Source organism: Tauraco erythrolophus, chromosome 3, assembly GCF_009769465.1.
Source record: "Tauraco erythrolophus isolate bTauEry1 chromosome 3, bTauEry1.pri, whole genome shotgun sequence".
NCBI classification, from domain to species: domain Eukaryota; kingdom Metazoa; phylum Chordata; class Aves; order Musophagiformes; family Musophagidae; genus Tauraco; species Tauraco erythrolophus.
Genome location: NC_141467.1, coordinates 16,764,257 through 16,908,435, shown reverse-complemented (window position 1 = coordinate 16,908,435; position 144,179 = coordinate 16,764,257).

Sequence of the window (144,179 nt, the reverse complement as noted above, 5' to 3'; positions counted from 1 at the left end):
TGTACTGAGAAGTCCTTTATGAATACAGACAGAAAATATTTTGGTTTTCTTTCTACAGCCTATCACAGAATCCAAATGGTACAAAAGTAATAGCAGAGAGAGCATAAAAAGAAAACTGAGACACACACATACACCTAATTAAGATAAAATTTTGAGATACATATGCATAAAGGAGTGGGAGCACTTTAACGATCTGGATTAAATCTGAATTACAATCCCTGAAACGAATCAAACATAAAAGAACTCTGATAAAAAAACGAATCAAACATAAAAGAACTCCGATAAAAAAAAGATTGTATAAATCCCTTGTGTACTTGTGCCGCCTACTGGAAACTGCTAAAAATGGCAGAAATTGGAAATTTGCACATTTCATTTGCTGGCAGAATTCCAGTAGAAATTAGTGTCTACAGACTCCCTGATAAATTAAAAACTGCTACGAAATAATACAGCTGGGTGTTCAAGTCCCTAGAAACTACTATATTCACAAGTGTAGTTCTTCCTCTGCTTCAAGACTTGCAAGAAAACATATCAAGCTGCCTTGAAGAACTTCTCCATTCTACCTGGATCATAGGAAGATTCTTGGGAAGAGTTTTACTGAATTAGTAAACTGAAGTATCCAACTTGTATTGGGTATATGCAAAGAATCCTCCACATCTGCAGAGTAGCAGTAGCAAAATTTAAGATGCTGATTGTCTCTTTTTGTGGTCAAAATACATGAAAGAAAATAGATTGTTGAGCCTCCTGTCTGAAGACATGCCCTCTGGTTAAAAGATGCCTGGATGTTTCCTCAGAACGATTACAAAAAGTTTGTCACAAAGATGGCTGCCAAAAACTTTAATTGAAAAAAAAAAGTTTAAAAATATTTTCAATTTTGAGTTTTAAAAATAGTGAATTAAAGTTGACGTTTATCAGAAGGATTTAGGAGACTGTAGTCAAACAGTAAAACGTACATGCTCTGGGTCACAAGCCAAGGAAGAAGACACAGGGCTGTGCATGTTCCCATTCACTTCATTCAGCCTCAAAATCTACATTAACCAACAACAAAGAACTCCTAACTGCTAAAAAAAAAAGACTCTTTCTTCCTGGAATTGTACTTTCTACAAGATTAAGCTAACAATTGCAGTACCCAGGAGGAGTCACAAGCAAGATGCAGCTGAACAGAGATAAGCACTGTAAACAATCAATCATTTGATCTATCTCCAGATTCAAAGGAGCATAGCAAAAATATGTCCAAGCTGTGCTTGCCTGCCTTAGAAATCTTGAAGTAAATTCTATCCTCAGCAGATTTAGCAGAAGCTACTTGGCTTGTTAACACTATAAAATCTGTTAACTGACCTGGCACTGCCCAAATAAAGCCCCTGCGGACTCTGGAAGAAGATAAGGCCAGGTTGGATGAGGACCTGAGCAACCTGATCTAGTTGGAGATATCCCTGTTCCTTGAAGGGGGGTTGGACTAGATGACCTTTGAAGGTCCCTTCCAGCCCTAACCATTCTATGATTCTATAAGGCCATCGCAGCCCACATATGGAACTGACCAGGTTTGCTAATGGGCTGCTCCTCCATGTGGAAAAGGCAAACGCATTCGTGAGATTGCTTTCCCTTGAGGACCTGGGTGCACTTGGTGTGCAATGCAGGAGGATGAGGAAATCCAGTGTGTACCTCAAGGAGATTTAACCTTAGGTGAAAATAACCCTTGGTTTGAGTTGTATGTTATAGGATCTGCTATGCTAGGAACGACCTGAACCAACACAGGATGAGTCTCCAAGGAAAAACTGGAGAAGTGAAGTGGTGATCCAACCTGAGCTGGCTTTGGCACCCAATGACTCAAAAAAATATGTTGCTTTTCCTGTCTTCAACACTACAGTTGTCAAGACTGAAATAATAGAGACACATAAATTCATCCATGAAAAAACATGGAAGTAAAACCACCCAACCAACCAAAAAAACCTCAAAACAACCCACACCACCAAAAACAGGGAATAATGCTGAGAACTCCATACTTATATTGCCTGTAACAATAAGAATAACATAATTCACTATTCCAGAAGACTCTGACTTCCATGTCCAACAAACAGGCAGAAGCGCCATACTGCACTTAAACGTAAACTTTATGCTCTGCTGCTATAGTCCCGTCTTAAGATACTATTCTAATGTCATAGAAATAGAAGTCTCTGAAATCATCAGATTACATCAGCCTTTACTTGTCCCAACAATTCTTGCCCAGAAATAGACTCTACTTACATTTTAATTCATACCCTCCTTCCCAATCAAAAAAAAAAAAAAAAAAAAAAAAGCCTGGAAAACAGCCAGGTACTGTAGTTTCCAGAAAGCAAATGAAACGTTTTTGAGGATCTTTTTGTACATTTGAATGATATTTTTATAAAATTAACTCCTTGTTACACTGAAGTACATTGTGCAAATTTGTCTGCTGCCAAGACATGAGGCTGTATACTAGCTGTACAGTGCTTTAAATAAAGTCATGATCCTACAAATTTTTAGCGTTCACATAACTCAACATTGCGTTAATGATATTGAATAATTCAAAAGTTGTGATGATGAAAAAGGAATTGTTTAAAGTAAAAATTTACTAAATTTTTTATCACTGAACCCTAAACCAAAAAAAAAATCCATGGCTGGAGTTCCCCAAGGGTGGACAGCTCTAATGTGTATATCACACATTTACAGCCAGAGGCTCACAGAATGTGGCTCGAATGTCATGCCTTTGTATGTTTTCCTGTTAGCGTACAATATCGGGGCTTAATATTGGAATACTTTTGTTTTCCTAAACTGGATTTGACATTGCAAATGAAGATTGAAAAATTGGACAGAGTAGAAGACATTAGCTCATCTCAGAATTTGTTAACACCAAGATTTTAATCTTCTATTCTGCAAGATCATACTGTTTGCAATGTAACAAAGTTTAAATATGTGTCCAATTGGTGGTATCCTTTAATGCCATATTGCTGTGCTGATTCATTTCTGCTCCTGACAACATTTATCAACAATTCTATATGTAAACTGATTAGAAACATCCTGAAAGGTGGCATTTGCATTGTAGTGAGACCTGGTTAACTTTGCAGCTACCATTCATGTGTTCATGAAGGAAAATTATTACTTGCAGGAGAAGTACTTTACTTGGCAAGGGAATTTAGTTTCAAGTCTTTAAAACTTCAGAAATCCACATTCTGTCATGGCCTAAGGTCTTAATCAGCTATGTATAGCTTGATGTTCAGGCTCTCAATTAGAAATATACCTGTAGAGTTAATTATTATACAGTCTCCATGCACTAATCACAGCCAGAACACCTGAGCATGCAAATACTTCAGTATAACTCTAGCTAGCCATCTAGAAAGTAGAAATACAAATATTAATGCATAATAGAATTTTGCACAAATTAAATCTTCAATTATTCACTCATTTTTCTCATGCAATCACACGCCTGACTAGATTTCCAAGTTCTTATCTTCTCTGCATGCATTTTACGAATATCTCTAAACATTACAAGCAATATGCAGGAGCAGCAGAATTTTAAAACTTATTTAATACAGTCACATTTAACCAGAGTTTTTATTCAGGATTTGGAGCTGAGCTAAGCATTAAGAAACTGCTTAAACATAAGAAAGTTTATGTAGTTAACATCAAAAGAACATAAAACAAGCCATCTATATCAATAAAGACTAAACGCATCTCAGATTTTTTTGGGGGGGAGTCTCTTTTTTTTTTTTCCCCTTTCCTGTGGTAACTCTTACATTAACAACTACAAGAAAATTGTACTGTTCCTACCTTGGATCTCTGACCTCATCAGACCTGTTGCTTTTAAGCAGCATTTAGGATGTGAGTATAGGATAGGATATCTCTTAGAAAGAAATTTTGTCTTTAGTGCTAGTCATTGAAGAGTCATCAGTTTGCATGCGGTACCCAGGGTCTTTGTCTCACCAGCTGGGTCAGTCTGTTTATGCAAACATCTCATTTTTGCTTTGCTGATCTTGCAATGGCAGTAGCAAAATCAGAACATTCATATGGATAGTAATGCATACCTTATATGACCACACTAACAAGATCTGCTTACAGTAATGTCCCTAGATAAGAAGTAAGTTAATCTCCTATGACCCAGCTGTACTGATTCTCTATGGCGGTGTTGCAACGAGCAAAGAATGAGCTAGGGCAGCTGGAGATAACCCTGCACAATTTTGTCCTCATTGGCTTTCCAACACTGCCTTCCATGCAAGCTAATTAGTAAAGGCCAAAAACCTTGCTAATGGAATGGTGTAAGTTGTCCTGAGGACCACATCTATTTAATGCATCTCAGGTTGATTTACAAGAACTTGTAAATACATCTTCCCCTTTCCAACATGCAGGTGGGCTATATGGAAATTCAGAAATAAATAAGAAACTTTAATGCAGACAGACTAGCAAATCTTACCAGTTACCATGCATTTTTCTGAAGGAAAGGACTAAACTCTGATCGTGATCTAAAATCATAACTTTATTTTCACAGGATATGCAGGTTTTTGCAATGAAACTGTTGTTAAAATATATTCTACCTTGAGTATGTATATTCTGTGTAGCATGGTTTCAGCGAGATATGACACTCAATCTACAGTGGAAATGATAACAGCAGGCCATGAAACATTAGAAGATAGTCAGTACTTATTGTTAAAATCGAGCACAACGCAAAAACACGCCCATGTGTTTTCATACATTTGCCAATGCCTGCCAGCAGGCATAATTAGACCCTGTTTCCAAGTGCTCTTATATACATATAAAATAGAGGATGTATTGATATCGGTAACATTAGTTTTGTAGAACAAAACATATAGACTGCCCTACGAGGCCAAAGCATTTATCATCTTCATGTTTTGAGAGGGGGAGAAAAAAAAAAAGAAAAAAAGATAAGTGGTCTGTCTAATAAACACAAAAATGTTAACCTAAACACTTTCTCCTGTTACAGTATTGCCCGATATTTCCCTCAGCATTTGATCTTGTCCAAAATGATGTTATTGAGAGATATAACTCCACACTTACTATACAAGAGACTTGCCAGAAAGGGTAAGCTACACTAAATCACTTAAAGGTAACATTGTTATAATGTAAACGCATATAAATCACTTCAGGAACTTCTGGGTTTGATGACAAGCAAGTCTTTGGACTTGTTTGTCTGTCGTCTATTTTGCATGTAGTGAAGGATAGTATTTTTTATTTCTGATTGTTCATAATCCAGTGCACATTAAACTTTGTTTGAAAGGATCTGTATGCACAAGAAGATTTGCTGAGCTTCTGTGCTGTGTTAGGAGGGACCTGCTGGATGAGTGGACAGGTGGCCTTGAGAGCAAGTGAGGATGCCCAGCTGAGAAAAACTTTCTGGAGTGCAAGATAAGACAGATAGAAACAGCAACACAGCACAGAAGGAACCTGCAGAAAGGATGCACGCTGGGACGCTCCTGAAAAGATAAAGGGAGCAGACGTACCACCAAGTTTTCAGAGGTGGCAAAGTGATCCTCCTAAAGATCTGGAAGTGGATGTATAAAATTTGCTGCAACTGAGGATGTAACTGGAAATCACTTGGAGAGCAAGGCCATGGGGGAAAAAAAACACAGCTGATCTACAAGGGCAGAACAAGCAGGAAGACTCTGATTCCCATTCCTTTTATTTGCCGCTGTCACAAGTTGAATCGTAACTGTTTTGAAAAGCTACACCTTGCTCTAGTTAGTATTTTACTAAACCTCAGTTGGAAGACTTGATATTTTCAGTCCATTTATTTTAAAGAAAAGGTGAAGGCAGATATATTGCAAGATTCTGACTGATATGGACCTTGTCAAAAATACATATGTAGAGTAGCAATTAACATTTCATAAAAGTCATGGGCATAGAAACATGAACTTTTCATTTGTATCCTATAACAGCATGGCACAATCCAATTCCATGGATACTGCTACTAATGCAGGAATTGCAAGGTAAATTGGCCTGCTCTTCATCAGTATTAAAACAGACATTTAAAGCTGACATAGAATTACTTATAAAAAGGAATATATAAAGCAGTAGTATTCATTGCTAATAAAAAAAGGAAATTTCTAGAGATATTTTTGAAAGGTGAGTTTGTTTTCAATATTTTAATGCAATCGCTTTCTCTAAGATGAAAGAAAATACACAATATAGAAAGCTAATAATTTCCCAAGTATGAAGACATTTCATCCACTAATTATATAAAAGTGATAGCAGCAGTATAAGCTTTCACCGATATCATAGTAAGGAAACTCCAAACCAGGAATGTTGTACAGCCTGCTTGTTCAGAGACTATGTTTTTAAGATAGGAGAAGAGTAAAGGCTTTTTCCTCACAGACCATCTTTACAGTTTTCCAGCACAGAACATATTTTCAAACTTTTCTCCTCAGCTACAGACATCAGAAGAGTGCTCTTTTTTAATGAAACCCAAGATTCATCTGTTCCTCTATTTCAGAAGCCAGGGTTTTAAAAAAACAGCTAAATTACAGTATATGGCAAACCTTACAATTAAAATCATCAGGTGTGATGACCTCTGCAACACCTAAGACTCAAAAAAGCTACTTTTAAGAACAAAAGTATAAAACATCTCTCTGTGCGTCTTACTTTCAAATTGTCAGCAGACTAACACCAACAGGGCTAAAAAGAAGAGTTTTAATTTGAAGTATAAACATGAGGGGGGGGCAGGGGGGGAAGCAAGCAAGCTGTTTCCTTCTTTGAATCACTTTTTTGGACTTTTTATAACTCAAGTATGTAGACTAGCTAAAACTGCATAAAAGACTGACCCCACCTGGAATACTGCATTCAGCTCTGGAGTCCCCAACATGAGAAGGACATGGAGCTGCTGAAGCGGGTCCAGAGGAGGGCCACGAAGATGATTCGAGGGCTGGAGCACCTCTCCTATGAAGACAGGCTGAGAGAGTGGGGGTTGTTCAGCCTGGAGAAGAGAAGGCTCCAGGGTGATCTTATAGCAGCCTTCCAGTACTTAAAGGAGGCTTACAGGAAAGCTGGAGAGGGACTTTTTACAAGGGCTTGTAGTGATAGGACAAGGGGCAATAGATTTAAACTGAAAGAGGGCAGATTTCGGTTAGATACAAGAAAGAAATTTTTACATTGAGGTTGGTGAGGTACTGAAACAAGTTGCCCGGAGAAGTTGTAGGCGCCTCATCCCTGGAAGTGTTCAAGTCCAGGTTGGATGAGGCTTTGGGCAACCTGGTGTAGTGGAGGATTTCTCTGCCCATGGTAGGGGGGTTGGAACTAGATGATCTTTGAGGTCGTTTCCAACTCTAACCATTCTATGATTCTATGACTGAAGGAGACGATTCAAGTCTAAACCGAAAAGTCATAGAAAATACATAATTATGGAAACTCTTTTCAAACTCCTAATTAAGATGTTATGCAATGATTTTAAAGTTCATTTTCACTTTTCTACCACTAGTAAAACATATGAAGATTGTATCTCATAAGTAAAAGCCAACATTGGCTCTAAATATGAAAGCTTCATTTTGTAAGACCAACCCCAAACAATTACTGTCAACAAACATACTCTCTGGCAGCAAGTAGGACTGAAACAAGTACTTAATAACAGCATAAGCTTTCAAAAACCAGGGAATCTATGCACAACCTGTTAGTGTCGCAGGCATTACCATGTCACAATTCTTCCAGACTTTAATGCTTTTTCTTTCACATGGATGCTTAGACCTAGAAATTTTCAAAAAGGATCATTCAGAACTTGTCAGCAGATTCAAGTGCTATCCCTCCACTACAAAAATAACCCCTCACAGACCCTCAAAGTAAGGAGTAAGCAGCTCTCACCACCACCATCAAACGTTTCCCAAGTGCTGATGATGTGCTGTGGCACTTCATCACCGCACTGCTCCAAGAAGCCTGAAACTCCCAATGTCAGGGCACAGAAGAACATGGGAAGAGTGGGTATAACACCGAGGAACACCGGTAAGTGCCAGTAAGTTCTTGTGAAGCCATTTTAAAGGTAGTATTAATATGAGGCCTTTATTTCTTTTTTACTACAGTATTATTATTGCAAATAGACTAATAATAATTGGGTTTTGTATGCAAATTACAATTGTAATTAAGCTAGTAGCAAAATGTTTGGCTATCAGTGTATCTGTGGTGTATTCCCTTTTGCACATAACGCTTCAATGCAAAGGTGAGACACCCACATCGCTTTCACTGACCTGCACAGAAACATTGTGAGCTCTTAAGCAAGTTAAACACCAATTCCACTATTGCACTTCCAAGGATCAAAGTAGAAGAATTGTGAAAGAATCTTTCATATCTCAGACTTTGTTATTTAACCTTTTTACACAGACTGTAAATAATCAGCTTTCTTCAAGTTTTGTTAATATAATCCATAGCTCCTAAGATCAGGCATTGAGACTAACAATGAAATAAGCTTGATTTTCACATTGGCAGAATTTAAAATTTCAATTTCCTTTCACTATTGTGAATTATCAATAATATTAAAATTTTTTATCCAAGTTTTATGAAAAAGAAATTATAAACACAATGAATGTGAAAGACTGCAACTGTCACTCCTCTCACGGGGGTTGCTGGCTGGAGGATCATTGCTGAGGTTAGTTAATAGCACTAGTTTTGCGTATCATGGTTGACTAGCTACCTTGTGAACTCAGTAACTTACTGGTTTTCTACCAACCACAGTGCAGGAAACACCTTACTAAATTAATAGTGTATTGTTCTGCCATTCATATTCTTCAACTACAATATACTTCCTTTTCACTTAGTGGTAAATTACATCACAGATGGATTAAAACTCGGAAGCAAGAAGTAGTAAAACTTAAGCCAGTACAAATCAGAGAATAAAATATCAATAGTGGATCCAAGACCATAAGTGAAGTAACTAGGAAATACGAAGTTAAATGTGTCATTCATCCTATAGTTGAGTGAATTTATAAGTGAACTATAGATGCGTCTTCTAAGGAGGGAGACAAATGGCTAGAACTGAATTAGAATGTATAGGAGAACAAGGGGTTTGAAGAACACTGGGAAAAGATCACATTTACTTAAAAGCATCAAATCATGTACAGCCTAGGCAAGTGGCAACAGACAATCATTACTTGAGAGGATTAGCTGGAGGTGATGTGAAAGAATAGGATATTCATGTTTAAGTTTTCAGTGTTTTCTTCCTGTATGACAATGCTAATCATCATATACCAGAAAGGTCACGTACTCATTAAAGTGGTCTGGGTTACAGCACAGAAAGAGCTATTCTGTCTGAATTATATTGGTGGCACTATTTTGTGATAAAGTTAAGGAGCTCAAGTCTTTCTTAATCGTGTCACATTATCTTCTAGTTACTGACTGATGTAAAATCCATAGAGGCCAGTCTCAAGTACTTCTTCAGAAATTCCCCAGGTCTGGCTGATGTTGCATGAAGAGCAAGTAGGAATGATCTATTGCAACTTTCTAGATTTTCTATTTCCTTTTTTCACTGATAAAGTACTGTAAAGTTGCTGAAGGCTTAAGAGGTAGCTATTTTGTAGTAATTTCATTTGAATTTCTCTAAATCAAGAAGTAGGCAAGTGAAGTCAGACAATTTTTTTCCCCAAGTTAAAATTACAGAAATGTCTGGAACATTTAGCATCATTGCTGGTCTCCTCTAACATAAATCAAATTTCTGTTATTTCAGAGGAATTCATGAGTGTTGACAAGAAGGATGCCAATTACAGAGGAAGTTTAAGTTCATGCTTGTGAACAAGAAAAGGGATCAGTCTCATACATGTTCATAAAAACTGCCAACCGCAGCTATATTTTCCTGATTCTATATTTCTAGACAGGTGGACCTCCTACCCCTGCTTGTAGGAAGTCAGACTTCTAAATTCACATGTATTCACACATAGCAGTTAAGTTTTGCAAGATGATGTTTTTGTACAAAAATGCTTGATATTACAGCCACTCGATATAAAAAACCAGAAGAAATTTAAAATTGCATGGTTCAATGAAAGCCTGAGTGCCACCCTGAGCCTAAGCACAAGCTACTCCAGCTAGCTAGACTGAAAACTAAATGAAACTCAGCCAAAGGAGGCTACAACTCCTGTTTTCTGCAACAAAACTGAACAAGTGCAATGTTGAGGCATGTGGGCAGGTAACTGGGGCCTGAGGTGAGGTTAAAATAACTGAGGAGCGCAAAAGAAACTCCTGAACATCATGTGAGAATGTGCTGGACACAAGAGAGGCCAGCAAAACAAATGAATAAAAATTACATGTAATGCCATGAGAAATGGCTGGGTTTCACAAATGGTTCAAGGAGGTGTTATGGAAGAAACAGATACACTTCATGGATAGCTGAAGATGGAGCACTGGAAATCTTTTTGGGAGCAGAGTCTTGCTAAGCCAACAGAACTTTGGTAAACTTCTCAAGACTACGATGAGTTTGAGATTACTTTAGGTAACACCAGAACTAACAAAATGGAAAATGGATATAGCAACATGGGCCCTAAAGGGAAAAAATAAGTTGAGTACAGGTTGTTTATCTGCGAGGAGATAAGGACAAAAAAGGGATGGATCAAGGTGGATCAGAAGCAACATGCACAGCAAAAAGGAGAGAAGAGGGGATGAAAGCAGCTGGTTGTATGCAAGCAGGTGCAAGTCCAATGCCTGACCATGGCAGTTTCACCCCATCTTATTGAACTCTATTCTAAATGCTCTTTCGTCATGAGTGTGTCGCGTACTCTGTGTGTGCACGCACGTGTGAGATGCTAGCAAATTTCACGCTTGACTAGCCAGCAAGAGAATGAAGACTGGAGAGATCATAGGTCTGTGACTGGATGCGGGTGTGAATGTAGGTCACGGGGGAGCTACCAGAGACACCTCTGTATGTGAGTTTGAGCCTGTTTAGCCTCTGAGTAGGAATAGGATTGGGCCATGTACAACTCACGTTTATATGAATGCTGTTTGTCAACACGTTGTGACTGAACAGATAGAGGTGATGTTCTCCTGTGTATATGGATCTGCTTACGGCCAGCCATGCTCACAGAGTGTCACAGCGTGTGTGTACAAAGCTATGTACACTGGTGCTTTAGGAATAATGGGAATTCAAAAAGCAGCAGCTTGGCATTTAACAAGGATGAGAGGACTCCCTCTGGCTCTAGCAAAGCAGGGAGGAGAACTCCCATCAGTCCCAAAGTCCACTGGACTGCTCTTAACATGCACAAGCACTGAAAAACAATTCTTACTTGTACACGGTATTTATCCTCTCTTGTCATTTTATGCTTACATTGTAATCTACGCTATTTCACTTCGCTTAAATACTGTTTGTATTACAGTGCCTCATAGATGTGTAAGTTGCCCTGTTCAAAATCAATTATCTATCAAAAAATAAAAACTCCAAAGAGCACAATTATTGAACCTCTTCATAAAACAAGGACTTGATTTTTTTTTTTCTTTACACTGATTATCCAGCTCTTAAAGCAATTGCAATAAGTTTGCCTTTTATTATTGGCTTGGTTTACTTTCATTTAATTGATAACCCATTATAATACATCACAGTAACATAACTGCTGGTCACGCACACTGCACACAGAACCCTGCCACCTCTAGCCTGCAGGTATACAAATGGATGCAGGGAGCCTTGCAAATGCTTTTTGCTTGTAACAGCTGCTCAGAAGCGTACCAAACGGAAAGACCAGGTTACAGACCTGGCCAACACACAACACTCCCAAGAGTACCTGTACAAACACTGCAGCTTCAGGTACCTGCAAGAAATCTGTTTTATCCAGCTGCAGCTCCAGCTGATGATACACGTGCCAAAGGGAACTCGTGTCACCTTTCACAGACTTGATGCTGTCTTTTCTGCCATTAAACTAGTAACTCACATTAGTATCTACTATAATTTTGGCAGCTTTAAACCAAAATATATCTATTCTGTTTCAAAGAACTCTTTTAAATTGTGGACCACGTCTACAATTTGTACCAAAAGAAAGCTGACGTTTCAATAGTCCAGTAACTAATTGCTTTTTTCAGAGTGATATTAAGTATTCAGGTTTCTTTTGTTTTCCGAGAACTGGAATTTCAAGTTCCTTTAGAATTGTTTCTCTGCATGGTTTTTGATCCTACAGTTATGCCTTCAAGAGCTATACACAGGCTTTCATATCTCTACTCATTTCCTTAAGAAATATAGCAACAAAACCATCAATAGGTAAATTAAATTCTTCCTCAATCCTCCAAGAACAGAGAAAGATGCAATATGTAATTTTTAATTAAAAATTTGGACTGCTTTCTAACAACTGCTATTTTTACACTGAACAAAATAGAAGACTTTATCCCACATTGCTGGTGTGGAAAAATGCATTTGTTAGAGAATAATGGCAATAGGCATTAAAGAATTGTATTACTGAACAATAGTGGTGCATGAACCATTTCTCACTGTACATGCATTTAGTTTTGTAGTGGTGGCGGCGTGGGAGACTTTAACTGGTTACATATTGGGTGGGAAAAAATAAGATTTAGATCTACATTAACGAATACAAGTTATAAATTAAAAGAGGTGTGGTAAAATAAGCACAAAAACTAGCAAAGACATACGTAACAGTAATTTTTGACACTTGTAAAGCATATGAACTTATAGTATTTATCATTAATATGCTCCATCCTACATATCCATATTCATCCAACTTGTATGAGGAAAAAAAACACAAACAAAACTGCAGATGCATCTACGAACTTTTCAGTCGTTTGAATCAACCTTAACCTAATACAAATCTCACTACCAACAACATGAATAATAACAATTAGAGTAATGTTCTTCAATTTCAACCTCTTCCTTTACCTTTAGTGAGCAGCATTATAATATGTAGAAAAGTGACAGAGTACTCTACACATCCCCATTACATTTAGGTTAAGAAAGCTAAAGCCCTGATAGAGTTAAATCTGGCCAGGGACATCAAGGGCAACAAGAAAAACTTCTATAGATATGTCAGTGATAAAAAGAGATTTAGGGAAAATGTAGGCCCCCTCCGGAAGGAAACAGGGGACCTGGCTACCTGGGATATGGAGAACTCTGAGGTTCTCAATGACTTCTTTGCCTCAGTCTTCACTGGCAAGAGCTCCAGCTGCACAGCCCAAGTCACAGAAGGCAAAAGCAGGGACTGGGAGAATGAAGAACTGCCCAGTGTAGGAGAAGATCAGGTTCGAGACCATCTAAATAACCTGAAGGTGGACAAGTCCATGGGACCAGATGAGGTGCATCCGCGTGTCCTGAGGGAACTGGCAGATGAAGTTGCTAAGCCACTATCCATCATATTTCAGAAGTCGTGGCAATCTGTCGAAGTTCCCAATGACTGGAAAAGGGGAAACATAGCCCCCATCTTTAAAAAGGGGAAAAAAGAAGACCCAGGGAACTAGAGGCCAGTCAGTCTCACCTCTGTGCCCGGCAAGATCATGGAGCAGACCCTCCTGGTGACTATGCTAAGGCACACAGAAAATAAGGAGGTCATTGGTGACAGTCAATATGGCTTCACTAAGGGCAAATCCTGCCTGACTAATTTGGTGGCCTTCTATGATGAGGTTACAGCATTGATGGATAGGGGAAGAGCAACTGAAATAGTCTACCTGGACTTGTGCAAAGCATTTGATACTGTCCCACACGGCAGTATCTTATCCTTATCTCTAAACTGGAAAGACATGGTTTTGATGGATGGACCACTCGATGGATAAGGAATTTACTGGATGGTCACACTCAAAGAGTTGTGGTCAACGGTTCAATGTACAAGTGGAGGCCAGTGACGAATGGTGTTCCTCAGGGGTCAGTACTGGGGCCAGTGCTGTTTAACATCTTTGTTGGTGACATGGACAGTGGGATCGAGTGCACCCTCAGCAAATTTGCAACCAAGTTGTGTGGTGTTGTGGACACGCTGGAGTAAAGGAATGCCATCCAGAGGGACCTTGACAGGCTGGAGAGGTGGGCCTGTGAGAACCTCATGAAGTTCAACAAGGCCAAGTGCAAGGTCCTGCACGTGGTTTGGGGCAATCTCAAGCACAAGTGCAGGCTGGGTGGAGAATGGATTGAGAGCAGCCCTGAGGAAAAGGACTTGGGAGTGCTGGTGGATGAGAAGCTCAACATGAGCCGGCAATGTACACTGGCAGCCCAGAAAGCAAATCATATCCTGGGCTGTATCAAAAGAAGTGTGGCCAGCAGGTCGAGGGAGGCGATTCTGCCCCTCTACTCTGCTCTCATCAAACCCCACCTGGAATACTGCATTCAGCTCTGGAGTCCCCGACACAGAAGGACATGGAGCTGCTGGAGCGGGTCCAGAGAAGGGCCACAAAGATGATCAGAGGGCTGGAACACCTCTCCTATGAAGACAGGCTGAGAGAGTTGGGGTTGTTCAGCCTGGAGAAGAGAAAGCTCCAGGATGATCTTGTAGCAGCCTTCCAGTACTTAAAGGGGGCCTACAGGAAAGCTGAAGAGGGACTTTTTACAATGGCGTGTAGTGATAAGACAAGGGGCAATGGCTTTAAACTGAAAGAGGGGAGATTTAGATTAGATATAAGGAAGAAATTCTTCACTCTGAGGGTGGTGAGGCATTGGAACAGGTTGCCCAGGGAAATTGTAGATGCCCCATCCCTGGAAGTGTTCAAGGCTAGGTTGGATGAGGCTTTGGGCAACCTGGTGTAGTGGAGGGTTTCCCTGCCCATGGCAGGGGGGTTGGAACTAGATGATCTTTGAAGTCCCTTCCAACCCTAACCATTCTATGATTCTACATAAACTAAGTATCAAATTGAAAGCTTTTTGTGCAGTCTAAGTAAATTTACTTCTTCAATTCCTATTTATATTTTCCACTAATTTTTATTATTTTTGCAGTTTTACATGAAGGAATTCGATTAATTGCACTTTTATCTCATGCACCTAAAAAAACCCAAATAAGCTAATATATCTAACATTTTACCTGCCACACAGGAGGCACACTCATTTCTCAAATGCAAAAGCTACTTGCTGCCTGCTGCAAATAGAAATTCACCAGGACCAAAATCACAGCTATAGCATTATAAATATGATATTATAAATAAAAATAGTATCAAGGAATGATTCAATTAATAAATCTATCCCTAAAAGTCAGGATATAGAAAGTATTGATCAGTCTTTGATAGCAGAAATTACAATAGATAGTGCCTTCATTTACAACTGTTTTGTTATGTTTTCCTTTCCTTAAAAGAAAATCATAGAAAATTTATTATTTTAAAATATATTACAGTGAATGCCTATTTTAATTCTACTCCTAATATAATTCTCTTCTAGGTAATTTTAATTCATCATTTTGATCCTATGAATTGTACTAGTGAGGAGAGGAGGAAAAAAACCCAAACAAACAAAAAACAAAACACTACACAGAATACGAGCAAATACTTTCTAAAATGATCAAGTAATTTTAAGATGTCTCAAATTAGGTACCAAAATACATCCAGAATAGAGGGAAACAATACACAGTATCATTTAATTTTAGTAGCTCAATAAATACTCAAAATCAGTTGAAAACTCCAGATATATGGCAGTATTCATACTGTAGATCAGTTTCCAAATAATAGAAGCTTTGTTTTTTCTGATATTATTTGGCTCTCATTCAGGTTTGACTTGATAAGTAATGTGATAAAAAGAAATCATCTCCACACGGACGAATTTACTCAGAGCAACAATGGCAGGATGGGGAGCCCAAAATGTAGCAATGGCAGGATGAGGAGCACAAAATACAGCCTGTGCAAGATCCTCCCAGGCCTATCACATGGGCCACCATCCTGTTAAAGGCCCAACTCCACAAGAGGTGCACAAGAGTGCACAAACTCAGGTGAGAACCCAAACCAAGGACTCCCAAGGAACAAACACCCTGTCTGGGCCCCTCCCAGGCTGCTCCAGCAGAGTCTCAGCCTCATTGTCAAAGGGTGAAGCCCATCTCTGTAAGTCAATGGAGCCGCTCTGAAGATCAGAAAAACATAGAATAGAAAAAGAAAGGACATGAAAAACCACACAGAGCACTCAGTTTACCAATCTGTGAGGTTTTTTTTCTCCAGAAACAGTGCACCATAAAATAATCTAACCTCTTAATTCTATGAGTAATGAAGTATTCTGTCTGTCTTGCAGAAGTGATTAGTAGTATGGATTTCAGTTAAAATGAGACTTCTATTTGCTAGTACTGAAGATTTACAAAACTCTTTTCTAGACGAGCTTCTAGAAACCAGGAGAGTCTCAAACAATAAGCCAGACTGAACTCTGTAGTAAGAAAACAATTTCAGCAATGTGCAACTTCGTAAATGTAGTAGGAAAAGATAGAGCCATATGAATTCACTGGGCTTCCATCTTCAAAGCAGCCCATGAATTAAACAGTGGAGTTAATTCATTAAGGTATTTAAATGAACCTGCCTTATGTGTTTGAAGACAGGTTTAAGAGTCCAGAGTTTCCTACGCCTCCCCACTAGCTGTCTTTTGGCAAGTTGTCATCCCTCTCTTGACAGAGGACAAGAGGTACCAAGTTGGAGAAGAGGGTATTGGGACCAGGGGAGAGGCAGACACTAGCTGACTGCCCAACTCTGTTAATAAACCCAGCCCATTTTCGCAAAATATCAGATAGTACTGAGAGAGCAATAAGTTTCAAAACTCAAGCTTAATTAAAGCACTTTTAACGCAGATGTTGCTACTAGCAACACAGTAACACTGTCATGGTAACCTCTCCTGTCAAGGTTACTACTGCCAGTCTTTCATATATAGCATATTATCTATTTCTTGAACATATAAATTATCCTTGAATATACAAATCTGCATAAGATTTTGTACTTGCTGTGCAATCAGGCAGCAGAAAAATAACTTTTCTGCAAGCAGACTTCTTTTTCTATGCAATTCTTTATCTCTGGACATTAATTTTATAGGGCACAAACGGGTTCAAAAAAGTCTTTAATAAATTCTATTAAGTAGTTTTTAATAACACTGTTTTTTATGTTAATCTCAATCTCACTGTTAACACTGCTTTTCATTCTCTCAAATGGTCCCAGTGCTTTAATATATATATATATACGGACACTTTTTCAGACTGCCTCCATCACGTGCAGTTCACATTTCACATATACTTCCTAGAGCTGCTGAGAGGAAGGACAGAGACAGATGCTTTTTACCCTGTAGGATATTCAAATGAGTAGTTGAAGAGTTCGGAAGCTAGGCAGGTCTAAATACCTTACCCATTTATCTCCGAAAACTACAACAGGTAAAGCAACATTTGTGTATATCATATTGTCAGCAGTTATCCATCTTCTACAAACTTCTTTCCTGTAAGCAACCAGTTCAAATTTTTATAATTGAACCCCTGGAAATGATTTTTTTTTTATATTAATTTGCATTAGAAAAGGTGAACATCTGATGTATGCAGCTCAAGACTGGGCAGACAAACTCTGTACACAGTTAGTAATAGTTTCCTGACTTAGCTATATGCAGCAGTAGATCAACAATAAATGTATCTTTAAGTCTTCTTTTAAAACTGTTGACTTGCAGCAGATATTTCAGTATGCATGGTCCTCTGTCCATGAAGCTTCAAATACTACAAGCAAGAGCCTCACTTCTCGTCATCCACTTTCCCATAATGTTCTTATTTTCCTCCTTTTCCTGTCATTTTCTTTCCTCCCACTCCTACCTTACCTTTTTGGCTAGACAGCTTAAAATAGGAGTCATATCTGGGTCGAAGCCCTAGCAGGTACTGACTGCCTATTTGGCACACCCACAGGGTTACGGCCACCCAGCTGAACTTTCTCCAGCCTGCCTTCCCTCGGTGCAGGCAGAGAGGTAGACTCCTCTCCTACTACTGAATTTCATATGACCTGCAGGAACTATTTCGTCATCTTCAGACTTCTACGGCCTGACAAATTTAGGAGGAACAGGCCAATAGATCAAATAACTATCACAGGTAACAGGCACTGTGACTGTATCAGGAGGCCAGTAAATCATTTAAAAATGATGCTGAAATAGAATTTCCTTATATATACACACACAACAGTATTCTCTTATACTGTATTTCCATTAGGTACAGAAATGACAACACTGGGGTTTGGTTTGGTTTTTTTCAATTTCTACTTTTAAATATCCACAGTCCAACAAGGATCATTCAACTCTGACAGGATTTTTCTTCCCAAGTGCATGCACCACTGATTATAGTCTAGCTCATGTACAGTCAGAGTTCCATTACTTCATACTGTAATTAAAGTTATGTGGATTGATTACTAAATTAATTCCAGGGTCATAATATTATCATTAGAGTCAGAGAACGATTTAGGGAACTAATAGATATTGGGTAGGTAACATTTCAGCCAAAACTGCCTCAAATATTTTTCTCCCAACCTCAGTGCAATGAGTGCATCCAAAGTTCTCTTAAAACTAATTTAACAAATTAAGTGGTGTCAGAAATATCGGTCCCACTCTGGCTTCAGGGTTTGGCTAAGCAACTCAAAAAAACATGTTAATTGTTTTTGTACTGGTTTATTCCATCTACTGTGTTCCAACTGTGAATATTGAACACAATATCCCTTGTGTTCAGATCACAAAAGAATTATAGATCATTTCATTGACTTGTACTGTATCTTCAAAATACACGTTTAAATATGCTGATGTAATTATAACACAAAAGTATAGAAGTGTTAGCCTGGTTCACTATACAAAGTTTATATATTTTGTCATTTCCCATTCTCTGTTATGAACTGCAACTTTTTACAGAGTGGAGAGATTTACTGGTAGTAAGCAACTCAGGCCAATATGCAGTCACCAAAAGCAGTAAAACTCAAAATATTAAAAAATAAATCTGGTTAACACAATTTTAATTTGAAAAATAATTTAAAAGCAGGCAATATTAAAGTTCAAAGAAAAAAAAAGGAAAATAAACCTTCAGAAAGAATAAACTAATTACATAAGAAATAGTCTCCATTTGACATTGAACTATGCTAACATTTTTCTTTTTACTTGCTCAGAAGTATGTCATGTACTTCAACTTCTTTTTACAGTGTTACAATTGACACAGTGATGACTCAACCACATTAAGGAGACTTTACCTTTTAACATTGATCTCCTCAACTTGCATCTGATTACTTAGAAGGATAAATGACTGCAAGACTTGTTTACCACATCCTCTGAAGAAATCTTCAAACTCCATTTCCCAAAATACAGTTTTATGTCTCTCCTTCAAAACACAAACATTTTTTCTATACAGTCTTAATTTTGCCTTTAAAGCCAATTACAGTAATCTAATGATAAAATAATCCTTAATTATTGAATAATTTATTTTTGCATCTTGGAGATATGCCCAGTGTAATCACCAATACTAACATTACCATAAGAGTTTTCAAAACTCTAGGCTTAAACAAGTTGTATGTATTGCATGGGTTTAAACAACATACAAGATTTCCAATTTGTGATTGGAGTACATAGATAGATTCAGCTTTTTTAATTAGTCTTATTTATTCAATTTGTGATTACCTGGACTACTATTGATTTCTTAGACTGAACAGTTGAATACGCAGGAGATTTCAGCAACAATACAAAACATCTTCAGAAAATTAAAGCCATTTAGTCATTTTAATTTGTCGTAAGTTTCTTTTGTCAGAGCCTATATTAGTTTCACAAAATCTTATCACTCATTATAAACCTCTGGTTTATAGCAAAGCAGAGTCAATAATCTACTGTGGCAAGAGAAAGGGGGAAAAAAAATGGACACCATTACCACTTTGGCTTGAGCTGAGACAGACAGCACAAACTAATAGAAACACAGAAGTCACGAAAGATCATGACACTGATCATTAATTCTTTGCCAGTTTTTTTGTCTAATGCCACAAGGCACAGACAAATAATATCCTCTGAAGAAGTGTCTAGTACTAACAAAAGCTGTTCATGGAGTACAAAAGACACAAGATCACTTGAGAACATTTTTTGCTTTTCAGCCTTCTCCTCTTAGACCCTGGTCTTCCTAACTGCTCCAAAATCACAGATTGGAGCACCTAGCGGTGCTTGAAATGCGGGGCAATCTGAATATCTCAACACAGCACCTCACAGTTTTAGGCCTGACAGCATCTGGTAAAGCAGGTAAATACAATTTTAAAAGAAGTGAAAGGTTAAGAGCTATAGCTTTGAAAGCGTTACTCACGCTTCTACGTCCATACAGCATCTGCTAGCAGAAATTTTTCCTGCTATATTGGCGCAAAGTACAACAAGGAAAGGAAGTAAGAAGCTAGCTGATTGCTCCCTCTGATTTAGCAATAGTATCACAATGGGTTAATTCAGAAGTTTCTCCATGCAGTGGTTCGCTCTTTTGCATCTGAGACAAGAAATCCAATCAGATGACATAGTTGCATCTGGGCCTTACATATATGATAAGCTCAAGTCAGTAGGGCAGTTAAAACCCAGCTTCTACCACCTCAGCTTTTCATCTTAGCTGACTCCAGAGGTATTTAGTCTGGAGAAACAGAAGCATAGCCAAAAGGACGAGTCTGCCGACTGTAAGGCTGATGGGACAGTCATTATTGCAACACATATGACTTGAGAGGAGGTTTAGATACACAACTTAGATTAAACATGAACAATTAGGCTACCAACACCAGGTCAGAGGAGAATCCCACGTAAACGGCAAGACCAAGACAACATGTCTTCTCTTAGGAGCCTATCAACAGCTCCCCACAGATCAGCAGCCAACCAGCCATGTTGGGTAAACAGTAGCAAGGTGAGAAGAAGAGGGAAGCACAGTTCAACTGAGGATACTTTTCACAGGCATAAGCTGTTCAGTCTTATCCACAGGAACTTTAACAAAGCCTGGTACCTCCACCGCAGAACTCTGTACAATTTCCTAAACTTCTCAGATCTTACAGCCAACACCACAGTCTAGTACACAGAGATTTCAGGACCTGCAAGGCCACAGATGAATAAACTCGTAAGCAGATGGGGAGATGGCCCAAATTATGCTTCTTAAACTGCTAATCCAAATGATACTCCAAACTACATAACAGAGATTTCAATTGTCTTCTACTTTTAATTGTGACTAATATCAAGTATTAAGCAAGAAATACACAGAGAAGTCAAATTATCAATTCTCCTCTTTGAAACATTATACCTAAAAATAAAGAAAAAAAATAACCTCTTTTACCCAAAGAAACAAAAGAACACAGGACTGGTCATCGTGACATGAGAGAGAGAGAGACAGAGCAAAAGCGTACATGAGTGCATGTACATATCTGTGTATATATACACGTACGAATATAGCTAGTACATTATTCAAAAGAAATGTTGCACACTTTCTTTATGGCTTTAACATAACACAAGACAATAATTTGACATGCCATAGCCAAATAAGAATGAAGTTTTTGCCGTGCATTTGTGTGGATATGTAGAACAGGCAGCCACCGCATTGTGCTGTTATGCTCAGAGATCAGCACTGCTACGTTGCTCAGCCGTATAAGCTTAATCTTCAGAAAGATTAGATTTATGTGACACTGAAAACATTGACAGAGCCTGCTGAACCAATGTGTGCAACCATACTGCACTCTGGCCAAGAGCGAAGAGGGAACATAATCACACTGAACTACTTGAGAAAGCGATGAGGGTCCTTATGAGGGAAAGCAAAGCTAGATTCAGCAGTCCTTTATTAGGTACTCAATCCTTCCACTTGGCTATGTACTTTCCTACGGAGGACTTTTTCCCTTTCACTCAGAGGTCTTCCTTAGCCTTCAACAAATCATCCATCAAAACTGGCCAAATAATTAATCTTACAGGTACCTGCATAGATGCGCTGTCTATAGGTATGATATTGCCTGCTTCCTCAGCTTGTAAATTCAGAAAAAAAGTAGGCAATCCTTTATAGAAGTTGGATGTCTGCAACGTGCAACTAGCACAATGATACACATCTGGTGGTCTATATACAACAAGTGAGGAGCAGGTTTTATATATATATATATATATATATATATATAAAATACGTATATATTCTCACTTTAAAAAATACATACGTAAATAAATGTGTGTGCATATGTGAGCATTCAGTCAGGAAACCTGACAGGCAACAAATCCTTTTTGCACCAGTTATTCAGGCTCCAATTATTCATCAATGTTACCAATGCATAAAAATGCCAATACCACCATTACAACAAATTAAGATGTGTGGCTATTGTGGCAACCATAGCACTGTATTGTCAGTGCAAACGCACGTTTCTTATCCTTTTACCACCAAGAAGCACAAGAACAACAGAGCTGGTTACAGTCACCTAAACTACATGACACCCCTGTTCAAATAGTATAGTTCTGTACTATAGCAACAGTATAGCCAACCACTCTGAACTACTAGCCACATATTATGCATATATTTAGTAACATTCATATGCTAAAAGGATCAAAATAGAGACCAGGCTTTTTTTCATGAATTAAGAAACTGGTGGGCTATGTCCTATATCAAAGATCAAATCAGAGATTTTTGAAGTTGGACTTTTAGATCTTTTTTACTGAAGCACAGCATGGAAAAAAATGGGGAAATGCTTATTGGAAACAAAAGTGTAACAATGAGTGATGAAGATTGTCATCCATGGCAGTATGCTCACAAATGTGATCACCATATACTTTAATATATCCTACTTATATTTATGTACCATAAGTATATTATATATATATTGGTGTATCTGTGAATTGTAGGCCAGGTTCATGGTACAAATAACAGCATCAAGGAGCTTTTATTCCTCACTTACGAGCTGCATATACCTACTCTATCACAATATCCTTCAGTATTCTGTAATTATCTATTGGGTCTTTCTTCAGAACTATTAACAAAAACAACAACAACAACAAAATTAGGTTAGGTTACCTTCTGGTTTCCATAAAGCAGAAAATGACTTAACAAAGCTTCTTCCCACCATAAGTTTAAGAGAAAAAAAGGAAAGTAAAGTGATGCTTTTAAACTAGTGTTCATTGGCAGTTTTGAGCATAAATCCATATATGTTCCTAGAAAACCATTCTGAGGAAGAAGTTGCTATTTTCAGTTAAAAAAAAAAAATCTTAAGGGTCTGCCCTCCATAATATTAAAAAAAAAAATTAAAAATGAACTAAGTGTATTGGATGAACGTTGATTACATGATTTTGAAGATCAGCAGTTACTTCTAAGCTTGATTTCTGCCAAACCTGCAAATACATTTACACAACTTACTCTGAAACATTTTCGTCATTAACAAGCCTGAAAAATTCCACCCACTCTAGAGCAATCTTTTTAAATGGTGAAACAGGGCAGAATTTGTTTTCTTCGTATTTATAACCATGGTAAGTAGCTGATGACAAAATTTTGTTCTTGAGCTGTATATTTCACAACAATTTTGCAAGGTTGTCATGAAATGTGTAGGCACACACTGAAAATGTTAGAGAAACTGATTTTTTCCTTCCGAAATGAAACATATGGCACTTAATCATACCAAGTGTTCATCTTGAAAGAAGCATATGAATTCTTTGGTATATGTGCACATTATAATACAAATGTAACGACGGTATTTTTAGTATCGTTTATGTTCTTGTGCATATTACCAGCACCTGTAGGTGGGTAAGCCAGACATGGTGATGCCCATGCAAATTAGCAGAATTTCCTTTCTACATTAAGATTAATCTTAATTCTGATTATTATACAAGAGCATTTAAATTCTGTCTCCAAAAAGATTAATTCTTTTCCAGTTTTTTGTGTTAATTTCAACAGTTATCAGTTTATCCCTTTTACTGCTACTCAATTAGTTCATAAACAGAAAATTCAACACATTTATATCAATTATTATTGTGATGATGAAATATTACTTATTCTCACAGTTACATTTTGAGGCAATGCTTTTGACTGCGTAATTATTAGCAGTTTAACAAGAATTACATAATTTCAGTGGACAGTGAAGTTAAACACCTTTATTTTCTCCTACTTTTTGCAGATGATAGAATCCCATGTTTTGAACTATGACCTGTAGAGTTCAATATGTAATATTGTCTACATAAGCAATTAAATATGCTGAAAAATTCCTCTTTATCCATTGAATAAGTACATAAGCAATTAAATATGCTGAAAAATTCCTCTTTAATTTTATCCATTGAATAGAGTTTTCCATATCAGAGATCAACTGTATTAATTAGCATATGGATTAAGAGAACATGTGACTTACAAAACCAAAAAAAATTTTACTCATCTGGTTTGCCAACTGATTTTTTTTTTTAAATCTCACATAGGTTTTTCAAAACTTTTCCTTACACAAAAAGCAAAATAAGTGAAAACACTGTAGCTTTCTCAAGTACAAAATGCATGAACCAATCTAATATTACAGAGTTTCTTGAATCATACCACGCAGACATTTGTGGAATACAATTTAATCTCATAAAATTTATTTTAAAAATTTACCATGTAATCATATCAACAATGTGTTATTTTGGTATTTTAATACCAGAGAAAGAAAATACCTTGCCAACTCACTAATCATTTACACCTGTGAGTAAGCAGGGCACTAGCAAAGACAGAGGTAGTGCTGATCAGTGTTGTGGTATTGATCACTGACTCCCACAGGGATGGGCATCAAAACTGCATGTAATCTTTTCAATCGTTTTAGCCAGCTGTCAGTGACATTTGGCCGGACTGGGGCCCTAACAACAGCAACCATCACAATAGGGCTGAATATAAAGCAGCTTTTGACAAGGGAACACACAAGAAAAACATATGTAGCTTAGGATTGTAAGTAGAAAACTTATATAGCTGCAGATAAAAGAAGAGACATTAGTTATACAAAAAACCTAAATTAGGTGATAGAAACAAAAGAGTGTGAGCACCTGGTATAACACTGACATGGTACTTCTAGTTGTAATGTCATCATTAGACATTGTTCCTATACTTGGGGAAACATTCTGAATCAGCTGTATGTGGACCACCGTCAGCTGTGTTTTTGGAGTCACATAAAAATGCCTTACATGCTTCACAAATACACTCCCTGAAGCAGTCATCAAGTGTTGAATTTTTTTTCCTTTTAATTTAATTATTGACAATAAGGAATATGAATGCCACTTGAACGACTAGCTTGAAAACTAACACTGAGTGTTGAATGAAACTTTGCACTTTGCAAGGAAACATGATCCAACATGACTACCAGTGCAAGAATATCTCAAAAACACCCATAAGCTTACAAACAAAAAAGAATTTCCAACTCTTCTGTTGGGAAAAAAAAAACAACCAATCACAGCACTGAAAGCATCTCAAAACCCAAACCCTTGAATAGTTTCTAGAGCTTTAAAACCTAAAAAGTAGCCTAAGTTGTGGGACTAACTTTGTTTCAATACCAATATTCCTAAACTAGCTCTGTAATTTTGAGTATTAGCTTCCACCCTGCTCCTCTTAAGCTTGAACATCACCATCATGCTCTACATACTTCAATGTTTTTTCTTGCATCACAGATCAGTGTTGCTAATTAGTAGTTGCATCTTTATGAAAGTTGCAGAGTATTTCAATATTGGTTTACGTAAGCAGCAAGCAAAGGTATGGGGGATGACAATCTGGCGCAATGAACAAACAAGTTTCCTCTATATAAGAGCATGATTAAGCACAGAAATTCAACTATTTATTCTGTGTTTTTATTACAAGTTCTTCTTGTAGTTGCTCTTCTATTTCTCTTATATTTACCTCCTTACAATAGGTGAAGGTAGACAGATACACTGGAGGAAGGCAACCCTTAAGTATGAAAGTCTTAGAGTGAGACAGAAAACTGCAAGGAGATCACAAGACTAAAAATACACACAAGGCAAGGCTGTACAGATACAGTAAGACGCAGATAAAAACAATATTGGTTCTTTTTTTCCTTCTTTCTCTTGAAATCTAATTTCAAGTCATCTACCTTAAAAGTTTAGACAAACTACAGTAAAATTACAGCAGGATTTCAAAATTAAGCCTCTATGAAAGGCAAGGTATTAGAAAACATTCTATGAGATTACAAGTGTTATTTATTTCTCTCTCCAATTCTAACAACATCATCTCATTTAGCCCCAAAAGAAGAAAATTTAGAAATTAAAGATTCAATGTAAATTATCAAACCTGTTGTTAAAAGCTTTTGGCTTTTTCAGAAGCCCAAGGTACAAAAGATGTGTCATTTAAACAGTTTTAAAAGTAATTTTTCTGCCACGTAATGATTTATAATTAATTGTGGAAAGAAAAGAATACGTCAGAAATTCAAAATGAAATACAATTAATAAGAAGAATGAGGCACGCTAGCATAAACACAACTATCAAAAGAAGTCAATACGAATGTAGGGATTTATAAAGTGAAATTAAATGCAAAATGAAAACAGTTTTACCAGTAGGTTTAGTAAATGATGATTTTATCACCGAAAATCATGAACAAAATATCTGGCTCAACAACTAGTGAACTGCAATTCAGATGAAACAGTTGTTTGTCATATAAAAATCTATTCTTTAGCAAATTACTAAAGTAATAAACTGTTCTTTTAATTGCAAAGATAATATCTTATAAACTCCATGTTGCAATCGCCCGTCTTGGTTTTGGCTTCCGGAAGTTTCAGAGAGAAATTCTATTGACATAGCATTTGTTGGCTGAGCTGATAAGACAAAAAGCCAAAACTTTATATATAAAGTCTTCTTCTTAAACAATTATTTCTGCTTTGGCTGAGTTTCTTCTATGCTAATAGATTAAACATATTATGAGTAGCAACCTGAAATGGGCCAAGCAGCCTCAAAAGTGGCAAAGGGAGCTTTATTAAATCTGTTATGAACAAAGTCTTTAAATAACACTTTTTTTTTTAGCATATTCTACAGAATGTTACTGAAGAGTATTGTTCTATACTCTTTAATAGAGTAATTAAAAACATTACTAGGAATAATCTCATTTTCTGTTAGATTCCTAAAGCAAAGAACGTAAATTTACCTCTGAATAAATCTTAGAGGATTTTTCCACAAAAAATTTCAAATAAGGAAGTATTTCCAAATATGACTATAGCTTCAAAAGCAGATACATCATATCCCTAAAGACACGATTCAATCCAAATAGTGAGATACTTGCCCAAGTGCTTTTTTCTTTTTTTTTCCCCTTGAAAGGAAAAAAAGAACTTTGGATATATTTTTAGTCTATCTAACATATGAGGTACAAAGAACTGTAAAGTATATTTTTTTTGATACTGATGAAAAAAGTCAAAGATTCAGTTTATGCAAGAAAATATAATTTTCTCCTTGGTAAAGTAGCTAGCTGTAAGAGTCAATGATAACATTCATATAACCAAAAAGAGCTTTTTTTCTTTTTAGAACAATGTACAGATTAGCCAGAACACCTATGCATCAGACAGTAAGCTGATCAGAGAATTTATTGTGCTCCAATCTAGAGGATCATGGTTCTTCCAACTTTCATCTGAAACACTGCATACTGGTTAATTTCAAATAAACGATTCCAACCTTACTGTCTGTGCCAGCATGGCAAACTTTATATTCCCAAGAGATTAACAAGGAAGCACATTCATACTTCAGCCTGAGTTAGCAGTGCAACCTGGCAGCAAGGAATGCCAACAGTATTAAGAGGAACCTGTGTTAAGAGGAGCAGAGCCAGGAGGCTGAGGGAAGGGATTAGTGACCCTACTCAACGCTAGTGAGACAACATTTAGAATACTGTGTCCGGTTTTGGATGCTCAGTGCAAGGCAGATGTTGAACAACTGGGTCGAGTTCAGTAGCGGGATACTAAGCCAAGCTCTTGCCCTGTGGAAAGCAGCTTTTTACAGAGGTAGACAGCTGGAAGATGAGAGACAATTAATATAGATTGAAACAAAAATATTGTAATTTGATATAAAGCAGCAAGGGGGAGGGGGTCACTATGGGGATAATTAAGCAGTGGAACAAATTTCCCAAAGCAGCTGTGCAGTTTCCATCCTTGTAGGCTGTCCCGGTTTTAGCTGATACAGAGTTAGCTCTTCTTTTTAGCAGCTAGAAGAGCTCCGTGTTTTGGTTTTACTCAGAGGCTCACTCTGAGAAGAATGCTGATAGCAAGTTGATGTTTGTGGTTGGACGTGAGACTCCAAAGACTTTTCAGTGTGCCGGAGTGCAGAAGCCCGGCGGGATAAGGGGGGAGCATAGCCGGGACAAGGGGGCCACGATTCCCCTTGTGATTTGTGGCAGAACTTAAGATTGAGGCCAAACTGGCCAATTAGTATTCCATATCATGCAGCGCCATGCCCAGTATAAAAGTAAGGGACAGCCGGAAGGAAGGGCTTTTTGTGCTCTTGCTCTTTTGCACTTGCTGTGCTTCTGCTCTATTGCCTTTTTTTCCCCTCTCTCTCCCAGTACTCCCACTCTCGGAGTACTATCTCTCTCTCTCTCTCTCTGCCCCTCTCTATTTCGGGGCCTCGTGGTCTGAGATTGCAGCTTCGGGACGAGACGGGCTGCGGATAAGAGGGGGTGGTGAGCATCTACCCTGTGTATTACTTATCTGTATTAAATTGTTCTTATCTCAACCCACGGGTTTCTCGTTTCTCCTTTAATTCTCTCCCTCATTCCTGGGGGTGGGGGAGGGTGAGTGACCGGCTGTGCGGGGGGTTCAGTTGCTGGAGCGGCCTAACCCATGACATAGGTTTGCAAGACCTGGTCTCAATTCTGTGTTGATCCTGCTTTCAACAAGAAGTTGGTCTAGGTGACCTCCTGAGACCCTCTTGAACCTTAATTATTCTATGATTATAACACAGAATTATATACATGTATTTTGAAAAAAATAAGAGAATTTGATTTTGGTGATTTTTTTTGTATTTTAACAGACAAAGAGGCATATATACAGTCTCCTGTTACAAGGAGTTTCCACTCAAAAAGTGCAGAAAATAGAAGAAAAACTCAAGGGCAAACAGCCCATGTGACTGGAATCTCAACTGACTCCCTGTGCAGTGCTGCTAAACTACAAGGGGATTTTGCTGGATTCTTAGTTTAATTGTTCCTTTTAAACCTATGTACATACACCTGCACACACATACCTACTAGCGTTTGAAATGAAGTGACATGAGCAGTTATACACACATCTATTACTCACCTCCATCCCTGGAAAGATAGTGGAACAACTTATCCTTGGTGCTGTCTCTAGGCATATCAAGGATAAGAGGGTCATTAGGGGCAGTCAACATGGCTTCACTAAGGGGAAGTCATGCTTGACAAACCTGATAGCCTTTTATGAGGACATCACCCAGTGGGTGGATGATGGTAGAGCAGTGGATGTGGTCTATCTTGATTTCAGTAAAGCATTTGACACAGTCTCCTGCAGCATTCTCACAGCTAAACTGAGGAAGTGTGGTCTGGATGATCGGATAGTGAGGTGGATTGTGAACTGGCTGAAGGATAGAAGCCAGAGAGTCAATGGGACAGAGTCCAGTTGGAGGCCTGTATCCAGTGGAGTCCCTCAAGGGTCGGTACTGGGACCAGTATTGTTCAACATATTCATCGATGATTTGGATGAGGGAATAGAGTGCACGGTCAGCAAGTTTGCTGATGACACTAAACTGGGAGGAGTGGCTGACACACCTGAAGGCTGTGTAGAGTCTTGCATCTGGGTAAGAATAACCCCATGTACCAGTACAAGTTGGGGACTGAACTGTTGGGGAACAGCACAGGGGGAAAGAGACATGGGGTCCTGGTGGACAGCAGGATGACCATGAGCCAGCAATGTGCCCTTGTGGCCAAGAAGACCAATGGCATCCTGGGCTGTATTAGAAGGGGTGTAGTTAGTAGGTCGAGAGAGGTTCTCCTCCCCCTCTACTCTGCCCTGATGAGGCCACATGTGGAATATGGTGTCCAGTTCTGGGCCCCTCAGTTCAAGAAGGACAAGGAACTGCTTGAAAGAGTCCAGCGCAGGGCCACAAAGATGATTAAGGGAGTGGAGCATCTGCCTTATGAGGAAAGGCTGAGGGAGCTGGGTCTCTTTAGCTTGGAGAAGAGGAGACTGAGGGGCGACCTCATTCATGTTTATAAATATGTAAAGGGTGACTGCCATGAGGATGGAGCCAGGCTCTTCTCAGTGGCATCCAATGATAGGACAAGGGGAAATGGATATAAGCTGGAACACAGGAGGTTCCACTTAAACATGAGGATGAACTTCTTCCCAGTAAGGGTAACAGAACACTGGAACAGGCTGCCCAGAGAGGTTGTGAAGTCTCCTTCTCTGGAGATGTTCAAAACCTGCCTGGACGCGTTCTTGTGTGATCTAATCTAGGTGGTTGTGCTCTGGCAGGGGGATTGGACTGGATGATCCTTTGAGGTCCCTTCCAATCCCTAACATTCTGTGATTCTGTAAGCATGTCCTATTTTGCAAGGGATCCATATATACCACTACATACTAGGGTTTTACTCCAAGCTTAATTCTCTTATATATTTTTCTCTTGTTGCATGTATTCAAGTCTTTTCTCATCAACAAGATTCAATAATGTAACAATATAGTCATGTTTCTCCATTATTGAAGGGGATGAAAGTGTTGATGAATAAGTCAGTTCATCAGGCTGCTTACAGTATTATCACTAAAGCAAGTTGGTGAAATAAGTTCATATAAAGAGGGGCGATACTCAGCCTGAAGTTTAGGCCTAGGATACTGAGCCAATTTGTTATAAAAATGATATTGAGTAAATTCATTATAAAAACAAAGGCAAATTCAATTTGGATCAATGATTCGATCTTCACTTTTGATATCTAACTCCAGTTTCAAATTTCAGAGTATGCTGTGAACCTAAGACACACACATGCACACTCTTCTACAAATTAAACATAATTTGAGCATCATAATAAAGCATAAATACTAATCTACGTGTTCATTTTCAACTCTGGAATCATGAGAACTTACAGGTAATTTTGTAGTTAAAACAAGTAGACGTTCAGTTTGACTGGATTTCAACAGAAGCATATATTTGTACAATTACAAGACAAGATTAGCTCAACTAACTCCCTCTAGACTCCTGGTAGAAAAAAAAAAAAAAAGATATTTCATTCTGCATAGAATTAATCCATATGCAGATAGGAATAGCAGCAAGAATGAGATCTCTTATGTTGAGTTATAATTTCATATCAGCATCCTTATCAATAATAAAGATGGGACCCTCTCAGCAGACAAACAAGAAGGTTTAGCATCCTGGTTACGAAGCACTAAGTTATGTGCTACGAAAGCTCTAAAGTTAAATAAACCAATCCCTGAAGGTAATTGGGGGAAAAAGTAATTATTACAGGGAAGGTCTATAAGGAGGATGCTGAATAAGTAAAGTTGTCTAATCATGCATGCTTCACTGATAAGAGAGACAATTACTATCAGTATATTGTTTCATTTTACAGCGTAAGATTTTTCTGCAGTGTGAGGGATCAGTGCTTTATCTAAGTCTACCAATATAAGTAACCCCAAATCTGATTTCTTCCATTTTCTATTGTGTAGGTTGAAATTGAGAAGGAGTTATCTTATTCTTATTTACAGTAGAAATAAAAATATTGTGAGTTATATGTCAAGAAGGCAGCTGACAGTAAATCTCTCTAAAACTGTACCTACCACCTAATCTTGGCACTAACTAGACAGAGATGTCAGATTTCAGCAACTAAACAACAAAATAGATTTGTGAGAAGAAGCACTGATTTGTCAGGAAGTCAGACTCATCCATCCTGCCTCACTAGCGACTATAGCAAACACAGAAAAAAATACAGAATAATATTTGAAAAGAAAAATTGAAAAAATCTTAGTGTTACATCAGGCAGAAAGCAAGAGCATGAGAATTGCTACTTCTTTTAAAAGATACTTTCTCTTTTTTAGTATAAGAAAGCTTTGTACCCTGTCTTCAGTTTAGTTTTGTACTTTTTTGTGCATGCATCCACTGTTTATTATGCTTATAATCCTCATTTATTTCCATGGAATGCCCTCTTCTTCTCACCTCAGTTTATCATATAAGCTTGGAATAGGTTCTTCATTATCACATGCCTATTTCTTTCCCTTTGACAAGCAAGAGCTTTTTCTTAGTTGCATTTAATTGTTATTCTAGGTATCTTTTCAGCTTGGAAACTTATGGTCGTTTTCTTAACGCACTGTTTACAACTATGCTTATGGAAAACTGTCATGGTTTTAGGCTGATCCAGCAACTAAAACTCACACAGTCTCTCCTTCTCCAATAAAGTAGAGAGGAGAGGGAAAAAAAAACAAAAGGACTGAGGGTTGAGGCAAGAACAGAGGGAGCACCCACCAACCATGGTCCTGGGCAAAACAGGCAGCGCTTTTCTCAAAGCAAAACAGTTTATTAATGATTACTTAGAAGGACAAAGGGAAATAAAAACCGATTACTTGAGAGGACAGAAAGAAACAAAACCAGATCTTAAAACCGACACCTCCCCCCCCCCCACCTTCCTTTTCCTCCCGGCTCTACCTCCTCCCCCCAGCAGCACAGGGGGCAGGGACTGGGGGAGTGCAGGTCAGTTCATTCCGTGCTGTTACTGCTGCTTCTTTCTTAAAGGAGAAGGAGTCCTTACACCCTTTTCCCCTGCTCCAATGGATCCCCTACCCACGAGGAAAAATCCACAAATTTCTCCAACGTGAGTCCAGCCCACTGGAAACAATCCTTCCCCACAGATTGCTCCAGTGTGGGCTTTACCACAGTCTCGGGTACTTAGGGAGCTGTAGCCACTCGCTCCGGCGTGGGTCGTCACGAAGACTCCAGATGCCTTTCTGCCTTGCCGTGCCCCCAACACGACCATCCTCGGGCTCAGGCATCTTCTCCCCACGGGCTGCGAGTGGGTCGCTGCTCCACCGAGGCCGTCCTGGTTGCAGGGGGGCCACCTGCTATCTCACCATCAGCCGCAGGGGAAACTCGGCTCCGGCACACCTCCTCCCGCTCCATCCTCACTGACCTGCTGTCGATGCAGCTGTTTCTCTCAGATCTCAGTCCTCTCCAGGTGAACTCAGCCCAGTGGGCACCCTGGGAGTGGGGTGCCCCCGAGTTCCCCAGCTGGCTCCGCCGCCGCCATTCTCCGTGGGCGGCGCCGGCCCGACGCAGGCAGCCGCCCGGCCGGGAGCCAGGGAGCGGGGGCAGTGCCCTCCTCCCTTCTCTGGTCGATCCTGGGCGAAGCACCTTTTCCGGTTCCCTTGTCCTGACTTAAATAGGGCAATTCGCAGAGGCGCCCTATTGGCTCGACCCCGAGGGGGATGGCAGTCTGATCCGGTGGCCAGAACTAAGCCTAACCCGGATCCAAAACCGGGGAGGTCGCAGGGAGCAAAATCCCTCTCCTGCCACCAGAACCACCCCCCCCTCCACATCAAACCATGACAAAAACATAGGAAAAAAAGTTTGGACTCTTAACAGTTCATTCGTTTTCTCTTCCAGGCAGGGCTGTTTCAGAGCCTACTACACACTACTTCCATTTGTTTGCCATTCATTATGTTTACAGATCATAGACTGTTGCACTGAAACACAGAGAAAGAGAGGGGCAAAAAAAAAAAAAAGAAAAAAATCCACTTTTTCAAAAAAAGAAGTCTTTTCATTTCAGGATTAGTATCTAGCTTTAAAAAAAACAGACATAGCAGCAGTAAAACAGAAAACTAATTATTAGATGATTTGTTTCTAAATAAAGCATTACAAGACCTTGCAAAACAAAAACAATCCTAAGAACAAACCATTTGAAAAATCATGGTTTGCTGTTGTATGCCATATCAACTGGTTTCTTGGAAGAATTATAGAATCATAGAAAGCTTAGGGTTGGAAGGGACCTCAAAGATCATCTAGTTCCAAACCCCCTGCCATGGGCAGGGAAATCCTCCACTACACCACGTTGCCCAAAGTCTCATCCAACCTGGCCTTGAACACTTCCAGGGATGGGGCATCTACAACTTCCCTGGGCAACCTGTTCCAGTGCCTCACCACACTCAATGTAAAAAATTTCTTCCTTATATCTAATTGAAATCTCCCCTCTTTCAGTTTAAAGCCATTGCCCCTTGTCCTATCACTACACGCCCTTGTCAAAAGTCCCTCTCCAGCTTTCCTGTAGGCCCCCTTTAGGTACTGGAAAGCTGCAATAACGTCACCCTGGAGCCTTCTCTTCTCCAGGCTGAACAGCCCCAACTCTCTCAGTCTGTCTTCATGGCAGAGGTGCTCCAGCCCTCGGACCATCTTCATGACCCTCCTCTGCACTCGCTCCAGTAGCTCCATGTCCTTCTTGTGTTGGGGACTCCAGAGCTGAACACAGTATTCCAGGTGGGGTCTGATGAGAGCAGAGTAGAGGGGCAGAATCCTTTTCCTCAGGGCTGCTCTCAATCCATTCTCCACCCAGCCTGTACTTGTGCTTGGGATTGCCCCAACCCACATGCAGGACCTTGCACTTGGCCTTGTTGAACTTCATGAGGTTCTCACAGGCCCACCTCTCCAGCCTGTCAAGGTCCCTCTGGATGGCATCCCTTCCCTCCAGCGTGTCCACAACACCACACAGCTTGGTGTCATCTGCAAACTTGCTGAGGGTGCACTCAGTCCCGCTGTCCATGTCTCCAACAAAGATGTTAAATAGCACTGGCCCCAGTACTGACCCCCGAGGAACACCACTCATCACTGGCCTCCACGTGGACATTGAACTGTTGACCACAACTCTTTGAATGTGACCATCCAGCCAATTTTCCTTATCCACCAAGTGGTCCATCAGTCCATTCATTGACTAAGTAATGGTTCCCAGGAGTTCGGAATCAAGTTTTCTGGACTATTCAGCTATTTTTAAAAAGTATCGTAAGTGCTATACAGACAGAAAGTGATCAGACCCTTATAATGTGCTGCCATGTTAATTACACAATTTCAAAACCAACATTATGAACAGATTTATGCAACGTGTAGGAAAATCAACTTATACTAACACTTCACTTAAGAAAATTTCTAGCAGTCCATTATGAGAACTGCTAGTTCTTCATAGTACCTCCTGAATGCATTTGGACAACTAGTAACTGATGAACTAGGCAATCAACAGTATTGATGCACTTCCCAAAACCTAAGTTTTTAATGAAACTTCTATAAAGAGTTAGAGGAAAACTGTGTAAGAAACCAGTAGCTACTTCAGTCTCCAGTAAAACTTAGACCACAAAGGATAGAAGCACTGCACTATTATTGAAGAATTCTTAGGAAAACAATTGTTACCTGAACAGCAATAGAAAGATCTTCCTATTTTTAGCCCAGTACCTTTAAGGAAAATATCATTTCTCCTGCTGGCATCCTCCACAACCTTGAAATGGATTAATGTTGCTGAAGGAACTGTGCACAAGAACTCTACATTTCAACTATGTGAAAGTTATTTTAATATGCTTCCCTGTTTTCTAAATCCAACCCAAGGTCATAAGAACTCATATATATTTGTACTTTGTGCCGCTTAAAACACCAGCCTTATCAGCAGACGAGTTTCTATTGCTTACTAATTGACCTTGTATCATGATCAGATTATTTATCCGTTTTTCAAATCACAAAAAAATCATCATTAACATAATTTAATTTAGAAAGATTTTGTGCTGCTGGGAAAGACTTTGAAGAAATAGGCATAAAAGGCTCTTCTCTGTCACAATACACTGCATGTACATGTGTCCAAATAATAAAGATATTATTTGGAATCCATTGATTGACTCTGCTGATAACTTAGATAATAACAAAGCGTAATTATAGTCTTTGTTGTTGTTCTGGGTTTGTGTGGTGTTTTGGTAGCAGAGGAGGGTCTGCAGACAGCCCCTGTAAGGAGCTACAAGAAGCTTCCCTGGCTTCAAAAACCGATAGGACCAGTCTCTGGCCAGGCTAGACCCACAATCCCCTCTGGCCAAGGCCAAGCCAGTCAGCACCTCTGTGAATGCCATATTTAAGAGGATGAAGGAACCCGAACCAGGAGGGACCTGCAGTGAAGAGAGAGAGGAGGAGCGGATGGCTAGCTTCCCCCCCTCCCTAGCCTTCTGGGCAGGCGGCTGCCCACACTGGGCTGCCACCACTCAACCGGAGATGGCCACAGGGGCACAGCTTGAAGAACTCCAAAGCACCCTGCTCCCAGGGAGTTCGTTCCTGCCAGGACTGCCGAGGTTCATCAGGCTGGTTGGGCTTCATGTGGCTGCAGTAGAGAGAGGATGGAGATCTGAGACAAACGGCTACACAAACACCAAGGTCAGAGAAGATGGAGTGGGAGGAGGTGTGCCAGAGCTGAGATTCCCCTGCAGCCCGTGGTGAGATGGCAGGCAGCTCCCTTGCAGCCCATGCAAGAAACAGTGGACCAGAAATCCACCTGCAGTCCATGGAGAACTCCATGCTGAAGTAGAGATGCCTGTGTCCAGAGGAGTTTGTAGAGGACTATCCCTGGGGTAAAGGACCCCCATGCTGCTGGAGATTGATGATGAAGCAGAGATGTATGTGCAATCCATGAGAAGGGACCCCACGCCAAGTAGGTGGCTGTACCCATGGGAAAAGTCTGTGCTGGAGCAATCTCTTGGGTCAAGATTGCATCCTGCAGGAAGGACTCATGTCATAAAGGTTTGCAGAGGAATGTCTTCATTGAGGAGTGGCCCCACACTGGAGCAGGGAGGAAATGTCCAGCTTAGAGACAAGGATGTCGTGCAGTATAGTATAAAACCTTTTGCACAAGTCCAGGTAGATGACGTCAGTTACTCTTCCCTTATATACCAGTGTTGTAACCTCATCATAGAAGGCCACTAGATTTGTCATGCATGACTGGCTGTCACCAGTCGACTCTTTATTTTCCATGTGCCTTAGCATAGTTCCTAGGAGTATCCGCCCCATGATCTTGCTGGGCATAGAGATAAGACTGACTGTCAGTTACTAGAAGTGTTAAATAATTGCGTAGGGAAACAGAAAAACCTATTCTAATTCATGTTACGAAACAAAAACCTTTTCTAAACAAAATGCATCAATAGTGACGGTGGAGGGAAATTTATCTGTATAATTACAGCATCGAAAGACTGGACAAGTCGTAAGAGATGATCCTGTCCAATTCTGTACATTCCCTAGCACTGAAGTATATTGATGTATCCTACATACATCAATTTTGCTAAACTTAATACAACTGTGTTTCCATGGACTAATAACGTGAATCTTATTACATGGAGAGGACTGCCTTGTATGACTACTTCACATCCAAACACAACATTGATTTGCCAGTTTTTTTTGTTTACCTCAGGGAAGGCAAGAATATTTCTGTTTCCCCAGCACTCATTGTGAGTGACAAATACTGGCACAACTGCAGATGTTCCTCATAGTCAGAGAATAGCTCATTTCTGAAAGTAAGCAGTAGTGCTGGAAACATCAGCTATGCTAAGTTATAAGCCACCCGGTGCATAAAATATACAGGGGTAAAAAAGGTAACAGTGAGAACTGTTTCAACATTTTAGACTCAGAATGTTAAAGCCTCATTTTTGCAGGATAAAAGCTCATACCCAAGGGAAGGCAAGCAGTAGAGAATTAGAAAGCTCCATACCAGCTATGAGACGTGCTCTCTCAGCAGAGAGAGAAGAATCTCTGGAGATGATTTAATTTGTTAGGACCTCCATATGAGAATTAAAGCAGAAAACAAAGCAAAGTACCTACACATTTTTATAAACTATCATTAAGGTTGTAATTACATTTGTACTGTATACTTTCCTATGCTGTTATCTTTGAAGTATATTAACGCTAATTATTAGAATTTGCATTAGCTATACACTATAGCATAAAAGATTTCCATTTAAAAAAACATATATATGCTGCAAGTGGCTGTTTGAATATCAAAGTGCAATGCATCTCAGATTTGAATGATTGAGCAGGGAGATTGACAATATGACCTTTTGAGATCTCTTCAAGACATCACTTCCTATTCATTATAGGTATGACACCATTTTAAAACAACTTTCTCAAAAAAGATTTTCAAAATACTTCATGAGAGATGAGAAGGAAAAAAAAAAGGTATTTTAAAGAGGTATATTACTAAATTACAGAAAGTGTGTTTCGATTTAAACATAGTTTCCAGAAAATTACAACAAACCATCTAAATATTACAATAATGTTCTCTGTAAAATTAAATGCTGTAAGAACTTTACAACTTCCAATTTTTTATAAATCACTAGTGGCTGGATTATGATCAGAAGGCACCATTTCGGCCTTTCTAAGCTATGTTCTCAATGATGGAATTTATTCTTACTTATTTAATACTTGAAGATGGCAGCACAGCCTTCTTGTATGCCAAGTTCCTGAAAATGCTGCATCTGCACATGAAACTGCTAGTAGCAGTTATATCTGCACCATAGATACATCTATTTTATCTAATAGATAGCAAAACTTTGTCAGACCTGTTTTTAGCACAGTAACTCACTCAAATGCAGGAAATGTTTTCTATAGGATGGACTAGTTCTCTGGTCATATAGAAACAACTTTTTCACCCAACACTGAAAGACACTTTGGTGAAGCTAAACTCAGTTAATTAAACTTAACTTCAAAAGACAATCTAGCTACTTTTTCCAGAGAAGACAACAGCAATATAACCATAAAGTTAAGCAAAAATAACTGCTTGTGTACCGTATGCGTAGTCACAGATTGCCTATTTAAGAGCTAAAATGCTAACAAGACAACCTATAAAGGTGCTGAAATAATGGCCGATTTGCAGCCAGTTAAGCTTGAAGGAGATACATTTTACTTCCATAAAGTTGCAGAAAAAGGAATGGCCATAAAACTTCTTTGATCTGAACATTTAGCTCTTTGCTCATATTCTCATTTTGCAACACTCTTCACTATGTTTCACTCCTGCTTGTTGACAAATTGTTATGACAGTAACATAAGAAGAAACCCATTAATAAGCAGCCACCAGAATACATGAATACTAAAATTACACCAAGACTCCAACTTTTTATTGACATTAGATTGTAAAACATAGAAAATGTAATAAATTTTATCGTCTGTGATGTTTTAATTAGGGTAACAAGTTCACATAACTATTTTTCCTCCCTCTGTAAAAATTCCAGAATACTGCCTAGAAGAGGAGACCTGGGAAACACAGTTATGAAGGGATTTAATCCAGATACAGGCTGGTTTTCCTCAAGACTTTCACTATGGCTTCTCACGCCAACGGTGAGACGTAGATACAGTTTGAAAAGAGGCAGTCCCATCCATCATTAAATCTACTGAAACACATATCCCAGGGACCTGGCACCCACAAGCGAAAGCTTCAATCTATACTTCCCCCACAACCAGCTAAATCCAATTACTCAAGCTCAGCACATAAACGGCTTCTAGTAAGTACTTTTAAGCACTTTCTTTGGCTTACACCTACCTTCTCATAAAATTATGTGCGTCCTTGCAGGTAACCAACAAGGAACCAACCATTCACCAACCCTTAGGTAAATTCTTATGCTCATCCCAAACAGACAAAATGAGAAGACAGTTCAATGATTACAGTTAAAATAATGTGATAGCACATCAGCTGACTGTTTTTACTTTTCTGAAGAAAAGAAGAAGAACCGTTTTTTGAAATGTTGCATTAGCCAAAAGGGCATTTAACTAATGGGCCCCTTTTCCAGTGACTATCACTCTGTCACTGACCTCAGAGACCAAATACAATGCAGCAAGACAAGTTCTGTCTGCAGGGCATACGTTGGTTGACACCATTCAGGAAGGTCTAAATTCCCTGATAAAGAACATCTATCCCTCTCTCATGGCCCATTCAGCTTCATCTTGCTCAGACAGTGACAGGCGGTTTTGTGCGCTAGAGACTGATCCCTTGTAAGCTCTGAATCACAGAGCTGTCTAAACTCATTTTCCTGCTGACATTATCCCAGGCAAAACTTCTCCATAAAACAACACTGTCATGCCAGAATAACTCAACAATTAGGGAAACACAGCATGACCTTGTAAATAACCAACATGACAGACAGCTAGGGAAGAGTAAAGAGAACAAAGTAAATTTAATTCCTCTTTTCCATACTCATCTGTGAAAGACAAGAACATGTCATCTGTTTCATATGAGCCTCTGAGTTTTGAGTCTTCTGAAGAACGAACCTTAAACACACAAGTCAAAAGGATCACTTACGAAGAGTATTTTAAGGACAAAGCAAAGGCAAACAATATAATATTCTCAGCAAAACAATCTAATAGTTACTTATAATTATTTCAACTCAGAGCAACTTCCTCTCTGGAGACTTGCACACATTGCAACTGAATAACAGTAATTCTTCATTATAACTAAGAACTAGTAAACACAGTCTATTATTCATAAGACGTTATACCGCATTCATTATCACTAGGTTATGTGATAAAGCTAATTCGCAGACCCACAAAGGAGCTCAGAAACACAATGGCAGGATGGAAAGCGCAAATAATAGCCTGCCCAAGCTGCTCCGAGAGCCATCCCAGGAGTCTCCATCCCATCAAAGGCCCATTTCCACAAGCCCAGAGGAACACAGGGTGCACAAATGCAGGTAGGAACCCAAACTGAGGACTCCGAAGGAACAAGCACCCTGTCTAGGTCCCTCCCAGGCTGTCCCAGCAGAACCTCAGCCTCATTATCTAGGTGAAACCCATCATGAGGAGTCACCAGGAGCAGCTCTGGAGATCCCCTTTCAGACTAAGAGGATTGTTGCCCAGGGGACACACTGTAGGTCGCAGGGGAAAACAGTTCAGAGTCACAAGAATTATTATGGGATGTTTAGGAGAGGAACCAAAAGTGGGAAAAAGGAGGAGTCTAACTGATTTAGGTAGAAAGAAGAGTGGGGAAAAAAGGGGTAAGGGGATGTAAAGGTCTGATCATAGGTAAATAGTTGGCTGGTCAGGATGCTCATTTGGCCATGCTCTGTCCTTGATCAGCGCAGCCTATCCTGTCTTCTTATTAAACTGCTTTCTACCTCTTTCCTGGGTGAGGAGACTCTATACTGTGTGCATGTGTCGGGGGGGGGGTGTGAGTGCAGCAACTGGGGTTAGAGAGCCCGTGTGTCTGTGGTGCCAGTGACTGGAGCAAGTATGGATACATGAGTAAGCATGTGGTCACTAAAAAAGGTCATCCACTCACCAGCTCATCCAGGCTGAAGTGACGTGGGGGCAAGGAGGCGAGAACAGCTCTGGGTATGAGAGCACTTATGTGTCTCTAGGGGCAAGAGCAAAGGGAAGTCAGCTGTGGGATCCAGGGGAGTTCCGGGGAGCTTGGGACAGGGTGAGTGGGAAAGTGCACATGTGTACAAGCATCCAGTTGCTGGTACAGACTGTGGAACAGGGCTGCTGCCTCAGAGGGCTTGCATATCCACGTGCCAGCAACCAGAGAGACTGGGATCCAGGGAAAACCACTGGAAAAACTGAGTGAGTCCAGCTGCTGGAGGGATCCACCTCGTGCGTATATATACATATGTTCTCATCAATGGATTCCACCCTGTCCAGCAAGAGGGAAGCAAGATGAGACCACTGGTGCTCCGAGTGCCTGTCTGATCTGTGTGGGTGGCCATGGATGTGTAATGCACACTCTGTGTGCGCCTGCCTGTGGGAATACATCTTCAGCCTCGCTACTAGATGAACCTGGGGACATGGAGCTGCAGCAGCCTCACCTTCCCTCTCAGGCTATCGAATCTTGCATTAAATATTTTCCTCTAACTGTTCCCAGTTGCTTTCTTTAGGATTACTACACACGTCATTAACAAGGATAAAAATTAGGGTGCTTTGCCAAAGTACATCACATCTAGAAATCAGAAGGAAAATACTCTGAGAATATCATTGTACAGCACTTGTGTTGAAGTCCAGGGATCACCAAATGACGCAATCCCACCAGGAGAAACATACTGCAGTCATTATGACTTGAAGAACTTTTCTGAAAAATACTGTTTGGTACGGTCATACTGAAGGTGTAAGTTTGGCTGGTAACATGCCGAGTTCATTTTGGTTTACTTTTCAGCTACCGTAGACCACAAACATCATTTCTTTAATAGCAAAATAACCCACCCAAAACTCTAATACTTGCTATACTGGAGTGTACAGACACCTGCTTTCAATTAGCCTGAAGATCACTTAAAGCTCCATTTAAATGTAGCAATTTCTAGTAAAATAGAGTTTTCATTATTTAATACAAAGACAAATAAGCTTTCATTAGATAAAAAAAAAAAAATCTGGAAACACAAGCAGTGTGAGGAAGTTTTGATACTATCTAGGATCCTAGACTGCAGCAGTATTTAGGAAAGGAAATCCGTCCTAATATGACCAACAAGTAACAAGAAAAAACCCATCCTATCCCAAAGTCAGGGATTTATCCTAATATTTTGCCCAGAATAAAAAGGCAAAGCACTTTTGCCCTGAAGAACCAATTAACTTTAAGATATCCATATGTGATGCTTCATAAGAGTACGTAACATCCTTAGCAGGATAATATGGAATGTCAACTTGATTCCCTATGCTTTGTATATATGTTCTCATTTGAGAAAGCAGAACAGCGGGTAGCTCAGTAGAAGAGGGCTTAGAAGAAAGACCTTCTAACCTTAATTTGTTTTTTTGTTTGCCAGTTAAAACCAGAAGTTCTACATAACGGAAGCAACCTTTTACTGTGTACATGTGCAACACCATCTGGCACGAAGAAAGTGAAATGCTGGTTGTAGCTTGAAGACTTTACTGTAGTTCTAATAACACTACTAGTCTTGAAGATCTGAAGTTTCAGATACCTATTGCTACTTCCAACTCTTAATTTGATTTCCAAAATTATTTCAGCCTAACTGAAAACATTTAGATATTTTCAGAGATCATTCTGCACCTTTCAAATTAAATAATATTTAGCAAATAAATTATAAAGCTTTCTACTCGTGAATCAAGGACTAAGCTACTTTGAGAGTCTTAAGTTTTTGTCATGCATCATAATGCAGGCAGTTGTGAACAGATCCTGTATTAGCTGTTGAACAACATGCTACAGATGTAAGAATTCTTTATGTGTACTGATATATACCCTCATGTCAGCAGAAATGCCACAGACAATTAGACCTACAGGGAAGGAAGAAAGTACCCCTAGCAATTTCTAATACCAGCTACAAGAGATTAAAGATTTAAGCTCTAGAGCAGTACCTAGGGCACTTTCCTTCCACCTCTGTTGAAGTATGGGGAATGAGGAATTATATCTATAATAATGAATTTAATTAGACCTAGGAATATTCTCAGAGACTCAAGCCACTGTGAAGAAGTGATATATGTCCTTTCCAATAATATTTTTTAGGCTCCACAACAGGACAGTGATGGAAAACTGCTTATCTGATATCTTAAACCAGTCCCTGAAACATTCTTATTGCTGAATTGTGAACAAGAAGGGTTTGGAGGAACACCAGTGAGAACAGGCTTAAAGCCTAGTGGGTGGTTTGGGTTTTTGCCACCTCACATTAGAGGTAATTTTGTTCCAGAACTCAGGAAATTTCCCAGGCACTGTTATAAGCTACTATTATAGACATCATTTCAGTGTTAAGGTTAAACAGCAACCAACAGGGAATGATGAAAAATGTCTGTAGCTGCTTTCTAGGTTGCAGCAATAGCAGGTATTTCTTTGGGATGACTTTTAGCATGAGAAGTACATAGTTGTCTTCAAGATAGGAAATCTACAGGGGAAAAAAAAAATATGATTCCTGCCAAGATCTAGGGATTCCGAGATCCCAGGTGGTGAGAATTCAACACTTTGGGAGATGGTGAATATTCTCTCCACCTCTCACACTTCCAGAAGGGTTCCTAGCACTTAACTGTTTAATAGATACATATATAGATGGATGGATGAAAGTGCTCTAACCAAAGATGAAATACAATACAGGCATCAAATAGAACATTAGTCTCACTAAGTCTAGCAATAAAGTGGGGGGGAGGGGGGAAGAAAATTAACCCATCAAATTTATAGATATATAAGATAAAGTCTGTATGCACGGAAGGCCTTCTAACAGGCAGTGATAACCATCTACACATTAAGCAGCAACATATTTCCCTGCTCCTATTGGCCTATTTTAGAATGAAGTCCTGCCCTTAAAAGAAGTTGCACACTGTTATCAGTGAGCAGCAGCAGAGGCTGTCTATACATGAGACTCTTGGATTTTCTGCTGTGTTCAAGGTACAAATTCCTGCTGACGCTGCTTCCAGTATTAGCAGGCATGAGGATTTCTTATTTTTACAGTAGGTAATTACAGTCCAAACCAGTGATTCTGAAACATAGTTAACTGAATCTTGGCATTTGCTGTAGTTCAGTCATAACCCCTGCTGCCAGCATGCACCACTGGAGTGAGATTCACCCAATAAAACATTTATCTGAAAGGTTTCAGATGTGCCCATAACACTTTCTGAAAAACAGGACTTTTTTTTTTAATATGCAGTTCTTCAGAGACATGTCTTGGAGCATGGGGGCTTCTTACCAGTTCTTTTCCCACTAGTTCTCACTCAATTTAATTGCTTGTTCTACTGAGCTGCTTTGTGTATTTTGATAGAGAAGGATTTGCTCTTTGTAGATTTTTCAAATAATTTTATCTGCATGTTGGCAGGAATGTATCTTGAGAAAAGCAGGAGAGAGAAAAAAATCTCATTCCCTGGTAAACAGTTTTTTATTCATGCTCTAGTAAATGAAGCAATAATCCTCCCTTTTCCACGTTAACAAGCCAAACGCACTTCCAGCAGAAATCACTGTGGACAGACCATTTAGCAGGGCCTGTTACAATAGGACAAGGAGTAATGGTTTTAAACTAAAAAAGGTTACATTCAGACTAGATCTAAGGAAGAAATTTTTTACTATGAGGGTGGTGAAACACTGGAACAGGTTGCCCAGAGAGGTGGTAGATGTCTTATCCCTGGAAACATTCAAGGTCAGGTTGGACAGGGCTCTGAGCAACCTGGTCTAGTTGAAGATGTCCCTGCTCATTGCAGGAGGGTTGGACTAAATGACCTTTAAAGGTCCCTTCCAACCCAAACTACTGTATGATTCTATGACTTTCAATATAATAACTTGATTTGAGCAGTTTCCCATCATTTCACTTCCATAGTTTTAAGAGAATTCTCTTTGCCTTCCACTACAAAGCACATGCTCGTAGCTAAAATCACCATTCATGAAGAGCAGAAGATGATACTATAATCAACTGAAAAAAGTCCAGTTTGCTTTTTACTTAAACTTATAAAGGATTCTGGAATGGTTAGGAAGTGTGGAATGGATCTATATGCTGGAGAAGCATGTGGAAAGAAGCAGCATGGCAAATGAGGACAACTGTGGGAAAATGACTGAAATTGGAGGGGAATGGGAGAATATTGTTCCCCAGAATTCAGCTACATCCCAGCATAAACTGTAATATTAGAGCAGCTCTGAGATGAAGCACAGCTGCTGCTCCCAGGAACAAACAAGGCCTCAATATCCTTGAAATGGGGAGGAGAGTGGTACGGAGGTATCACGGCTCAGCCCTGTTATCAGGGATGAGAGGCGCCTGGTAAAGATAACCAAATGCCATCAAGGGAAGTGAATCACAACCGCTGCCTCAGCAGTGATGGCGAAATTGTGTCCTTCAGCTACTAAATCACACCTCCACCCACCTCCGAGCTGCGACCACCCCTCACAAGAGCAATTTACACCAATCCTAATTTGTGAACACCCCTCACGAGAGAAATTTACACCAATCCTAATAAAAGTTATATATGACTAGAGTCACTCGAGCTCCACCTAAAAGATATGAAAAAGGTATAAAATGGCAGCAGACAAAGGGGATGTTAGGGAGAAGCCCCCCCATTGGAATGTCTGGGATCTGTCGACGGGCTGAACCTCTCTTCTCCCCCCCATAGGGACGCCTATTGGGTAAGAACACTGCCTTATGCACGCTTAGTTACTAACATCTTGCTAGCTATTTAATATTATCACTGATCAGTAATAGTCTTATATTATCACTGCAGTATTTCAATTAAAGTAGTTTTTGTAGTCAGCCACTATCACCAGCCATCTACAAACCAATATTCCGTCACAAATAAAATATATATTTATATTCAAAAGTCCTGGAGATTTCTTGCCCTTATTATTATAAGGACATCGGGTTATAGTACTACTGAAACTGGCGTACTCTCCAAAGTTGCCCAGAGACCTTGGCTATATTTAAAGGTCCTGGAGATTTCTTGCCCTTATTATTATAAGGACATCAGGTTATAGTACTATCAAAACTGGTGTACTCTCCCAGTTGCAGACTGGTCATTTTGACCACTTAACGTGACAACAACCTAACAGCTTTGTCCTAGTGTGTTTGAGATCTACTGAAACTTATATTAGCTTCACACTAATTGCAGGAACCTTGCAGCATTAACAGAGTAAGCTTAGAGTTTGTTTCCAGTGATAGCAAGTACTCTCTCACAATGGGAAGAATGATATTCTATTAAATAGATTGGAAATTGAGATATGAGCAAGCTAAAGTGGACTTACCCAGGACCACTGGGAAATTTGTGGCAGAGCAAGGAATTGAGTCTAAGGGATTATCCTATGTTCCCAACTAATATATTATGTAATGAACATTAATGAAGTACATAAGACTCCAAATGGTACAAGTCTAAATGGATGAACTATTTTGAAAAATCTGATATTTGGGTATTTTCAATAATAAGTGCCAACATTTTAACTGAAGTAGGTCAAAAATTGAACATAATCACACTACAAAGAAGAGCTAGTAACTATGGTTGAAATCTAAGGTTTTTCCACAATAGACAAAGATGCTAGAAGTACTGGTAGGTCCTTCGCTCTGGTCACCCTGCAGGACAATGCTGTGATGACTTCAAGCAAACTCATTCTTGTTAAACTTTGAACTAGGCCTCAAGAGAAAAAAGTGTCAGTGTAAACATTTGCATGCTTTAGTCTTTCTCTGTTGAATTTTTCCACAAGCCTAGCACGTATTCAGTCTTGTGAATTAGCAAGGGATCAAGGTGTCATGCTGGGTTGCGGACGGAGCACAGGGGTTGTTGAAGGGTTGGTTACTGTGGAAACATCTGAGCATCATCAGGGTGCTCCAGGCACTGCATCAGGGACCCAGCTCAAATGTCTCTCTATGAATGCCCGCAGCTTGGGCAACAAACAAGAGGAGCTGGAGATGCTTGTGAGCCTGCAGTGCTATGACCTGATTGGCATCACAGAGACATGGTGGAATGACTCCTGCGATTGGTGTGTTGGACTAGAGAGGTATAAACTGTTCAGGAAGGACAGGCAGGGGAGACAAGGAGGGGGTGTTGCCCTTTATGTCAAAGAACGGCTAGAATGCATGGAGCTCCACCTGGCAAGTGATGACAAAAGAACCAAGTGCCTGTGGGCCAGGGTGAAAGGAAGGGTAGGAGACTTTACAGTGGGAGTGTGCTACAGACCACCCAATCAGGAGGACCAAGTGAATGAGGCCCTACATAGACAGATAGGAGTTGCTGCTCGTTCACAAACCCTGGTCCTCATGGGGGATTTTAACCACCCTGATGTCAGTTGGAATAAAAACACAGCAGGGAACAAGCAATCCAGGGGATTCCTGGAATGCATTAATGATTACTTCCTTATCCAAGTGATAGAGGAACCAATGAGGAGAGGTGCCATGTTAGACCTCGTTTTTGTCAATAGGGAAGGGCTGGTAGATAATGTTGAACTTGTGGGTAGCCTTGGCTGCAGTGACCATGAGATGGTGGAGTTTGAGATCCTGAGGGCAGCTAAGAGGGGGAAGCTCAGCAGGCTTGAAACCCTCGATTTCAGAAGAGCTGACTTTCGCCGCTTCAGGAACCTTCTTGGTAGTGTGCCATGGGATAAAGCCCTGGAAGGACTGAGAGCCCAAGATTGCTGGTTGACTTTCAAGGATCATCTCCTCCAAGTTCAAAGGCATTGCATCTCTAAAAGGGAAGAAATCAGGAAAAACCACCAGGAGACCTATATGGATAAACAAAGAACTCCTGGCTAAAATCAAATACAAAAGGGGATTACACAAAGCATGGAAGCAGGGACTGGTAACCTGGGATGAGTACAAGCAAGTTGCTCGTGTACTCAGAGACCAGGTTAGAAAAGCTAAGGCCCTGACAGAGTCAAATCTGGCCAGCGATATTAGAAATAACAGAAAAAGGTTTCATAGCTATGTGAGAGAAAAAAGGAAAACGAGAGAGAATGTGGGGCCTCTCTGAAAGGATACAGGTGACCTGATTGCTGAGGGCATGGAGAAGGCTGAAATTTTCAACAGCTTTTTTGCCTCAGTCTTCACTGGCAACCACTTGAACCACACCACCCAAATCACAGAGGATGTTGGCTGGGTCTGGCAGAGTGAAGAACCACCCAGGGTAAGAGTAGATCAGGTCTGGGAATACCTAGACAACCTGAAGGTGCACAAGTCCATGGGACCTGATGAGATACATCCACGGGTCCTGAAGGAACTGGCGGATGAAGTTGCTAGGCCTCTAGCCATCATATTTGAGAGGTCCTAGCAGTCTGGTGAGGTTCCTACAGATTGGAAAAGGGCAAACATAACCCCCATCTTTAAAAAAGGGACCAAGGACAACCCAGGAAACTACAGACCAGTCAGCCTTATCTCTGTGCCAGGTAAAATCATGGAACAGATTCTCCTGGGAGCTGTACTAACACACATAAAAAATAACCAAGTGGTTGGTGACAGCCAACACGGCTTCACTAGAGGCAAGTCGTGCCTGAATAATTTAGTGGCCTTCTACAACAAAGCTACAGCTCTGGTTGACGTGGGTAAAGCAACGGATGTCGTTTTCCTGGACTTGTGCAAGGCGTTTGACACTGTCCCACACGACATCCTTGTCTCTAAAACGGAGAGACACGGATTTGACAGATGGACCACTCAGTGGATAAAGAACTAGCTGGATGGTCGCATTCAAAGAGTTGTGGTCAATGGTGCGATGTCTACATGTCAAGCAGTGTCCCTCAGGGGTCTGTTCTGGGTCCAGTGCTGTTCAACATCTTTGTCAGCGACATGGATGACGGCATTGAGTGCACCCTCAGTAAGTTTGCCGATGACACCAAGTTGTGTGGTGTTGTGGACTCACTTGAGGGAAGAGATGCCATCCAGAGGGACCTTGATAGGCTTGAGAAATGGGCCAGTGCAAACTGCATGAGCTTCAACAAGTCAAAATGCAAGGTCCTTCAGCTGGGCCGGGCCAATCCTAAGCACAACTACAAAGTGGGCACAGAGTGGGTTGAGAGTAGCCCTGAAGAGAAGGATTTGGGGGTGTTTATAGATGAGAAGCTCAACATGAGCTGGCAGTGCGCTCATGCAGCCCAGAAGGCAAACTGCATCCTGGGACATATCAAGAGAAGCGTGGTCAGCAGGTCAAGAGAGGCGATTCTCCCTCTCTACTCTGCTCTTGTGAGACCCCACCTTGAATACCGCGTCCAGTTCTAGTGTCTTCACCATAAGGGACACATAGATTTGTTGGAGTGTGTTCAGAGGAGGGCCACAAAGATGATCCAGGGGCTGGAGCACCTCTGCTACAAGGACAGGTTGCGGGAGCTGGGATTGTTCAGCCTTGAAAAGAGAAGACTTCGGGGGGACCTAATAGCTGCCTTCCAATACCTGAAGGGAACTTACAGGAAGGTGGAGGAGGGACGTTTTACAAGAGTGTCCACTGATGGGACAAGGGGAAATAGGTTTAAGTTGAAGGAGAACAGATTTAGAGTAGATTTTAGGAAGAAATTCTTCAGTACGAGGGTGGTGAGACTTTGGAATAAATTGCCCAGAGAAGTTGTGGATGCCCCCTCCCTGGAGGTGTTCAAGGCCAGGTTAGACGGAGCCTTGAGTAGCCTGATCTAGTTGAGAGGTGTCCCTGCCCATGACAGGGAGGTTAGATGAGATGATCTCTAAGGTCCCTTCCAGCCTATGCCATTCTATTATTCTATGATATTGCCAAGCTTTACATGGGAGTCAATGTCTCATACTTTTATCACACTAGAGAATACAGACTTCCATCACACAGCAGAATAATAAATAGATAAAAAGAACATCATGATTTATTACACAGAAATCAGCATTACAGTAAGAGACAAAAAAATATTAAAGGCAAAAATAAAATATATAAATTTCCAAATCAGAAAGTTCGTTATTTCTATGAGGAAAAACCACACATATAAGCATTACAATTTAAGAATGTTTTCTGCCTCTGCAGAGATTATCATGTTCCAGACATGTTACTGACAACATGTTCAGACTGTATGCTTCTATACTGGCTTAATATATATTTTTTCTCTTCATGTAAGACTTAAAATCAAAGCTTTATACAAGGATTTAAAAATCTAGTTATAGATATTCTGCAAGAAAAGACTGTAAAAACATACTTTTGTATTAATGGCATACTCCCAAAAGCCCTGAAAGGTAACCAACACAAGCTATTACAAGCACCTTTGAACCAGAATTACAGCCACTGCAATCTCAGTATCTCTTATGACACAGTATCAGGGAAAAATAACAGCTATGGGAAAAGGAGTCACTGCTCGAGAGCGAGTGGAGCCTTTGCAAGTTACAAACTAATCAGAACAATTCCCAGACAACATGCTGTGATATTTGCATTATCAGCTGGTTATCATGATTTATTGGAAAAGTGGGACACGGACATAGCAGTACAATGGAATCGCACTGAGATAGCTGAAGTAATCTCATTACACAGCTTTTGCTTTTTCAACCCAAACTCTGCACAGCCATTGTCTTCCTTTTCTCAAAGCACACAGAGCAGAAGGAAAAGAAAAACGTCCTAGGTGTTGAAATCCAAAGGTTTGTGTATTCTCTGCTTTTTGGATTTTTTTTTCTTCTTTTTCTGTTTTTTAATAAAGGAGTGCTTCAGCAAATCCACCATTTAAATACTGCCCTAGTAACAGTCACGATAGTGAAATCATCAATAAAGCTAGAGTATTGGGAATTTTTCCCATTGCAACTTCCACGTTCTCTCTAACCACAGTCAATGTATCAGAACACTTCTTTTGATTCAACATACATGATGACTGCTCAAGTCTCATCATCCATTTAGGCTTTCACTAAATAAAAAAGTAATCTATCTTTGAAAGGCTAAACCTTATTTGACTTTATCTCATCATCACAAAATAAAGGTCTCCTTCACCTGTTTTCTGGTAGCCTGGCATCAGCTGTTCTTAGAGGTGGAGGTGTTTGTGTTTCTTTTTTTTTTAAAGATTCAATTAGAATTAGAAGGATTCTACAATAACTATCAGCATTCAAGACACTAAAGTACTAAATATATGAAATAATCGTTTATATGACACTAGTACCTGCAGACTCTTATGTTCAAGGTTTTGCTTATATCAGTCACTGAAGAGTCATAAAAAAGGGCTTTATACCAAGAGAACTTAAAAATAACAGAGCTGATAAAAAGTTAATGAAATTCACATTAATATTTTTAAAATATTTTCTATATTTCTAACTCTTTGTCATCACAATCATTACATTCCATGAATCTAAATACACATTCTTAGAGATGTAAATACCACAAGATACAGAATTGATCCCAAGCAAGTTTTGGAAATTATTAATTTCAGCAGCAGTCTGCTGTCAGGAACAGTCCTAGAAGCTGCTTCCACCTCAAACCCTGTAGAACAGGATCCATAAACAATGCTGAAGCAAAGAAGATAAACATCTTTTCCTTTTCTGTAATGAAAAGGGTGTTGACCATACGCAGATTGGTGCTTTGCTTTGCCTATCCTTGTGCAATAACCATGCCTCTGGGTATCAAATATCATCAGAAATAGAAGCTACCAACAGATGACACTTGAACCCTTCCACTGGAAGAATGTAACCAAGTATTTAATCAACACGTAAGCTGAAGCCTGACTTACTTTATGGTGTAACTGTAACTCAACTAAAAAAGTTTGAATTTAAATTACCAGTTAAGTTCTGCCAACAAAGTTTTGTTTGTAAGTTACAGTGTGTGACTTAGATGTGGAAGTGAGAGTCTATAGGTTTCACATCTTATGCATTTTACTAAAGCACCAGAAACAGCCAAGTCCTTAGGTAGGAAAGGAGTTGGCTATTTATTGACTGCTTTTGGGATTTTAAATGAATGGTGTTGGCAGTCAACCATAGCTATATCAGCATGGTTGCACAGGTCAGTATTGAATAAGAAAGGAAAAACTGTGGTCAGAACAGAGGATGTCCATCAGGGACAAGGGTACAGTTCATGCCTAGGATGGTGTAAGATGCTATACTCTGCTTTACACATATATACAGTTTTTCCTTGTAGGAATGAGATGCCACTCCTTCCATTCATAAGTAGACAAACATTATAGACTTGAAAAGTATTTCCATTTATGAAAAAAACTGACGACACTTCAGAACATGTAGTTTTAAAGGCATGTTCATGCACTGTGGCAGCAGATAAGCATTTGGTGTGAGGTGTTGTTTTCTTTTCCTTTTTTTGTGACAAGCAGTCACAGCTTTTAGATCACTTCCTAGACAAACCAGCTTTCAGACACAAGCATAAAGATTTTCCGAAAAAGAAAGTGCTTACAAAACGTACCTTGTAGTAATCCTATCTGTAACCACATCCACAACACCTCATAACTTTCTGTGCATCACTAGTAGAAAGCACACACTCTCCATTCACACAGTTTGGGACAAACACTTAAAAGACTTCTGAATACAGCAGACTCCAGATGTTCCAGATTGCCGTGTGGGTAGAGTGAGGCTATTCAGTTTCACAGCAAGAAAGTAAAATACAGTAAATTAGCTTGCCAGGACATCAAAGTGGCACAGATTACTGCTCTTCTTCCATAATCATCAGATGATTAAAGAGCATTTTCCTCATTAAAACCTCTTACAAGGGATCACCATTATCCAACTCTTCATTTACTCATTAAGCTACATCTAGGTTTTTACTTCTCTAATTCCAATTTGATACAAGCTCTTTAGTCCTAAAATGTTGTGGGCTTTGTTTTGGTTTTTTTTTTAAGAAACAAAAAGAGCTTTATCACCTACCAAGTAAAAATATTGTTTTCATTGAAGAGACCTTGAATTTAAAGTTGCATAATTGCAACATGAGTTGTTTTTAAAACATACTAACAATTCATAAAAAGATCTGACCAAAACAAACAAACCACGATCAAAAAGAAACTTACAAGGGGTAGAAGGCAGGCACAGCAACCCAAATCCTCTTCTTTAGTTGCTTGTAGCCAGCAGGAGTGGTGTCAGAAAGTGGTAACACGGTAAAGAGTTCAACTACTTTCTCCCTCACTACTAGAAGCTTCCCCTGTGACGGATAGAGCCAATGCCAGCCAGATCCAAGATGGATCCATTGCTACCACAATGATGGCAGCACTTCTGTGATAACATAATTTAGAAGGGTGGAAAAAAAAAAAAAATCTGTGCAATGACAGTCAGAAAAGAAGAGTGAGAATATGTGAGAAACACCTGTGCAGACTCCAAGCTCAGTGAAGATGGGGTGGGATGAGGCATGCCGGAGCTGAGAATGCCCTGCAGCCTGTGGTGAGACAGCAGGCTGTCCCCCTGCAGCCCATGAAAGAAACAGTGGAGCAGAGATCCACCCACAGCCTTTGGAGGACTCCACACCAAAGCAGATAGATGCCCCAAAGGAGGCTGTGACCTTGTGGGAAGCCCATGTTGAAGCAGGCTTCTGGCAGGACTTATGACCCCATGGAGAGAGGATCCTATGCTAGAGCAGTCTATTCCTAAAGGACTGCACCCCATGGAAAGGGCCATGCTGAAGCAGTTGGTGACGAACTACCACCCATGGGAGGGACCTCATGCTGGAGCAGGGGAAGAGCATAAGGAGGAAGGAGCAGCAGAGACAACGTGATGTTCTGACAGCAACTCCTGTTCTCCATCCCCTTGCACCCTTGTGGAGGGAGGAGGGAGAGAAATGGAGCCCAGGAAGAAGGGAGGGGTTGAGGGAAGGTGTTTTAAGATCTGGTTTTATTCTTCATTACCCTACTCTGATTTGATTGGCAATGAATTAAATTAATTTCCCTGAGTTGAGTCTGTTTTGCCCATGATTGGTAACCGATGAGTGATCTCCGTGTCCTTATCTCGACCCACAAGCCTTTCATTCTTATTTTCCTCTCCCTGTCCAGCTGAGGAGAAGTGATAGAGCAGCTTTGATGGGCACTTGTGTCCAGCTGAGGTCAACCCACCACAAATGCTAACCCTTCCACTGCGAATTTCAGATGCTGGCCAATAAAATTACTTTTCTGAAGTTTCCCTTACAGACATACATAGTAGTCTTCAAATCAGTTGTTTAAAAACAATTAGTTGATATCAGCCAAAAAAAATTGATCTACAGGAAAAAAGGGTTAAGGATTGGGTGATATTCAGGAAAAGGCTGAAAATTAATTGCAGTATCAAATATAAAATAATAAGAGTGCTGAAAAGAAATCTGCAGAATGTCCTTACAGAAACATTCAAATTGCTAGCGAATAGTGGGGAAAATAATATTGCAGTGCCTATTTTTAAATAATGCTGCTAAAAAAGAACCTAGAATTTACAGCCTGGTGAGATTTGTCCCATTACTGAGTAAACTGGTAGAGAATCTAATTAAAGATAGGATGGCAGAACAGTTGGATAAATATAACTTGATAAGCTCAAGCCAGCACGGCTCCAGTAAGGGAAGGAGGGGGGCAAGGGAAAGAAATCTCACTCCTTTAACCCAATAGAATTACTCTTTGCAAACACACACAAGCAGGGGAGGGGGAGTAGATGAAGGTGGGCTTAATTAACTTCAGTTTTCAAAAATAATATAATTAGATCTTTCCTAAAGGAGTATTAATTTTTTTAATTACACATAAGGATATTAATTATTTATCTTTATGTCACCAGCTGTGTACTAGATAGTTTTCTAAGGGGCAAATATCTTGATTTAGAAACTAATTAAGCAATCGGAAATAAAGTTTAAAAGTTATTCCTCAAAACAACCACAGATATTTTTAAGTAGAAAAATCTCACGGGTCTATACGGCAGTTAATGATTTCGAAAAGGAAATAGCTAGCAAATGGATGACATTTCCCAGTGACACCACACTGCTTCTGTTATAAAACATCATAGTGATCTGGGAGAAACCCAAGATAGAATTGCATGCTTGTATCTGGGGACTAAGCAAGATGATGGCAGATAAAATGTAACTCCTCCATTACAAAACGTTAAGACATGCCCACTGAATAGGTGATTAGAAACCCCCAGACTCATTCTTGAATCCTTTACAATAGGATTTTTGTTGGTTTGGGGTTTTTTTTGGTTTAGTTTTGTGGGTTTTTTTTTGTTGTTGTTTTTTTGTTTGTTTGTTTTGGTTTTTTTTAAGCATGAGACTTGGAGTTCACCATAGAGAACTTGATGAAGCTAGTTGTTGGTTATCAGGAATGCAAACAGAATGCTTGGGTACGTTGCAAGTGTTAGTTCTGCACAGAGTCAACCTATAAATAATAGGCAAATATAAGCAAAAGAAAGTGTCAGATCAACTGCGTGGTATTTTCAAAATCATAAATGAAATTTAAGATAACCATTCTTATTGAACACATGGAAACTATGGAAACCAGGCATTCAAAGAACTGAAAGCTTAACAGCCTCCACCTTGATGTTTCATCTATTCCACATAATGACTAGAATTTATCTCAACTTTCCTCCTTCCTATATTGACATCTAAGTCACTTCTGAACATGGCCAGAAATGCAGCATATTGAAGGACACAGCAGAACGGTTGTCTCTGCTAGCTCTAGCAGTATGCCAAACTTTAATCTAGCTCGGATATGCCTAAACTACATTATGATGACTGTAGGAGGACAGAGACGGGTCTGGAGGAAAGCAAGCCAGTCATTGATCTTAAACTGTTTCTTGCTCAGAAATAAACATTTTAACTGCACACATGGCTGCATTTTAAACCTAAAGCTTGCACTCAGTGAAGCAGGAACAAAGTGTATTCTTCCAAAACTTCTGTAGAGATTGATGAGATAAAACAAAGGGAAGAAAATTACTGGGTAAAGGCTCCAAATAACCTGGAGATGTTGCCACTGTCAACCAAGTGGTTTGGATATTAGTTTTTAGGGGTAGTGAGAGAGCAGGAAAGGTAATTCTTCAAAAGCGCCACAAGACTAACCAAATTTAGAGAAACAACCAGCCAACAAGTAGAAACATCAGCTAAGGTTAGGCAGAATATCCTTACAGTCAGAGGAAGATCAAGGAACCACAAACACATTCAACACATAAGGATTCCCAGTGTTTCCCACCAAAAGTAGGTGACACCTTGTAAACAGTTTAGCAGCACTGAGCAGCCAGCAGCCCAGAGGGCCAGGCTTGCCTCTGGCACCCTTGCTGCACTCGAGCAGTGTGTGCCAAGTGCCTTCACAGTCATATTAGAATGGTTGCATCCACATGGACGTTTCGCGCAGCACTCACTAGGATGCTTCCCCTCTTTCAGAACTCAGCAAGGCCCCCTTTCACAATTTATAAGCTGCCACTCCCCAAGATCTTTTGAAGTCACAGGAGCTCCTCCTCAAACCCCTCCCCAGCTCTGGCCCAGACAGCCATAATGAGTTTAAGCAAGAGGAAGGTGCAGTGGAATCTGCTGTTATTCTCAGATCCCTGGATCAGCATCTCTCTAGATATGTTTAAGATCACAGGATACTGCTGAGGAAGCTCTGCTTCTTCCCCCTTCAGTTTATCTACTCCAAGTTTCTCATATTTTAAGACTCACACCCATCCTTCTTTGTCTCTCAATTTTTATTTGTTTTTTAGTTTATTTGAAAGGAAGGTCTCTGATTGAGGGGTATAGACGCTCGTGCCACCTGGAAAGCCAGAAAAGCACTAGCCAGGAACAGATACCTAGAGATCAGCAAATACAGGGCAAGCATATGGTGTAAACCTAAGATAGGAGAGAAAGAAGCTGGCATGTCTAACTCTAAAGAAAGACATACTCTACAAGGCACACCAGAATTATGATGAAATGAAGGGGGGGGGGGGGGGGGGTGTGGTGCAGGAAAAACACAGGATGAGCAAGCTCCCAGGAAAGCTAAAATAGCCCATGCTGGAAATAAAGCAATGCTATATGTTCAAACAAGCTTGGAACAGAATTAGGATTAAACAAGCTATCTGTGTCAGCAACTAGCACTGAGAACACATATAAAGATCCAATAACAAAATAGAATAGAGAATGGAGTATTCATTACCAATTGCCTGCAGGTTCTCAGGGAGTTCCCAAATATTCACAGGACCACTTTTCCCTGAATATTTGTGCCTCTAGGCAGAACATATTGGCTTCTTGGATACCTTCAGAAAGTACAGGAGGTTTTCAGGTCTGGGGCTTTTTTTTGTTTGTTTGGTGTGTTTGTTGTTTGTTTTTGTTGTTGTTTTAATTCTACTAGCTGTTTATCTCAGAGTTTTATGGGTTTTTTTTAAGGTTTGAACACACTCTTCTACCTCCCTTCATCCCTCTTTTTACTCCCAGTTTACCTTCTGTAATATTTGTTTCTTGGATTTCTGTAATCTGAGAGGGAATTTCCACCGTCTTTACCTAGTAGGGTCTGTCTGGTCTGACTGAGGAACCCAGCAGGTATACCAAAGAGTACTACATGCTCAAGAAAACAGACTTGCAAACATCCCTTTCTCAGATATAGCCTACAGCTTCCGGCCCTTTTAAACTACAGTTAGCATCTTCATCTTGGTGTTTGACAGCTCTTGAAGAACTTATTTTATGAATTTGTCTAATCATTGTGTGCAGTTACACTTTTCCACAATGACTGCTGACAAGAAGATCCCACAGTTTAATTGTACTTTGCATGACAGATACTTCTTTCTGTTTGTTCTATACCTGCTGTTGGATTTTTTTTTCTTTATATCCTTCATTCTTGTATCATGAGACATGAAAAGTGAATATAAAGTGATTAATGCATGGCCATTCATCATTTTATAGCCATTAGCACATGTGCCTCTTCCCCAAGTTAAAGATTTAGTTGCTTAATCTTTCCTCGCACTGAAGTAATTGAAAAATCTCCGATTATCCTTGCCGTTGCCATCAATAGCTAGGCGACTGAATGATGAACTTTGGTGGCAAACATCAACTTCTTATTTCTTTTGCTTGCAGGAGGGAGAAAAGTAGATTTAAACTCCAGTTAGACATAAGCTGACATTCGCAGCCAAATAGCTAACTCAAATTAGCCAATGTGAGTTAATAGCACATTGTTTTGCAGTATAGATATGTTCCAGGAAGCAAATTCTTCTGCTGTTCTGAAAACTCTAAGAGAGTTCACTTTTAAAGGATCACAGTAGTTATAATTAATTTCTTTTTAAACAGAGATGAAAATATTAACATCTCCCAAAATCTATTTTTTCAACAATGTCTCTAAGTAAATCCACTTTAACTATATTATAATGATCCTGCTTTATACATAACAGTATAACTTCAAGCAATTTGCAGTTTATCATATAGATTAGGTAACTTCCAGAGGGAAACTCCTGTTAGTAACAAGATTTATGAACAGACTAATAAAAGATGAACTGAATTGACCTATACCACAACAACCCTCAGCTGAGCTGAAATCAGTAGTGTGTTCTCATATTTCCCACTGTTTCCTCAATTTCATACAAAAAAAATGAATTAAAAAGATGACGAACTGGGAGGAAAAGATGAGGGGAGAGAAAAGAGTGTGTCAGCAATTAATAAATCTCTGAATGAGGTAACCAGATAGGGGACTAAAAAGGACAGGCCTAAAAACCTCCAGCACTTGCTGAAGGTGTCCAAGAATGTTGCCTTCAGATCCTCCACAACCTGAAGAGTTGAATACAGCTGTTTCTTTCCTGTCTCCTTCCAAATCACAAAGTTGTTTCACTTTTTAAATCACTAGGTAATTCCGGAAAAAACATATGTCTGCATAAGGGAAGCAAAGTCTAATCTCCACCTCCTCCCCAAAACAAAGCCATCATATCACAGTACTAATTTAACAGACACTAAATGGACACGATCAGGCGAAGCTTTCTTCTCTTATACTGGGAATCCCAGTTTGACGGAGGTGAGGAGAATACCTGTCATTAATGTGACAGTCATTGCTAGATTGATCCCAAAGATTTCTACAAGGTTCTCAGCTTCACTCAAACTGTTGATTGAATAGAAATGGAGAGAGGACTGCTTTCTTACATCTCTCATTCCCCTAGTTATCCTTCTCTGATCTTGAGCAGGGTAAATAAGCACATTAAAAAAATTCAATATTACTTTGTAATTTTCAATACATTCTACATCTTCTTCAAAATTGTTCACAGTCATGGTAATAGAACAGAAGCTCTATAAATTTTCATTTTCAATGCAGTGCTTTTCACTTCATATACGCAACCAGTTAAAGACCACACTGAATGGAAAGAAGATTCAAGCGTTTTTAATGGGGCTGCAGAATCTGTGGAAAGCACGCTTGCAGTACTCCCTGGAGTGGAATACAGAATATTGAATGCAGTCATTCAGCAGCAACCATAATGAAAGGCCTATAGCTATAGCAGCTTCGTATTCTGATTATTCAACATCACACAGTACAGCCACAGTAGTTAAGGGTGCAGCTGATCTAACTACATGCTGGGACACTGAAAACGTGTAAGCATCAGCAGGATTTAATATCTCTTCTTTTGGAAGTGTTACAATTCTATCACAGCATGCTATGCGTCAAAACCATTCCAAGGAATTTGATTACAGGTGAAACATGGAAAAAAAACCCAGTTGTTCTCCCCTTTGCATTTCTCCGGAATATATTCAATAGAAAAGATTAAATTATTTGAAAGTCTAAGAAGCACAGATATAACAACACATACTACTTTCTAAAGCTGTAGTGTTATATAAAACTTGAGACAGAAAGCAAAAACTTTAAATAACTGAATCGTCTAGAAATATAAGCCAAACACTGTGCATTTTAGCTCAGAAAAGCCAGTAAAAAATTATGTATGGCCTAAACTTATAGCTTCCTGTACCATTAAAGTGCAGCAGATTAATGTTGGAGCATGTATTGGAATTGCACTACGAGGCACTCAGGAGACCCTCTTAATGGCTCTCCTGAAAGAGCCAGGTCTTGAACATAGAAGTCAATCAGCAAGAAAGGCCATAAAGCTTATGGATAATGAAGATAGACAGATGTTGTCTCAAATGTAGGTTAGCCAACTAGATAGCCAGATTAATTAATACTTAATGACTCACATACATATCTCTGCTTCCCTCTGCATTCACAAAACATTTAGAAAGCGTGACTTAGTGCCTATTTAAAGCTACATTTCTAGGTTCCACAAAACACAAGAAAATCCTGTACTAACCCTCTAGAGTTTCTTATGTTACACACAAACAGGGGATATGTTTGTTAAGAAGATGAAAACTTAGGATATCTAATGAAATTAGGTCTCTTATCCTTCCTAATTACCCCTTTATGATTATTCTTTTACAGGTATTACTCAGCAGGGATGAAACACAGTAAAGATTTAACAAAACACTTATTATTTCTGTTTATGGGCAGTTCTAAAGCTTGGTTCCTATCACATAGTAATTTAGCTGTCTGTATCAAAGCCCAGCTGACTGTATAATTGAATCAGACACTCCAAGGATAACATAAATTAACAAAACTAAATCCTAGCATAGGAGCTTAAAAAAAAAAATATTTGGCACAGGCAAAACAAGTTCTTGTACTGCTAATTATCCATAATCACCCAGAAAAGATGTTACTTCTGAAAGACAAAGAAAAGAAAAAGAAGGAGGGGGAAGAGAAGAAGAAAAAAAAAACAAACAAAACACAACAAACAAATGATCAGTAGAAACCCAGTCATATTTGACAATATCTGCCTTGACAATTCTTTGGAAACAAAGAAAACTGTCATTTCAGATCTTTTTTAGTAGTTAAAATATTTTTTTCACAGTGTTCATGTACTCGCCACTAACATTCCCTTCTTTCCTTCCCAAAACCAGAAGGAAAGTGATGATGATGGTAATTACCATCTGAATTCCTAAAATTTTTATATGCCTTTAAGGTCTTGGACATTTCATAGATGGTCACTTCACTTTGATTTTTAGAACATACTTATGATAGGTTACATCATTTAGATTTTGTTTATTCTACAAATTCTTACATACAGCTCAAGTCTTCAGCTGGGAAGAAAATCCAGTTAAGTCAAAGACTCTCAGGTGAGCAGAGCTTAATACCCTGCAAGACATCATTAATTAGTGATATTTAACACAGTTGTGAGAGGGCCTGTTCTCTTCCAGTGGTATTCCAGATTGATATAATTTGGTTACATGACCAGCAACAGGAACTGGGCTGTGTGTTTCTGTTTCATGTTATACAGTCATGAACAGATTAACAATGCAAACAAATAATTAGTTAACAAGACTTGCACATGATACCATCACAAATTAAAATCATTTTAGTTTAAAGTTACCATCCAAATTTTTAAGGAGTTTTGACTTAAAAACAGTAGTCTTTTGACACGAGATAAAACTCTGACAATTTCACAAGAGGCATCACGTGGACGAAAGAAAGGTCTAAGATGGGCCAAGATTAGTAAAAGTTGGATATGCATTTATGAATTCAGTGATACGTGAACATGAGAGAAGCAATAAAAAATTACAGAGTAACTTAGCCACATTTTTGTTTAACAATTGAAATTAAATACAAAAATTGAGGACATAGCCTATCTATATTATATCCAACATCATAGTTTTGAAGATCTTTTAACATAAGTAAAAACAAAAATTCAAAATATTACTGAGCTTGATATGTTTATGCAGGTACTGAAAGTGCACCAGAAGAAACAAATGTGAAATGACTTAAAAGAATCCTTAATGCATTTCTCACTTAGTGCGCCAAAGTTTTAGAACATCAGTTTTTCTTTGTGAAAGAATCAAACAGTGAAGTTTTAAATCATGCATACAACAGAAACCTGCTTTTTTACAGAAGCTTTTTTTTTTAAAACAGAAGCTTTTAAAAAAAAAAAACAACAAAAACAAATTCTCACAGAAATCCTTCCTCCTAAGCTCTCCTGCAAGCCTAACAAACAAAATCAGCTACATTCAAACCATTCGGTAATAACATTTTGGCTGCTCTAAGACAGTTCTCCATTAAGAAACCCTCACACCAAAACCTTGGACACACAGAAACCAAGTGACTCCAAGTTCTCCTAGCAGCACAACTGCTCCACTACATAGCACAAACAGAAAATTTTAGAAACAATTGCATAGAGCTTACCTCCACCACCCCAACTCGCTACATAAGTGCTCTGCAACATGCAGAAAATACCAGGAGAGTCCACAGCTGTCTCCACCAACTCAAAACCTCCCCCAAACTGCCTGCCTGCCACTTCCTCATGTAGTGTTACCTCTTATATTGTTCCCTGCTGTTTCCCACTCTGCAGGTTAAAAGAACAGACAAGAAGCAATTGCTTTTCTCTGATTGAGCACATCAGGTGCCCTTCTTTAATCCACTACACTCCGTAGTAAAAGCTTTCTGCTAGCTTACTCTGTCTGATTTTCAGTAAAATGAAGGTATCCAAGGAGTTATACCTTAAATTGTTCCTGGGAGTATGACTGTTTGCTCTTGTTCCCTGTGATGTTGTCTATTTAAAAAAATTCTAGTTCAGATTTAAAAACAGTGAAGTATTTGGAAAGTAAAAGTAAGCTGTAGAGGTTTTTTGTTGTTTTTTGGGGGAGGAGATGTGTGAAGGACCATGAGGAACAAAAACTTGGTCAAAAGGGAAGATTAATTGTCCTCATTAGATTGGAGACTATACTAAGGAAAAACTGATTCTCAATGAAGTCGAAATCAAAATTTCTTTTGGCTAAATAAAGAAGAGCAGTATTTGTATGAAGATGTAAAACAAGTATGTGGTTTATATGAGATGGTGTGAAAACACAATTTAGACAGGTCAACATCTGTTAGAAACAGTTCTTTTCAATCCCTCTCAAAGAAAAAAAACAGAGAAAGCTTAAATAAACAATATCTAATGTCACTATGATGTGTATATGAATGAAATTGTACTACCTAATAAAATACAACACTCATGCTTTCTATAGGTTATAGCTACACAACATACATAATAAACACATAGACTAAAATGGAATAACAGGAGTATAAAGAAAGGCTGTCACTCAAGATAGCTTTGCATCTTGTTTATTGTTCACCACACACCTGTTGTGCTTGAGTTATAGATTAACACCACTGTTAAAATGGACTTTGATTCTTTTCATATAGTAACTTTATAACAACCTTAGTACATATATGTATAGAAAGTCAGTATTATATTTTAAATACAGTCATATATTACAGCGAAGACCTATCAAGCCTGTTTTACTTAAATGTACTCTATTATAATATCTCTAACTTTATTTGAAGCCGTTTAAGGGGATGAAGCAAGAGAATAAATCAAGAATCGAAGAGTTCACTTGGCAGTTACAGCAGAATTCCTTGATAGTCTGAGTTTTGTCCTTCATATCCACCAAAAAAATAGTTGTTTTCTGAAGAAAAATATACTCACTAAGTTTAACCCTCATCAATGCCAACTGAGATATTTTTGGCATCTGACTACTGACTCCATGCGAATTTTATGGCCTTGCAAATTCCTGTGAGGCTGGCAGTTGTCTCTTATCAATTATTTCAACCTGCCCTAGAATCACCGCTAAGAAAAGGTCCTAAGTAGTTCTATATGGTAGGACATCTGATCTATAAGCAAATTGGCACTATAAGCAGCTCAATGTTCCTTTTCCAATTAATGACAAATATTTCAGGTGATTCCTTTCCAGATACAGAAGAAAAGTAATTGTGATTCCCAAAAAATAAATTTGATGGAATGGTTTGATTGGGTAATAGAAAGCCTATAACAGCACCATTCCTTCCCTGTCTCAAAGCCTGCAACCTACAGGTAATTCTTACTGAATGAGGAGTAAGCTGCATTTTACTCTGACCATTAGCAAATGAGCAGAAAAGCTGCTCGTGGCCATTGTCAACTTTGTGTAAATTAGGTAAGTCCTGAAATCATCATAGAGGCCCTCAGAGCACTTATGCAGCTTATCTGTGGTAAATGCCACTGTGCATAACGAGGAATTTTATCTGACTTCTGTGTGACTGATAGGTTCACAGTAATTTACCAAGGAAAATAACTTTTATACTTGAAAAAAAAAATGTAGAATACAAAATCTAGATTTATTGTAACTTAACAATTGACATCATCATGTTCTCTGTTTTGTAATATAAATGAAAGAATGTCACAACTAATAAAATAAGAAAATGCAATAAAGGAATTATAGGAAAGTGATGTAATTTGCAAATAGATGACCATACCAAAGCCAGTGAGACAGGAAATGCATAGCTACATGCTTAGTCATACTTTTCATGCTCTTGGCAGGGACAAATGGTCTACCTGGTGGTGTAGTGGTTGGACCTCTTATTAGGATGCTTAAAACTAATTAAAATTTTAAAAGATCTCTGCTTCATGATGTGCTGTACTGACTCCTGGCCAAGTAATCGGAATATGCCATAATGAGCAATTGGTCACTTTAAAAGAAAATTCTATGTGATTTTTCTTAAGGACTAAATCTGGTGAAAGTAGAACTAGGTTTGACTACTTACATATCTGATTCAGATGGTCATTTCAAAAGGTAGATATTGGTCTTGGTTTCTTTTTGACAGTCAAGCAATAGCCATAGCCAAACCAAAGAAAAAAATAGGGTTTTTTTCATATGTACTTCAAATAGAACTACTTGCTTGCTAATAAATTCTCTCACATCCGATCATATAGTTAAGAAAATTACCCTCCCCTAAAAATACTTCTTCATTGTTCGCCTTGTGTGTGAACTTTTTCTGTTCTGATATTGGTGACCTACCATTTCCTATTTTATCTTCTGTTTTTTACTTAACAATAAACAAACCCAAAATAACTGAAAAAAACCCACTTGTACTATGGTGACTACTTATTTCCAATATATTTCCCTTCTTTTTTTCCTTTATCAAAAAAAGATGTTATATTTCTAATTTCTTGTCGCATTCTCAAAGCATATCAATATGCATAAAGTAGTTGCAGCATTCAGACAGTAAACCCCCAAAAGGCTTGTAACTAGACTGCAGTCTGAAAACTGTAAATAGAATGCTTTTTGTTTCACTGCCTTTGATACGTTTGTATACGTATTTTTATTTCCTATTTTATGTCTTGCTTACTTGTGGTAATGTTTTCCAAAAAAATGTATGTGAGGTATCAAAATCACTGAAAAACACAATTTCAAAATGGCACAAGAAAATGACACTTCCAACCTTCTATTTGTTGAGGAAAAATCATTCTCAGACGGCCTGGGGAATCTTGGACCAAGGCCACCCTTCCCAGAGTTCTGAAATGGAAGTGTTGCTTGGAGCAGGTTCAGGGAGGACTGGGACATGGATCATTTTAATAGAATTAAAAATCCCTACTAAAGTCCACCTTAACAGGAGAAATGTCCTACTTCTGCCAAAACGCAAAGCGATACTAACTAAATAGTGGGCCAGAAAAAGACTTTCAAATCTGTCTTTCAAAAGAAGGAGTGCACATTTCAGAGAGAAGTGTTTAAATCTTAGAGCACATAACAAAACCAGCAAGCACCTTTAGAGAGGAATATTCACCTTTACAGGCACATTTTTATAGACTAATCTCCAGCACAACTCACTCACTTTGAAAGCCAGGAACCCTGTGAGTTACTGACAGCGACAGATTAAGAGAGAATTTCATAATTCTGCCACATTCAGAGGTTTGAAGCTTAACCTTCAGTACAGGACCACACAGTTTAATTCAGATAAGCTCCTGGCAACAGTCGAGGTAGAATGCTAAATCCAACTAAATCTAAAACATATATGGAAAGTGGCTGAGCTCCAAAGCATAGTCATCAAGTGATCCTGAATTGCTCAGTTTTTGTGATCTTTGGTAAGTTAAAGAAAGCATACATTCATCACTTAAAATAAATGAAAGAAAAAAAAAAAAGAAAGCATATAGAAAAAAAAAGCAGCATACAAACCCCTTATGATTCCTTTTCTGGCATCTAGGGCTGCAGCTGCAATGTGGTGAGTATATAAAAAAGTACTGAATTTCTTATGTCAGTTTTGTTTGCTTGTGCAAGAGGAGGGAAATGGAGGATTCTGTTGATTTTCCAGAAAAGGTTTAATTCAATGTCCAATGAGCAATGAGACTGGAAGGTAAAGCTATGAGTAAAGGTAGGAGTGTGGCAGCCAGCAGTAAGATTGGCTTAGGTTGATGTGGAAGATCATCCACATTCTTGAGATTTGTGATATATATTTGTGATATATAAATACACATTTGTAACATCAACTACTGATGCTTTTATTTCCCCTTTTTTTTTTTTTAACAAAACCTATGCAATGTAGTCAGCACTGCACTAGACACTGAATGATATTAACTTTGGATTCATTCAAGATGCCTGATACAAGATGGTAATCACTGCGGGCCCTGTTTGTAGTTAATGGACAGAAAAAGATACTTTTTGAGAAGCATTCAGGTCTTAATGAGCTAAATCCAGGCTTGTGTCTCACTTGGGGCCATAAGTACTTGTTTTTCCTGTTTGGTGGAGAAAATAATGAAATCAATGACAATTCCCAGTGGCTGAAACAGTTCAGGTAGCAAGTCTGTTCTCATATCAATCCCCTTGAAGAGGAATCAGAATCTTTGGTGTATTTCTAAAGGATTAAAAGGGTAAAAAAAGCTGAAATGGTATAGACGATGGTTTTCACAAGAGGATGGAGAGACAAGTCCTAACATAAAGACTAGCAAACATGAGAATGGAGTGAAACTTTTCTATCTAAAGTTGAATGAATGAATGCATGTGTGAGCTCTGTTATTTTTATAATAACAAACATCTTGAAACTTTTTTTTGAATGTTTTAAATATTAATTCTGAATTCTTCTAAATATTTTGATTGTTCTGAAGTGTTTTCTCAAGGTCTTTTGAAACACTGTGCTTATGACAGTAATGTAGGACTGTTCTAAAACATGAAATTACAGCTCCTGATCATGGAACTGGAGATAGTCCATTGAAATCAGAACTTTTGTTATTTTGTGACCTATGTTCACGTCTATATCTGTTTCACATGCAGATTTCATTACAGCTGTCTGAAGGTTTTTTGTAAAACAAAAAGGTCACCTCTGAGAGAAAGAAATTTCTAGAGAAAAAAAAATACTCCAAATTTGAAAACCGTCTCAACTATTTTAAAGTAAAAAGTCGCAATAAAACATCTCTCATCCTTTTGTTTTCAGTAAAGGAAGAATAAATCACTTTCAGAAGATGTGGATGAAGAGATCTGCTTTATTCTCATTTTTGGTAAACTATACCTTATTTCATGTCTTTACCAGTGATCTTTAAGCAGGACTGTTAGAATTTGCAAATACGGAAATTATTTTTGCAGCTTCACCTTTAGCAATGCTCATCTAATACTCATGGAAGGTACTCCGTCTAGCAAAATGAGAATGAATATTGAACTGGATTTATATAAAGAACTGATAGAGAAACAAATTTTTATGGAGCCTGCAGATGAAACGCTGGAAAACGTGGCTGCATATTGCTCAGACCGGCAGCTAATTAGTATCATTCGTAGGAGGGAGAGGAATGGATGAGGACATTCCAGATACTCAAAGGAAAGATCAGATTAGTGGAATTATCTTTCAGATTATACCACCAAGCTGAGGAAAGCAGAATCTGCTGCCTTCACCCTGTGGACAGCATAGAAAGTGAGCATAACTGTTTTCTTACTCAGTTTAACCAATATGTCTTAAATCAGGGCAAGTGTGCAATAAGCTATCAAATTCAGTTTCTAGTCTCCTAGACAATTGATTCATATACCGTGACATTAAATCAGGAGCTTTGGAATCTAAAGCTTCAGGTATTATGAGTTGTAATCGATTTTTTAAACTTTCTACCACTGCCCTGCACAGAACTGTATAGATTTCTGAAAACGAATTCTATGTTAAAATTCAGGGACAATAAAATTCACCTTTTCTCATACAAAAATGGTTTAGCTCAAATCCAATGGAAACCTACAAAACAATTCTTTGATGCCAAAAAGATTATTTTCTCTAGCCTTTTAAAGAGGAGGGAAGAGGATTTATTTTCTCTCTCTTTTTGTTTCTCTTCTTCCTTTCTCAATAAAGTTAAGGACAGGAGAAAAGAAGCAAGCCATAAAAATATGGAATTTTCAAAATAATGCTCAATATATTATAAGAACCATAACTTGCCAGATGTTTCCAATACTTTATTTTACAGCGTATTCTTCTCAGGCTATAGTCATTCATCTTATGATAGCTATGGGTGACTCAGTAAAGAAGATACCAAGACCAATCTGTACTTGAATATTTAGGACCACTTTCCATGAAAATTACTATGTGCATGGATTGAAGAGAATAGCTACTCCCATACACAGTACCTAACTAAGTTCAGTCAATACAATTTGGATACATAAAACATACTAATAAAAGAAATAAAATACAGCTTTCCTGAAGTAGGTTAGGGAGCTAAATATTGGCAGTCTATACGTTTTTTATGAATTCCAAGTTTCACACTTGGCAATAACTATAATTTTACCAAGTTAATATATGCTTTACATTATGCATTTCTGAAGTATAGTTTGTGCTACAACATTTGTGATAATACGCATTTCTACGATTGTACAGGTTTATCATTTTGTGTTGAAATACAGTGAGACTTACAATGTAATTATTCTTGTTCCTGGATGGGACAGCATGCCAGATGGAAATGTGAATGCAGGTTTGAAGATTTAAGCCAAAATCTACAGATTAGAGTCTCTTAAAGCTGAAAGATTTCTCCTAACATAATAGGGCTATTAAATTATATAAGAATTAATCTGATCACAGGCTATCCAAAGAATGATGTGACCACATTTTGACCTAATTCTACTTTGGCCACATATAAAAAAGGAAGCAACATTTTTTGAACTGTTGTGATAGCCTCTTCCAGTTCATTGTCTAGTTTGAAAATATGAGAGTACACAAAGGAAAACAGAATGCTCAGCTTTTTTTTTTTATGTCTCAGAAAGCTCAGTTTCAGTGGAACTGAGAAGCCTATTCCTTTTTGAGCAAAATTCATTCAATTATGTAATGCAAACTCTGCATATTTTAGTGATCTGGGCCCAAACTTCTCTTAACACAGTATTTATAATTCTGCCATAAAAGCTTAAATCCAGACATCACAGTTTTTATTTATTCTGCATTTGACAATATGGCCTTAAATTTATTCCAAATTAAAAAAAAAAAAGAAAAAAGAAAAAAAATAGAAGTGTATACATTCTTGAGAGATATAAATCAAATCAGAAATCTGATCTACAAAAATATATTAGTTTCTTTAATGCTATAATAGAACCACAAAGAATTCCATAACTCAAGGTATGAGTGAACCTGGAGGACAATCCTCAGAATACATGATGGGATACAGGTAATCATGAAAAAAAAAAGATTTAAATGTCAATATGATAGAAAGAAAGAGAAGAAGCAGTTCTTGAACTCACTAACCTTGAATGCATCAGATTTACTTTCAAAACCAGATTGTCTACAGGAAAAAATATGCCTGAGTAAAACAGGATCTGAATTCAAAATAAGATTCTGTATTATTGAACTAGTATCTTTCCTGATACTTTTGCTACAGAACATCCAGTGATTTTTCTTTTCTCATTCCAAAGTAGAGTGAGATAAATCAGAATGGTCTTTATTGTTCTAGAATGAGATTATGGGAACTCATCTACAATGGCTTTTTTTGTGCTGACCTACCTTGGATCCCTGTCTGGAAACACATTTTGGGCCACAATTTTTGCCAGTCTCTTTATGTGCAGGGAAGCAGATGGCTATCTCTGTTGAGGCAGCAAATCTGACTCTAGTTACCAAGCTTTCTTTACAGGAAGAGGAGACACACTGTCTCTATTGTCATTTCTGGTTTCATCTGAGGCAAAGATGGCAGTGATGCAACAGCTGGTTGAGGTTATTTAGTTTGATTCCATAACATGTATTATTATCAGTTTCCTCAGCACCAGCTCCCAGGAGCTTGTCAATTTTTTCTGACTGTGTGAAGAAACTGAATTGATGATTAAAATGGAAAGACATAATACAGCACTTGCAACCGAAGTTACAATAGTAAATATCCAGTAGCTAAACTTTTAATCTTCACATTAAAAAAGCCTTTTTGCCCCTCTTTTCTTGAAGTCTAGCATCTTTGTTTCTCTCATTCCTACTTTCTCTCCCAAACCTCACAAGCAAATGAGCATAGAGTGGAGAAAATTAATACATTACACAAGGTCATTGCTGGAACACCTCCGCAGTTATCAGATTCTGCTGGGTTTCTGTGATGGGTTTTTGGTAGCAAGGCAGGGGCTGCAGAGACAGCCTCTGTAAGTAACTGCAAAAAGCTTCCCTGGGTCCAAAACTGGGTCCAAAATCAGACCCGCCTCTAGTCAGGTCAGACCCCCATCCCCTCAGGCCAGGGCTGAGCCATCAGTGCCTCTGCAAATACCCGATTTAAGAAGGGGACAAAGGAACAGGCACTGAGGCTGGACCTACACTGAAGAGAGAGGGAAGGTGGGGTGCTGGGCCCCCCAGCCGGGCATCTGCCCACACTGAGCGACCACTGCCCGACTGGAGATGGTTGCGGCAGAGCGGCTTGGAGAGCTCCGAAGCGCTGCACTCCCGGGGCACCTGCTGGGCTGAATTCATCCTGCCGGGACTGCCGAGGTTCATCGGGTTGGTTGGGCCCAAAACGGCCGCAGCAGAGAGAGGACTGAGACCTGAGAGAAATGGCCATGCAGACATCAGGTCAGTGAAGATGGAGCGAGAGATGTGCCAGAACTGAGATTCCCCTGCAGCCTGTGGCGAGGCAGTAGGCTGTCCGCACTGCAGCCCATGAGAAAAACAGTGGAGTAGAGATCCACCTGCGGCCCGTGGAGAACTCCACACCGGAGCAGAGATGTCTGTGCCTGAAGGAGGTCATAGAAAATTGTCTCTGTGAGCTGCTGGAGACTGACAAGGAGGTGGAGAGGCATCTGAAGCCCTTGGAGGACCTCATGCCAGAGCAGGTGGCAGCTCTCTAAGAAGTCGTGACTCTGCGGGGAAGAAGCCTGTGCTGGAGCAATCTGATAGAGAATTGCATCCTGCAGGAAGGACTCACGTTGGAGAAGTCTGTGGACTGTTCTGTGAGGACGGGATCCATTGGAGCAGGGGAAAAGAGTGTCAGGAGCGGCAGAAACAATGTGTGACAAACTGACCTGCAACCCCCCATTCTCTGTCCCCTTGCACCTCTTAGGGGAAGATGTAAATCTGTGAAGAAGGGAGGGGTGGAGGGAAGATTTTTTTTTAAAGATCTGGCTTTGTTTCTTATTATTCTCTCTGAATGAACTGTTAACAAATTAAATTGATTTGTCCCCAAGCTGAGTCATTTTGCCCAAGGCCATGGTCTCTGGGCCATCCCTCCCTGTTCTTATCTCGACCCTCACGCCTTTTGTTACATTTTTCTCCTCTTCACCCCACTGAGAGGGAATAGTGAGTAAAAGGCTGAGTGGTGGCTGAGCTGCCGGCTGGGCTAAACCATGACACACATACTTAATTCTTCAAAAGCTTCTAGTAACTCATTTCAAACAATAGCATTGATCAGAGCTGTCCTGAATATTTCAAAGGCACCATTTGGCGTAAAAAGTTCATATTACTTCCTCAGAATGCCATCATGAGGACTAGAAACATTTTTGAGCGCAGACATTCTGACTTCAGAAGTTTTAAATTTATGAATATCAGCACAGAGGTACAAGAAGAAAAGCAAAAAATCACAAAAGTTTTTTCAGCTGTAGCTGATTCTCAGAAAAAACTCTATGTTGTGGTGCATAGTGGCTCTGCGCAGACTAATCAAATCCTTTCATATCCAGGTTTAAGGATATACATAGAAGTCCAGACCCTCAGCTATGGCAAACTGGTTTTACTCCATCAAAATCAATGTGTTATGTTTACTCAAACTATTCAGGCACAGCACACCTTCCTTTCTTCTTGCTTTATATATGTATACCCAATAACAGAGATAAGCATGTTCAAGAAATCACCGTTGAAGAGAAGGCTGGAGTTTGCATAATCGGCCTTAGTTACAGGTAAAACATGTTTCCTTGCTTACTGATTAAGGGAAAGGTTTAGCAAACAGAATAAACAGGATTTTTTCCACAAAAATCTAGCTAGGAAAGTTCTAGAGAGTTTTTGTTTCAATTTGGAGACTGTAATGAATTTTTTATTATCTTTTTTTTTAATTCCATGAAGGTTTGTTCTTGCTGATAACATGATCTATTGTTCTCCAAGCTATGGTGATATTGCCATCCCTTAAACAGACAGCACTTATTGGAAATTAAACCTCTACTAATGTATTATAATTATTACTTCAGAGTAATTTGCTGCTCCAGCAGGGAGTCAGAGCTAATCTGATGGTAACGTTTCTTCTGTGGAGCTGTTAATACTTCTTCTATGCTGAATATCCACATAATGGATCTAGCCTGAGGCTGATTAATGATCTTGGTGCTGGAACAGTGATTTGTAGCTAAATCAGCCCTCACTGGAAGAGATTCAGTGTTCCTTCAGTCAATACTGTTAAATAAGTGTAAACAGTGACTTTGGTTTGCAAATGTAATCTAATAAGGTGTAAGACAGGCAATAAACTGAAGTAAATAAGGGAACTTCTGCCATTCATGCATTTCATTTGTACATGGAACAAATCGCAAAAACAAATGGAGAAAAACCTCGACATTCCAATGTTCACTGCACAAAAATAAAAACCTGTGGTACTGCTTCACTAAATTGCCATTTCCTAAACAACATAAAAAAGGAAACTGAGCAGTATGGTGTCATGGTTTTGACTAAGGAGGGTGAGCGAGCGGCTGCATGGCGTTTAGTTGCTGGCTGAGTGAGATCACTACATTTGGATAAAAGAAATTGGTATTTCTTCTTCCTTTATGGACATAAACCACAAGTTTTTGAAGGGATTCTTTTCATTTATAGTTCGAGATGTCTGATTTTAATACAACTTCTTGAAAAACTTTTTTTTCTGAGAAAATAAAAAAGAGAAAAAATAATTTCAAATCTTAAAATTTTGTACCTTGAATTAAAATGAAAAGTTGCATTTTACTTGAACTAATATCACTTTCTTAGGAAACACAAATATTTCAGATTGTAATTTTGGCCTATTAGTTCATTTTCTGGGTCTCATAATTTTCAGTCTATTTCTTCTTCTTGAGATAGCAGACAAAAAGAATGAGAAGGAAATGTGAAGCAGGGATTCCTTCCACAGTTTTTTGGCTTCCATCTGTTGGAAGGCAATAGATATATAAAAAGTATTATTGATCTCAGACAATGCTACCAAAAACTGAAAATGTGTCTGAACAGAAATGTTCTCAGAATCTTTTTAAAATATATATTTATATATATTTTTAATTGTTACTTTTAGTCTGAAGAGAAATTTTGTGAGCATCATTTAAACACATTTTCTTATAGCCTGATATTACCACAATGAGATGAATAACAGGCAACAGTGTCAGTTCATCAGTGCAGGAACCATTGCAACAGATAAAATTATAATCTTAATTCATGAAAGTTTCAACTGACTTCTCTGAGGAATAACTCCTTGCAGTATTTTCTTTTTTATTATTATTATTTTTTTTATTGCTCATGCCTAAGTGCTAGGAGAGCCCCTGCCTAGTCCCAGGGCAGTGGGGAGCCCTGGCCTGCTGAGCACTCAAGAAGCCCTCTGCTGCTCTGTCCGATTTCCTTTCTGACTTCTCCCTACATGCTCTCCCTTCAGCCTCCAGTCTAGGCACAGCTGCCATAGAGTGTTTCTGAAGGTTTCTGAACTTTACCAAGTGAACCCATTTTAAAATATTGGATAAAATTGCCTTTTCCTATTTTCTCAAATCCCCCTCTCAAAGAAGAGAACAGTGGCAGATTTTGGGAGCAACTCTATGCAGTTCAACCATATGAAAAATTAATTTGGATCATTTCAGTACCTGAGCAATTGTATTGGCAGAAAACTGCAGGAAGCTTTAAGGCCAAGTATTGTTATAAATTAATATCTTCAGTTAGACAGCTGCACCAAAGCACAGAGACACTGCAGAGGCAGTGAAGCTTTTGTGGAAGGTCTTACTGGTTACACAACCCACCTGTAAAACGATCAGCCCAAAACCTTGTAGCCTTTGAGGGTCACCGATTGTCACACAGTCAGTAAATTTTAATATATAGATACTTCACTGGCAAGGACAGTTTATGGGATCTGAGGGACAGATATTATCAACAGTAGCAAATAGCTATATTTTCTTTGCTGTTTGAGACAACCTTTCTTACCTTAAAGCTTGGTTCCTGTACTCTAGATTCATTGAAAGCTACACCTAAAGATTTAAAGGCAGGTAAATTCTGAGCTCTCTATAGACGAGTTCAGTTCTTGGCTCAAATTCTGGCTTTTATTTTTAAGCTACTTTGTTAGATTTTTTTAACTTGTTCACAATTCTTAGAAACCTAAAGAATTTTACTTTTGAAGTTCAAACACAGTGTACCAAATCAATGAGCTTGTAAGACCACAAAACACTGTTACAATAACACATAAATCTTCTAGTCTCTGTCGTAACAAATCATCTTTGCTAGCCAAATAAAACTTTCTGTATATGGAAGTGTCTTATACTTCCATAAGTGTCTTATACTTCCATATACAGAGAATTGCCAGACATATGGCTCAACCAGTGAGCTCTTAGTTATTATTACATGAATATACAGTAAAACAAGTTAAATTTAGTAGTTTTTAACCAGGTGATCTAAGAAGAAAATATATAAATACAATTAACCAAGAAATAGAGTTTAAATGCCTTGGCAGAAGCTAATAGCTGGAAGATTTAAGAATCTCCTGAGAAGAATGCCAGTATGTGGCTTTTATTAGGTATGTACAGATGAACAAAAAGCTCAGTTTGCACCACTTCCTGTTATGTTGCCTTCTTAGTTACCTTCCATAGTAACTTTCTTCCAAGAATTCCTTACAATAGTGTTCATTACAAGTCTGGGATCACACAAGGGAAGCTAATTTCCCAGAGTTTTGTTAGCATGTAGAGCTGGACTCAGCCTCTTAACTCTGTTGGTAAGTAAAATCAAGTTTTGCTTTTTATATCATATACTTGGATTAAAAAAAAAAAAAGGCAAAAGAAGTTAATGTTTTGAATATGACATCTCTTTTCTCCTTTCTGAAAAAGTGTGCTATTTTAATTGATATCTCTGCAGTTAAATACAATTATTTAACATGAAATATATTGTTTAAACTCTTTTCCTTATTGATTATGTAGTTCAGCTGCTATAAGCATGAAATTAAACCCATCTTTTAAGAAACGTGTAGCCCTGTAGCTCAGTAGATAAAACATTGCCATCACTAGTAAAAATGTAATGGTGTAACAGCTCTGCAAGACCTCAGAACAAGGGCCTGTCTGTCTTGGTTTGTCTGTGCTTCCTCAGGTTTCCCAGATCTTTGCTTTAGCTTGTGTTGCAGTATTAGCAATCTGAGCAATCAGATCGTTATTACCTAATTCATTTCAGTTTTGCTTAAGTTTGAAGAGCTGCATGTAATGCCTGTTGTAAGAATTGTTGTATATTTTGGTAGGCAGTAAGTAGTGATAGTGTGCAATTACTCTGTGTAGAATGAACTGTCACATTAGAATAACGATATGGTGGAGCAGAGGCATACAGTGATAGCAGGAGCGTTGCAAGCATGAGCACAAGATAAAATCAGAAGCTATGAACAACTCATCAGTGAGCATTACAGGCCATAATCAGAATGCCACCCAGGGACCTGGGCAAAACCAGCATTAGGGATAACAGAGGGACCAAAGAAGAAACATCCAAAGTATGCAGGACATACCATATTGTCCTAGTTTTAGCTGGGACAGAGTTTTTAACAGCTAGAAGAGCTCCATGTTTTGGTTTTACTCAGAGGCTCACTCTGAGAAGAATGTTGATAGCAAGCTGATGTTTGTGGTTGGAAGTGAAACTCCAAGGACTTTTCAGTGTGCTGGAGTGCAGAAGCACGGCGGGATAAGGGGGGAGCACAGCTGGGACAAGGGGGACACGATTCCCCTTGTGATTTGTGGTGGAACTTAAGACTGAGGGCCAAACTGGCCAATTAGTATTCCATATCATGCAGCGTCATGCCCAGTATAAAAGTGAGGGTCAGCCGGGAAGAAGGGCTTTTGCGCTTTGGCTCTTTTGCGCTTGCTGCGCTGTTGCTCTGCTGTTTTTTCTTTCTCTTTTTTCTCTCTCTCCCAGTACTCCCACTCTCAGAGTACTATCTCTCTCCCTCTCTGCCCCTCTCTATTTCGGGGCCTCACGTTCGTCCGGGATTGCAGCTTCGGGACGAGACGGGCTTCGCATACGAGGGGTGGTGAGCACCTACACTGTATTAAATCATCTGTATTAAATCATTCTTATCTCAACCCCACGGGTTTCCCGTTTATCCTTTAATTCTCTCCCTCATTCCTGGGGGTGGGGGAGGGGGAGTGACCGGCTGGGGGGGGGGGCAGTTCAACCTAACCCACGACACATATACAGTAATTTCAGATGCAATATGCTCACCAAAGGGGCAAAGATGGGTGTGGTTGTTCACAGGAAGCAACCAAGTAATACAAATTTGCCAGAAAGAGGACAGGATAAGCACAAGGGACTATAAATAAGCACAACATCCTCCTGAGTACACAAGAAAGGTGGCAAGACAGAAGAAAAGAAGATAAGCAGAATCAAGAGCAAAGGACACTCCCCTTTTTGGGAGCAGAGCAATTGCATGAAAACATCTGATGAACTCTAAGCTTGAGCACCTGGACCTCAGAAACAAAAAGCCATCGAGGACTGCAGACATCAGTTGTCAATATACTGCATCAGCTCAGCCTATTAAATGCTTACAGCTAATTTAATATACAAGGGTTAATAGCACTGTATACGTAGTGGTGATTAATAATGAGTACGAATTAACCATTAACAAGTCAGCTGCTAATGAAAGAGATTTGTAAAGTTTGGTTTTAAGGTTTAAAATTAGCCCATGATGTCAGTGTTTTGGATATTCTCATCACTGTTCTCTGATTCTCTTGTTGATAAATACATACGTTTATGTATTCATGTTTAACGTGAGTAAATAAGTGGTTGTACCTATAAGAACAAATTGTGAACCTTCTATAAATACTAGCCTAACCAATCATAATAGTGGTTTCTCTTCAGAGTGATTAAGAAAGCTTCATATAGATGATTATATTCATAAAAAATTATGAAGTTTTAAAGACAATTACTAGTTAAGTAGAAACAAGTTCACGTATAGATTAGAAAGTATAGGTGAAAAAATTATTTCAAGCAACATTTGGAAGAAAATATAAAACTGATGAAACAATACAATAGAAATATTTTTTCTAAGATTGTAGAATATACCATTCTTATGAAATATTTCATGACAAAAGTTCTTTAAATAATGTGAGTGAGATTGTGAAGAAGAACAAAGCAGAAGAAGTGAGATAGATTCATAGATTTCTAGGTTGGAAAAGACCTTAGAGATCATCGAGTCCAACCATCCCTAATCCCCATTAAACCATATCCTCAAGTAGCTCATCCACCCTATTCTTAAACACATCCAGGGATGGGGACTCAACCACTTCCCTGGGCAGCTTATTCCAGTGGCTGACAACCCTTTCAGAGAAGAAATACTTCCTAACATCCAACCTGAATCTCCCCTGACTAAGCTTATGCCCATTTCCTCTTGTTCTATCTCCCACCACTAATGTAAAGAGCCCTTCCCCTAACTCCCCACCATCTTTTCTCAAGTATTTATAGGCCGTAAATAGAGATAGTGACGAAGAAAGCATCAGCAGAAAAAATTTTTACCTGTTTGTAATGTATTTCAGAAACAAACGCAGCAACTCTGTAATTAGATCCTAACTGAGTGGGAGAGCACGAGAATGATCTCAGTAATGTTGCTGCAGACAACTGAGAAGTCTTGAAGGACAATATAAATGTATCACAAACAATAACATTCTCTGCCCTTCATTTCTTTACTGGACACTGTCTTACAGTGTTAAATATGTTGAAATATATTTTAAAAATTTACCTATTCAAAAAAACTCTTTAACAAAACCAGTTGAAGAATATATTGTAATCTGGTTTATATCTTCCTCTTCCACTATCTCTGTAATAAATTACTTTCAGCTGCATGCTGCCAACTATTTAATAACTTTTATGGGCATAGCATTAGAAAGATGGCATGAAAACTGAAGAGTATCAGGGTATGAGCTGACATCTTCTCCTGAATGATCTGAAAAGCAACCTCAGAAGAGCATGTGCTTTAAAGAAAGACCATGTTTTTCTCAGGGACTGCCATATGTGTTGGGTTTTTTTGCTTTGTTTGTTTGTTTGTTTGTTTTTCTCCTGGTGATGGCACATGAAAGTTTCCACATCGTGTATCAGACTCTACTTCAGTCCAGCACAGGAAGGAACAAGGCTAGGAATTCCACCTCTACTCATTCTCCTTGGGAGTGGTTGTTCCCAAAAACCTACAGAGAAAAGATAATTTCACAGCCTAGGAAAAATAATGAGCCGCAATTTGTCTGACACTTCTATGGTTTATTCTCAATATTGACGCAGAGTCAGGTCTGTAACTCAGATCTATACAAACTCAAATGAAGAAGATTAGAGCTAGCACCTTATGTTAGTGCTGAATCGCTTCTTAGGTAGTTGGTGAGTTCAGTGATGGAGAGAGGTTGAACTAGCATAGCACTTTGGAGGGAATATTACTACTGGGTAAACATGACAGTGAAACCTGTCACAAAGTGATACATTTTTCTATTGCACTCCTTTCCACATGAAACTGAAAAGCAGATTACATCAAATTGTCAGGAAGAAAAGATTCAGAGTGACATAACGTAAATGGACCAAGTGCATACTGTTTGGTTGGTTTAAAGCCAGAGAAAGATTTTGTAAATGTAGGGAAAGCAAGTTTTGATAGAAAACAAGTTTTGACTGCTACATTAGGTGGCAACATTCCTTTGAAATTAAAGTACCACTACGCTTATCTAGTAGCACAGTCTCAATACGTATTTACTAATACGAATTTCTAGGCTAAGACACACCAGGTTTTATTTCTGTTCAATTAAAATAAGCACCATACTAATAAAAATATTAGTTTATTTTACTGCAGATTTTGAAAGCCTTCATTTCCAGAACTAAAACTGATCTGACCAGAAGAATGAAGCAACAAGGGATAGCTCAATTATACTAATTATTTAAAAAGCTTTGATTTAGATATGAGAGAATAGAGGGGTAGTAGATTATATGTATGCACTTTAGTATCTCTTACTTAGCTTGCCATTTATAGAAAAAACTTTCTGCAAGTTATGTGTCCTCCAGAATACTGTCTCAAGCATGCCTTTCACCACTGTTGGACAGATGGTAGTTGGTTGATGACAGTGAGGAAAAAGTCATAAGAATTTCTAATATAGAAATGTTTTTCTCAGTAAACAAAACCACCCTGTTTTATAGCCAGATGTGCTCTCTCTACCCAGGAGGAGAGACAAGACAGAGAGAAAAACAAGATGATAGCAAAGCAGCAATAATAATGACCTGTGATATGTGGCTAGTGATGGCTTCTGTTGTTTGCGTTTCTTTTTTCTTTGATATGCTTTCCTCCTTGAGAGTTGTGTATTCTGCTTGAGAAATATATGAGATGTGCATTGAAGTGAAAGATAATAGAGTGAATTGACTTGCGAAGTAGTGATGTGGATATGAACGAGGTGTGAGCACCTGAATCTCTCCTTGTGTAAAAGAAAACAAAATAGAAAGCAAAGGAAAAAAAAAAGTTTGAATGTGATTATCAAGAAACTTTCTTTCAATGCTGACACAATGGAGCATGCCTCTCTTGCACTATCCAGATACCAGTTTCTCAAATCAGCATTAAGTTTTCCCATTATTTGATTAAAGAATGGCTTCTTTTAATAAAAGTGTCATGGGTTAGGCTGCTCTGGCAACCAAACCCTACACAGTCGTTCACTCACCCTGCCCCACCCCCAGGGATGAGGGAGAGAATCAAAGAAGAAAAAGAAAAGAGACCCGTGGGTTGAGATAAGAACAATTTACTACTACCGCTACCAATATATATATTTACGGATATGTAAAAGGATAAATATGTACAAACGAGTGATGTACGGTGTAATTGCTCACCACCCCTTGACCGAGACCCTTCTCGTTCCAAACTAATGATCCTGAAACAGATAAATCTGTATACCGCAATCCCAGATGAACAGGAGGCCCGAAATAGAGAGAGGGAGAGAGAAAAAGCTGAGAGTCCAAAAGTGAGAGTCCCGGAAGGGCAAAAGCCCTTTTTTCCGGCTGACCCTCACTTTTATACTGGGCATGACACTGCATGATATGGAATACTAATTGACCAGTTTGGCCTCAATCCTAAGTCCAAGTACAAATCATAAGGGGAATTGTGGCCCCCTTGTCCTGGCCATGCTCCCCCCTTATCCTGTTGTGCTCCTGCACACGGGCAAGAACATGCCAAGCTGAAAAGTCCTTGAGACCTCAGTGCCAACTACAAACATTAGCTTGCTATCAACATTCTTCTCAGAGCGAGCCTCTGAGTAAAACCAAAACACGGAGCTCTTCTAGCTGCTAAGAAGAAGAGCTAAGTCTGTCCCAGTTAAAAACCAGGACAAAAAGCCATTAAATACAGAATGAACTATTTTTTTAAATAGCAAATAATTCTAACTTACTTCAAAATAATATTAAGACTGCAAAGTTAAGAAATATTAAGAACTTAACTGTTTCGTTTATTATTTTCCACTTTGTACACATTATGTCACTGTCACATACAGCTGCTTTCCACAAAGTTCCTGTCTCATCCAAGGAATGGCTACTTATTCCATACGTATTTTTCTTACTATTTCTTCAAAGTTTCAAGAGATAACAAAACACTAATAGCAACATTTCTGTAATGTGACATGGAAATAGTTTCATTTTACAACTGTGAAAATAAGGACAAGATTGTCAAAAGTGTCTAGTAAGTATCAACAACTGTATGATTTTTCAGAACACTTCTTACGGTAACCTGAAAGATTTAAAACACAGCTCTGGTTAACTTCAGGTTTTATGCGTCAGAGTTTCTGTAAATCAGTCATTTTAAGTATGCAGAAATGAATGATACCCACTTGTTGAAAGTCCCATTCAACTGAGTTTTTCAGAATCATATAAGAAATCAGTGACTGAGACTGAGCGAAAATAGAATTGTTCATGATAACCTGTAGATCCTTAACAATTTATCTTTCACCATCTCAGGCAAATATAATGAAGTGCCACAATAAACTCCTTAACCTGTTTCATGAATCTGACTAATCTCTAAAGAAGGCTGTAAAATTAATTGCAAAATTAAAAAATATATTCCATTAATAAGGAATATTTAAGCTTAACCTGAAGTAAATGCACAAACTAAACACAGAAGCAATTACGCAACAGCATTTCCATAGTATTTTCCAAGAAGTTAAAAAATTACGATGAATAAATTTCCCACAGTTTATGTTCACAGAATGATTCAGGCTCAAAGGGATGTCAGAGCATGGTCAGATATACGGTGGGATCAGGTTGCTCAGCGATTTATCCAATTGTGTCTTGAAAACCTTCAAGAACAGAGACTGAACAAGGTCTCTGGGAAATGTGCTGTGCTGCTGGAGTGTCCTCAGGGTAAATTCTGCCCCCCTCTTATAGCCAGTCTGATCCTCTCTTGTTTCACCTTATGTGTGTTGACTCTTGTACTCCCACCAGGCACCGCTGTGAAGAGCCCAGCTCCATCTTCTCAGGAATTCCCTCACAGGTGTTGGGGGAGGCAGGGGAGGGGGTGTGGTGTGTGCTCCTGTTAGGTCCCCCCATAGCCATCCCTCCAGGCTGAACAAGCCCTGGACCCTCAGCCTCTCCTCATTGGACAAGTGCTTCAGACCCCAGCCAGCTTGGGGGCCCCTCTGCTCAGCTCACTCCAGTTTATGAGTGTCGTCCCTGTATTGGCAGCCTAAAACTGGACTCAGGGTCCAGATGTGCTCTCATGAGTAATAAGTAACATTCACAAACCTGTGATTTTATTAAAAAAATAGTCAGGCTGGTGAGGCATTAAGCTTTGCAAGTATTACCCTTGGTAAATATTGGTTTCATATAGATTTTTCTAAACTTTGAGTGAGTAAAATAATTGGAACTGCTCTTTGCATACCAAAATTGTCAGATTTATCTGCTTAGTCCATGTACCTCATCAATGACCCAAGTAAGGAAAACTTTTCAAATGTATAGATTTTGTGGGATGTAAGCTGATCTATTAATGCTCCATTAAACCAGTAGATATTTTTAAGTGAGATGAGCACACGATACCCTGAGTGTAGCTGATTTTACCCTGGAAAAGGGACAAGGGACAAGGATAGTCAATGTAAGTAGCATATATGACTACCAAAGTTAAGCAGCTGTTTCACAAAGAGATTAATGTTTAATAGCATACTTCACCGAGTTTAGATTTACTGGCAAATGCTCACTTCACATTATTATGGCTGACTTACATTAAAAGAAGTGAAAAATTTGTTTTTGTAAAATTCTATTCAAGATTCTGATCTGAATTAAACAAAGATAAATCTTCCAGTGAAATGGGATGTACAAAAGTATAGTTAATAGATCAATTTGCTAATTCAAGTAATTCCAGAGTACTCAGCTTCTAGAATTGCACAGTTAGAATGTCCTCTAGAGACAATTTCATTTCATTGAAAGCAATCATAATTTGAAAGATGCAAGAAGTAGGAACATGTAAGCTTTACTAAATATTATTTATAAATTCAGGATTTCAAAATTCATACTCAAACTTGAGAATTTAGGAATAAGAAGTTAATTCAGTGGTCAAATATAGAAATGTCATATATGGAGAATTGAGACCATGTCTTCAGAGTCCAAAATGTATAAACATTTGCTGAGAAAGAGACAAAGCAATATATGAAGAGAAAGGGCATTTTGCATGACTTATAATAAGAGCAAGATGCACTGCCTTGTACATTTACATAGATGTTGCACACAAGGAATGAATAAGTTGTTCTTACTGTTCACTGGGGATAGAACATGAAGTAAGAGGCTTAAATTGAAGCCTTACTTTGATTAGACATTAATAAAACCTTTAACTGTAAAGACAGTTAAGCACTAAGTTAGATTGAGGCTGTGAGAATTCCATCACTGGAGGTATTTACCAGGATTTGAAATAACTGTCAGGAACAGTTGGGGCAAGAGGATGAAAACGATGATCCCTTTTGGGAACTATTCTTTCATATTTGCCATATAATGTAAAATTATTCTTTTCTTTGATGCTGCTTTGGAAAATAATTACTTTACGTGTTACATGCTGTGAAATCTATGTTATTCTACTAGAAAAGCAACCCCAGTCAACATCCTGAGAATCATTTTTCTAGATACTGTAGAAAGAGGAAACAGTCACGTCCCAAAGATTTTCCAAAATAAAAAGGGAAAATAAGCAGGATAAATAACGGTATTTGAGTAGAGCATTAAGATGGAAATAGTAAAGGCAAAAATGTTAGTATTAGGAGCAGAAGGTTACCTGTATTAGCTAACTTTGACGACTTCAAAGGTTTTTATTAACAAGCGGGAAAGCTGTTCGCAAATTAATGTACAGGCCGTCTGCCTCACTATTATTAGCAAGCTAATTTGCAATCTGTAAGCAAGTTCACGAGAGAAGCCAAAGACTAAATAGGCCTGGGGAATTACCCCTCAAGGTTGTTCATATCTGGGGCGGGCTGGGAAAAGCATGTTCATTGCTGCTTGTGCCATCCTTCGTTTACTTCAAACAAAGGATTTACAGGTTTGTCTTTGTGCAACCCTTCATGAAGAAGAACGTTACATTACCGATGATTCTGAACTATCTATCGCAGCTACTGGGCTGTTTTTTAAAGCTATCTTTAATAAGAAAAATACAATGAAATGTTATGGACAATTAGGAAGTAATGAAGACCATGTTATTGCAGCTGATGAGAAAAGATATTGAAGGGCATTGCAATATATGGACTCTGGATGTTAATCTGCTAGACTATTCCATTTTTCAGTGGTTGGGTTTATTTTATGTAACAACTCCATTAATAACCCAAGAGAAGGCATAAACAGCACATTTGTTATAGGAGGTGTTCCCATCACTGGAGTGAACAGACACATTATAAAAAAGAATTTAGAGAGGAGAGAGATTAAGAGATGAAAAAACAGTAACTGCCAAAACATATAGTCTTAGAAATGTGTGTTGGAAAAGCATTCCCTTCTCTCCACAGCGAAAGTCACCACCCTTTTTGAACAGTTGAGACAACTTTCACAAGTGCCAGTTCAGTGTTATGTCAATAGTCACTGAAGTTAGTCTTAGGATCAACTCAAAAGTATACTGGTAGGAATCATTCCTTGTACTGATCTGCCAGCCAAGAGGCAGTCCAAGTGCAAAGCACACTTGCACTAAAATGAGACAACTCTCCAACCATTCCAAGTCCTACATACACTCCTCAGACTAAATAGAATGTGAGGGTTAGTAAGTGGCATGAACCAGGTGCTTAACCTGTTTATGAAGTAATATGGCTCACACTCAAAAGCAATGATCTAAAGTTTCTAAGGCTATAATTTTTAAACTCAATTGAAACTTTTTTTTTTTTTTTTTAATGTCCCAAGCATCAAAACAAACTCTTCTCAAATTCATTATTTTTCTCTGATCACACTGGTAACGTCAGTGATCCATGCTTCATCACCTGGCATGAGGGCATGCATCTTATGACTGCTCTAAAACAACGTGCTCAGAACAGAGATATAAGACAGAGATACAACCTTTCGTTGTATCTGACACTCATCTGTGCACTTAACTGTAATCATGTTCCTACGGAGTCACAATCTTTTGAAAAAGCAAAATGATTCTAACGTCAGAATCAAGACTACCATCCCTTGCCAAGACATGCTATCATGAATTATGCATTGTGTATCTCATTTTCTTCTTCTTTGTGCAAATCAAAGCTTTTCTGTGCACCCAGTACGTAGACATACTAACCAAGTATTGTGTTACCAGATGGTTTAGGTTTGTTCTTCAAAAAATTACTCCACATACAAATACAGAACAGAAACCTTCAAAGAATAATTCTACAGAAAACCTCAAATTTGCTTGCTTGCTCTCACTTATCTTTTGATTGTATTTGTCTCAAGTTTTGAAAAGACTTGTTTTAAAGGATCTAGAACTTTATCCTTTAGAAGTGGTAAAATACAACTTTTTTTTCAGAACTGAATTTGAGAGTCTAGAAAGCAGATTTATCAGTAGGAAGAAAACATGGCAGAATTTTATTAGAGAACTCTCAAAATGCTGCAAATTACTGTGTTCATTTTCAATTATAAGGGAAGGACATTAAAACAAATCTGTTCAATATCAACCAAATAGGGTTGAACCCTAACTACAATCTGGCAGTTCTCTGCAGCCTATATCTGAAAGTACTACTCAACTGAGCTTCGCAAGAATGAACTGAGGATGACTGTCAAAAGAAGACTTATCTTTCTATTTGATATATGCGTGGGTTTCTTCTGCTTGCCTCCTAATAACATCTGCAATTGACTGACTACAGAGAGAGGATGTCACAAGCCTGTTGTGTCAAGTCTTTACAGAGTAAAACCCCTGAGAAGCAAAGATTAGGTCACAACAAAGAAATTTTCTTAGGAACAAAACGTGTGTTGTGAAGATCTGCCTAGCTGCAGAACTGGAATGACATGCTGTAACAGGCAGACAAGTTATAATCGTTTCCATATAGGAATCAAGTTCCAAGACAAAATTACTTTTCCAAGTTCTGAGGCCTCACTACTATCATTTGGAAAGTGGTTCCAAAACCTTTGTTACTCTAAGTTAGTGTGCTGGGTTTATATGATGGGGTTTTGGTAGCAAGGGAGGGGCTGCGGAGATAGCCCCTGTAAGGAGATGCGAGAAGCTTCCCGTGGTGAGACAGCAGCAGCCCCCCTGCAGCCCATGAGAGAAACAGTGGAGCAGAGATCCACCTGCAGCCCGTGGACAACTTCATGCTGGAGCAGAGATGCTTGCACCTGAAGGAGTTCGTAGAGGACTGTGTCCAATGGGAAAGGACTCCATGCTGCTGAAAGAAACAGTGGAGTAGTGGTACATCTGCAGTCTATGCAGAATTCCGCGCCAGAGCAGGTGGATGTACCTTAAGAAGCTGTGACTCCATGGGAAAAGCCTGTGCAGTCTGATGGTAAGAACTGGATTCCGTGGGAAGGAATAATATTGGAGAAGTTCATGGAGAACTGTCTCCCATGGGAAGAGACTCTACATTGGAGCAGGGGAAGACTGTGAGGAGTCCTTCCCCTGAGGAGGAAAGAGTGGCAGAAACAAAGTGTGATGAACTGACCTGCAACCCCATTCCCTGTCCCACTGTGCTGCTCGAGGGAAGAGGTAGAGCCAAGAAGAAAAGAGAGGTGGGGGGAATGTGTGGGGTTTTTTTGAGATCTGGCTTCATTTCTGTTATCCTCTCTGAATGTGATTGGTAATGAATTAAATTGATTTGTCCCCAAATCGAGTCTGTTTTGCCTGAGGCCATGGTTGGTGAGTGATCCCTCCCTGTCCTTATCTCAACCCTCAATCCTTTTGTTATATTTTCTCCTCTTCAGCCCACCGGGGTAGAGGAGTGAGCAAGTGGCTTCATGGTACTTAGTTGCTGCCTGGGGCTAAACCATGACAGTTAGAAATCCTTTAATTCCAGGCTGAATTTTCTCAAAGTCTGTATGTATATTTATTTGCTGTTGGGCCAGTAATGCTTTTACATTTCCTCTAATTCACTGCCATCACATAATATAAGTAGAGACAGTGACTATGTTCTTTTCCCAGACTTTGTTTTCGTTTGGTGCAATATATTCCCTGTTGTTCACCATTTTGCAGATTCATTCAGGCTGGAAGAGACCTCAGGAGGTCTCTAGTTTAACCTCCTGCTCAGGGCAGGGTCAACCATGAAGTCAGCCCACATTGCTCAGGGCTTTATCTGATGAGGTCTTGAAAAATCTCCAACGACAGAGATTGCAGAGCCTTTCTGGGCAGCCTTTCAATGAGTTAAGTGTCCCCACAGTGACTTTTTTCCCCTTATTAAAAGTCAGAATCTCTTTTGTTTCAAACTATGACCATTGTCTCTTCTCTGGCTGTGCACTTCCCTAAAAAGTCTATCTCTGTCTCCTCAGTAACTCTCAACAGATACAGGCAGGCTGCTCTTAGGTCCCCCTGAAGCCATTTATTCTCCAGGCTGAACAAGCTCTGGTCCCTCAGCCTCTCCTCCTTCAGAATTGATTTTTCTATCATTCATCCATCCCCTACCACCTTGAATTCATTCATGTATTTTTGGTTTTGCCTTATGTCTCCATTTTTGCCTTTCTTCTCTTTGCCTTATAGGACATTTTGTTTTGGTTCCTTGATCTCCATTATTATCTTTACTGAAAATCAAGGCAAAAAAGGATTTTCTTTAATTTCTAATTCCCATTACACAGCTGTCCCACTACTTCTTGCATTTTCTTCTTATTTCATGCATGTAGTTGCAGAAACCATGCTTTTCATTTTAATTCCTCTGCAAACTTGACTTTTGGCAGTTCTTACTTTATGCGTTACTAAGCTCTAAAACACAGATTGCATTTCCTTTTTGCCTTTCTAATCAGTCCCTTTTTCCACTGTCTGCTTAATCCTAATATCTTTTGAGAGCACTATTCATCTGAAATTGCCTATATGTTTGTCTCCTGTAATGAAAGTAAGCCCCAGATTAAACCAAACCAGATCAAACCAAAATGAAACTCAAGTAAAAATAACAACACTGCATTAAATTATGCCAAACTAAGCTAAACTAAAGAGAAATGCAAAATGTATGCAAGTCAACAACAGGGCTATTGGATATGACCCTAGCTGAAATACACTGGTATACCCCCAACTGGAAAATCTACACAGAATATGTTGCTATACTGTCAGGATTATTATCTTCTTGTTAACAGGAGTGGGAAAGAGATATCAAGCAAAAGACAAAGAAGATGACTCATTTATTTTTCAATGTTATTCATTATTTGGTAGCTCAAACAGACTATCAAATGCAAAGAAGTGTAACACATGACTATTCTTCCAACTTGACTTTTAAATCTGTGGGAGATATCTGTTTGTTAGCAAATTAGCTAAATAAAGAATCATAGAGTAATATTATAATGTGCTTTGGTTGTTTCTGATTAAATAGCCACTATCAGTTTAGAAGGCAGCATTCACTGGAGAAGAACAAAGTATTTTAGTCAGTGTAAAAACCTCTGTATATGTGAATTTATTCTGAATCAGTTTGAAATGCACATCAACCTGTGCATCTTACTTCAGGCAACAAATAATTTCCTTTTCTGGAAAAAAAAATAGTGTCACATTGTTCTCACTGAAAACATATGAAAATGTTTTTGTTGGAATAGATGGCAGCAGGAGCAGGAAATACTCTAAGTGTGAATAGAGGTTGTAAATGAAAGAAAGCATGAAGAAAGGTAGTTTCATTTGGAAAATATGTGACAAGGAAAAGCAGTAAAGATATAGAGACTACAAGTAATCAAACTCAAACCTATGCGGTACGGTGGTTTGTTCCCTTTTGTGATGCCTTGCATGAGCTCACAAACACTTCTGACTTTGGGTTTTAGAAATTAGAGACTATGCCTATCGATAACGACCCAGGCAGGAGTATGGCATTGCCACGTCTTTAGCAGAAGGAAAGGTATTTAAAAAGATGAATAAAATATATACCTCAACATAGGAAGACAGCACAACATTACAGGTCATCTGTTTGCAAGTTTGTGAAGTTCAAAGACAAGATCAATACTTTATTTAGATATCCTAGATTTGGAATATTTTCTTTAATTATCTTCAAACCTGAAGTCTGAAAAGCTAAGCGACATGTATCATAGACAATAAACTTTCTGGGGCAAATCTGTTTTATTATATGACTGGGCAATATTTAGCAATATAGAGTTCATAACTTTAATGTGACTAGCAAAAAAGCTAATAATAAAGGCAATTTTTGTCATATTTCAGCAGTAGCATCTCTTGTTTATCTGTGAATCTACAATAGAAAACCTTTCCAGGCACTGTTTACATTTAAGTCCATATGACAAATAACTATTGACAATAACTAGATGTTGACCTGTTACATTGTGGGTTTTTTCTCAGCAGTCCCAAAGATGTGATGCAGGCACCAGGGAGCCAGATGTGGATGTAGAACTCTAGAAAAGAGAATGTAAATGCAATAGTACAGAACAAAGATGAAGAAAGGAGTGAGTTAAAGGTTTGGGTAGCAAAAGATTAAGTAAAGAGTCAGGGGAAAGGGCAAGAAACAGCATATGCAATCAACAGCACATATTCTCTTGCAGAAACCCATAAAGCCTGAGAGTCTGTAATCCTAAACAGCAAAAACTGTTAGCTAAATTCCCCCTTGTCTACCTGATAGGTGACCTCTTCAGAGGTCGGTCTACGTAATAGCCTGGACTGATGAATGCAGGAAGGTAAGCTGATTTTGTACATCTGCTGGTGTGAACCCTTTGGTGACTCTAAATGTGAATCAGCTTAAACCTCTGAAAGAATTACTGATTGCTTAGGGTTTTGAGTATTCTCCCGCTTGTTTGTTTTCTGTATATGAACTACTATACAACAGTACACTGGGACTTCAAAGGTTTTTAAATTTGGCGTAGAGCAGGCAGGGAATCCCAGAAGTAAGATACTCTGTGCAGCCTGAATTCAGCCATCTTGTGCATAAACATAGTGAAACAGTCTGTGGGAAACAAAGGTGCCTACTTTTGAAAGCCAAATTTGCATTGGAAATCTCACGCAGTTAAGAGGCATGAAGGAGAAAGTACAGAGTAACAATTTACAAAAGTTGCCTAACCCTTCGTTGTTGGGAACTTTTGAGTTCATTCTTCTGCTGCTTGCACACATTTTTCATGCACATGCATAGTTCTTAATAAAGAGGTCTAAGAGGAGGATGTTCCCTGGCAGCTACATGCTGATACCTTTTCCTTCTATTGATACACCTCCAATCATCAAATGGATAGTGTCCATATATTATTTTGAACAACAACAAATAAATGATTAATAAAACCCAAGGTTTCTTATCTTTTATTACACTGTATGGGGCTACAAGCAGCATGTGCCCTTCCCTGAGGATAAGGGCCATCGCCAATATTACTAATTATAGATACCATCACTACCTCTGGAGAGACTTTATTCTTTTTCCAAAGCTTTTTCCTGTTTTGTTCTCTTTACACTTGCTTGCTGTAATTTAAAGCCCACATAAACTCAGTCTGGCTCCTGCTGGCTTTACTTTTAAATGAACCTCTAAATTTCCAGTAACAGAGAAGGACAGGATAGGGGATACAGACCACTCAATCACATTGTTCTGTTTTCAAATTAATAACAAGGTATCACTTCTCCTCAATGAAGCCTTCTATCATTAATAAAAATTAAAGTCTAGTCTTTCATTTCAAGTCATTCAGACAGACTCGATGATATATTAACAGAATGCAAAAGATAAAACTGAAGTACAGAAATATGAAAATACTAGTCTTAAGATTTATTTCTGCAGCCTTGTCCCTTTGTATATGGATTATTCCTTCTTGTTCGGTGTCACACTGGTAGCTCAGGAAGAGAGCCAAGGATGAAGCTTTGCCTTTGGCACAAAGAAGAGCGCTGTCCACAGAAAAATACTTTTTGTCCCATATCCCCCCTTCACAGGTTTCCATAGCTCAACATACTGTTCTCCTGAACATATTCCACCCAACAGACTTTTTAGGTAGTCTGTGTAGATCTCTATCATTTGGATTAATACTGTATAGTAGCAACACTATACTGAAAAGTTCTGTCAGCCAACCTATAGACGAAATATGCCAAACCTTTTACTCTAGTATAAATAACTGCTTGCAATACGGGCAGAGAATCTCTGATCTTCAGAACTTCCAAATAATTTTCCTGTCCTTTGAAAGCATGACCTAGAGATATTGACGGTTCAGGCATAGTTATAGACTTACCACACCACAGTGAAAAACTTTGTTGCTGAATAAATTAGACTTTAGTAAGGCTAATTAGAAATTGGAGGGGTGGGTGTGCATTAGATATCTCTGCAAGAAATAATCTGTAGAACTCCAACATCTGAAAAACTGAGATGACAATCAGTATCATCAAGTGAAACAATACTCGGACCTTCCTAATCTCATAACTCCAAGGCATCTAATTTATACAGACCTTTCTATATCCAACAGTCAGTGGAAGAGTCTGCACTAAAGCATATAATCTCATTAATGTGTTTCTTTGTACACAGTTTGTGGTGGACTAACAAAGCCTAACAAACTACTAGACCACTCAACATTTAACTCCTGTCAGAAATCTTAACTGCACCCTACTATATATGGGACATAACTAGGACCTGCAACCTGTTCAGCATACGATTTTGGAAACGTATTTTCTTACAATGGAGTTGATAATAATAAAAATAATAAAATTGCTATTTTTACAGATAAGTATTATCTTTTGGACCAAAAAAGATTGTGGTCTTGATAGACCTTAGTGTTGGAAGACACTGGCATGTGGCCTGGTTTAAAAATCATTTGCTAACACTGAGAAACAATGGAATTTTGGGAGATAAACAATGCTCAGATTTTTTTTTCTTCCTAGTGTATTAGTAAAACTTTTATCTTGAAATTTGTTTCACAAAAAGTAAGCCTGAAGCAGATAGCAAACATGGAGCATATTATCCTCATCAGTTAAATTTTGGCAATACTAAACACAAATGAAAGCAAAAACTTATGATAGAAAAGATAATGCAGAATTAAATATTGACACTCCTGTTATTACCATGATTTACAAATCAGCTGACAGAAAATACAGAAATAACTAGCGGTTGTGGTTTGACATCACGGTTAAGAATATAACTTATTAAGAACCCCCATACAACATGGGAAGCAAATGAGCAGACATACTTCAACATTGTTTTCAGTGTCAGCCTTGTCCATGGATTAGTATTTTGTTCATAAATCAATCTGAAAATCAAAACCTCCCTTTTTACTTTTTTAGAAATTAAAAAGACATTCAGAGTGAAGGTAGCTAATCTTTCCAATTTGTCACTGAGTTTTAGTAAGACAGAGCTGTATTTTCAAACCAGAATAAGCCTGCATGCTATTTTCTGTCTTCTGTCAGATCTCTCTCTTGGCAAAGGAAAGATTTGTATTACCAGTGCTTTTGGAGGGAAGGTAATCATTTTACAGATCTTGGTCTGGTTAGATATTGACCATTTCCTCAGAGGTACAGATTGCCCTTTATTCTCTGAAATCTCCACACAGTTTGCAGGATTGAGCCCATAAATGGCATTTGAAAGTGGTTTTTATTGTTCACTTACATTCATTATATTACTTTATGTTCTGTCATTTGTGTGCAGCTCTTGTTTTAAGCAGGCATTTTCAATGCAGAAGATTCTATCAGCAGCAGATGTGAAAGTAATGACAGGCAGAGAAGTGATCTGCAGGCTGATTTTGGAAAGTACTTTATTTGGCTCAGAACAAATTTAGTTGTTTAGAAGACCTGCATCATAATCATATTCATTTTCAACTTCTGGGGAAAAAAAAAAATAAAAGCAGAACTTTTTGCCTACAAACTGGCTGCACAGCTAAAATAAACCCACTAGGTCCCTGTAACATAAAACATGTAAGAAAAAGAACATTTAAGAAAATGCTAGCAGAAAAACAAAAGGATCCAGAGAATGAGAAAAAATCAAAATAAGAGAGGGAGAAAGGAACAGAAAATAAACCACAATAATCAAAACATAAATGGTATTAAATTTCTTTAATTTGTAAAAGGAGATAGTGGGAGAGAGGACAGAGGACAGCAGTTCTGTGCATACGTCCACTTCTCTCATAGGCCCTAGCATGAACATTAACTTTCAGAGAGAAGGGAATATTGACCATGACTCTGTTCCCCAAGACACCAACCACGGAAAAGCTTTCACAGAAGTCTCGGACATTCATGAAAGTTTTGCGTCTCTTCCCACGGCAGACTCTCATTTCCCCCTCACCCCCATCCCAGAGCTCGTCATTTTGTCTTCTGTCCTAATCCTTTCTTCTACTTCCACCTCCAACCAAAGCTCATCTAATTGAGTAACTTTTTACTTTTGCCCTAGTTGGAATTTCTGAAGCTTGGACACAATGCATTTTCCAAAAATCCATCCATAGGGAATTCAATTGACAAAAAAGAGAAAATTAAAGGGCAACAACACTTTTATCCCCAAAACTGCATTAAGGTCGTACAACTGTGGCACTCCAAAACTAGGCTGAGTATCACAGATAGCTGAACCTCTTAGGCCATGGGTTACTTCAGCTAACAGCACCCATATTTGAAAGGCAGACTGTTACCAACCACACAAAAAAAATCTGAGAACTTAATGGAGAATGGTCTTGCTGTAAGGTTTTTTAATCAACTGACTATATTTTGTGTCTTTATACTATATTCTAGAGGTAGTTTAAAACTTTAAATAAATTATTACAATCCTTCATTAAATTATGTAGGTTTTGAATGTATTACTATAGAATCCTAGTTAACTTGCATAGACTATTTGATGTAATCCTTATTAAACTCTGTATAAAGATGTTACACAAGGGCTTACCTGCTTTACATACAGAATATATGCATAGAAAATTATGTGCGTGTCTGTGTGGGCTTATTTCCCTAATTTGTTTACACGTACTCTAGATCTTGGAAATAAAAACAATCGTGACCAAAATTCATTAAAAACAACTTCTGCTCATGGAAATTCAAATATTGCTGAAGCTTTTGTTTGAAAAAATGACGTCTTAAAATAATAAAAGAAATGTTAAGCTTGGGAAGTAGAATTGAGAAAGCAACACGGAATTTAATAGCAAACAAAAAGTCCTACCCCCTAGGCACTCGAATACTTGCTAATCCCCTCAGAAATGACTCATATAAGAAAACTTGTTATATTCCATTATTTTAATTAATGTTTGCTGAAAAACGTGACACTTCCTGACTTCCATAACTTTTTCAATGTTCATAAATAGAAACACAGAAAACAATATCATTCTTTTCTGTAAAGGCTGCAGATTAATTTCTCCTTATGTACATATTTCCCATCATACGAGAGCTAGGATAACTTATCGAGGACAAGAACGACCTGTTAAATCAGAAGAAAATAGTCTTGTACTTCATGTGAAATGTTTAATATCTTGTCTCAGGTTTTGCTGATCATACAGAGTGTCTTGGGTATTCAGAACCTTTTCTTATGTTGTCCAGGAGTTGCACTTTGTGCTTCAGCCAGCCTCAGCTGTCTGACTGCGTTGCCAGTCTGCTGGCGGCTGCTTTTCGTCCCCGCGCCCCGTCCCACTGCAGAGCTGAAATCAGAAAACAGTCTGGAACAACTCTTCTGTCCCAAAACAGTGCCTGTGATACCAAAGGACTACTGGGCCTAACCAAACCTGAAAATACTGCAGGATTTTAGCTCCTCCACCAATTCATTTCTACTAATCTGGCATCTTCAGAAACTCTTGCTATCATTCCCATATGCTATGCAGCTCTACAGACTTTGCACAGCTCAACCCCAGACTGAAGGAGATGAGAATGAGCTCAATCTAAAGCACTTTCAGGACACATAATACCATGCTAAAGCTGAAAATAGGCGAAGATGCAACTCAGCTCTCCACTTGCTAGCAGAAAAGGCTAAGAGGCAAGAAAGAAATGAGACTCGTTGGGAAGGAAGACACTGAATCTAACCGCGGGAAAGGAAGTTACAGATGTTCAGGCTCTAATGGAGTTCCTAAGTAGTGGAAAAGAGCTAAATGAAACCAGACAGAGAGCAGAGCTGGAATAATGTGAACATAAAAATGGCTGTAATTGCCCATATGAAAAGTCTGTGTAGCCTGAAATCCTGAGAAGGGTGAGTAACAGACACCGTGAGAAGGCACAGAAGAAACACAGTGTAGAAAATGTTAATTCTTTGAGAGAAGTAACTAAATTATATAAAAATATGCCTAAAAATGAGATTGTGCTTGGGTGACATTTATTGGTCACTGCTGTATGGCTACTAAACATACTTCTAGTCTTGATAACATTCTGGGGCAATCAGAGCTACTTTTAATCTCTCACCTTTAAAAAAACCAACCTGTTCTGTTTGCTTTAAGCCTGCCTAAAACTGTCATTGCATGTTCCTTTATTTTTGCATGGCGGAAAACATTGAAAAGCTGTTTTATTCTCCACTTCTTAATACCATTGTGTTACAGTATTTATGGATATATAAATATTTTACTGAAATATTTCCAAGAACATCTTCCAAATAGCTGAGTTTCTTATTATTGTAGAAGGAAAGGCACTATAAATAGAGAAAGAAGTTCTAGATCTTTCAAAAGGATATTTTGATAAGGTTAATTGGTCAGAAAGACAGTTTAGCAAATAAGAACAAGCTCTTTATCTAATAATGGATCTAGGGTATTCTGGACTCTTTGTACCCTTTCACTCACTATTAATTTGTTTCTGGGCTTACACAAAGATCAGAGGCAAGACTGAAATTATCATCATCACACATTTATGAAGTGCCTTATTGTCATTTTTTATCTTTCAGCAAGTAAATATGCCTATTTTTCAGAAATGCTTCTATTGGTTTCCTGTGATTACTCACCGTACATGCTTCATTTCTGTTTTCACCAGCTGAAATGATGGGAAGATAATGCTTGCAATAAAAGAAATACTGTGTTTTAATATCAATGTGCTAGAGAAAGCTAATTTCTGAAGGAATTCTGAATGGTTTCAGAATATACAGTGTCTGCCAAGCTGGGTATTTTCCATCAATTATCCTTAAGTTTTTACTTAGACTTTCTTAAAAATCTTGAAAGATAGAATCAGTCTTTTACAGAAGAATTTAAAATGGGAGAATCTGGATGTCTAATATAACTCTAAAATGGTCAAGCTTTAAATGTCTAAAGTGCATTCAACAACTGGATCTTGTAAGTTGATAGATGTTTATGAAAAGTTGTGTTTGTTACAAGCTCTCTTTCATGATTTCAGCTTTTATTTTTGAATGTTTTTCTTCATTTCAAAAACTGTAGCTAAAACAATATAATCATGCCATGCAATATTTCTCTATTAAATTTTCTCTTTGAGAAAATTGTTTGTTGCAACAGCTGGAGATGTGGTGAGTATGCAAAGCATTTAAATGTCAACAAATTTGTTCATACCTGTTTTACCATGCCTGTTATTCATACATTGGCAAAATATCTTTAGGGTAACTCTTTCTTTAGAAGTTAAAGATACGAATAATTACATTTTTTAAAATGGCACAGGAGGAGGGAGTAATTCCTGTTGCCAAATAAAAGCCCTTGCTAATAGATTACACCCTGGCAATTGAACAAAAGATTAAAGCACATCTAACCTGTTAGAGAAAACTCCAAACTGTTTCTTGCCAGGAAGAACACAAAACACTGTTAGTTGGGGAATGTGCTATATTTACTGGAATACACCCTGTGGGGGTGCAAACTACACCCCCCAGGCCGCATTGCAATGTCAGCACCAGCCAACATGGTTCTTGTTTCAAACGCAAGAGCAGTGGGCTGGGACCATCTGGCACTTTCTGATCTCATCTTCTGGGACAGAGAGTTGAAACAGTTCAATACCTTTTTGTCCTAGGTACAAGTACAGTGATTTGGGATGGTTAGGCATTCCATAACTGCACCTGGAACTCCTGTGGCCTGGGAAACATAGCTGAAACCCCTCCTGCCTGGACTGCAGCCCACTCTGAGAGTTGCCAAAGATTACCTAACAGCAATTATGGCCAAAATGTAAAAGTATCTGACAAAAGTCAATTATCTTGGACTCTATGAACAGCAATTCCAAGCGAGACCCTTAGAGCTCTCCTGGATCACAGCAGGCTGTGACCAGCATCTCCCCTGAATTTGAATGCCTCTCAGGTACCAACTCTGTGGATCCTTTGCCAACAAAGCCGATAGAAAGCGGAGGCAAGCCATCCTCCTCAACTTCCTGCTGAGGAATACCGATGCCCATTGTGAGTATTTACTCCATGCTTGAGAGGGAAATTTTACCTATAGGCTAGCCTCTTCTGTCTATATTCGCTTTCCCAAGTGTCAGTGTCTATTTCACTAGATTGAAATATTGATCTATTTGCACCCTTTATGCTTTACACATATATATACATATATAGATACATAGATAGATTTAGGATACCTTGTAGTAAGTTAGTGTGAATCCTGTTATTTTCAAAATCGTAACTAAGTCGCTGTTTTAATTATAACACATCCAATCGAATCATCTTGTTAATCTTTAAATTAGTTAATCATTAAGTGCTTTTCTTATTTAACCTTTGATTTACCTCATACCATTAATAACCTTAAATTTCTATCAAATCATAACCCTGTTAAAATATTCCATCTGGCACACATCCACCACAGTCTGAATTTCTACATTCCATGAAATCTACAGAACTTAAATACAAATACACGTTTATTTGTGTAGGTAATTCTACTTTCTGCAGGAACAAATCAAATATCTGTACTCAATCTTTACTCAGAGTTCCTACATATTTCAGTAAGAAGTTTTTCTCTGAGTAATGTCTGACTAGGAATTTTGTTATTGATTCTACAAGCTGAAAAAATAAGCCAAAATCAAACTCAAAAGAAAAAACATCAAGAATATGAATAAATGAATTATTGACTTGCCCAGGAATTGTTCCCAAGGGTTTACTAATTATAAATAGCCATACTTTTTATCTGCCCTGAGCACAAAAGTACACAGGTCTTAACATTTAGTTTAATATTAAGTTTAAGAAATCTTGGTTTTATTTTTCATAATTCTTTAGCCCAAAATTAATTATCTTATTTAAAAAATAGAATTTAAAATATATGTAGATGTTCAAAACTGATTCAACAGGAAAGACAATATTTTTAATTACATTCATCCTAGTTTAAGGTTAATCCATGCATCTTATTTGCATGTAAAAACCTACAGGCAGAAAATAAAGACAGACATAGTAAATTTGAGATAGTAAAGTGTTTTGCTATAACCCAGGGAAAAAAAAACACAACAAACTTACAAAAATATTCAGAAAAGCATCTCAGTTAGGCTGTTTGTTCTATAATAAAAGCAGAAGTTATCCAGAACTCAGGTCCATTTGACAGGCTGAAATAATGTGATCATCATGTAAAATAGGAACTGGGTATGATGAGCCCACATGGATGGTGTTCCCTATGTTCACGGGAGGCAATATTATAACTGCTTCTAATTTAACTGCCCAAAGAATGGAAGTTGAATATTGTTGGATGTATGTGCGTGTAATTCCATGTACAGTCACAACTGCTGGGCTTTGTAAGCCCACGCTTCTGCTTCTGACATGGATGAAATAATTCCATCGGTTTAATGCCACATATGTCAATGAATAAAAAATTTAACCTAGTTCTACATATTGATTTTACGCAAGCTAAGTAAGGAATTGATAATGATACAATCATTCTAGGTAACTAAGCATTCAGAAACAAAATGACTCCTTAGTTTTCCCAGTTACAGTCAAGATAAACAGAGACAGGCTAATGTATATTTATAAAGAGACTTACATGAAGTAAACAGAATCAGTCTAACGTAAATTGCAAACCGCTCAGAACCGTTAACTTAAGCAAGTTTTCTTTTACATGGCCTTGTCACTGCTTTAATCTCTACTTCATTTTGGTATGATATGAGAGTTAAGCAACAAATTAAATAGAATGCCAGGAAAATATATTATTTTGTTATTGTTTATGAGATCTAAAGAAATACCTTTTTTTTCTCAAGAGATATCACCACAAATTAAGACTTGAGATTCTCAACTGCAGAAAAATATTTAAAATATATATAAAAAACAATTTACTGGAGAAATTACTTGCATTACCCTTCTAAACTGTAAATTCTTAGAGATGTGCTAAATAACAACAGCAACCAGCCAAACAAAAAATACAAAAAGAATAAAAAGGACAAATATGTACTTTTTTCCCATTAGAATGAATGTTTTAGGTTTCCTATACAGTACAGTTTTAAAGTATTTTTTTTATAACTCGGGCCTATTTCTTTAAGAATAATTGAAATGTCTTCTTTAGAAAATCCTTGTTTGTTTTTAAAATTCTTCTGTGTTTTCAGAAGGCACAGATAACAATATCATGAAACGTTTGTACAACTCTTCACTTTTGTCGTAAATATGACTACTTAACACTTTAATTATAACAGAATCTAAAGATTAAGATCACATCCTACTGCAAGAGGTAAACATATGATAAATGATGATTTCTACTGAAAAAAAAATTTTTTTTGATCTTTCTGAGGCTGGAAAGCTAATTTTGATTTAGATATTTATTAGCTTAAGATATTAGGCATATTTACCCTTGTAGTCACTTTCACCATACTATATAAGCCAATATTGGTAAAAGCTACTGCCATTTCTTATTGGCATTCGTGAATAGTTTGAAACTTCAGTTTCATTGAAAGTCAATGAAGCTTGGTGGTCCCAGGCTATGTTCTCTATCTATGTTAACTTAGGTCTTGAATTTGCCCTCACTGACCCTACACTTAGCAGTACTGCAGGTTGCTTTGGACTGTGGCTCTAGTCTGGCTTTTGCTGACAAATCAGCTGAATCCTAATGCAGGGAAGTTTTGGCACAGGGGGAGACTGATAAAGATGTATTCCACTAGATCACAGGATAATGCTTTTCATAGATGACCTTCTGCCATTTTCTCAAAAACTTATATCATTTCCTTATAATGAATATGTCCTTTGGTTTCATAGTCTCTTGAGAAAACGTTTTTTTGATATCCCAAAAGCCTAAAGAAACATGGACATTAAAATGTAAAGAACATAGATTGAATGAAGTTGAAGGCTCATGGAAGCTTTATAATTTTTTTTTCAGTAGCTTCATCCTGAGTTAAAAGGAATATCAGTGCTATGGGAACTTTGTGATTCAGAGTAGGATTTTTTTACCAGTACAATGAGAAGATCATTGGGTAAAATGCAATATATCTTCCTTTCCATTCAGAAATATTCTCGGGTTCTGTAAAGAGGGAGGGAGCATGATACACACACGACAACCTTGGATTGTTTGATTTGAGATTTCTGTCTCCTGCAATTTAAACAGATAACTAGATATTATTCTGCCACTAAATCTCTGCGCGCTTGAGGAATAGTTGTGCAATATGATACACAGATTATTTTTTTTTTTTTTAAAGTTATTACTGGCTTTAGCAACCTATATTGCTGTAGTTGGGACACCATATGCCTTCACTGCAGTCTCTTTCCTGCATTGGTTGTGTGTAGTACTGATGACCTTAACAATCCAACCTGGGAAAAATTCTTTGGATTTTCTTGTAACTAAAATTATAATCCTGCACATCTAAATTACACCTTTAATTTTTACATATGTTTACAGAAATCCATTACATATTTTAACTAGTGTTAGTGATGATATTTTGAAAAGGATCACATCAAAGAAGGCACTAATAAAAAACTATGTTATTTCACAGAGCTTATCACTAAACAAGTCTGTGGAAGCAGGTGCCCCTAATTTACCAAAATAAGATGTAGTCATTCTCTAATCTACTAAAAATGGTTCCGGCGTTATCTTTCCTATACATCTGGATGCCAGTTCAGAGTCACAGGAAGTAGTTACTGTGCCACACACTGTAGCTAAACGTAAAAGATTCTTTTACATTTCTGACTCTTTTATATTATTTTATAATTCTTTTTATATTTCTTATATAATTTCTTTATATTTCTGACTGATTCTTTCTAAATTGTTCATACCAAGAACCATTTATTGATCATTGATCACTCCCGGAAAAAAAAATTTGTAAAAATAATTTCAAATTATCTTAAAGGCAGAGAAGTACACTGAAAGGATCCAGATAAGAAAAACTTTCTTCTACATTCATTTTTTGCTGCTTGAGGCAATCATCAGGTCTTAAAGTAAGAGCCGTAGGACACTATTTGTAACTATATTATGCTTTCATGACAAGATCCTTCTAGGTAGAAGACCCTTTTTTTCATAGAACAGTTTAAAAGTTAACAAGAAAACAATATTACAGTGGGATTACTAGTAGCCACAATAGTTAAACTTGCTTACATTTTGCTACTCTAATCCTGTGTTTTCACACTTACAATGAGTGAACCTTTGATCTCTCTGCATTATATTGTTCTAATGATGCCTTGCCTAAGTGTAGTCATCCATATATATAGAAGCATATATAAAAAAATTCAAGCTATGACATTCTTGTCCCTGTCTTCACCTCCTGCACCATACAGGGGGAGGAAGTGTGACAGAGGCACTCTGTGGAGATCTCAGGTTTTGTTAGCTGGTACAGAGCAGTATAAATGAAAAGATTCCTGTAGAACCTTTCCTTCCAGCATGGGGATACACCAGAGGCATCTGATACATACACAAGCCAAACACTTGCAGAAGATCAGAAAATTTTCATATCATCATCGGATGTATTTTAGGTATACTTCCAAATAGTTAAATTTACAGAATTGTAAGATTTAGCTCTTTACCCTCCACCTGTGATAACTAGGCATGAGACAACGTTGACCCTTGAGATTAATGTTTTCACCTCCTCCAATTTCCTTTATCTATGCCAAGAAACTGAAAGTGTTTCTCTGGTTCCGCTGTTTTCTTTGCTACTGATAACAAATAATCTTTGTTTAATCTTAATGGGTTAATTTTCTTGAAGGTCATGACTGGCTGCTGCCCATGCCTACCACCAGAAGCGCCTCTTTCAGAAGGTGCTGAGCAAAAACCGCACTGCTAGATTTTTGTTTTATGCAAAGAAGCAAGTGCTGGGAAAGCATCTTTAGGTCTTGCTTTAGAAGAATTTGAACTATGAGAGAAGTTACCTGTGCTACAAGCTATTTTTATTGTTTATTTTAAAGCTGCTCTCTTGGTGAGGGAAATACCTACGCATTCAGTGGCCCTTTTACCAGAGCACTCCAAGTGGCAATATTTTCTCTTTTGTTCAAACTGGCTAGGTATGGAGATTGAAATCGGAAGCTGCCTTTGGGATATGACAAGTTCTGGAGAGGGGATTTAAAACTCAGCTTGCATGATATGTATCTTTAATTTGAATGTGAGTTGGATAAGGCACATAAAATTGCTTGAAGCAAAATAGTAAGGTTAGAGATTCAATATTCAAACTTGAAAAGACCTTATAACAGTGTAGTTTAGACAAATGCTTTTACAAAAATGCCAACATAAAGCCAAGAATGAGCGCTGTCAGAAATGAAAAAATTTTTTCAGTGTTTCAGGTTTTATAAATTCTTCTTCATGCGCAGCATCAATCATAGAATAACCAAATAATCCCTACCTGTGGTCCTATGTCACTGTGTCAAGTTCTCATTTTTGTCTTTAGAATAATATCCTGCTTGGCAGACCAGGTGATTTCTATGGTAGATGCAGTGACATAGTAATAAACTACTACTTTGATGCTGGAAACCAAACTGCTCCACAGATATGGGCATATCGAATGAAGACACACTTTAAATATGCATTACAAAAGTAACTATATCCTCTTTTTAGAAACATCCAAATCCGAAATGAAAAACATCCACTAAACAGTCCCTCTTCTCAGGGAGGCTGAGAAGGATTGATCTCCACAGATATTTTAAGTTTATATTTTATAGTTTATATTTAAACTATAAAGGGACATATATTTTACTACTTTTAGGGAAAAAAGGCTCGTACTTAAATAGATTAACAATTATGTTAGCAATTAAATGCCTATCTTTTACCTTTATTTGTTTCTTTCCCTATTACTTCATTGAACCACATTATAATAACTGCATAAATATTTCTAATCAATCCAAGTAACATAGCAGGATGTGGTCACACTTGGACCACATTTCTAAGGGTATATTTTTTCCATTACTGATGTTACTGCTGTGCAAAAAGCCCAACACTGCACTAGGCTTTCTGCTGCTTTTTCCTGATGTGCTCATGCAAACGTAGCTGTCCTCTGTGATAACAATGAGCCTTGTTCTTTCCAGTGTTATTGCCTTCCAGCTAACAATGAGCATGCTGTTTGGTTTTCCTTGGTTATATTAACTGCTTCTCTCCCCAGGATTACCTTTGTCTTGTTTTAATCCATGTTCGAGTAACTTGTTACTAATACTGCTTTTTGTTATGGAAGTTAGTTCATTTTAAGTAAAGAAAAACAACAGCAATATTCTCATAGCCCAATTCCAAAAGCCAATACTATTTTTAGGTCTCAATCCTGCAAAAATTTATACAGGTCTACAGAAGCATATGTTAAACCAAAATGAATAGGATAAAGCACTATGCTCAAAAGCACTATGCACTTTGAGTCAAAATGCTGCATGATTCTTCACAAAATTTAATCTTTGAATAATTAAGCTCTTTACCAGAATGAAATTCATATTGTAGAAGTCATTTAACTTAAGTCAGCATTGCCTCTTTTAACTGCACAGTTTCATGGCTATATGAAAAATAATTGCACTTACTAGGTATACATGGAGCAGTTTCTTTTAATATCATCAGATGCTTAATGTGAAAAGACATGTATGGTGATTCGCATTCTAAAAGGTAAATGATGTTGAAGATCAGCTGAAAATTGCAGTGAATTCTGTTTCCTTTTTATTTTTTTTCCCATTAATCTCTAATTGTTCTAATGATAAAACTAAAAGAAAGCATTCATTAAGTTCAAAATACTTCCACAGAAGAGGATGAACTGGAAGGGCCAATTATTATTTTAGTTTTTGAACCTCCAGGATATCACCAAAGTCTCCAGAACTAAGAAAAGCTATGCTAATGATGATATTGCTGAACAGACTGTTAAAAAAAGCTTTACACTTAAAAATATAATTAAAACCCCACATTTTCAGAAAAACAGCGGTTTTAATTAGTGATCTCATGATTTCAATTCTACTTCAATAAATATTATGCATAACTCAAATGGAGCTGAACTGCTCTAAAATGTGACTAGGAAATCAGAATTCATGAAAGGGGTGATTAGTAAGGACTAAATAAAAAACTCAGAAGAAAACAGCAAGAACATCATGATTTGGCCAATATCAGCTTTTCCTACAGTTTTAAGTGAGAAAAAGTCTGTTTAATAGTTATAGATGGAGTTGCATCAAGCTTTATAAATAATGACCATAAAACCTGCTCAGTTCTCATCTTGATCCATGTGGATAACTCTTGTTAGTGTCAAGAGGTACTGAGAATGTGTTGGATGACAAGAATAGAACTCCAATAGATTACACATTTATTTGCAAGGTTTAGAAAGCAGAAGTAGTCATCTAATTGTCCTGTTGTTACTTGTTCTTGTAATTAATAATACAGACAAATGTTAAACAGTTACCTTGGAATTACATTGATACAGCAGTGGCTTCATACACTTCGTAGCACAAAGATTTATTAAAAAATAGAAATAGTAGTAATATTCAAGCAATGCATCTAGACATCTGAAAGTTTAAAATAGTCTAATACACTTTAGGGAATATACTACAGCTTTACTTTTTTTTTTTTCTCCTATAAAGATTGTCTACAATATTGCCACTTTTCTCTTCCCTTGTATACTGCACGGTGTTGTGGTTGCTTAAAAGAAAGCCTCCCTGTCCTTCGTATTAGGATTAGTAAGATTCAACTGTAGCAGGGATACCTTTGGGAATTGGTTATTTATTCAACAGAAAAGTGAGGGTTTTTTTTGGAAAAGAGCTGTTGGAATCTAGGAGAATAAATAATTTAAGATAGTTCTCTGTCTTTTTGTTTCAATACTCAGGTGTATATGTCTCATCCATAAGAAATTCCATACACTTCTTCAACTAACTTCACATTCCCATTGCTGTATTTAACCCTTTCATGGTTATTCTTTGAGGCAAACCCGGCAGATTCTGCAGTCAAAAAGAATAAGCATTTCCAAGACTGCTAGCTTATTTCAGAAGACAGAAGAAGGAGTGCTCACTAAAGAAAGAAACTTGAAAGTCAAAAAATACAAAAGAAGCTAAACTTAACCAAAAGGTTTGTGTTGATGTTACCAGAAAGCATGTTTTTAATATTTACCATATGCATTTTATGCAAATATCAAAAAGATAATTTGCTGTAATGCGGTTTGAAAAACTAAAAGCACTTTTTTTTTTTTTTTATTAAATTATACAGGAAGCAAAAGAAATCTTTTCACTACTTTGTAACCTAACGAGACAGACTTTTTCAACTGCAGGGATTCTGCAACAAGTTCAAATCAATGCCAAAGAACTTAGTCTTTGCCTTAGAGGTTATGGTGCATACACTGATAATAATAATATTTAGATAACAGCATGTATTAAGGAAAACCCCTTGGAACATTTCAAATGTAAAGTATCTGTACACTGCAACACCTCCCTGAGAAGCACAGTGTCACATATAATTATACAGAGCCCAGAGATAACACAAAAGACCATCTGTAAGCTTTGAACAGATGTAGCCTTTGAACACTTGAGTTTATGTTGGTCTTAATATTTTTAAAGCTCAAAACAAGTACAGCTTCAAACACAATAGTCAAGTAGGAAAAAATTAATGATTGGGATATTCAGATTCCTCTGAAGCTGATTATTTACTGTTATTTAAAAACATGTATTTGCACCATTAGCTTGTGTCTTAAGGGAAAATGTTTTTGTATACATAAATTATTGTGCACAAATTTGTTATTGTTTTTATGTATATAAATTACCTATATTTTTTTTTTGCAGATTGAGTGCCCTATAAATGTAAAACCTGACTGAGATAGAATAGACTAGAACAGAATAGAATAGAACAGAACAGACTACACTATTTCAGTTTAAAAGGACCTACAACATCGATCTAGTCCAACCGCCTGAGCAATTCAGGGCTGATCAAAAGATAAAGGATGTTTTTAAGGGCATTGTCTAAATGTCTCTTTAACACTGACAGGCTTGGGGGCACCAACCACCTCTGTAGGAAGCCTGTTCCAGGGTCTGACCACCGTCTCAGTAAAGAAATACTTCCTAATGCCCAGCCTAAACCTCCTCTGGTGCAGCTTTGAACCATTCCCATGTGTCCTATCACTGGATCCCAGAGAGAAGAAGTCAGCCCCTCCGTCTCCATTTTTCCTCCTCAGGAAGCAGTGGAGAGAAATGAGGTCACCCCTCAGCCTCTCTTTCTCCAAACTAGACAAACATAAAGTCCTTAGCTGCTCCTCATAGGACATTCATTCCAGTCTTTCACTAGCTTTGTTGCCCTCCTCTGGAGGAATTCAAGGATCTTCACATTCCTCTTAGATTGCGAGGCCCAGAACTGCGCACAGTACTCAAGGGGAGGCTGCACCAACGCTGAATACAGTGGGATAATCACCTCTTTTGTCCGCCTGGTTATGCTGTGTTTGATGGCCCCCAAGATGCAGTTTACCCTCTTCACTGACAGGGCACACTGCTGACTCACATTAAGCCTGCTGTCAACCAGTACCCCCAGATCCCTTTCTGCAGGGCTGCTGTCCAGCCCCTTCTCTCCCAGTTTATACTTGCACCTGGCATTTGGACTTGTTAAATTTAACCCCATTAACCATTGCCCATTGCTCCAATCCATCTAGATCTCTCTGCAAGGCCTCCTGTCTCTCGAGAGATTCAACAGCACCTCCCAGTTTGGTATCATCAGCAATCTTGCTGATGATGCTTTCAACTCCTGCATCTGGACTGTCAAGAAATATATTGAACAGAACTGGCCCTGGAGTTGAAACCTGAGGCACACTGCTGGTGATCGGTCACCAGCCAGATGTAGCCCCATTCACTACAACCCTTTGAGCTCCTCCCTTTAGCCAGTTCTTCGCACAGCGCACTGTGAACCCGCTCATCCAACAGCTAGACAATTTCTCCAGAAGAGTGCTGTGAGAGACGGTACCAAAAGTCTTACTAAAATCCAGATAAAGTGCATACACCATCTTCCCTTCATCCACTAGGCAGGTGACCTTATCATAGAAGACTATAGAATTGATTAAACAGCACTTTGTGAACCCATGTTGACTGTGGCTGTTGATTGCAATATTCTTTAAATGCCTTTCATTACTACCCGCTACAATCTTCTCCGTAATTTTTTCAGGAGCTGAGGTTGAACTGTCAGGTCTGTAGTTCCCTGGAACTTCCCTCACAGCCTTTTTGTAGATTGGAATAACATTGGCTAGCAGATGGATTTTATTTCACTAAAATAGCAGGGAATGGTGAAAAAATTCTGTAGGGCATGGGGTTTGTTTTAGGGGAGAAAAAGAAAGCTAAGGAAAAGAGGAAGGGTGGAAGAAGGGAGGAAGCAACAAAGAAAGGCAGAAAGAAGATAAAATTCTATAAAACCATACCAACCATGCACCATAGAGCTAGAACTTCACATACCCTGAACTAGCTTTAAGAATGGTTATACACTCTCTGTCCCAAAGGTATCATACACCTAAATGGAGCTCAATTTTCACTGACTAGGGCTAATGAAAAGCATGGATTTAATGATCCTGTACTTCTACCTGGATAAACAAAGGATATCAGTCTAGAGTGCTGTCAGCTTGGTGTGCTTTGTGAGCATTAAAATTACAACCAAGATATTAATAAAAACTGATTTCTTCAGTTCAATAATCTCTTGCTATGAAGAGTAAAGACCTAAATGGAAAGTAAAATGCATATTTCTCAGTTTCTCACTTGCACATAAATCCCCCAAACTATAAGTCTATGAAAGATAAAAGCCAAGGTCGGAAGTAACTTTGTTAAAAGTAGGTAACAGTCTCACATGTGACTAAAGTTACCTCTACAGACTAATGGAAACCATAAACAAATACTGTTTGACAGACAAAACTTAAGAGTTTCTACCCATTTACAGGTTCCTTATCCAAGAATATAGAAGGAAAAAAAAAATTGAACCACAAGACCCACGTATTTGCTAGACATAAGAGCAAAGTAAGCTTTTCCAAATAAATACAAAGTTAGTTCCAATGGAATGAGATATTAAAAATGCTAGGTTATCTTGTAAAGCTGTGTGCTGGAAAAAAAAAAAACAAAACTAACTACCAACATTTTTGACAAAGAGGAATAATTAGAGGTTTTACAGTGTACTTGAAGTTTCTGAAGACAATGAAACAACCTCATTCACTTCCAAATACCTCCAATTTTCCTAACTGCAGGCATTATTCTAAGGTGCTGTTTGCTTGGTGAGCCTTCCACTTATCTCTAGATGGCCAAGGGTTCACCCACGGTTTATCTGATCCTATAGTAAAAGAGGGTCCTGATATCCTTCATCTGGTATTCCTCCTTCCTTTGTGAACTGTGAATTAGCTTAGAAAAGGCCTGCTTGGGAACTGAGGGACCTAAGGTATACTAAACAAAATACAAATAGAACAATATAGTCACTTTAGCCAATCTTTTACAGTATTTTTTTTAAGTCATCTACAAATAATAAGTGTTCATGTTCAGCACTGACAATGTGAAAGTAACAATTCCTTGGCATTGAATAGTCTGACCCTTAATAGAAAAAAAAAATACCTAGACTCTCAGTGCACTTTTTCCATCTTATGAAGATGGACAATGGAGTCTTCAGTCTTGTTATCTTTAATGTTTTCTTTTTGTTTGACAAAATCTCACTAAATTCTTGCCTGCACAGCGAAAAGTTCTTATGAGAAAGACCTTGGAAGACAAGTACATAAGAAAGATACCCAGGAAGTACAAAATGATTTTTTTTAGAACTAGAGTCCAGAGATTTTATTTTTTAAAACAGCTGGGACAATTCTTAAGCAAGGCCAATTAGACCGCAGAACTGTAAAGTCAGTTTATAGTAAGAGCAGCCTATTTATTGCTAGATTTTACTGTAAGATATATTTCAACTTTTTAGAAGGGCTTTACATTTGTCATTACATACAGACATTTTTTCAAATTGATTTTATGTTAAAACTTGGTAAAACAGAACTCGTTCCTGTCTAGACGTATTAAGGCATCTAATTCTCCACTGCTTCTTATTTAGCATATTTCTTAAAATTCTTCTGCACAGTAAAATAATAACAAAAGTAAGATGAACAAATAGGAGTACAAAATTAAGACCCCAACTTTGATCCACCGAGAAAAGAATGGTTCTACTACATGTAGTATGTCAGTATATAAAAATCAGAATAAGGTTAGCTATTTCAAAATTTTCCATGAGCAGGAGCAGAATCTTACTTATAGATACCATTACAGCTGGAAAGCAGATACAGTTTTGGACACACAAATTTAGGCATTAAAGTCTTTGCATGCAGTGTAGGTGTGGAAACTTTCATTGGCCAATAAAGACATAATCAATAAAGTCAGTGGATTTCAGAGAGCACATGTAAGTTTAGTCAGCTGAATAGCTCACAAAGTGTACGGCTGTTTTAACTAGGAGCTTGACTAAGTTGTCAAATTATCTGTTGATGTCTGAAACACAGATACAAGACATCCTCAAGAGGCTGATATGGATGACAAAGGTTTAATCTAACAATTCAGTGTTGATATTTTTTTAAAGATGTTTTGCAAATTTAGAGAGAAATAAAATGTTAATTTCTAAGAATGTTTGAGTTTTTCTACAGTATCTGGTTTTTTTTTACTAATTCATGTTTCATGGAACAAAATTTATTATAGTTTTCCGAGTGTCACTTAAGTTTTATTATTAACAAATGTGTATAATTTAAGTTATCTGTAGTCAAGATAATATCAAATGTTTTTTTATGTATTATTATGGGAAATCAATTTCAGATCATCTTACTATTTAGATATCAGGCAAAAAATCACAAATAGATGGATTTTAAATGAAGGCTTCCTTCATCATTTCTGCTTTTAGAATACAAATATAGATTTAAACCGACTAATAACATTTTTGTAATGTATAAATAAAGTCACTGTATAAATGTGAGTATTCTTTGCTTTCTTTCAAGTGAGTTAATTGTTTAGATGATGTACATTAGATAGAAATAAGAAAAAAAGGTAATATAATGACCCATTGAAATATTGTATCCTGTGCAAGAAGCAAATGCAAGCACAAATAGTACAATCCTTATTCTATTTAAAAAAATGAGAGAAGCAATTAAGAAATGCTTTAAAATATTGTCAATGTGTGCAAGGCACCTAACAATTTGTATCTTTCATCCATTTTCTACTATTTTAGATATGAATTTGTTTTTCATGAATCCTGAGCACTTATAATTTCTATTTTTATTTACTAGACTCATGGGTGATCATTATTTCAGAAACTGATAGTGCTTCTTTTAAGAACCAGGAAAAAAAAATTGGTGAGACACCTAAATTTATCTAGCCATGTTTTTTTAAAAACTGAGTCAGGATAAAGTATGCCTGAGAGAGATATATGAATTTACTTTTTTCCTATTATTATTCTTTTAACTTTATATTGATGATATTGTGAAAGAAAAAACAATTAAATGAGGGAAACTCTGGTACATTTTTTAATATTTAGAAGTTTTAAAATCATGTTAGACTGCATTTTCTTAGATTCCAACTTATTTTATTAGTTAACCGAAATGTGCAGATACTTCTTTAATTTGAAAGAGAATGTTTACGTGGCTATCTGTGCCACGTTGATTTGATTCTTGAGTTTCTATTTTTGAAAATTATGTTTTAAAAATACAACTGTAGGACATGATGAGTTAAAAGTATTGAATTCTGTTATATGTATCTGGCCACTGAGTTCTTATTAATACTTATTAATTATTACTGTTCTCTGATGTCTAACTACCTTGGCAGCCCAGCTATAGTAACAACAGCATCTTACTAGAAATTATCACCTTCCCTACAGTCAGAATTAGCAGATCACAGTTGTGACTGATTAAAATTGGTCTGTTAATTCTTGTCAACAGAATACATTTAACATGTAAAAAAATATAGAAGAGAGTTCCTGAAAAGATGTCACACAAATGTGTCCTTAAACTTCCATTCCACTAATAAAACTGTGCCCTACTAATTCAGGCAGAGAAAAGCAAAAGGTCAGAAAGATTTAAAAGTCATAAAAATGTATTAATTGCCAGAGTATTAGGCCATCTGTTGTGAAGCAGAAGTCTTTGTCTTCAGCAGTGGACTCAACTATATCAATAGCAGAACTGCTGTTCAATAGCTGTGTTAGTTTAGCTCCTCCTGGAGCAGACATTTAATTGAAACTGGGACTGGCAGAGTACATGGCTCCCTGTTGCTAATTGGTCTTTAGAGACTGTTAAGAAATATGCCAATTATCTCTAGTGCCAGTCCCAAAACAACACAAAAAAATTTTAAAAGAGGGAAAATAATAAGGTCACCTTGTATTTTCATTAAGAAGCACTAATAAAAAGTGTCAATTTAAAAAAAAAAAAAAAAGTAAGTCTATGTGGCATTGTCTTCAGACACAGACTTGAACAGAACTATGGCACAGCAGTTGTTCATGTACCACTAAGACAGGTGGCCTAGAGACTGTGTGATCAAAACCAATTTTTTTTTTCCCCTCTTCAGTGAAAAGTATTTTTCCTAGGAAAAGGTTAAAAGCCTGGATTTAGGGTGTATAAAAAATATTGCACTGTAAAATGTCAAGATGCCTGAAGAAGATGGATAAGAGAATTAAAGCAACAAGTGATCTGTGAGAGAGTCCTAACCCCCTTCAGAGAAGATGACTGTAAGAGCTAATGAGAAACATTTTTCAGTACAAGCAACCAGCTGTATTTTTTACCACAAATTTAAACTTGGAAAAGGTAAACAAAAACGCTTAGCATTCACTTCAAAATATAAGACACAAGAATGAAAAATCTTTGTGATTTCTAGTAATATATTTTACCTTTTAATACACCAATTGTGAACTAACAAGCCACTATTCATTAATCACTAAATCTTTCCTTAGATCATAGAAAAAGAACTGAAATAATACACTCTGACATTATTTTACATTTTTAAAAAGTAACAAAATTATCTTATCATAATAGTATAAATACTTATTTTTAGAAAAAAGTAAAGGAAAAAGCAAAGTCCAGAGTAAATATATAAAGTTGATAGGAATTTTTACAAAATGGAATCTGTTTGCATACAAGATTTTGATTTCCATCTCTTCAGAACAAAAGTGTTGTTAATCTCATATCCCATTCCTCTTGTATTTACAATAAGGATACTTAATATGCATATTTAGGAATTTTAGCCTACAAATAACTTTGTCTTAAAAGTCAATTTGTTTTTACAAATTTTCTTTGTTATTGTAGGAAAAAATAGTAGTTTTTCCCATGAAGAACATTCAGGGAATATAATTAATAGAAGATTTCTTTCTTCTAGCCAACATTCTCTCTATTCATTGATGTAAAAGTCTGGTGGATAGTAAGAGTGTTATTCTGCAAACTCTTAAGCATACAAAGTATGTAAAACACTGTGCTTAATAACAATCCCTCAGTAGAATGCTCCTAGAAACAGGAGTAGTACCTCACATTTAGCTGGTCAGTCAAACCATTTTACATGTATGATAAAATGAAGACAGAAAGACAGATTACTGATGTAAACAGTGCTGCTTAGAGTAGTTTCCTTTCTCCTTTAAATGATTAAACAGCATAATGTATGACTACGTTACGTAATGAAGCAATCTGCAGAAAATATCCAGAGTTAAAAGCAGAATAATAAGTAGAATAACCAAGTTAACTACCACGAGAGTTGTAGCTAATGCATACAGTACAGTGGTGACACTTTTTGAGACTTCCTGTAATGTCTTTGAAGAGCACTGCACTCCTCAACTACATGAGGACTTGAGCAGTTCTGTATTTAAACCTACTGTGAATGACCAACGATCTAAACGAGTATTTTAGACAGACTTCATGCACGAGTATCTCATAAGCTCATGGCAAATCTCCTTGGATAAAGGTAAAGGAGGACTGAAAAATCCCCGCTTCGTTTCTGTGGATCTTATTTTCCATAAGACAATTCGATTGTGGGACTTTGATTCCACTTCAGGGTGTGAACTAACAGATCTGGTCATGTAGCTCAGACAAAAGCTTGTAAAAAGAGATCCTGAGTGTAAGTTTCTATCAGATGAATATTTACATCATTTTGCTTTTAGATATTCAGTAACGGAGGGGATTCTGCAAAAGAGGGGATTTATCAGAATAGGTTTGGTATCAAAGCCTGCAGCTTGGTGTAACTTGGTGTAACAAACTTTTAATACGGAAAAAAAAATGATATTAGGTATTGTAAAACTGCCTTTGCCTTTACTGATTTGTAGGAGACACACTTACTCCCTTAGATGAGATGCTGGAAGAACATAATTAAGTGGTTCACGTCTTTGGTTGCTCATTTTATTAAATAAAGAGTTCACGCTAATTAAATAAGGTTCTGTTTTAAGGTAAATCTCACTTCTCCTTCAATAAATACAGGCATGAAAAGCTGCTGGTTAAATACCCCTTGCTGGGTCATAAACTTGCACATATCACCTTAAGGTCCATTGCACAGACGTGGAGTTCAGCTTTTAGATTTCTATACTGCTTTAATGGTTCATATATTTTTATTTGATGTTATAAAAGTGTACCTAAAAGTTAAGCTAGTTTTTGTGGGGTTTGGTGGTTTATTTTTTTCTGTTGTACAGAACTCTAACTGTGAACTGCTTCAGACTGCTGCCCTTGCAATTTTGGGTACTGTCTGTCTAAAAGAAACAAAGTCACAGGAGTATATTCTCAAAGACAGGGAAGATCAATATAGGAAAAGAAAATGACACATTTTTCAAATCTATTAAAAAATACTCATTTTGCATATTTCTTGCAGTTCTTTTTCCAAGTGACCCAGATTGTTCACTGTCAACAATCTTTTTATCACTAATGATTCTCTCAATACTTGCACTAGCTGAAAACTTTGTTAACATACCAACATCATCATTAATAACTGACAATTTAAAATTTGTCAGCATTATTAATAACTCAAGAATCATTAACCTTCTACTTTGGCATATTTTATGCATGAGGGAGCACCAACTGCCATGACTGAGTAGAGGCTGTAAGTAAAAGCATTGCCAAAGACTAAGTTTGAATTTTTCCTGTAAGAAATCTAAAAGTTGTCCTACTTGCCATTTACCATCTTATTCAGTTAAACATTAGGTTGTTATGACTATACATTCATGAAGAGGTGTTAAAAACTCGAACTTAGCTAAAAAAAATAATGAGATATAATGAGATTTATTCTGGAATGCAGAAAGCATAACACTTTTTTTTTTTTAAAATGTTCTTCTGGTTGTCGTTAAAGACAGCTCTTTAAAGTGAATTGATGGGATATTTTATTAGTTTTCACAGAATATAGTTAAGGTAAAGTAGCTGTGTTGTAAGGTAACATAGAGGACTAGATAGCATTCACTATAATTTTAATCCTTAAAGGGACCTCTCCTGGTAATTTTTAAATATTCTTGGCTATTTCAGAGAATCGCACAATCACAGAATAACACAGGTTGGAAGGGACCTCTGAAGGTGATTTTGGCCAGGAGATTAATTATAAATATATGTATAATACCTTAATTTAGTTGTAGACATACAGAACAATATACTTCATGTTTACTTTACCTAGATAAAGTCTAAGTCACAATTCCAACTCCAGTTAAAAGTTCTTCATATAAAGATGTGATGAAGATATTTCAGAGTGAAACAACTGCCCACTGCTTGGTTGTGCCTTCTTTTTTTCTTTCTTCCTCTATTAAGAAAAAACTATTATCCCTGGAGGTATTCAAGGCCAGGTTGGATGAGGCTTTGAGCAACCTGATCTAGTGGAAGGTGTCCGTGCCTCTTGCAGCAGAGTTGGTACTAGATGATCTTTTAAGGTCCCTTCTAATCCAAACCATTCTATGATTCTATGATTCAAATAAATGTTTGTTATTTATTTTCCACTTTGGAACCATTAGTGGAGAGCAAGAAAAACTGTAAGTGATTAAAACTGAACGGAGTAAAATGCCTAGAATGTCATTAGAAATTACAGCCACTAGGATTACATTTGTCTTTTTTGTTCGTTTCTTTGTCTATAATAAATGTATATATTAAAAATGTATTTGTTAAAAAAAAATATGAGTAAATTTAGCCAAGACTATATGGGTTTGAAGCCGCTTTCCTCATCTTAGATTACCCATTCCTAGAGAGGTGACTATCATGATCATTGCACATACTCACCAGAGGATCATTTTGAAGAATCAAAGGTCTCTGTTTTCCAGCAATTATTTAATATTGCAGCAATTGCAAATCTCTGTTGTCATGTGAACTATTGTTATTTCTTATCAGAGATAACCCATGTTGAAAAAGATGAATATGAATGAAGACAAGCAAGAACAGAAGGCAAACAGAAACATAGATGGTAGAATTTTTTCTCCAAAGCCACTTACTAGATTTGGATTTAGTTTCTATTACTACTAGGGAATCAAAAAACTCCAGTATAGTTTCTCATACTTGAAACACTAAGGACACTATTCCTTTCTGGTTTGATTCTTAACTTTTTCTTAAGTGCCAAAGACATACAGTACAGGTTTCCCAAAACTAATCTTGTCAAGGTTGGCTGAAAAACTGTTGCTAATCTGGGATCTACGTAAGTACATTTATTAAAGGTATTTCAGTAATGTTCGTTGGTTTTGGTTTTTTTTTTTAAATAAAGCAAGCCTAATTCTCAGCTGATGCAGGCTGCTGTAATTTCACTGATTTTAAAGGGTCTATACAGATTTATGTCATCGGAAAGATCTGGTTGATGTTGTTTCTAGTACTCTATTACTGCATAGGTAGCACAGCTTTCATTGTCTAGCTTAATCCCTTCTCTTTGAGTAGCTTGCAGCTTCTTGTTGAGATAATTAAAATACCATTTCTTTTTCACTGTTTTAACCTTGTATCTGCTTGCTCTCACTCAAAAGAGAAATAATGAAAGGACTACTACCTGGAAATCACCTTTGCTTGAAAACACTTCGTGTATTAGATACAAGTAACACATAGCAACACCTACTCACTAGGTAGGCTTGCTCTGAAACTTTTTTTTCTCATACTTATTTAAACAATCTGATTATCTCATTAAAAATATTTAAAATCATCAAGATAGAAATATTTTAAGCAAATAAAGGAGTTCAAGACAACCAATTTATTTAGCTCTATAGTTTAAAGTTATTCGACATCAAAATATTTACATCTGTTGAGACCTACCTTTTTATCAATTAAGTTATTCAGTTATTCTTCTGTCACTGGAAGATGGTTGATGAAAAAAAAAAACCCTCTTCTTATAGACTTGACCTGAATAAAATGAGATGTTGATATTTGCATTATCTCAGTACTGTCATTGGCTAAATTTTTAGAAATTGCAGCTTCTGTATAAGCAATCTACTACAAATGTAACAGTGCTGCGATTTCTTCTCAGCTTGTCTATAAAGTAAGAAGTGCTCCTGTCTTCTTTTGAGGTTGAATTCATTCTTCCATTCAGTTAACTGTTTGAGGTTTCTTTTTGGTTTCATTGGGCTTTAGCAGAACTTGAAATTTTGTTTCATACACCTTCAAACACTTATCTACACTACTGGAAGACTTTTTCTAATTTTTTTGAAAAAAAAAAAAAACTTTTTAAACTTAGTTATTGAAAAAAGTTTATAAACCTTGAAGAGATTTTGAAAATACTTTAATTTCATCAGAGATTGGCTAAGTTCATTTAAAAAGTTGCTTTGACAATACAAGATGACTTCTACACTGCCTAATTATTATTAAATGCAGTAATATTTTCTTGGATTACCAATAAATTTCATGGATTTTTTAGATTAAAAGTTGCCTTAAACAATCTTGGTATGTTATCCATTGCACCATTTACTTAAAAGGAGTAATAGAAAACTACTATGTCAAGATACTAATTCAGGGGAAAGAAGTTCATGTTGTTTATCCGGACTTTAGTAATGTTTTCAACACTGTCCAGCATCATCCTCACAATGAGGTAGACTAGACAAATGAATAGTGAAGTGGACTGAAAGCTAGCTAAACTACCAGGCTTAAAGGACTGTGTTCAGTTGCACAAAGTGTGATCGGCCTTCGGCTGGAGACCAGTCACTAGTGGGGTACCCCAAGGGTCAACACTGGGGCCAATACTGTTCAATGTCTTCATTAATGACCTGAACGGTGGGGCAGAGTGTACCCTCAGCAAGTTTGCTGAGGATATAAAACTAGGGAGTGGCTGATATGCCAGACAGTCTTGCTGGAAAAAATGTGCTAATAGGAACCTCATGAGGTTCAATAACAGAAATTGTCAAGTCCTGCACCTGGGGAGAAACAACCCCATGCACCAGCACATGCTAGGGGCCAACTGGATGTAAAACAGCTTAGCAGAAAAAGACCTGGGGGTTCTGGCAGACAACTAGTTGTCCACAAGACAGCAACGTGCCCTTGCAGCAAAGAGGACTAACAACATCCTGGTCTGCATGAGAAAAAAGTGTTGCTAACAGGTTGAGAGAGGTGATCTTTCCCATCTGCTCAGCTGTGATGAGATATATCTGGAGTGCTGTGTCCACCTCAGTAGAAGACAGACATGAATTTACTGGAGCAAATACAGCAAAGGCCCACAAACAAGATTAAGGGACTGAAGCATCTGTCATATGAGGAGAGGCTGAGAGAATGGGACTGTTCAGTCTGGAGAAGACTCAGGAGATAAATGTGCATATACACCCGATGGGAACGAGTCAAGAAGGAGCCAGACTTCTCAGTTGTTTTTGGTGACAGAACAACAGGAAATGGACATAAATTGAAATGTAGGAGAACGGAAATATCTTGGAGAAATTCAAATCCTGACTGGACACAGTCCTTGGCAACTTGCTTTATCTGACCCTGCTCTGAGTACGGAGATCAGATTTGATGGTTTCCAGAGGTCTCTTTCAACCTCATCCTTTCTATAAATAAATGTAATTAAATATAGTATGGCAAAAATTTTATGTAATGAAAAGTTGATAATATAATAAACATCTAAACTGTTGCTCGTACCTATTACCCTGACAGGAAACAACAACTTGTTAGAAAAATCAGCAACTTCTTCAAATCATTTTGTGAGTCGCTAATACTTTTTATAAAATGCCAAGACTTCAAAGTACATAGTTACTCATTTTCATAAAAGACTAGTTAAAAAAAAAATTAAGTGCAATTATCAACAAGAGCTTACCACACCTCTATTCTGGTTTTGAGTTAAGCATTTTTTAAAAATCAAAAGTACACACTTGTTTTTTTTTTCTAAAAATGCATGCTGAAAACTATCTTATCAAGACAAAAATTACACCTGTATATCAAACAATTTTATTTTATAAGAAAATATATTTCTATTCTTTGAGGACATACTTCTGAAACAATGATTTTTACTTTCTTTGACCACTGAGTTGTATCTAATCAAGGAAGAAAACTAACAGGGATATTTAATAAATAAGCAACAAGAAACATAAAAGTATGCAAGAATATGGGTTGCTAACACTGGATCAGCATGCACAGAAAGCTTGTTCGTTCAGTCTCCATAGCTGGAGATATTCAACCTGTTTACCTTCACGCCGGTTCTGCTTTAAACAGAAAATTGGATAAGATGAACTTCTGAAGTCACATTCAGCCTAAATTTTTCTCATTCTGAGACTAGATTAGAACATTCCTGATCAGAACCTCACACAGCAATTTCTACACCAAGGCTATAACTTCTGTGAGTCGTAATATTATTAGGAAGAACATCTAGGTTCAACTGAAGTGAGAAAAAACACCATCACTCTGAGCAAATTGTCACAATAAAAAATTAAGTACTTTACACCTTAATTTAAGTTTAATTTAATTTTAAAAAGTTGTATTCCAGCTACTAATATACATTCTAACTTTTCCCAACAGAAACAAAAGGAAACCATATTTCAAATACCTTTTTCCTATGTTTAGATAGGCATAGAGTGTGTGAAAGTTGTACACGACCTCTTCTTGGAAAAAAGAATAAATAAATGAGGGGTTTTTATTCTCAATCCGACATGTTTCCCAGAATGCAAATCATTCCTGTAGCTCTTTATGGATTGTCTTTGTAAATTGCTTAGACATCTTCTAAAGAAATCCATCACAGAAAAGCTGGGTATCATTCCTGTTATTATTACAGGAACAGATACATGTAGTAAAGCATATTTTCATGCATTCTCTGTGAGTCAGGAGCAAATTTGGGTCTGAAATGAGAGAAGCATTTCAGAAGTGCTCTCAGAAGATTATGTTTAAACTATTTTGGTTTTTAGTGATATCTGAAAGGTTTTGTATTTTCAAATTTTTCATGGCTACAGAAGAAAAAAGACGGAAGTGAAATTGTCAGATAATTTATATGACATACTGAGTGAGAAAAAAAAGAAATTAATGTTTTTGGAGTAGCTGTAAGCACTTTTTTTCATGAGGATTTTGATGAGCACTTTGGGGTTTTTTTTGCAATCAAAGCGTTATTTTGTCAAGAAAAACACCAAGTTTGAGAGAGGAAAAAAAAAGATGGAGACATTATGTAAATGACTAGACATCAGATCACCTATAAGAAAGGAGAGTTTTGTTTTTAACTATTGCTATTCATTGCATTTCCCTTCTGCACCTATGCTGAAGACAGAGATCCAGAACAGGAGAAAGTCATGTTTATTAGTTTCAAAAACATATCAGGTATGTGTTGGCTAAAAACCAGAATATCTCAGGATAAGATTTGTAATACATCTCCCATAGCAAAGAGTGATCTATATATATCAGATTTGTTCTCCTTTCAGAATTATTTTCCTACTTTAGAGATAGCAAAACTGAGTTTCAGTGAATTATCAAACACTATGTAATGCGTTTACAGTACAATATAATTTCAGAGTTATTAAAAATATGTGTAGTAGGACACTATTAGTTAGGTCTAACCCTTGTTCTGACCCATTCTAGTTTTATTAGAGCCAAACACTGACTGCAGGAATGGAATGCACTGCAGAGTTTTTTCCACTGAGAGCTTCTGTAATGAATGTATTATGGGGCAGAATAACTAGGAAAACTTTACTAAGTGTACTTGGAAAATAGAAATAAAATCATACAGTAGCACAATTGTACTTTCTATGTTCATAAAATTTATTACATATATTCTTTTACTATTTAGGAAAATGCGTTATTTTAGTAAATGTTTATTTCTTAAGCCAAATGAGATGCTTTTATTACTTCGCACTTTGTATAAAACTTCATACCTGAAACAGCTCAATATGCTTCAATTATTATTTCTGTTTTCATATTTAAGTCTAACAAACATGTCGTTTCCATTTAAATCACAGCTGTTCAAGAATAGAATTTGCCTTATGTTGAATTGCATTTATAGAAATTATGCCGGGAAAAACAGGAGAGGGGAAAACTTGTTATCAGAATAAGGAAAAGAGGCAGTCAAAATAGCAAATAAAGTGGTGAGAAGCTGGATAGTAAGTTCAATATGCAAGTATATCCAATGCATCATTGACAAGGTATTTTGTCTAATGTACTTCTTTTGCCACCTAGTATTTTGGCTGTTGCTGTCTCACTTTTTGACTGTTGTGAACACCTTAAATACGCTTTTCAACTTCTGATTCAATAAGGACTTGTTGCATGAAAGCAAATTTTTGCTTAAAACAGTCTATCCAAATTCTCACATTAATACAAATTATAATTTTTCTTTAAAGTTATATCAAGATATCTTTCCAAGTAGCAACTTCAGCACCAGAAATCCAGGCAAAGGTTTCTGAATTTAAAAGTCCAGGAAATGATTTAAAAAAAAAAAAAAAATCTACTGAAAGTACCAAGTCCTACTCAATAACCCCTCATTAATAAATAAACTTTAGTTCTTCTTTTAAATATGAGGTTTTTTACATAACTTTGAAAAAAGTTGTTTAAGATAAGAAGGATCTTGTTTCTATAGGTTATGCCTTTATAATAGCCCTATCTCACCTTACCAAATAATAAAAATTACTTTCACACACTAAATCACAGTTTAGAAAACTGATTGCAAAGCATACATCAAATCTAAAACATGTAAAGATATGGATTTTCCAAAAAGCAAGTTCTTGAAAATCCAGTTTGGACTGACTTGATTTGAATACTTAAAGATCACTAATTCTACCCGTATACGCACATTATTTGCCAGTGTGATAGACAAATTTCTATAAAAGAAACACTTGTTGTCTTCTTCAAAGTCATTTGTAATGCTCAATGTTTTGAGGTTTATAAATACAAAAAGAAGAAGAAGAATCCCACACAAAATTTGAGCTGGATAAAGAATCTCAGGAAATCTCAAGTACAATTCCTCGCTAATGAAGCTCACATATAGGAAATAAATTCACTATTCACATTGCAATTTCACTGTGTAATCTTGGAGTATTTTCAATCCTGCAGTAGTTTTACATCACCATTTTCTGTCCTATCTTCAACAAAGGTTTACAGCCCTATAACTTTGGATGCATTAAATCAAAATATGTCCTCAGTTGCAAAATTGTGACCTTGAAGATCGCTTTCTAGTCCCCTTTCTTACGAACCCAGAAAGTTGGAAGAAAGAGGTATTCCCTCTGAGTGGTACTCAAATGAACTAAATTTTGGTCTTCTCGTCCTGTAAATTACCTATCGCAGCAGACAAATCTCATTCATTTACCATAATTAGTACTTCAAGGTGAGGCGACTACCTGTTTCATGTACTACTACAGCATGAATTAGAGAGAGGAGGGGAAAGAAAATTCTCCCAGCAGAGCTCAACATGACAGACTGCACAAATCAATTTTAATTAATTCTGCCTCTTTAAATCTGCCTGCTCTTTTGGAAAGATTGCTATCTTCGTCAGGCACTATGGCAAGATAATTAACAAAAGCACTGCAGGGTGCTGATAGTGCTAGCTGCCAATTTACTTGGCAACATCTTGGGTTTATGAGAGTGCCAGGTTGAAAGGTCCATTGTATTAGGAGTGGGATTTGTGTTCTATCTTCATGTAAAAAATACTCATCTTTTACCAAGGAACACCTTGTGAGGTTTTAATTATATGACTTCAAGCAAGAATTAATGAGAAAGAACTTCTGAAAAACAACTTCTGTGTTACGAGGCTTCGACTGTTTCAACGTAAGATTACTGACAATGAAAACCCGGTGCTATAAAGTTCAGCCTGGGAAACATAAGCTTCTGAAGCATTATTTTGTTCTGGTTTGTTTTTCATGCTACTTGGCACATGTTTCAAGCCACCTACTGTAGAGTACTGACTTTGAGAAAAAATATCTGTTACATCACATCGCTTCATTTGCTAGTAAGGCACTTGATGGAGTGGTATAATATACTAGACCAATAATAAAATGTTGACATTACTAAGAGTAAACTAATGTAACTTGGAGTATTTTTCAGGGCAAGCATCTCAAACTGATGGCAGTTCTTCAGAAATGGTAAAGCTATCAAATTCAGAATAATGAACAAGAACTTAAAAATACTCTTTAAAAGTGTCATAAAAATCAGATTACCAGTCTGCTATATACATAAAGTCTATATTTTTCAGTAGGTTTTCATGATAATTGAGGGATAAACTGGCATATAGCTTCTGAAAATATCAAGATAGTATTTTTGTATGATTTAGATTTTGGTTAAAATAAAAAATGTGGATTGTATCCATACAAAGCATTTATTTGATACAAATTCAATCTGTTATTTAATGATTTTGACAAAAAAAATATGTCAAAGCAAGTATCATCTGTCTTCTATATTTGACATGAAAGGCTAAATTAGATAAAAATTGAAACTTGTATTCTGGCTAATTCAAGAGAAAAGTGACTGCATGTTCATGGATAATCTAGGTCAAATATCTACTGATAGATCATGGAGTGCACGGCCAGCGGTCATACAGACATGGCGTTAGAACACAAACTTTTTGCAACAATGATGGCATTGTTATTTCCACTTAAATAACAATAAAATATTACATGTAATTTCAAGTGGCTTTATTCACATTTCTTGCACAACGCTACGAGAGTTTTGACATATAAGTAGTGCTATTTAGACTGAAATTGATAATATGTTTTACTTTGCTAAATCAGGATCTCCTTATATACTGGGTATAGGTGCCAAGGTTTTGGTAGTGGTGGGATGGCAGGGGTGACTCCTGTGGGGAGAGACTGGGGCTACCCTATGCTGGAAACAGCTGGTCCCAGAGAGACTGCAGCCTGTGGAGAGAATCCACTCTGGAGCAAGAGAAAAGTGTGAGAACAAAGGAAAAGCAGAGAGAACTGCTATGTACTGATGGTGACACTCCACCCTCCCAGTGTTGCTTCGGGAGGGACTGGAACTGAGCGAGCAAAGTTAAGCATGAGAAAGGGGGCAGGAAAGGTGGTGTTTTAATGTTTGCCTTTTGTTTCTCACCACTTTAGTCTATTTCAATTGGCAATAAATTAAATTAATTTCCCCCAAATAGAGTCTGGTTTGCCTGTAACAGCAACTGGAAAGCAATGTCCCTATCTTTATCTCATCCCATGAGCTTTCTCGCTTTGTTTTCTCCCTCTATCCCACAAAGAAAGGGGAGTGAGTGAGTAGCTGAGTGGGCAATCTCACTTTTTTTTTTTTTTGACAAACTACTATGTTGCTAGATCATTCGGCTCTTTCATTTAAATTGTTAACTCCAGTGGGTAAAAACATGAATTCAGAGTCTTTTCAGTTCCCTGGGAAATTCTACGGTTCTGCTTACAGGAACGATGTACAGAAAAACTTGAAGCCTCTGCCACAATGAACTATTCCTATAGCAGCAATTACCTCAGTGAACCATGTGTATGTCCATAAGAGAAGTAGTCAGCCAGAACTCACTCTGTCATGAAACACTGCATACAAAACCTAAACACTGGAAGAAAACTAAGTACAATATTTGACTCATGCTGTAGTCAAATTATCAAACTTACAGAATATTTTGTTTTCTTCTTTTCTTTAGGTTCCTTTACCTACAACACCAGTATATTTAGAATTAAAACAAAAACAAAACAAAACACATACACACAAACCATAAAACACAATTCAAAAAAAAAAATGCTGAGAAGATTCCTATCAGAAAATCTAACTATATGTTTTGCTAGACAATATTTCAGAGTAATTTTGAGACCAAACAATGCACCTTTTGTCTGTTCTACACATAATGAGCAAACTTCAAAAACACCTAGGCTAAGAGAAAAATGTTTGTGAAAAGTAGGATTGATACAATCATGTAAAAACAAAGAAAAAATAAACCTTTATTTACTTTGGAAAACATTAGGTATGTCTATTCTACTAAATGAAACAACGCCAAGGAGCATTCCCATATGTTTAATTATCTGTCCTGCTGAATCATTATAATGGTTCCCATTCAAGTTTTGGCATAGGCTAAGCAACACTTTCTCAGCAATTCCTTGAGATGGAACAGAAGACATGGGACAGAGCTTAACACAGACTAAGGACCATTACCAATAGCAGTTTGCCTGAGGCCACTCTAGTTTATTAGCTTTGATGGTTAATAAAACTTAACAACATGGATGTGGACAGTTCCATGCAATAGAAGAGTCCTTTGTTTTTACATTTTACTGGCATATATTCGCACATTCCAACTACCACCTTCACATTTGTGATTGCAGTATTTTTTACTGTTGTAATTTCATCCTGGGAAGGGACATCAAGAGCAACAAGAAAAACCTCTATAGATATGTCAGTGATAAAAAGAGATCTAGGGAAAATGTAGGACCTCTCTGGAAGGAAATGGGGGACCTGGCTACCTGGGATATGGAGAACACCGAGGTTCTCAATGACTTCTTTGCCTCAGTCTTCACTGGTAAGAGCTCCAGCGGCACAGCCCAACTCACAGAAGGCAAAGGCAAGGACTGGGAGAATGAAGAACTGCCCACTGTAGGAGAAGATAAGGTTCAGGACCATCTAAAGAATCTGAAAGTGGACAACTAAATGGGACCTGACGAGGTGCATCCGCAGGTCCCGAGGGAACTGGCAGATAAAGTTGCTAAGCTGTTATCCATCATATTTCAGAAGTCATGGCCATCTGGTGAAGTTCCCAATGACTGGAAAAGGGGACACATAGTCCCCATTTTTAAAAAGGGGAAAAAAGAAGACCCGGGGAAAAAAGAAGACCCACGGAACTACAGGCCAGTCAGTCTCACCTCTGTGCCCAGCAAGATCATGGAGCAGATCCTCCTGGTGACTATGCACATAGAAAGTAAAGAGGTGATTGGTGACAGCCAACATGGCTTCACTAAGGGCAAATCCTGCCTGATCAATTTGGTGGCCTTCTATGATGAGGTTACAGCATTGATGGATAAGGGGAAGAGCAACTGACACTGTCTACCTGGACTTATCCAAAGCATTTGATACTGTCCCACATGACATCCTTGTCTCTAAACTGGAAAGACATGGTTTTGATGGATGGACCACTCAGTGGATAAGGAACTGGCTGGTTGGTCGCACTCAAAGAGTTGTGGTCAACGGTTAAATGTCCACGTGGAGGCTAGTGATGAGTGGTGTTCCTCAGGGGTCGGTACTGGGGCCAGTGCTATTTAACATGTTTGTTGGTGACATGGAAAGTGGGATCGAGTGCACCCTCAGCAAGTTTGCAGATGACACCAAGCTGTGTGGTGTTGCGGACACACTGGAGGGAAAGGATGCCATCCAGAGGGACCTTGACAGGCTGGAGAGGTGGGCCTGTGAGAACCTCATGAAGTTCAACAAGGCCAAGTGCAAGATCCTGCACGTGGGTCAGGGAAATCCCAAGCACAAGTACAGGCTGGGTGGAGAATGGATTGAGAACAGCCCTGAGGAAAAGGACTTGGGAGTGCTGGTGGATGAGAAGCTCAACATGAGCCGGCAATGTGCGCTGGCAGCCCAGAAAGCAAATCGTATCCTGGGCTGTATCAAAAGGAGCGTGGCCAGCAGGTTGAGGGAGGTGATTCTGCCCCTCTACTCTGCTCTTGTGAGACCCCACCTGGAATACTGCTTTCAGCTCTGGAGTCCCCAATACAAGAAGGACATGGAGCTGCTGGAGCGGGTCCAGAGGAGGGCCACGAAGATGTTCTGAAGGCTGGAGCACCTCTGCTATTAAGACAGGCTGAGAGAGTTGGGGCTGTTCAGCCTAGAGAAGAGAACGCTCCAAGGTGATCTTATAGCAGCTTTCCAGTACCTAAAGGGGGCCTACAGGAAAGCTGCAGAGGGACTTTTGACAAGGGCGTGTAGTGATAGGACAAGGGGCAATGGCTTTAAACTGAAAGAGGGGAGATTTAGATTGGATATAAAAAAAAAAATTTCACTCATAAGGTGGTGAGGTACTGGAACAGGTTGCCCAGAGAAGTTGTAGATGCCCCATCCCTGGAAGTGTTCAAGGCCAGGTTGGATGAGGCTTTGGGCAACCTGGTGTAGTGGAAGGTTTCCCTGCCCATGGCAGGGGGGTTGGAACTAGATGATCTTTGAGGTCCCTTCCAACCCTAACCATTCTATGATTCTATGATTCATGAAGTGCCTTCAAATCCAGAAGACCCATATCAGCCTTTGAAGAGCACATGGGCTCCTGATGACAGTGGGTTCTGTTAAAACAACCTGAACCATCCAGAAATGAAAAGAGGAACAACAATAATACAGATTGAAGGGACTCCTAACTAATGTTGGAGGTATTTTATTGCAAAAATAGAGCACAGCTACAAATCTCTCATCATCCCTGTAGAACACAATCAAAACAATAAACAGCACAGCAAAAATCAACCCTCTGGGATATTATTTGGAATTAAATGTTATATTTTATTTCATTATTTGAAAGATGACGTTATTGTTTTGGTTTCTATCATACTAATCTTGAAAGAAGTGATGAAACATGGGGCTGCACCATTTTTCATCTTCATTTGCAATTGTATTTATCAGTACTTTAACTTTCTCTCTAGATCTATTGAATTCAAAAAGAAATTCCTATCGATGTTCCTAAGCGCTACAGCAAGTACCAAAATTTCAACTTACTCCTAATATCCCTCCATGAAATTAATTGAAAATGGTCAATTGTGAAAGATTTTATGTAATTACAGCTCATCTGATTTATATAAAACCCTTAAATATTTCATGGACATAAGTCTGTTCCTTGTGAGTGTAGATTATAATTGTTTAATCATGAGAGAAAAATGTTCTACAGATAATTCATGAGGTCTTGAAGACACTAGTGCTCTCTCCATCATCACAATTGGTGTTCATTCTTCTGATTTTCACAATATTATTAATGGGTAAGAAATAACCCCATGAAAAGGAAAAGTGTGAAGCTTATGATCACCGTTAAGGTTCGCCTAAATGGACATGTTCCAGCTAGTTATATTAACAACAAACTCCTCTTTCTCCAATTGTAGTAGGATGATACTGGAGTTCCTTGGTGTGGATTAGATCAGTTGAAGTTATGATAGCTTTACTGCTTCATAGAAACTAGCTGAAAAGAAAGTGGATATGATAGTTGACACAAAACTGAATATAATCCAACAAAGTTCTCTCATTACAGATAAAGCTACCAGTGCATTAAATTACATTCTGAGGACTGTGGCCAGCAGACCGTTTATCCCACTCTACTCAGTGATAATGAAGCCACACCTGCAATACTGTGACCAGTTTTGAGCCTCACAGTTGAAAAAGGTGGAGGGTTACCAAGGCAGTCAGCTCATGATCTCCAAGAGGGATTGAGGAAGCTGGGCTTGTTTAATGTGGAGAAGTCAAGGTAAAGGGGCAATCTAAGAGTAAACTACAAGTACCTGAAGGGAAGTTACAAAGATGACTGAGACTAACTCTTCCCAGCAGTGGCAGACAATCAAGTTAAAGGAGAAATGGCTAAAATTAGCAGCCTGAGAGGTTCAGATTAGATATTCGGAAATTAAAAAAAAAAAAAAATAGGAGGATACTGCAGCTCTAGAACAGTTCATCTAGGGTGGCAGCACAGTCTCCATCATTGGTGACATCCAAGACTATGTTAGACAAAGCCACAGCTGATGTGATCTATTAGTGATAGCCCTGCTGAAAGCAAGGATTTGGATGGCCTCCAGAGGAGCTTCTAACCACCATTTCTATTACAAACTCCCAAACAGTATGGAATAATACCTGTAAAAGTTAGACCAGATGGCCAGTCATTGGATTTTGGGAGTTCTTTGATAGGAGGTTGGTCCCTCATGTCAATAAAATGTAAAGATAGTAAGGAAAATAACCATTGTGATCTGTTTCTTAGCTGTTTTTTGAACTTCTTTCAAGAATCCTGTGAGTTATATAGTTAAAAGTCTCTAGTAGCTCTTCCTAATCACTATTCAGCTTATCCTATCACAGACAAACTAATCTGAAACTTCAATTTAATATGCATACAGAAATATTGTTTAAAATAATGTTTTTTCCCCTCGACTACACAAAGAGCAGCTGTATCTCGTATGCTACTGACTACAACATCCAAAAGGAAGAGATACAATATTTCTCTTTGAAGTTCAGTTCCTTGAGAAAGAAGTGCTAGTGGCCAAACTTCAAAGAGAAATTGCTCTTCCTACCTAGTTGAAGCACTTCAGAGAGAGCTAATTTACCTTTCTGGTGAAAGCCAGGTCTCTCAACAGTCGAGCTGCTTAAGAAATGATGTAGCTGGTGGATTCTGGAATTAGGTGACAATCTTCTTTGATGTTTGGCTGCGCATCTCATTAGCATTTCAGACATGTTGAAATGATTTACTTTCCGTTTTGATTTCATGTAGAAAGATAGATGGAAGTTCCCAACCTAGCTCTTAAAGTTGTAGCTTGACTTTACAAGGCTTTAAAATTCTTACATGGCATCATGAAGTTCATGCATGGTAGAGGCACTCAGTTTTTGCATTTCTGCAATATCTGGATTGCCATCTGCAAGTGACAACATCAATATCTAACAGAATTGGACAGAAACTATTTGTAAAAAGTAGAGCTTCTTAATTCTGATGACACTGATTCTATAGAGATGATGAAAAATTCCAATGCTTCTCTGAAGTATATAAGGATTAAAATTTGCCTGGTATCATTACTTTGTTTAAGTAGCTGATAGTTTGCACTTCATTATATCTGTATAGTGACATCTACACAACTAAAGAAAGGTCAGGCATGCTAGGATTCTGCTGCATAACAATTTTCCAAGTGGAATATTTTTCTTAGATACATTATACATTTTTACAATTGACTTTCACAGAATTTAAAGGACACAGCTTACAGTATGCGAGGGCTTGAAATAATCAGCATAACTCCTCTACCTATGTGGGGCCTGGCGACCCGCAAGTAAAAAGTTGTCTACATAGGATTCAGCACTGAGTTTTCATCTATCTGTAACTGCCATTTTCATTTAGGGCATTTTTATGAATCATCTCTCAAAAAAGCCCTACAGGTTCTGGAAAGCTTAAGATGTCTCTTAAAGGACATCTGTAAGAGAAGAGCTCTGGAGAATTAAGTGAAGCATTCAGAAATTCAATGAATGAATAACTATCTTGGACATCTCATCTTGCTGACTGAGACTTCCATCCCTCAAATTATCAGAACTGTAATAGTGTAAACTGACAGGTTGGCACAAGATATGTATCCGTATGACACATATACACTGACTTTAATCTAGTGCTTACACATATTTGTAAATACGGAGTTTAGAAAAAAAAGAGAAAAAAAAAAAGAAAAAACATTGAAAACCCAGCCATGAAAGCAATTCAATGGCTTAGAAGACAGGCATAACTGCATTTGCTGGAAAAAAATCAAAACAGGGAAAATTGTGCATCAGATAGAGAACTTTAGCTTTAATGTGAATGAAGAAAAATATGTGAAGAACTGTGAAAGCAATGAAAGGAGAAAGCAGAGCTAAGCTGCAAGAAAAGGAAAAAGACAATAAGATTCAAATATAATACAGGACAGGGAACACAAATGAAAAGATTTTTAAAATAACATGATAAATAAAAAGAATACTATGGCACTAAAATATTATTTTTTCTATTCTATCCTTTACACCTAAGATGATTTTCATTTGTGTAGTAAAAAGTAATCTTAAGAGAAAAATCGTTTAAAAAAGATAGTTTAAATAAATTAATTGATGCTTAAAGAGCCATATGGTAATAGTATTAAGACACTCCAGGGCATGTTGTATTAGTCTATTAATACAAACTTGAGGTGGTAAAAGCACTCGGCCATACAATACACCTGAATTGTATATTAATTGACAAATAAAACACATTCTACAGAGCTTCAGTGCTTTACTATTGTTGCAAGTACCCGTAGCTAGGTGTACAACAAGCACAATTTTGTTTACAAAACATCTCCAAACACTACAGCAACATGGCTCAACAACAGACAAAGCATTAGCTAAAAAACTATGAAATAAGGTATGCAGAGTTTTTCATCCACCTCAACTTCTGAGCAGGCAGGTCATGAATACAGTAAAATCACTTCATACCCTATCTGGTCTCAAAGGCATGGGTAAGGGTAGCTCCTCAAATATTCTTGGCATTTGTATATTGTTCAGACGATGCACTTGGAGGGTTCTAAGAACTACGTTTCCTTAGAATAAGGAATGGCAAGATCTAAAGATTGGATGGCAGGAACAGTGTGACTGCTCCTGACTGGGCCAGAAGACTAAGGCCGGGTGAGAAGATCATATCGGAAACTGTGGCCACGTGAAAAAATACCCTCTGCCTTGAACCGATTAGTCTAGTGAGTGACCACAACATACTGGCCCTGGAGACCAGTCTTGCCATTCATTTTCAAATACTCATGAAAACCACAGTTACCTCCTGCGTTTAGTCTACAGTCTATGTAGAAAGACTGCTGACATAGCAGATGTCATTCACACCTAAAAGATGTGATCTTCCTTATAAACTTACAACAACATTTTTTACTATCACTTTAGTTTGGATGTTATTGGCAAAATTTTTATAAGGAAGTCCCACAAGCCTTCACAGTAATCTGTATTTATAAGAAATGATTATATGTTTCCTACACATTGCAAAGTATACATATAATATTGTAACACGATGTATTTTTCCTCTCAAAACTCAAATGAGAAAGGGAAGTAAATTCCAGGATTCCAAATGGAGAAGTAACAGTCAAACAGGCACTTCAATTAATTTTAAAAAATCTGATAAATTTAATTCCACTTAAACCATTTAGTTGAAATTATTCAGCCAACAAACTGTTTTTAATTTCCATTGTTTTGTCAGTGTCTTGGAAAAAGCATCAGTGAAACAAACCAAGTTACTTTATAATTAAAGAATTTTTGTAATCTTTTCTGGTTTCCAGAGGAAATTTTTTTCAAAACTGATATATTAAAAATGTAAATCTTATTTAAATTTGGTGCAATAATTTTAAAAAAAGCTAACAATTAAATGTGAGTCTCGTGAACGAACACTGCAGTTGCTATCTGTGACAGTATTTCTGAAAAGATATCCCATAATATCCAAGCTATCACATTTTGACCTTATAAACAGAAACTGTAATAGATTTACAGACTATGTGATGTCTGTCACTAAATAAATTACAAACACTCAGTAACCAAAGAGCTCTTAGAAAAAAAATAATGTGACTACTGGCCATCAAAAGCACCCCACTGACCCTCATGTGTTTTTGTGTTGACAGGTCTAAAATCCTGAGCATCACTGACATCTGGGAAAGTTAACTCTGCTGGTAAGAGCCTTGTTTAAAAGAGGTGAGGAAAAGCTCGTACATACAGAATTACTAAATTTATAGAAAGATCATGTGCCTCAGGAAGTCAGTGAGCTCAACCATAAGAATGGAGCAGCGTGTGCTCAGGGACTGATAGCAGGACCAACACTGTCTATCATCTTCACCAGTGACCTGGGCAATGGATGAAAGTTTGGAGAAGATACAAAATTAGGAGTGGCTGATAGACCAGAGGGTCATGCTGCCATTCAGAGGGACCTTGACAGGCTGGAGACATGCGTTCACAGGAAGCTCATCAAGTTCAATAACAAAAACTGCCAAATCCTGTGCCTGGAGAGAATAACTCCCTGCATCAGCACACATTGGAGGACAATCATCTGGAAAGCAGTGTTTGCTGGCAGGCCTGGAGGTTCTGGTGGACAACCATGAGCCAGAAACTGTGTGCCTGAGGAAAAAAAAAAATGAACAGCATCCAGGTAGTATATGGAAGAGTATCACCGGCAAGTCAAGGGAGGTGATCCTTCCTCTGTTCAGCCCTGCTGAGACACATCTAGAATATTGTGTCCAGGTTTGGGTCGTCCAGTACCAGACAGGTATGGATTTTCTGGAGCAAGTCCAGCAAAGAGCCGCAAAGACAGTTAAGGGACTGGGGCATCTGACATAAGAGATGCTGAGAAAGTAGGGATTGTTCAGCCTGGAGAAGAGAAGGTTCAGGTGGATCTTATCAATATGCATACCTGATGAGAGGACTCAAGAAGAAGGAGCCAGACTTTTCTAAGTAGTACTCAGTGACAAGAAAAGAGGCGACGGACATAAAATGAAGCGTAGGAAAGCCAATTCAAACTTTTTTAAAAAAAAAAAAAAAAAAGACACACAAAAAACACCGCAAAAACACCCTTTCACTGTGAGTGGTCAAACACTGGAAGAAGTTGCCAGGAGACATTCAAAACCCAAATGAGACACATTCCTGGGCAACTTGCTTTAGCTGACCATGCTCTGAGCAGGAAGATTGGACCATATGATCTCCATAGGTGCCTTCCAACTTCATTCATCCTATTTGATTCTATGTGTTTGCCTAGTTTATACTATTTTAGGCTTCAGCTTTTGGCCATTGCTAGAGATGACATACCATGTTGGATCGATATTAGTCTTTCTCAATATGGCTGATCTGAAAAGAAGCTCTATCTACAGTTAATTCCCCTTTAATCTATGTAACATTAGCTCAGAGGCAAATACCCACCGGCTGTTGGCTACATGCAGCTCAGGCAGCTCATTTGTGTGCCAAGGCTACAATATCAGATAAGGAAGGTGGTGTACAGGCAAAAGGGAACTGCGTCATCCAACTGTGAGAGAAATGAACCACCAGATAGCCAAATTGCCCATTGCCCCAGCTGCAGGCTAAACATTTGCACTTAATGTCTGGAGCAATCCAACCATGTCTCATTCTTCATCAGAGTAGAAAACATGGAAAACCATAGTTACCTCCTTTCTCTGAAGTAATTCCATATTTCTTTTCTGCCTGTCTACATGGCATGAAGTATGTCTTATGGCTCATAGTATTACAAAAGCCTCGATATGCAGCTCATAGGGTCAGGAGAAATGACTGATTAGGGAGTTACGAATCTGAAGTAACCCAAACTCCCTAACATTTCAGTCTTATCTCCCAGAAGATCATCAAGATGGAAGGATTTTTTTTTTTATAGCTATACTATGGAGAAGTAAAGAGATAACTAGGAAATTTAACGTTCAAGCTTAGGTCAAATAAATTTGTGCATAAACTGAACTGAAAAGTCACTACTCTTGGCTATAAATTTCACTTAAGGTAGGAAACTGGCACATCACTAGGAAAAAAAAACTGACATTTTTGCAAGTTTGGAATATTAGAATAATTTAGCTACCAGGAAGCTACTATAATGTCTGAACATCAATGTTTTGTAGACAAATTCATAGCCATAATTGTTCATATTACTCATCTACAGTTATTGCACTTGAAAATATATTAATATATGAAAATACACAGATGCATATATATGTTCAAGTTTGAACACTAAGCAGAAATATGCACACTATATATACACGCATATACATGTAAATTATGCCTACGTATATATGTGTACAAACTTAGATAAGATGTAGTCTGATTAATGCTAGTTCTATCAGGTATTTTCATTTCCTTCATGCACTCAGATAGCAGTCTTGTAAACACAAATAAAATAAATTAACTACATACAGTTCCTGAAACAGATCATAATAAACAAATGATAAGCATTAGTTCTAAAGGAAAATTATTTGTATATTCAATTTATCAGGAATTGCAAAATTAAAGCTGCTGTTCACTAAAGATGAATATACTGAGTATTGTCACTTAGTGTCCTAATAAAGTATATAATGGAATTACTTCAGTATCTCAGGTATTGGTATTTTCACTACATATGTATACCTACAGTATTGAGTCTAAATCCAGAGCTTCCTGGATCTGTACGTTTCAGTATTTTTTCTATCTTGGCTTGCAGTCATATCCTTTTATACTGGTTGAATGATGAGGAAGTCCTGATGAGGAAATATTTGTATAAAGGAAGTATCCCCGCAACATCCAGCAAATTGTGCTGGTAATTCAGCCAAAAGAACATGTTGTAAACTGTACCATGCTTCCCACAGTTGAGTGTGGGGAAGCACTATGTTGAAGCAAATAACATCCTTCATCTAAACTTTTACCAACTCTGTGCAGAAAAGGTTGCAGGGCACTTTTCCTGGTTAAACCAAAACGCCCCAGACAAAATTCCACTTGGGATAAGTATCTTTCTCTTAATTTACATCTCAATTCCCTTTTATAGTTTTAAATAGGTAAATTATTTTTGACAGTGCTGGAAAATCAGATCATTTCCATGTAGACAGAGTTCGTCTTAGTTGACTGAATTGGCTCATAGTGCAATTTATGAAACTCTAAGATTCTTTGATTGGAAAGAAAAAAAAATCAACATAAGAGTATATTGGTTTTGGTTCTTTTAAACAAGTTTGTTGGTTTTTTTGTACGCAGAGATTTTAATCTCATTTAGAAACTAGATATGCAGTGTTTTCCCCACCCCCATCTTTGCAAACCTTTAAATCCATTTCAACACAAGTCCAAAATGCCAGAAATTTAAAACTACTAAACACAATACTTAGCAGAATAATTTAGATGTCATTTATTTTTTTATTGGCCATTGTTTCCTGTACAGTACTCTTTAGTATCCACTCAGTACCTCTGCTTTATGCATGTAGATCATGCGGAGTATTTGACATCTTTTTAAAGAATGAATATAGATATTCTGTAAAGTAAAAGTAATGATTTGAAATTCTTCTGTGTATCACAATGTAAGGATTTTCAGTGCACTTCTCCCGAATTCTTCAATGTGTCAGTAATACTATATAACTGACTTGTTTATACAGGAACTGACAAAGCTCCTTTTATCTGTATGAAACTCCTATATTTTATAGAAGTGGAAGTCTGTTTCCATCCCACTGCTCCCCCACCCTGATAAGGTAAGAGCCAAAACTTCTAAGTTAAATCTTGATTCAGGTTTAAACTAAGATTTCAGTCTGGAGTCAGAAACACTTAATTGTCCTTTGAAATATTCCAGTTTGAAAAGCAGCAGGCTTCCAGCACTTTTTTAAAAGATTAGTGGAGAATTCTACAGTTCCTTCTAAACAACACTTTCGTTCTGCTTTAGACAGAAGAGAAAAGCAGAGCTGTCAGATAAATATAAAAGTGCACTACTGGCCATCTTCTCCAATGCAGTAGAAGACCCAGAAAAAAAAAGAACATTTTACTCCAGGCTCACTTATGAGCCTTTTTTCTGTCAATTTCTACTTCTTCTTAGTTAAAAGGGATAGAATACTGAGATTAATCTGAAATATTGTGTGGTACTTGGAGAGGGAATTTTAATACTATTTTTACTTCCTGTTCTTTTGTTAAACTTTCTTGTCCTTCATTCTGTCCATTCTTTTCAATAGGATGAATATTTCAACTGTAAAATTGAAAATCACATTATGTGTGAATATGTAAGAACACCCTTTTTAAATGTCTTAGATTATACGGATGCAAACTTGCATTCAAATGTTTAGTGTAGTTCTGAAGCAACTGTTCATGTGATCAAACATGGAGATACAAATCACTTACATGTAATTTAGGAAATGGTCTACCAAGCCTATGACCTGAGCCAGGAGTTTGAAAGCTGGAACCAGGTTGCCTGCTGCAGCCTGAGCTCATCATAAATACTTTAGCAATTCTGCACCACACAGGGACTAAGTTCAGATCCTCATGGATCATCAGGCTTTATGGATTCTCAGTATGGGGCTAAACAAGTACATCTTTCAGTCATGACTACCCTGGCTAATTTTTATCAGTCAGGCAATCAGCACACTGAGATCCTGAAATTATAGTATTATTGTATCCTCGAGAAAGGACAAAACATTACATGGGTGAAATTCTGATACATAACACTCTCTTAATCACTGCTGTCTAATAGAGCAATATTACCATCCTGAACTGGTTTCATCAGCCTCTGACCAATTCCCATTTTAGAGAATATTCAATTTACAGTCTCCTGGTGTTTCAGATGCCTTGTTTTCAAAATCATCAAGAGACATCTGTAATTTGGAGTCATTATATTGTTAATTTACTTTCAAAATTATTATTATTTGCACAAAGCTTTCATCTTCACAGAACCTGCTTATGTATTGTCGTGCGTTAGGCCGGCCCGGCAACTAAACCCCACGCAGCTCTCCCAGTCCAGTAAAATGGAGAGGAGAAAAATATAATAAAAGAGCTGAGGGTCGAGACAGGAACAGAGGAGCACCCACCAACCACGGTCCCGGGCAAAAGAGGCTGTTTTCTTAGAGCAAAACTATTTATTAACAGCTACCTACAAAGAGAAAAGCAAATAAAAACGGTTACTTGAGAGGGTAACAAGAAAACAAGGCCAGATCTTAAAAACAACACCACTCCCCCCCTTTGCCTTTTCTTCCCGGCTCTACCTCCTCCCCCCAGCGGCGCAGGGGGGCAGGGAATGGGGGAGTGCAGGTCGGTTCATTCCAAGTTGTTACTGCCGCTTCCCTTAAAGGAAAAGGAGTCCTTACACCATTGTCCCTTGCTCCAGTGGATCCCCTACTCACGGCGAAAGCGTGAATCCTGCCCGCTAGGAGGCAAATCCTTACCCCATCGGATTTGCCCTAAATGCGGGCTTTACCAGTCCTGGACCTTTAAGGAGCTGTAGCCACTCGCTCTGGCGTGGGTCATCATACAGACCTTAAATGCGCTCTGGCGTGGGTCGTCATGTAGACCTGAAATGCGCCTCCGTACAGACTTAGATGCGTAAATGCAAAATGTGCCTCGACCTGTGCCCATGATTCACAACAGTCTCAGGCTCAGGCATCTCCTTTAACGAAACACCTCCCCATCGGCGGGGGTCATCCCACGGACTCTAGATGCGTACCGTGCTCAGGCTCCGGCATCTCTTCTCGACGTGGGTCCTCCACGGGCTGCGAGTGGGTCTCTGCTTGCTCCACCGAGCACTGGCTGCAAAAGGGGGTGCTCGCAAGGGGGACTCAGCCGCGGCACACGTTGTTCCGTTCCATCTTCACTGACCTCTTATGTGTGTGGCCGTTTCTCTTAGATCTCAGTCCTTTCTGGGTGAACTCGGCCCGGTGGGCGCCCCGGGAGTGGGGCTCTCCCCGAGTTCCCCAAGTGGCTCCGCCGCCGCCATCCTCGACGGGGCGGGCATCGGCGGGGGCTGTGCCCCCGTCTCGTCTCCTTGCTCCTGGGCCCTGGCACACCTTTCCGGTTCCTTTGTCCGACGTAAATAGGGCAATTCGCAGAGGCGCCGATTGGCTCAAGCCCCGAGGGGGATGGGAGTCTGGTCTGATGGGCAGCTTCTGCCACCCGGACCTTCCCCCTCCACTTCAAACCATAACATATATATATTTATTTTCTACCTATTTTAAATTGAATTCAGCATCTTCATCTTAACTTCCTGTTTCCACTTCTCAATATCACAATTTACTACTTTAATTTGCTCTCACAAATTTTAAAGATTCCTTATTGGTTTAGATTCTGTATTTTTACAACTGTTCTCTACTCATCTAAATTACCTTCTTTTCAATATTTTTTTCCTCGTTAGCTATTATTATACTTATTTTTTTATATATTTAGCCATTCTTGTCCTAAAAGGGCATCATCATTTTTCCCTTGTTGGGTTTTCTATGGCAAGTATTCTGATACAAATGTGGGTCCTCTCCTCACCTTGGCATGTCTAAATAACTTATTTTGCCCTTGCCACAACATCTGCAAACATTGTGAACTGAGACCTTATGCAAATCTCGTTTCTCAAAATTACATCTGGTAGCGTTCTCTCTCCTGTGCTCTTGCATATATATAAGCTATACTTTTTTTTTTTTTTCCAATTCTAGAAGCCCACAATTCTGCCAATTCTGCAATGACACTAATGGTCCTACAATGACACTAACGGTCCTACCCATATTAGCAGCTTATTGGCATTATTACCCTCCACAAAAAGTGATTCCTAATGGTAAAAATTCATTTTTTTAGAATGGGAAGATGATTCTATCTGAGCCAAAGGCAGTAGGTATGATTGTCATTTTACTCATACAACTTTCTGAAGTTTAAATTCAGCAAAACTCTAAAGTGCTTGATTTAAATCAGAAGATACTTAAATGCCCAAAGATAAGTACTTTGCTGACATGAACTATATAAGCAGATTGCTGTGCTTGGTGGCACTGGTTTTCCTCACTCTTTTCTCTCTTTTTGTTCTGAAATAACTAACTTCTCGGAATAGATTCAGTGTTGTTACCAGTAGCTAGAATGTCTGTGAAGATAAATGCACATTAATATGAAAGATAATGCCTTATTTCGGGTAAGATATACCCATCTGCTTTATCTACTAGTAGCTCATGCACCAGGCTGACCTAAAGCATAGTTTTGGTTGTCATAAAATTGCTTAGAAAAGGGTGTACCATTGAAAATGCAAGAAGATACTACTTAACTATGAAAAATAACACCACAATACTTCATTTATATTGACTCTACCAAATGCGAGGCATTGAAATTGACGATGTTCTCTTTTCCTAAACATATCAAATAAGTCCTTGATATTTCCTTCAAAAACCCTAATAATTGTCTTTGTATTGCATAAACACAGTCCCAGGTACCAACAAAAAACATTCCTCATATAAAATAAAATTTAATTCGTACAAGGGATAGATTAATTTCATAGAATCATAGAATGGTTAGGGTTGGAAGGGACCTCAAAGATCATCTAGTTCCAACCCCCCTGCCATGGGCAGGGAAATCCTCCACTACACCAGGTTGCCCAAAGCCTCATCCAACCTGGCCTTGAACACTTCCAGGGATGGGGCAGCCACAACATCTCTGGGCAACCTGTTCCAGTGCCTCACCACCCTCTGAGTGAAAAATTTCTTCCTTATATCTAATCGAAATCTCCCCTCTTTCAGTTCAAAGACATTTTGTCCCTTGTCCTATCAATACACGCCATTGTCAAAAGTCCCTCTCTGGCTTTCCTGTAGGCCCCCTTTAGGTACTGGAAAGCTGCAATAAGATCACCCTGGAGCCTTCTCTTCTCCAGGCTGAACAGCCCCAACTCTCTCAGCCTGTCTTCACAGCAGAGGGGCTCCAGCCTTCGGAACATCTTTGTGGCCCTCCTCTGCACTTGCTCCAGCAGCTCCATGTCCTTCTTGTGTTGGGGACTCCAGAGCTGAAAGCAGATTCCAGGTGGGGTCTCATGAGAGCAGAGTAGAGGGGCAAAATCACCTCCCTCGACTCGCTGCCCACGCTGCTCTGGATGCAGCCCAGGACACGGTTGACTTTCTGGGCTGCCAGTGCACATTGCTGGCTCATGTTGAGCTTCTCATCCACCAGCACTCCCAAGTCCTTTTCCTCAGGGCTGCTCTCAATCCATTCTCCACCCAGCCTGTACTTGTGCTTGGGATTGCCCCAACCCATGTGCAGGACCTTGCACTTGGCCTTGTTGAACCTCATGAACTTCTCACAGGCCCACCTCTCCAGCCTGTCAAGGTCCCTCTGGATGGCATCCCTTCCCTCCAGCGTGTCCACAACACCACACAGCTTGGTGTCACCTGCAAACTTGCTGAGGGTGCACTCGATCCCACTTTCCATGTCACCAAAATAGATGTTAAATGGCATTGGCCCCAGTACTGACCCCTGAGGAACACCACTCGTCACTGGCCTCCATGTGGACATTGAACCGTTGACCACAACTCTTTGAGTGCGACCATCTAGCCAGTTCCTTATCCACCGAGTGGTCCATCCATCAAAACCATGTCTTTCCAGTTCAGAGACAAGGATGTGGTGTGGGACAGTATCAAATGCTTTGGATAAGTCCAGGTGGATTATGTCAGTTGCTCTTCCCCTATCCATCAATGCTGTAACCTCATCATAGAAGGCCACCAAATTAGTCAGGCAGGATTTGCCCTTAGTGAAGCCATGTTGGCTGTCACCAATCACCCCTTTATTTTCTATGTGCCTTAGCATAGTCGCCAGGAAGATCTGCTCCATGATCTTGCCGGGCACAGAGGTGAGACTGACTGGCCTGTAGTTCCCTGGGTCTTCTTTTTTCCCCTTTTTAAAGATGGGGTCTATGTGTCCCCTTTTCCAGTCATTGGAAACTTCACCAGATTGCCACAACTTCTGAAATATGATGGATAGTGGCTTAGCAACTTCATCTGTCAGTTCCCTCAGGACTCGCGGATCCACCCCACCTGGTCCCATTGACTTGTCCACCTTCAGGTTATTTAGATGGTCTCGGACCTGATATTCTCCTACAGTGGGCAGTTCTTCATTCTCCCAGTCCTTGCCTTTGCCTTCTGTGAGTTGGGCTGTGCAGCTGGAGCTCTTGTCAGTGAAGACTGAGGCAAAGAAGTCATTGAGAACCTCAGCCTTCTCCATATCCCAGGTAGCCAGGTCCCCCGTTTCCTTCCGGAGAGGGCCTACATTTTCCCTAGATCTCTTTTTATCATTTTCCAATTTCTATGGGGAAACAAATATGCCTGGTTAAATTGATTATATACTCTGTAAGTTACGTAGGAATCTCATCGAGTTTATGCAGTATTTGTTAATTTAAGAAGAGTTTCAGCTTAAATGCAAGGATTGGGTTAGAACATTCAAAATCTAATTTTGAGAATTCTCACATAAGTGCACTCAGAATCATAAAGAGAAACTAAATACTTTTGAACCCTTGTTACTGCTGTAAATAAAAATGTGATTCTCAGAGTTAGTAGGAAGTGGGATGTAGCTCATAAATCAGCCATGGCAAGTTGCACGCTTTCCCTACAGCACACACAGGACTTTCACCTCTCCTCTTTAGCCATGTAGCTCTCTAGCAGTTATTTCACTCTGGGTTCTGCCTATATCAGACAGATATTCAGGTTTCCCTAAGGCACTCAGACTGCATTTCAAGGTGACAAATATTTTTTACTTTCTCTTATTCTTGCTAGAAAATGAATTAACTATAGCATGAATGAAAGTCAGATCTTGCAAATCAAAACAAAAGTGGGTTCTTAGTACTGTGTAAGGACAAACTGAACATTTAAAAGGTTGTCTATAGTGCAAATCACTTTCCGAAAAAAATTCCTGAAAAAAAAAGATGTTTACCTAGTATTAAGACTAATTAATGAAATTACCTTAATTAAAAACAAACCAATTATACTTTAAATAAATAAGACAATTATTACTTCTTTACTATATTACAAATGTTGGGTGTACATTTTGTTTTGTTTTCTTCAAAATATCAGAAAAATAAGATTTGACATTCATTCTAATCCAACTTCAAATTTTCTTTTTTTTTTTTTTTTTTTTTACATCGAAGAGGGTACATAAGGTGTGCTAAAATATCAGGTTCTCACAGCAGAAGTAGTTTTAACAACACCTATATAGATATTTTTCCATTTGCACACCATTTTTAATGAAAAACTTTCTATTTTAACTTAATTCACTGGAGTGTGAAACAAAAGCGAAAATATCGACTTACATTTTAGAAACTCATCTGGTACTCAAAACACCTGGGTTTAGTGGGAGATGCGATTTATTTTCAGTACCTCATCTTGTTAACAGTTCTTTTCTTAAAATAAAAAATGAATATACTGGTAGTTGTGAATCCACACACAGCATTCCAGGTATGGATATATAAAAACAGAGAAAGAAAAAGTCCCAAAGGTGACCAATTTGAAAAATGACACCACACTGCTCCTATTTGATCTTGGAAAAGATACTTGCTTCCAGATGGTTTAAAGTATTTAAATGCCTAACTTTGTAAGGTCAAAGAGATTTAGTAAAATATCTCCTTAATAGTCACCAGTGCACTAATGAGCAGAATTTCATTTAAATTCAAATATTTTTATGAGTTAGATATAAATTTTTAAAAAAAAAATGGAAATAGGGAAAAAAAAATCTGGCTAAGGTCCACTGCACCATTAAAGAGTCAAAAGATCTCAGTCCATCAAGAAGACAAAGGTCTAAAACCAAAAGAGGAGTCTATAAGGAAATACATGGCCTAGAAAGCTAATGTTTAAAGTCAAGGCAGCTCAAGTCCTTGTACTGTTGTGCACGTAGGAAATTCTGTCTACTGACGACTACTGTTTCCTCCCAGGCAGGGAGTGACCATGGCAGACTGATGAGGAAAGCGCTGAACTAATTGCGACGGCAATAACCAGGGCTGTATGAATACCAAAGCCTGAGAGAGAGAGACTAGTGTGAATGAAGCCACTTGGATATGTCAGATGCTCTAGTTGCAAAGCAAAGCACTATAACTGAGAACTTTATGAATCTAAGATTACAGAAAGCTTAGGCTTTTTTAGGAGAACAGTACCACACAGAGTTTACGTATGACTTCATAGTGAGAAAAATGATTCAGTAGCTAATGGGGGAGATGAGGGAGGAAAGAGCACACAAATAACATAACAACACAAAGTACTGATGACCTATATGGGAAATTACTATTGTGCAGTTAAGGTCAAATTCAGAAAGAAGTGTGAATCTTATATATAGTAAAAGAAAATAAATGAAGAATTACAGACGTCTTTTTTTGAAACTACCTAATGTGCTGTTGCAGAAAGTCTTTTAGAGCTAATGCATTCATAAAAGAGATTTAAAAACATTAATTTCGAGGTTGACACATCATTTCATGGGTTTGATTTTATAAGAACCCTGATTTATGTAAGGCTATAAGTCACATCAGATAAGAAAACAAAACATGACTAATATTTTACATGTTGTAAAAATATTTTTGTGTAAGACATAACTTCACAACCTGGTGATTTCCTTGTGTAAAATGATGTCAATATTAAGACACTCAAGACTATGTTTCTGGAGAAGGAGAAAGCTATACTACAAGTGTAAAGCTTCTCTCTTGGTTTAACTTCTTTAAAAATGTCATCTTTATATGTTAATTTCGAGTGATTTAGTCCATGGTATTTAAGGATAAGATGTAACTAAAATTACATGCCCCTCCTGTGATCCAAGAGGAATGGGTCAAGGATCTGCTTCACCAGCTGGATGCCCACAAGTCTATGGGGCCTGATGGTATCCACCCGAGAGTCCTGAGAGAGCTGGCGGATGTCATTGCCAAACCCCTGTCCATTATCTTTGGGCAGTCTTGGCTCACTGGGGAAGTTCCGCTGGACTGGAGGCTGGCGGATGTTACCCCCATTTACAAAAAAGTGTGGAAGGAGGATCCGGAGAACTACAGGCCTGTCAGTCTGACCTCGGTGACAGGCAAAGTCATGGAACAGGTTATCTTGAGTGCTATTAATGAGCACATACAGGTTAACCGGGTGATCAGGCCCAGTCAACATGGGTTTATGAAAGGCAGGTCTTGCCAATCAAACCTGATCACCTTCTATGATGGGGTGACCCGCCTGGTTGACGAGGAAAGGGCTGTGGATGTAGTTTTCCTTGACCTCAGTAAAGCCTTTGATACAGTTTCTCATAATGTTCTGGTTTCGAAACTGGTAACTTCTGGCCTGGATAGGCACACCCTCCTTTGGGTTAAAAACTGGCTGGATGGCTGGGCCTGAAGAGTGGTGGTAAATGGGGCTAAATCCGGCTGGAGGCCGGTCACCAGTGGGGTTCCCCAGGGCTCAGTGCTGGGTCCGGTTCTGTTTAACATCTTTATCAATGACCTGGATGAGGGGATTGAATGTACCCTCAGTAAATTTGCGGACAACACCAAGCTGGGAGGCTGTGTCAATCTGATTGAGGGTAGGGAGGCCCTTCAGAGGGATTTGAACAGACTGGATCGTTGGGCTGAGGCCAATGGCATGAGCTTTAATAAGGCCAAGTGCAGAGTCCTTCACTTGGGGTATAAAAACCCCAAGCATCGCTATAGGCTCGGGGAAGAGTGGCTGGAGAGCTGCCTGGTGGAGAAGGACCTGGGGGTGTTGGTTGACTACCGGCTTGAGATGAGCCAGCAGTGTGCCCAGGTGGCCAAAAAGGCCAATGGGATACTGGCGTGTATCAAGAA